Source organism: Muscardinus avellanarius (genome assembly GCF_963383645.1).
Source record: "Muscardinus avellanarius genome assembly, chromosome: 15".
NCBI classification, from domain to species: Eukaryota; Metazoa; Chordata; class Mammalia; order Rodentia; family Gliridae; genus Muscardinus; species Muscardinus avellanarius.
The window spans coordinates 42640792-42784970 of record NC_137801.1 but is presented as its reverse complement, the minus strand read 5'-3'; the positions used below and the strand labels follow the sequence as shown (position 1 = coordinate 42784970).

Here is a 144179-nt window from a genome sequence, read left to right as displayed (position 1 = left end):
GGCCGGCATCAGAGCCTGCCTTGAGGCAAGGCCGGTACTGGGGCCTCCGAGGCCAGGATAAGAGCCTGCCGAGGGGTTAGGCCGGTGCTGGGGCCAGCGAGGCTGGCATCGGAGCCTGCCGTGAGGCATGACCAGTGCTGGGGTCTCCGAGGCCGGGATCGGAGCCTGCCGAGGGGTTAGGCCGGTGCTGGGGCCAGTGAGGCCGGCATCGGAGCCTGCCTTGAGGCAAGGCCAGTACTGGGGCATCTGAGGCCAGGATAAGAGCCTGCCGAGGGGTTAGGCCGGTGCTGGGGCCAGTGAGGCTGGCATCAGAGCCTGCCTTGAGGCAAGGCCGGTACTGGGGCCTCGAGGCCAGAATAAGAGCCTGCCGAGGGGTTAGGCCGGTGCTAGGGCCAGCGAGGCCGGCATCGGAGCCTGTCGTGAGGCAAGGCCGGTACTGGGGCCTCCGAGGCCAGGATAAGAGCCTGCCGAGGGGTTAGGCCGGTGCTGGGGCCAGTGAGGCCGGCATCGGAGCCTGCCTTGAGGCAAGGCCGGTACTGGGGCCTCCGAGGCCAGGATAAGAGCCTGCCGAGGGGTTAGGCCGGTGCTGGGGCCAGCGAGGCTGGCATCGGAGCCTGCCGTGAGGCATGACCAGTGCTGGGGTCTCCGAGGCCGGGATCGGAGCCTGCCGAGGGGTTAGGCCGGTGCTGGGGCCAGTGAGGCCGGCATCGGAGCCTGCCTTGAGGCAAGGCCAGTACTGGGGCATCTGAGGCCAGGATAAGAGCCTGCCGAGGGGTTAGGCCGGTGCTGGGGCCAGTGAGGCCGGCATCGGAGCCTGCCTTGAGGCAAGGCCAGTACTGGGGCATCTGAGGCCAGGATAAGAGCCTGCCGAGGGGTTAGGCCGGTGCTGGGGCCAGCGAGGCCGGCATCAGAGCCTGCCATGAGGCATGACCAGTGCTGGGGTCTCCGAGGCCGGGATCGGAGCCTGCCGAGGGGTTAGGCCGCTGCTGGGGCCAGTTAGGCCGGCATAGGAGCCTGCTGTGAGGCAAAGCCGGTACTGGGGCCTCGAGGCCAGGATAAGAGCCTGCCGAGGGGTTAGGCCAGTGCTGGAGCCAGCGAGGCCGGCATCGGAGCCTGCCTTGAGGCATGACCAATGCTGGGGCCTCCGAGGCCGGGATCGGAGCCTGCCGAGGGGTTAGGCCAGTGCTGGGGCCAACGAGGCCGGCATTGGAACCTGCTATGAGGCTAGGCCGGTGCTGGGGCCTCCGAGGCCGGGATTGGAATCCTGCCAAGGGGTTAGACCGGTGCAGGGGCCAATGGCCAGCATCGGAGCCTGGCGTGAGGCAAGTTCACTCCTGCGGCCTCCAAGGCCGGGACCAAAGCCAACTTAGGGGTTAGACCGGTTCAGGGGCCAGCGAGACCAGAACTGGGGCCTCCCATGAGGCAAGGCCGCTGCTTGAGCCAGCGAGGTCTGGATCAGTCCACTGAGTAGCCAGGCCACTACTGGGACCATCAAGAGTGGGATTGGTACTTGCAACGCAGCATGCACAGAGAAATATCACAGAAAATATAAATCAGACGCTTGTCTTAATCAGCAATAACTAGGAGGATAAGGGCAACAGGAAGAGGTTGAGCTATAGAAAGGGCCCTATAGTGAAGCAACTAATGTGACCAATCAGAGGGTATGTAATACTGGAGGACGGAGCCTCTTTAAAACGCAGGAGGTACATAAACAAATGTATCAAAGTAAATCACCAAAGAAGTGTGGGATGGAGGGAGGGGGAGGAAATGGGATGGGGGCTGGAGGAGGGCTAATTGGATGATGTGTGCTTATATATCCTCTCAAGTCTTGTACTCCAATGTGATTGATATATGACTACAATGCACCAATTTAAAAAATAAATTAATAAAAAAAATAGTCAAAAGTAAAGAAAAAGAAGAAAAGGCTAAGAAGAAAGGGGATTAGAGTGGTGGGCTACCTCTTCCTAAACAACCTATGTGTCTTAATTAGCTTTTTGTTGCTGTGACAAAATACCTTGGAAAACAACAGAATGAACAGATGTATTTTGGCTCACAATTTCAGAGGTCTCAGTCCGTGGCTACCTCCCTTCATTCTGGACCTATGGTGAGGCAGCTCACCATGGCCTAATGGTGTGGCAGAGCAAAGATGCTCATCTCATGATGGCCAAAAAGAAGAGAGAGAGCATAAGGAAGGGGACAGAGACATACCCTACAGGGACTTACTTCCTCAAAATAGGCTCAACCTTCCTATAGTGCCATTGAATTACAATGATTTATCAGTGCATAAATTTACTGATGAGGTCAGAACCCTCACAATCCAGTCATTCCCCAAAGCCCCATCTCAGGACACTACTGCTCTAGGACCATGCCTTCAACACAGGAGCCTTGAGGAACACTCCAGATTCAACCATAACACTATAGTAGAATTTTTATGTAATGCAGAGAAGTTTAGAAAATATTGTTGAAGGTTTTTAAGTAGCTAGTATAATCATACTTGTGTTTGTTGTTGTTGTTGTTGTTGTTGTTGTTGTTGTTGTTGTTTTGCAGATCTGGGGATGAAACCCAGGGACATTCGACCTTTGAGCTACACACCTGCCCTATTTTTTTTATTCTTTATTTTGAAACTGTGTCTCACTAAGTTGAAGATGGCCTCACTAACTAGCTAAGGCTGTCCACAAACAGCAATCATCTGGTCTCGGCCTCCCAAATGCTGGAATTGCAAGCATGTGCCGCTACACCCGGTTAGACTTGTGTTTTTAAAATATCACTTTGGGATGTGTGCATGTATGTCCCTGCCATCTTGTACCCCATTAAGATGTATGACTACAATGTACCAATTTAAAAAAAAATCACTTTGGGAATTATGTTGAGAATAAGCTAGGGGCAATGCTGTGCAGGGCAATAGTCAAGGCTAGAAATCATGAACTAGCAGTGGAAGCAGAGAAGAATGGAGGGATCTGAAAATATCTAAGAGGAAAAATCAAGCAGATGTCTGAATGAATTGACTATGAAGGAGCAAAAGGGAAGATAGAAGTCTAGGAAATATCCCAGTTCTCTGATGATGGTGGCTGCAGGGGCAGCAGCCCCACTCACTACATGAAGATACATTAGGAGGTACAGATCTAAGAGGGAAACTCAAATTTGGAATGGAAGTTCTTAGGCAATATAACCTATAGGTTTGGAACACAGAATTTAAATGAGGTCTAAAAATGTGGAATCGGGGGTTACTCACGAGACTGGATGCCATAAAACAGCCTAGGTGATAGCCTAGGATAGGAATGAAGTGGACTAAGGAGGAGAGTTCATCTAATAAGCTCCAAAGCAAGCTAAGAACAGAGGCCTAAAGTCCCAAAAAAATTGACACCAGGTAACAAAACCAGAAGTTACCCTGTGGGCAAATGTAAAAACATACTGGGAATGGTGGCACATGCTTGTAATCCCAGCATTTGGGAGGCTGAGACAGGAGGATCATGGATTGAGGACAGCCTCCAGCTACTACTTAGGTAGGCCCTTTGCAACTCACTGAGACCCTGTTTACAAATAAAGAATAAAAAATAGGGCTGTAGATGTAGCACAGAGGTAGAATGACCCTGGGTTCCATCCTCAATACCTCAAAAAAAAAAAAAAATGTAAGAACATCCTCTGTATACAATGGTGTATTGACTTTCTTAAATAATTTATTTATACTCTGTTCTATCCTTACAAAGAAAATTTAAAGGAGTTTACAAATTACAAGACCAGAGTAGATGAGGGGATCAGAACAAAGAGGAAAACAAGAGTAGGATAGCATTTGAAACTATAGGTAGAATTACTATGTAAAAGATGGTCATCAGATTGTCATGTACAAATGTCAAATGTTCCAAATTCACTTCTAAGTGTCAAAATAGCCAAAGCTAAAGGAAAATATTATTGATCACAAGAATCACAAAAATCCATTTGTTCAAGAGAATTGTAGATTGTCCCAATATTTATGTCTATAAGGAATTTTTTCTATGGGTCTGTGTACCAGGGCATGGTGGGATATAGTTGACCACATCCTCACTGATAACCCTTCAAAAAGTACAATAAGCAACTTACATACAGCTTTTTTTTTTTTTTTTTTTTTTTTGGTGATGGTACTGGGGATGGAACACAGGGGCTTTCTACCTCTGGGTTATACTCCCAGACCTATTTCATATTTTATTTAGAAACAGGGTCTCACACTAAGTTTCTGAGAGCCTCCATAAGAAGCTAAGGCTAGCTTCAAACCTGTGTGATCCTCCTATCTCAGCCTCCCAAGCGCGGGGATTACAGGCATGCACCACCACACCTGGCCAGCTTCTTTTTTTGATGCATTGTAGTCATATATCTTAATGGGGTACAAGATGGTAAAGGCATACATACACACATTACTCATTTAGCCCTTCCAATTCCCACCCCATTTCCCTATCCCCTCCTCCTTTTTATGTTTGGATTAGTAATTGGCTTTGATATGTCTGTGAATCTGCATCATATACATTAAGAAATTTCCCTCTTCCCCTTTCCCATCCCCCCTCAGTTAGGTTCCCTTATTTTCTCATTTATGGTTTCTCCTTCTTCATCCAGAGTTCCTCCTATGATTTTTTCTTCTCCCTAACTTCCACATATTAGGGAGAGCATCCAATTTCTTACTTTTTGTGACTGACTAAAATCACTTAGCATAATGTTCTTCAGTTCCATCCATTTCCCTGCAAAAAAGCATAACTTTGTTCTTCTTTATGGCTGAGTAAAATTCCATTGTGTACATATTCCATAGTTTTGTAATCCATTCATCTGTTGATGGACATCATCTCTGGTTCCATAGTTTGGCAATTGTGAATTGTGCCACTATGAGCATATATATGCATACATTAGTTTTGTGGCTTGGTTTCCATTGGTTTGGGTAGATACCCAGAAGAGGTATTGCTGTATCATATGGTAGGTTCATTTCCATTCTTCTGAGGATCCTCTATACTGTTTTCCACCAATAATGTATTAGAGTTTCCACTTATCCACACCCTTGCCAGCAATTGTTTTTGTTTGTGTTTTTAATAATTGCCATTCTAACAACTTCCTACAGTATCCTTACTGTTAACCTTAATACTTAGCCCAGCAACCTCAGGTTTGCCAACGGAGTACCTGCAGGGAAGAACCAAGATACTTCCTCATCAAATGATCCTGCAGATTGTCCTGTTGCACCAAATCAATTACTGATAAGACCTCAGCATTCAGATCAGTCATGTTTCATTGAAGTTAGGGATTTTAGGAATATTACATTCAGGGTAGATATTTGTATTTTGTCCTTGGGACCTAAATAAGGAGGGAAAGCAAAAGAGATTGAGGCTAATGGAAGTAAGAAAAATTGTCCAGAAAATAAATTGACCAATTTAATACTGGAAAAATGACTGAAAAAAAGGGAAAGAAATTATTTGGTTTGTCACTGAAAACTAGAGAACAAAAATCCCTCATGTAATTGAGCTCAGAATCACACCAAATGCCTTGTCCCTTTCTTTGCAGACTAAATATACAGTCTGCTCTTCTCCAAGGAAAGACTTAGCTCAGCAAGTACTGCCCCTTATTGGTGTGGACCTACACTCAGACTAAGACAGAAATAAAGTTCGAAAAGGCCTATCAGCTAGGGGCCCAAGCTACATCCTTCAATGCCAATTTATCAATAAAACTGGTATTTGTTCTTAATATTTCTTTTTTTTCTTTTTGGTGATATTGGGGTTCCTGGAAGCCCTTCTACCTCCAGGCTTCACTCACAGACCTATTTTTTATATTTTTATTTGGAAACCGGGTCTCTTAAGCCAGTGAGACTGGCTTCGAACCTGCGCGATACTCCTGTCTCCGCCTCCCAAACGCGGGGATTACAAGCGTGCGCCACCACGCCCGGCTTGTTCTTCATATTTCTGAATCCCCAGAACTAAGGAATGAAAGGATAAAAGCTTTACTAACTGGCCCTAAGCCCCTCAGTGTACTATGGGGCCAAGAAAGGTGAAGAGTAAACTGGTGAGCTGCACACTCATTCCTGGTAGCTTCTGATGGGCAACTAAATATAGCTATAACCAGTGAGGCTCTAGATTAGGAAAAAATGGCTGAAATAAGCTAATGAGCTTCTGGCTGCTCCCCCACAAGTTAGGAAGAAGGAATGTATGAATATGGCATCTCCTATTCTTATTACAATCTTAGTAAAGTGTCAGGTGTCTTCATTCCTTAAACTACAATTCAAGGTCACTGAGGATCATCTGTTACTGTTTAGCAATTGTTTTGCTCTCCAGACTCTTCTCTGCCTGCTTTTAGCCACTATTATCAATTTTGGACAAAAAATTCTGGAGCACATCAGAAAATTTCTTGCACTAATGGCTAGGGCAAAAGTTGGCAACACATAAATTCTACCCAAAATATGGTCTGTGGATCTAGAAGGCTGACTAGAAATGCAACTCACAGACCCACTGAGCCCAGATCTTCTGAGTCATAGTATGCATTTTAACAAGATGCCAGTTGATTTTAATGTACACTAGAGCTTGAGAAGCACTGCTCTATCTTTATAGTTCTCAACTTTTGTGATAGCCAATAGAAGTTAAGCCCCAGATATTCCTCACAAAAACTTGATTCATGTTGTTCTTTCTGAAGTTCATAAAAGAAATGAACACACGTTTTTCTGCATTGTTTTCTAGCCTATGTAGCCTAACCTTGCATGCAGATCAGCACACTCTGAATTGGGAAGATCTATGGTCACCAGACAGATTCCAACATGAATGGGAGGAATTTCTGAAATCAAGACTTTATAAGGGCAATGTTAAAAACTACTTATGCAAAATTGTGGAAAAAGAACCAAAAATGGCAGGAATCACACCATGAGTTTTGGGTGCAAAGAAGCATCCCATTATTTTATTGTCTTAAATCAAATTAAATCTTGCTCAGTGCCTGGTGGGTAGGACATCTAATCACAATTATTTAGGAACCCACTCTTCTATACTTTGTTAAATTAGAAACAGGAAGTTTAGGTACTTCTACAAAAATGAGGAAAGGGACCTTTACCCTTAAGTTTTCCATAGACACTGACTTTATCATTTGCCCTTCTGCTCAGGATGGCTGCTCTAGGAGGACAACAGCTATGCCCATTATCTGCAGACCTTTCTCTGTGTCAGTAAGCTAGAGAAGTCATCCTCCCCCTCTTCCCCACCAGGATGTCATGTATTATTTTGCATTGGTGCAAGTGTGGTTTTGATAGTGTAATGTTATTTCACACATATAATATAAGCATGTTTTCTCTTTTGGCTGCTGTTTTATTTATTTTTATTGATGCATCATAGTCATACATCTTAAATATGAAATAGTAGAGGCATACATGCACACATCACCCAATTAGCCCTTCTTCAATTCCCACCCCATTTCCTCCCCATCCCTTCTTCTCAGGTTTGGGCTAGTGATTACTTTGATATATTTGAAAATGCACAAATGTGCATTAGGGAATTTCTCTCTTCCTCTTCCATCCCCCTCGTTTAGGTCACCTTATTTGCTCATCTATGGTTTCACCTTCATCTAGAGTTCTGACTATTACTTTTTCTCCCAGCTTCCACATATTAAGGAAGGCATCTATTTTTTTATTTTTTATGACTGACTAATCTCACTTAGCATAATGTTCTCCAGTTCCATGCATTTCCCTGTAAAGTATGTGTGTTTTTCTCTATGGCTGAGTAAAATTCCATTGTGTACATATTCCATAGTTTTTTAATTCATTTATCTGTTGATGGACATCTTGACTGGTTCCATATTTTGGAAATGGTGAATTGAGCAGCTATGAACATAGATACACATGCATTAGTTTGGTAGCTTGGTTTCCTTTCTTTTGGGTAGATATTCAGAAATGGTATTGCTGAATCATATAATAGGTTCATTCCCATTTTTCTGAGGATCTTCCGCACTGTTTTTCAAAGTGATTGCACTAATTTGCAATCCCACCAACAATATATTAGAGTTTTTACTTTCCACATTCTTGCCAGCATTTGTTGTTATTTGGGTTTTTAATGATTGTCATTCTAATTGAATTTAGGTAAAATCTCAAGGTAGTTTTGATTTGCATCTCTCTGATTGCTAATGATGCTGAACATTGTTTTATACATTTATTGGCCATTTGTATTTCTTCTTCTTTTGTTAAGTATCTATTTAGATCACTTGCCCATTTTTATTAAGTTATTATTTCTTAATAATGAGTTTCTTGAGTTCTCTCTATATTCAAGATATTAATCTTTTATTGGAGTAGTAGTTGGTCAAAATTTCTCCCATTCTGTTGGCTCTCTGTTGATGTTCTTGATTTGCCGTACAGAAGGCTTTTCAGTTTAATGCAATCCCATGTATTGATCCTTCTTTTAAATTCTTTTGCCTTTGAGGTCTTGTTGAGAGGGTTTTTTTTTAACCTGCCTATGTGTTGAAGCATTGGACCTATGCCCTTTTCAAGGAGGTGCAAGTCTTCTAGTCTGATTTCCAAGTCTTTGATCCATCTTGAATTTACTCTTGTGCAGGGTAAGAAAGTAGAGTTTATGTCCATTTTTCTGCATATGGTTAACCAGTTTTGCCAACACTGTTTGTTGAAAAAGGCTTTTTTCCATAGTATATTTTTAGTTCCTTTTAAAAAAATCAGTTGTCTGTAAGTGAATAGATTTCTTTCTGAGTCTTCTATTCTACTCCATTGGTCTATGTGTCTTTTTTGTGCCAGTACCATGCTGTTTTTATTATGGCTTTGTAGTATAGTTTGAAGTCAAGCATTATGATGCCTCTTGCATAGTTTTTGTTTGCTGACAACTACTTTGGCTATTCTGGTCTTTTTATTGTTCCAAATGAATTTAAGGACTGATTTTTCTGTCTGTGAGGAATGACCTTGGTAACTTAATGGATATTGCATTGAATCTGTAGATAACTTTGGGAAGAATGACCATTTTGATGATCCAAGAGCATAGAAAATATTTTCATCTCCTAAGGTCTTCTTGAATTTCTTTTTTCAATGTTTTATAATTTTCTTGGGAGAGGTCTTTTACCTTCTTGGTTAGGTTTATTGTCAAGTATTTTATTTTCTTTGTAGGATATCTTGAGTGGAAGTCTTTTCTGTATTTCATTTTCAGTAGATTTATACAGGAAATATTCTGATTTTTTAGATTGATTTTGTATCAAAAAGACATTTTGTTTACTTTGTTGATCAGTTCTATATGCCTTTTGGTTGAGTTTGTTGGATCTTCTAAGTATAGTATCATGTCATCTGCAAATAGGGAGTTTTAATTCTTCTTTTCCTATTTGTACTCCTTTGATTTCCTTTTGTTGCCTTATTGTTCTGGCTATATTCTCAAGTTCTATATTGAAAAGAAGTGGTGATAATGTACATCCTTGTCTTGTTTCTGTTTCTAGGGGGAATTCTTGCAATTTTCCCCATTTAATATGATACTAGCTGTGGGCCTATTGTACATCGCTTTTTATGATATTGAGATATTTTCCTTCTATTCTGACTCTCTGCATTGCTTTTAGCATAAATGAGTGTTGAATTTTGTCAAGTGCTCTTTCAGCTTTTATTGAAATAATCATGATTTTTGTCTTTGGTTCTGTTTATGTATTGAATTACATGGATTGATTTTTGTATGTTGAATCAGCCTTGCATCCCTGAGATAAACCCTACTTGATCATGGTGTATGATTTTATATGGTTTTAAAGGTGTGTTGCTAGTATTTTGGTTAGCAATTTTTTATTTAGTTTATCAACAATATAGGCCTATAGTTTTCTTGAGTTGTCTTTATTTGGTATTGATATTAATGTATACACATGCTTTCTACAAGCTACATTTTTGGGTTTGGTTTTTTGTTTGTTTGTTTGTTTGTTTGTTTGTTTTTTACTGAAGGGTGAAAATGTGACACTGCTTTATGGGACTCCATAGAGAGTAGAGTATGAGCAAAGAGCACCAGTTCATCCAGGGCTCTGCCATCTGGACCAACTGAGGCACTGCTCATGGCTGCCAGTGATATATAGACATCTTTTGCTGATAATGTTGGGCTTTGTAATTTGAGCACTCCTGCAGCTCTTACTTAAATTCCAACTTCTATTCTTGAGCCTACAATACATTGCTCATAAGGTTTTTTATTGCTGCTTCCCTCTGCTGCATATTCTCTCTCTAAAAGAGAACATAAAGTAAATGTGTCAAAGACTTCATGGCTAAAAATATTTGGGTAACTTGGGAAAAGAGATGAAACTAGTCAATGGATGACTAGAATGAAGATTTAGATCCATTCATTACCCACAATTCAATTACAAGTGTGTGTGTGTGTGTGTGTGTGTGTGTGTGTGTGTGTGTGTGTGTAAAGAAATGAGGATAGCATAGATGTTAAACTGCATAGTGTGATTTTTAAGTATGATCTATCCTTAGATATAAATAGATGTGTAGTCTATCTTTACTAGAAAACTGTTTCCCACGTCATAATTGGAAATAAGGCTTAAATTTAAATGCTCCCAGATATAGAAGAGAAAAGCTACTGTTCATGTTAAGGTCTATAATTTATAGCAGAGGTTTACCAGAGTGCAGTTAGGTTAGGAGAAGGGATACCTCCAGTAGGTAATATCAAGGAAAGGGGGGCCTTGAAAGTAGAGAAAGGAAAAGTAGACATACCAAGTTCACACTCATCATCTTCATAGTTTTTCTAAGATCTTGTACTAGGTGCTAGTCCTTTTCTGCACCCCAAGAGGCCCTTAAATAACAACATAGCCAAATTCCTTTACTTCTCTATCAGGAGCTTCAGAACTTGTAGCCACTCTTGGTAACCTCCCCAGTAAACAATCATAAATCAAGAGGACAGAATCTTTAGGTTCTAACTGTCATGTGGGACATCAAAGACCTCTCCAGGATGTATTCTACAGCAAATTTAAAAAGATGAATGCTATTTGGACTCCTATATGCCTAACTATATATTTAACTAATTAAAGCAACATACATTGAGTTATATACATTTTTAAGAGGTAAGTAGCAGGCCTTTCCCTTCAAAGAGCATTTAGTTTGTTTGGGAAAATAGATTATGTGAATAGAAATAAAGCAAACAATACACAATGGTCTTCAGTAGGTTCTGAAAGAATTGAGCAATTGCAGTGGAATCCAGAAGACAGAAAAAAGGGTGGTAGAATTTATCATAAATTGCCAGAATTATCTAGGAAATTTCACAGAGGTTTAGCTATTTCATCCTGACCTTGAACAAGGATCTTTAGTTTAAGATTAATGTCTCTTGAGTACCTTAATGGAGCCCTGGGAGTCAATTTACCCTTTGGATATGCATTTTACTGAGATAAAGTGTCATGGCTTTCTTTAGATTATCAAAGGTTGACTGAAAAGGTTAAGCCCCTATCTTGCAAAACATTACTTAAGTAATGAGGAATAAAGGCAGCATCCTAAATAAAGGACAAGTAAACAAGAGAAAGGTGAGGAAATGAGAAAGCCATGTTTAGAAGGAAAATGAGCATCACCAATCTGGTGGTAGCAGTGGCTCATGTCCACATGGGGAATGTCAAGAGATGAAGAGCAAGTTACAATGTGGGGGTTAAGGGCCTTAACTATCAGGATTATCCTATGAGCTGTGTTAATGTAAATTACGTGTCACTTAGAATGATTCATCTGACCATTCTGGGCAAGATGATGTGGAAGTCAATTAGCCTAAAATCTGAAAGAAGCCTATTCCAGGGATGAGGACCAAGAAAATGAGTGAGGCCACAGAATGAATGAGAAGTGAGTCTGGAGGCACTGAAAGGATAATTGATCAAATTTAGTAACTTGGAAATTTAGGAGGAGAGAAGAAACAACCAAAGATGACTAAAATTCTCAAGTCTGGATGCCTGAAAGAATGGACATTTGCTCACAAAAATAAAATAAGGAGCAGCGATAGAAACCTGGTTTCTGAGAGAATGGTAAAGACTGATTTCCAACAAGTAGAATATTGGTAGCAGTGGAGGGCTCCTTTATCAATGTCACCAAATATTCACCATACCCAAATAAAAGAGCAGAGATGTCTCCAATTGTATTCTTCCAATCCAGTGTCCTTGATCCCAGACAGCTGATTTGGTGTGACTTCTTGAAGTACTCTACATGGTTAATGAGAAAATGTATCACTTTTGTTTTTTTATTAGCAATCTCTCCCTAAGCATTTTCTCCCAGTGATGTAACCACAATATGATTAGGAGACTTGCAAGGACATAAGCATTCCAGGAAGATAAAAGTGGCCCTGCTTTCCCAGTGTTCTCCTGGCAATTTGACTTCATTAGGATCTATGTTGTTTTATTAGTTTTTATGTTCATTTCAAGGCTTTTTTTTTTTGCAGTACTGAGAATGGAACCCAGGAGCATTCTGCCTCCAAGCAACACCACTAGCCCTATATTTTTATTCTTTATTTTGAAACAGGGTCTCACTGAGTTGCAGCAGGGCCTCACTAAGTAGCTGAGGCTGTCCACAAACCCCAATACTCCTGTGTCACCCTTCCAAATGCTGGGATTACAAGTGTGCCCCACCATGCCTGGCAAGGCTATTTGTTTTGACAAAGGATTTTAAGAAAAGGCACTTGAAACTTTCTGAGTTTTATTTACTTTACAAACATCTAATTTACTCCTCAATAATTAGATAACTAAGCATTCTTCCAGTTATGTTGTTGAAAACTTTTTAACATAATTTTTAAATACAATACAAGACTCTGCAAGAGAAAAATTTATGCCAAGGAAATGCTAATACAGCTATCCAGAGTTTGATACCAGAGGTTAGAACACTTCCCTCTTCATCTGCACACATGCTGGTATACCACTCAAAGACACTTCTATTTATATGTTGTTGTTTTTCTGAACAAGTATGTCTCTGACCCTGTCACATATAGGGTAGATGAAACCCAGCAAGGAGTTCCCCAAAGCTCCAGTGTACCTACAGACAGTAAACAAGAGGGGCTAACAAGCACTGAAATGACTTAGAGGTAGAGAAGAGGAAACGTGTGGATTTTACAGGTTTGTGTCTCATTTCTTCCAAGGATGGCTGTCTGATTCAGATAGATATCTTGACTTGCCTCTTTATGACTCAAACCAATGTTTGTCCAACCATTTGTGTCCAATACTACCCTATAGTAGGTAGGACTCCTTTTTTTTTTCCTCTGAGTGCAGAGAATTTACTGATTCTACTTCAGTTGTGCCTCCTCCCTGAACCTCTTCCTGTTGATTTCAGCCCTCTGGATAGTTGTGTACTCTCCATCACCAACAATCACTCCTGAGTAGTACCTCCTGACTGAAGGCATGGGAGTCCAGTTTTACTTGCTCCTTGTTTCCCCACTGATTGTTGGAGTATATTGATCTCATCACTCTAATACAGGTGAACACTTCATTTCTTTTGTATTTCCCACGGTGCCTAACCAATTCCTAGGCAAAGTATTAATTAATACCCATATGTTAAAACATTCTTGGTATGTTCTAAAGAAAAAGAGGAGGAGGAGAGGAGACTTAGACAAAGTTAGAACCAGTGCTGTTTCAACACAATTAGAAAAACAACTTAGAATAATAAAATTATATGGCTCATTTTTAAACAGAAGAAACAAAACAAAAAAATAAGCCAAGTGAAGCACAGGGAGGGAGAAGAACCGATTTCCACTTGGATCTTATGAAAAGTCACCAATCCTGAGAGGGCAGCATGGCTCTGTGTGTAGCTGCTCTGTGTGCAGCAGCTCATTTGTCTCAGCTCTGAGGGCCAATTTGAGCTTCTAGAAACGGGCCCTAAAGTTCAACACACATCTAGTACTTCCCCTCAGGTTACTCTCTAAGCATAAAGTTTGATTTCACTGGGGGCAAAAAAGCATCATAAACAAAAGATAAAAAGACATTATCCTTAGCATCAGACGATATTTTTGAGGCAGGAGAGCAGTGCACTGATACATCTTCATAGCTTCATAGCTAGTGGTTTTTTCCTAATTATGAAGTCACTGTCCTGCACAACACAGACAAGGGAATTTTGTTTTTGTTTTTGTTTTTTTAACTTCATGGCTCCCAAGTAGTCCATATTCATCTCTAAGAAGCAATAAATACTCACCCACCTGTACTGCTGGCTTCTCTTACAAATATTTGGCAAGCTTTCTGGACCTTTTAATCATTGAATTTCCATATCAAACACATGTTTTATTTAAATGTTTATTATAATACTTTTGAATAAATCAAAACCAACAGAATGTACTCTGAGGTGGAGATTTTAGTCAATGAATAAAATGTTTAACATTTATAACTTTTGTAGTATGGCTTTTTTTTTTTTTTTGGTAGTACTGGGGATGGAACCCTTCTACCTGGCTTTGAACTTGTGTTATTCTCCTGTCTCTGCCTCCCAAGCGAGGGGATTAAAAGCATGCATCACCATGCCTGGCTATAGTATGGCTTTAATAATGCAAAGGGGAGAAATCTGGGCAATTAAAATACTGTCTCTTGACTTAAAAGGAAGAGAAAAAGAAAAGGCTTTATTTAAATAGCCATGGAAGAAACATCTCAAAAACATGATGTTATCCATCTCTCCCAGAACAGAGGGAAAAAAACATAAGTGTGCTCTTTACATAAGAAGGACCTCTGTAAAGTGGATGCTGAGAAGTGTATTTTTTCCTCAATTTCAAAAAGCTGCAGAAATTTCAATGATAAGTCACAAATAATGAGAAAAAGGTTATCAATACATCTTTCTGTGGAGTCTATAATAACATAGTCTTGAAATTGAATATCACTTTTGTCATTCATTACATGAAATGGACCCCACTTCTTGATAGATCAATAATATATTTGCATAACAACAGGAAAGTCTCACGGCCTCTCTAAGGTTCATGTACAATGAAGATAAAAATAATAAACACTCAACACTGGTGCAAGGATTAGACAAGGCTGTATGCAATCTTGAGCTGGCTAGCATATAGTAGAAGCCAAATAAATGTTGATTTTCCCTTCATTTTGAGACCCCTTCTCCTATCCTAGAAACCTAATCTGCTTAGAAATTAGAGGAGCCATTTAGATACATCCTAAAATAGAATCTATTAACAACATCTTTAAAAATAGTTCTTCACATAGTTTGTTCATCTATAAAATAAAAAGTATATTATTTACATTAACTACCTCCAAAGGGTACTGTTACATCTTGAACAATACATAGGACTCAGCCAGGTATAATACTGCATGCCTATAATCCTAGTACTTGGGAGGCTGAGACAGGAGGATCACAGGTTCATGGCCAGCCTCAGCAACTTAGCAAGGCCCTCTGAGACTTAGTGAAACCTTGTTTCAAAATAAAAAATAAAATAGTGCTGGAGGTACAGTTCAGAGGTAGAATGCCTCTAAGTTTAATCCTCAGTATAACAAAGAAGAAGAAACAGGAGAAGGAGGAGGAGGGGGAGGAGAAGGAGAAGGAGAAGGAGGAAAAGGAGGAGGAGAAGGAGGAGAGGAGAAATATATATGACTGAAAAAAAAATGTCAGTGAGATGGATTAAAAATCCTAGGCTAGATTCTAGTCACATGAACTTGGTCAACCATTCAACTTCACCATCCTTATTTTCCTTACATTTAACATATAGATAATGATACTGCATTACTTGTATAGGTATAATTACACATTAATTACATAGCACTTACTACATGGGATGGCAGTAAACTCTTCTTTTCCATTTTTTCTCCTGATTGTCACACTTGTGGAGCAAAGACAATGTTTGGCACATGGTCACACAGCTATTATTTAAACCCAGATTTTATGTTATGCTTGGTGTCCTTTTCTAATTCCAGATATTGACTTTGAGAGGTACTGAGAAAGTAGGTACTTTGAAGGAAAGGATTATGCCTTTCTTGAATACAAGGTGCATTTCTTTCTCATCAAGAATCTATATTGTACTGGACATAATCAGATACTGATATATGTTCATCAAATTGATTTATATGTGTCTTTATTATATACAAACATTTTCACAGGGAAATACAAATAAATATAATGCAATTGAATACACGGGGTAGTGTAGTATATTGGTCAAACCATTAACTTTAAAATCACAGCAGCTGAGCCAGGCATGGTGGTAAATGCTTGTAATCCCAGTGCTTGGGAGGCTGAGACAGGAGGATCACACAGGTTCGAAGCCAGCCTCACCTACTTAGTGAGGCTCTCAGCAACTTAGTGAGAACCTGTTTCCAAATAAAAAATATAAAATAGGTCTAGTATAGCCCAGAGGTAGAAAGTCTCTGGGTTCCACCCCCAGTATCACCAAAAAATAAATAAATAAATAAATAAATAAATAAATAAATAAATAAAATCACAGCAGCTGAATTTCAATCTTCATTCTGATATTTGTCATCTCTTTGTATGAGAAAGGGACTGCATCTCTCCAAGCACTGGTTCCTCCATGTATCACATGGAAAAAGACCGCCATAAAGATGGTATAAAAATTAAATTCAATGCTGATTGTTTGTAAACAGAAGGTAATTTGTACCTTCAGATTCTATGCAATGAGGAAGCAGAAGTACAAAATACTTCATGAAAGGTAAGAAGCAAGTGAAGCTTTGTTCTCAGTCAAAAGTGACCACATGAAGTAGTAGAGCCCAAAAGGCACTGGAAAGGAGAACAAAGTTAACTCTCACACTCACTCCTATGTTCAATGCTATTCCCTGTATTTAAGTTTTACTGAGATGAACTGAAGGGCCAGTTTAAGAAAGGGAAGAATTCCAGTGAGGTAGAACATTACCCCAGTGGGGGAGAAAAAAGTCAGGTTCATGGCTGCACCCTTATAACAAAGGACATATTAACATAAAAAATAAAAGCATACAAATTCATGTCATATAAGTTTCATGTGACAAGGGAGCCTTTGGAAATGAAGGCACAAAAAATGGAGAAACTTGTGTATTTCTATGCCAAATGAAGTAGGTATTTATGAAACATGATAAGAAGGGCATGATCTAATAGTAATAAACTGAGGGGACTTAGCAAGATCTGTTTGTTCAGATTCTTCTCTGGGTCCCTGTGTTTTCAAAGATAAGGATGTTCCTTTCCTTTGAGTATAGAGTGAGCACTTCTCCCATGAGGGTCTTATAATCTATTTTAGAGCAATGTCAGAAAACACTTTCATAGCCTATTTCAGGAGAGGGGCAGTAAAACCCTCTTGCTTCTGCTGTATTCTCAAATGCTAATGTGCAATATTTTGGAGTAACATTACTGAATTCCATCACTATAAAACTTGTAAGTTTAATTCCTTATTTTATGCCCTTCTCTCTACCCCTCCAACTCCTCATACTCACCACTTTAGGTTCATTTGTACTTCCTCAGCAAACACATTTATTTTTATTATAACCAATTCATACATAGACACACAAAATCTCATTCCAGAATCTCAAACAGAGACACAAACATCCACACATGTACACACATGTAGCTGCACACATATACTTCTGACCCTTAGTCCTCCAGCCTCAAAGAACTCAAGAGACCCACATATGAGTAGCAGAAATTAATGGCATTGACATTGATAAAATACAATTCATAGGACCTGGGCCCAAATTGATAGGCCCAAGAGTAAAGGAACTAGAGGTGGTAATATATAAGGGCCATCCAAAGACATAGGTAAGTCTTCATCTTCTCTCTACTTGGTACAAACTGTTTTTGCTCATGTGTATCTTCCAATCATTTTTATTACTTTCCTTTAAATAAAATAAAAACATTTATTTAATAAAATAAATACATGACATACCATGTTTCAGCTGTGAATAATACTGAAAATGTTGAACAAACAAAAATGATGGCATAGATATATTGAGAAATAGAAGAATAGACACCAGGGAAGTGTGTGACTCATATTCTTTATCAGGGGTTGGCAAACTGCTACCCTTGGGTCCAGTCTCCCTTGCTGTCTGTTTGTGTACATAAAGCTTTATCAGGATACATTGCACCCACTCTTCACACATGATCTGCTGCTGCTTTTGTGCTATCACCACAAATTTGAGTAGTTGGCAATAGAAACTGCATGGCCTGCAAAGCCAAAACTTCCAGATTTAAAAAAAAAAAAAGAGACAACGAAGGAAGTGGAAGAAAATTCAAACACACAAAAAGCACTCTTACAGTTACAAACAGACATCCATAAATAAAGAATAAACTGTTATGTAAAAGAATAAGAAAAAATAAGAAGGACCTAGTTAGAAATTAAAAATATAAAGACAGAATTTATTGTACTTTTTAGATTAAAAGATAAAGTTGAGGACATGTTTCAGAAATTAGAATGCAAATACAAAGAGGTAAAAAGTAGGTGAGAATAAGAAAATAGAGAATAGACCCAGAAGATAAGATTCAACACTGGATTTCCATGAGATCCAAAAATCAAGAGCAGGAAGATGACAGAAAAGAAATGATCAAATAAATAATACAAAGAATTTTCTGGAACTAAAATACGTAAGTATCTGGATTAAAATGAACTAGAAAGTATCTCATGTAATAAAACAAAACATAAACTACCTTCATGAGATTTCAGAACACTGGAGGTTAGAGTAGGTAATAAAAGCTTCCAGAAAAGAAAGAGAAGGAAGCAAGCAAGGAAGGGAGGGAGGGAGATAGAGAAAGGGAGGGAGGGAGAAAAAATAGGAGAGTATGGTTGAGGATGTAGTTGAGGATGTTGCCTAGCATGTGCAAGGCGCTCAGATTCCCAGCAAGACACACACACACACACACACACACACACACACACACACACACACACAGGTAAATATAGTACCCTATATCATAAAAATAACAGAAGGTAGAAGATAATAAACAATGTCTACAAAATTCTGAGAAGAAAATTTTCATCAAGAATTATTTGCCAGCCAAACTATGAATCAAGTAGGAAAGTTCAATAAAGATACTCTGAACATGTTAGATCTTTCAAACAACAAAAACAAGCAAAATTCATTATATATGTAATATATGCTTATATATCTATAAACATTTATATATTTATTCATATATTTATGTTTATGTATATGTATACATATAATATAAATATATATATTTTTAGAAGCTTGAGGAAAATGTGTCCCAGCCAAAATAAAAAGCCAAGAAATAAGAAGGCATAGGTACAAAGAATAGGGACTCCAACACAGAAAAGAAATTGAAAGAATACCAGGACAATTACTGTGCAGAAAACTGAGAGCATGCACTCCATACTAAGGCAGCTGGGTGGTAGGCTCCTGGGAGATGGCTTTTAGAGAAAAAAGGAACTGTTTGATGAACTCAGGTATTTAAATGGAGTTAAAGAATTTTCACAGCTTTAGCAGAATACAGGGGGATAAATTATTAATAGGTTCTAGAAAACCCAGCAAGTTAAAAAAAAGAAGGGGGGACTTCCGGGAAGATGGCAACAAAGAAAAGCGACGCTTACGAGTTCCGCTAACAATCAATCTCTATTACCACAAAATCAGTGCCTCTCATAGCCAAAAAACAACACCATAAGCAGAGAGATAAAAATTGTAAATACAAGGGACAGAGAAAAAGAGGGCTGCAAGAACAACCAGACACCAGTAAAAAACCAGCCTGCAGTGCTGTGGCCAGAGCCGTGGTGCAGAGACACGCCGGCGCCATCTTCCCTCACAGCACTAGGCTCCAGAGAGGAGGGGGACTCAGAACAGAGCTCAAAACCAGAGAGGAGATACGCTAGCCTCATGCCCATTGATGCAGCAGCAGCGCCATACTGCTGGTGACAACGGCGAGTTCACCAGATGGCTCCAGACCAGCGCACTCAACAAGCCACCAGGCTCCAGAGAGGAGGGGTGGACAGTGAGCTGAGGTGAGCAGCCGCGGAAGAGCCGGGCTGAATTCAGCAGTTTTTTTAGCGCAAGGAGTGTCTAAAGCTCCAAGGGGCTGGGCTCAGCACACCCTGCAGGCTCTGAGTGGAGTTCAAGACCAGAGAAGAGATACACCAGCCTCACAGCAGAGAGCGTGGCAGCGGCACCATATAGCCAGTGGCGGCAGCAGCTAGTTCACCGAGTCCACTACAGCTCCATCAGCACACTCAACAACCGTGAGTCAAATTGCGGCCACTAGAGGAGAAATCCCAGTACTGCACTCCCAGGAACTTGCACAGATAATCTCCCTGGGTCTGAGATTTTTGCAGTCCAACCCAGTGGGAGAGAGGTGGGGGCAGTGATATCACACCATAGTTGTAGCTTCCCATGGGAGAACACCCAGCCTGGCATCGCCATCATCTAAAGCAGCCTCAATTGAATCCCTGGGTCTAAGATTTTGCAATACAACCCAATAAAGGAGTAGTGGTGACTGAAATACCACAGATATAAGATCCAGAGCACCTTAAGTAAATGGAGTTAAAGAATTTTTACATCTTTAGCAGAATACAGGGGGATAAATTACTAATAGGTTCTAGAAAACCCAGCAAGTTAAAAAAAAGAAGGGGGGACTTCCTTCTTTTTTTGTAGTGACCCAGGGAAGAACCCAGAGAAGGCACAAACTTCCAAAATCATGGAAAAGAAGAATAATAATGGAACAATGAATGCCCACAAACCCACATCAGAACCTGATAAAACAGAAATTCAGAGATGTCTAGAAAATCAAATCAGGAAAGTAACTGTAGAAATAATAGAGGACTTTCAAAAAGAACTCAGAGTAAAGAGATATAGGATGCAATCATTAAAATAAAGGCCTCAATTCAAAGTATAAACAACAGATTAGACCACATGGAGAATAGATTCTCACTCCTAGAAGATGATCACTCCAAAAATAAAAGCATAGTCTCTAATTTAGAAAAAAAAATCTGGCAGCAGGAATATGACATTGAAGAAATATGGGCCCATTTTAAGAGAGCTAACCTAAGAATAATTGGAATAGAGGAGGGAAAAGAACATGAAACCAAAGGGATCAATAATCTCTTTGAGGAAAATATATCAGAAAATTTTCCAAACATAGAGCAAGAGGTCGATACACAGATCCAGGAAACTTATAGAACTCCCTTTAGACAGGATCAGAGAAGATGATCCCCACGCCACATAATTGTCGAAATGACTAATGTGGAAGTCAAGGAGAGAATCTTAAAGGCAACAAAAACAAAAGGACAAGTGGCATTCAGAGGAAAACCAATTCGAATCACTCCAGACTTCCCAAACCAAGTATGAAAGCCAGAAGGGCTTGGAGTAACATATTCCAAACTCTGAAAGAAAACAACGTGCAGTCAAAAAGTTCCTACCCAGCAAAACTCTCTATCAAATTAGATGGGAAAATAAGAAGCTTCCAAGACAAACAGAAACTAAAGGAATGTATGTCTTCAAAACCAGCGTTAGAGAAAATACTCAAAAAGATTAACTGCAAAGAAGAAATAGGTAATGCATGCCAGAACCAAAGAAACAAGATTTCCCATCCAGCAGAGAACTAAAAAAAAAAGAATAAACAGTATCTCAAACAGAAATAAAAGCTTAACATGATAGGAATTTAAAATTATCTTTCTATAATCACACTGAATGTAAATGGCCTCAACACCCCAATAAAAAGACATAAAGTGGCAAAATTGATTAAAAACCAGAATCCATCTATCTGCTACTTACAAGAAACAAACTTTACAAGTAAAGATAGGAACAAACTCAAGGTAAAGGGCTAGATCAAGGTATTCCATGGTAATGGAATTCAAAGACAAGCAGGAGTAGCAACTATGATATCAGACAAGTTAGACTTCAAACCCAAACTTATTAGAAGAGACAAAGAAGCTCACATTTTACTGGTAAAAGGAATAATCCAGTAAGAGTAAATAACAATAATCAACATCTATGCCGTAAACATACGTGCAGCTACTTTCATAAATCAAATTCTTTGTAACATAAAGTCACACCTAAATCCCAACACAATAATACTGGGAGACTTCAACACACCTCTCACAATACTAGACCAATCTTCCAGACAAAGGGTCAGTAAAGATGCCTCAGAACTAAAGAACACCATTAACTAAATGGCCCTGTTGGACACATACAGAATATTTCACCCAACTACAGCGGGGTTTACATTTTTCTCAGCTGCTCACAGAGCCTTCTCCAAAATGGGATCACATCCTGGGACACAAAATGAGCACTAGCAAATTTAAAAAATGTTACATACTTCCCTGTGTCATTTCAGACCATAATGGAATGAAACTAGAAATCAACTATAAGAAGATCCAGAGAAACAACATAAACATGTAGAGACTGAACACCACACTTCTCAATGAAGAATGGGTCATAGAAGATGTAAAAGGTGAAATCAAGAAATTTCTAGAAACAAATGAAAATAAAGTTACAATATATCAAAACCTCTGGAACACTTTGAAGGCAGCAATAAGAGGAAAATTCATAGCACTGAGTGCTCACATAAGAAAACCAGAAAATCTTCAAATAAATAACCTAACAACACACCTCAAAGCACTTGAAAAGCAGGAACAATTAAACCCTAAAGCCAGCAGAAGACAGGAAATTATTAAAATTAGAGCAGAAGTTAACGAAATAGAGAATAAAAAACAATACAGAAAAACAACAAAACCAAAAGCTGGTTTCTTGAAAAAATTAACAAGATTGATAAACCACTAGCCAACCTAACAAAAAAAGAGAATCAACCCAAATTATGAAGATAAGAGATAAAAAATGAGATAGTGCTACTGACAGTGTAGAAATCCAGAGGATTATCAGAAACTACTTTGAAAAACTATACTCCAACAAAACGAAAAATCTGGAGGAAATTGACAACTTCCCAGAGAAATACAACCTTCCTAAACTGAGTCAAGAAGATATAGAACATTTAAACCAACCATAACAATCAAAGAGATTGAAACAGCAGTAAAGAGCTTACCATCAAAGAAAAGCCCAGGACCAGATGGTTTCCCTAGTGCATTCTATAAAACCTTTATAGAAGAGCTAACCCAAATACTACTCAAACTATTTCATGAAATAGAAAAAACCGGGACTCTCCCAAATACATTCTATGAAGCCAATATCACACAATACCCAAACCAAATAGAGACACTTCAAGGAAGAAAAACTACATACCTATATCTCTGATGAAATTGGATGCAAAACTATTAAACAAAATACTAGCAATACACATTCAAAACCACATAAAGAAAATCATACACCATGACCAGGTAGGGTTCATCACAGGGATGCAAGGCTGGTTTATCTTAGGAAAATTAATCCATGTAATTCATCATATAAACAGAATCAAAGACAAAAACCACATGATCATCTCAATAGATGCTGAAAAGCATTTGATAAAATTCAACATCCATTTATGATAAAAACACTGCAGAGAATTGGGATAGAAGGAACATATCTCAACATTATTAAGGCAATCTACAATAAGCCCACTGCTAACATCATATTAAATGGGGAAAAACTTCAAGAATTTTCCCTAAAAACTGGAACGAGACAAGGATGTCCATTATCACCACTTCTCTTCAATATAGTACTAGAGACTCTAGCCAGAGAAATAAGGCAAGAAAAGGAAATCAAAGGAATACAAACAGGAAAAGAAGAACTCAAACTTTCACTATTTGCAGATGACATGATACTATATTTAGAAAACCCAACAAACTCAACCAAAAGGCTTATAGAACTGATCAACAAATTCAGCAAAGTATCTGGATACAAAATCAATCTTAAAAAATCAGAAGCTTTCCTGTACACCAGCCATAAATCCACTGGAAAAGAAATTCAGAAAACACTTCCATTCAGGATCTCCCACAAAAAAATAAAATATTTAGGAATAAACTTGACCAAGGAGGTAAAAATCTCTACAAAGAATATTATAAAACACTGAAAAAAGAAATCAAAGAAGATCTTAGGAGATGGGAGGATCTTCCATGCACATGGATTGGCAAAATAAATATAATTAAAATGGCCGTCCTTCCAAAAGTGATCTACAGATATAACCCAATGCCCATTAAACTACCACGATCATTCCTCACAGACATAGGAAAATCAGTCCTTAAATTTATCTGGAACAACAAAAAGCCCAGAATAGCCAAGGTAGTTCTCAGCAACAAAAACCACGCAGGAGGAATCACAATACCTGACTTTAAACTATACTACAAAGCCATTGTAATAAAAACAGCATGGTACTGGCAAAAGAACAGATACATAGACCAATGGAGCAGAATAGAAGACCCAGAAACAAGTCCACACCACACTTTCAACCAATTGATTTTTGACAAAGGGGCCAAAAACATACACTGGAGAAAAGATAGCCTGTTCAACAAATGGTGTTGGCAAAACTGGTTAACCATATGCAGAAAATTGGAAATTAATCCCACTTTCTCACCGTGTACAAAAGTCAATTCAAAATGGATTAAAGAATTGGATATCAAACCAGAGACCTTGAAGCTCCTTGAAGAGGGCAATACATAGGCACAGATAAACACTTTCTCAACAAGACCCCAAAGGCACAAGAAATTAAAAGGTGAATCAATATGTGGGATTACATGAAACTGAAGAGCTTCTGTTCAGCAAAGGAAACTATCAAGAACCTCAGTCGAGAGCCAACAAAATGGGAGAAGACTTTTGCCACCTACACCTCTGATAGGGGACTAATATCTAGAATATACAGGGAACTCAAGAAACAAAGCATCCAATACCAAAATGGGCAAATGAACTAAATAGACACTTCACAAAAGATGAAATTCAAATGGCCAATAAATGCATGAAAAAATGCTCAACATCACTGGCAATCAGAGAAATGCAAATCAAAACTACCCTGAGATTTCACCTAACTCCAACTAGAATGGCAATCATTCAAAACACAAGCAACAACAGATTCTGGCAAGGATGTGGAGAAGTGGGAACTCTAAGACATTGTTGGTGGGATTGCAAATTAGTGCAACCACTTTGGAAAACAGTATGGAGAATCCTCAGAAGAATGGGAACAAATCTACCATTTGATCCAGCAATATCACTTCTGGGTATCTACCGAAAAGATAGGAAACCAAACTACCAAACTAATGCATGTGTATCTATGTTCATAGCTGCACAATTCACCATAGCCAAACTATGGAACCAGCCAAGATGTCCATCAACGGATGAATGGATTACAAAACTGTGGGATATGTACACAATGGAATTTTACTCAGCCAATTAAAAAACTCAATTACATCATTTTCGGGGAAATGGATAGAACTGGAGAACATTATGCTAAGTGAGATTAGTCAGTCACAAAAAATAAGAAATCAGATGCTTTCCCTAATATGTGAGAGTTAGGGAGAAAAGGGTCATAGGAGGAACTCTAGATGAAAAGGAAATCCTATAGAGGAGCAAACAAGAGAACTTAAAGGAGGAGAAAGGGGGAGGGAAGAGGAAAATCCCTAAAATACACAATGTACTTAAACATATCGAAGTCAACCACTAAGACAAGCAATGGAAGGATTGACGGGGAGGGAATGGGGCGAGAATTGGGTAGGGGTTAACTCAGTGATGTGTATATGTATGTACACACAAGTTTTTTTACCCCAATATGATGTATGAATATAATGCACCAATAAAATTTTTTTAAAAAGGGAGTCAACTTAGAATTTGAAGGGGAAACTTGCAGAAGAAAAGAAAATTTAAAAGGCTATATGTTTCTGCTATAAATTATACTGACAGATTCAGGACAAACAAAACTAGTGATATAGCTATATTAAGATATGGAAAAAGAGACATTAGTGAGGTGTGTAATTGATACTCCACGTCAGGAGTTGGCAAATGGCTGCCCTCAGGCTCATGTCAGTATGCTGCCTGTTTTAGTACATAAAGTTTTATTTGAGCACAACCGAACTCCTTTATTCACACATTGACTGTAACACAGAGTTGGCAAGAGAAACTCTATAGTCTTTAAAACTAAAAATGTTTATTATGTGGCCATTTACAGATAAGGTTTGATAACTCCTATATTAAATAAACTGACATACTTCATTATCATTTTGTTGGTGGTGGTGTTACTGGGGTTCCTGGAAATCCTTCTACCTCTGGGCTACACTCCCAGACACCTATTTTTTTATATTTTTGTATTAGGAAAGAGGGTCTCTTAAGACAGTGAGTCTGTCTTCAAACCTGCGTGATCCTCCTGTCTCCACCTTCCAAGCATGGGGATTACAAGAGTGGACCACCTTTTTGCAGGACTAGGGATTGAACCCAGGGCCTCGTGCATGCTAGGCAAGCACTTTACCACTGAGCTGCACCACCAGTCACTTCATTATCTATAAAATATATGGCACATTTAGTTCAAAGCTATTAAGTAATCAGCAATAAACAATTGCATCCTAATTTAGTTATATACTTTCCATATGTAAATTGTTCATTCCCAAAGTTGTTTTGTCAGTTTCATGAAATACCTAAATATAACTTACCTAAATTGAATCAAGAAGACATAGAAAGCTTAAACCAACCAATAACAAGCAAAGATAGAATTAGCAATAAAAATTCTGCCATCAAATAAAAGCCCACACCCAGATGGGTTTCCACCTGAATTCTACAAAACTTTCAAAGAACTAAATCCAATACCCCACAACTTGTTCCAGGAAACCAAAAGAGATGGAATTTTTCCAAAGTCCTTCTATGAGGCCAGTATCACAATAATACCAAAACCAAATAAGATTCCTCAAGAAAAGAAAATTACAGACCAATATCTTTGATAAACATAGCTGCAAAAATTCCGAACAAAATACTAGCTATGTGTATTCAAAACCATATCAAAAGAATCATATGACCTAGTTGGTATCATCCCAGGAAAGCAAGGCTGGTTCAACATATTCAAATCAATACATGTTATTCACCAACTAAATAGAACCAAGACTCTGGGGGTCGTGGTGTGCTGGGCTGTCGCTGCATTGATGATGTCACGTGGTGTGTTTCTATTCTGGCGTGGTGTGGTTAGCTCCTGTTTGTGTAGCAGGTCTTTGGGCAGGCTGACTTGCACACCATGCGTCTGCTGCTTCTCCCTTCAGATCCTTTGTTCTTCTTTCTTTGCTGGTCCATGGTACAATGCAGTAAGCCTGCGCCCAAGTAGGCGCCCGCCACAGTGGGCGGGGCTCCCCCCCCCCTCTCTGGGTGGTCTTCCAGTCTTTTCCTCCTTGTCACCTGTGTTTAATATTCTTATCCCTCTGCTGTTTATGTTATCTTGCTTTGTAGCGTTCAGTTTGGGGGATAATGAGGATCAAGTCAGCAGAGTTCTTACATGCTGCTACTCTTGGTCGCCATCTTATCCCCTTTTTCTAAAAAGCACATGATTATGTCAGATAGATGATGAAAAAGCATTTGATAAAATCCAACAGCCAATCATGTTAAAGACAATGCAGAAAATTGGAATAGAAGAAATGTATTTCAACATTATTAAGGCAATATACAATAAACCCAAACCCAACATCATATTGAATGGGAAAAACTGCAACAATTTTCTCTAAAATCAGGAACAACACAAGGATGGCAATTATCACCACTTCTTCTTTTTTCTTTTCTTTTTTTTTTTTTTTTTTTTTTTTTTGGTGATACTGGAGATGGAGCCCAGGGGCATTGTACCTCAAAGCTACACCCCAAGTTCTATACTTTTTAGTCTTTATATTTTTTGAAACAGGATCTCACTGAGTTTCAAACAGCCTAATTAGCTGAAACTGTCCATGAACCACAATCCTCTGGTCTCTGCCTTGGAAATGATGGGATACCATGCACAGCTCATCAATCCTTTTCAATATAGTCCTCAAAACTCTTGCCAGAGCAATAAGAAAAAAGAAAGATATCAAAGGAATTTAAGTAGAAAAAAAAAGAATCAGAATTATCTTTTTTGCAAATGACATGATCCTATATCTAGAAGACCAAAAAAATTCAAGCAAAAGACCACTGAAGCTGATTAACCAATTCAACAAAGTAGCAGAATACAGAATCAACCTAAATAAATCAGTAGCTTTTCTATATACCAACAATGAATCTACAAAGAAAGAAATAAAGAATACAATTTCATTTACAATAACCTCAAAACTCATAAAATACCTAAGAATAAACCTAACCAAAGTTGTAAAATACCTCTACAATAAAAGCTATAAGACAAAACCGGGTATGGTGGTGCACGCTTGTAATCCCAGCATTTGGGAGGCTGAGACCATGGATCGCGGTTCTTGGACAGCCTCAGCTACTTAGTGAGGCCCTCCACAACTTAGTGAGATTCTGTTTCAAAATAAAGAATAAAATAGATAGGGCAAGGGATGTAGCTCAAGGGCAAATGTCTCTGGGTTTCATCCTTGGACCCACAAAAAAGAAAAAAGAAAAAAAGAAAGAAAACTATAAGACATTAAAGAAAGAAATTGAAGAAGACCTTGGAAGGTAGAAAGATCTCCCTTGTTCATGGGTAGGCAGAATGAATATTAACAAAATGGCCATTATGCCAAAAGTGGTCTACAGATTCAATATAATTCCTATCAAAATACCAATAATATTCTTCATAGACCTAGAAAAATCAGTCATGAATTTCATATGAAGAAACAAAAGACCCAGAATAGCTAAAGCATTACTCAGCAATAAGGACCATGCATGAGGCATCACAATTCCTGATTTAAAATTATACTATAGAGTGATAGTAATTAAAACAGCATAGTACTGGCACATTAACAGGCACATAGACCAATGGAACAGAATAGAAGATACAGAAACAAACCCACTCACTTATAGTCAATTGATTTTTGACAGAGGAGCCAAATTCATATGCTGGAGAAAAGACAGCTTTTTCAACAAATGGTGCTAGAAGAACTGGCTATTGATTTGTAGAAAAAACTGGAACTAAAGCTTACCTATTACCCTGCACAGGAATCAAGTTGAGATGGAACAAAGACCTGGAAATCAGACTAGAGACTGTGATGCTATTAGAGGAGGACATAGGTTAAACACTCCAACATATAGGCACAGGTAGTAACTTCCCAAACAAGACCTCCAATGTGCAGAAAAGTAAAACAAGAATTAGTGGGATGGCATCAAACTAAAAAGTTTCTGTTCATCAAAGGAAATTATTAAAAATCTAGAGAGAAAGCCTACAGAAGGGGAAAGATATTTCCAGCTACCCCTCTGATAGAGGGCTAATATCAAGAATATAGAAAGAGCTCAAAAGACTTTAAACTATCAAAACAAATATCCCAATCAAGAAATGGGCAACTGAATTGAATAGATACTTCACAAAAGAAGAAATACAAATGGCCAATAGATAAATGAAAAAATGTTCAACATCATTAGCACTCAAGGGGATGCAAAAAAAAAACTATACTGAAATTCCATCTAACCCCAATCAGAGTGGCAAGCATAAAGAAGTCAAATAACAACAATGTTGGCAAGGATGTGGGGAAATAGAAAGTCTTCTACACTGTTGGTTGGAGTGCAAACTAGTTCAGCCACTATAAAGGTCAGTGTGGAGATTCTTTAGAAAACTAGGAATGGATCCACCATACGATCTGACTATACCATTACTGGGTATCTTCCCAAACGTGTTAAAATCAGAGAACTACAGTAACATATGCATATACATGTTCATAGCAGCACAATTCGCAATAGTCAAAATATGGAACCAACCTAGGTTTCCATCAACAGATAAATGGATTAGAGCATTATAGAAAATATACACAATGGAATTCTACTCAACAATAAAGAAAATAATTATGTCATTCATAAGATGATGGAAAGACTTGGAGAACATAATGTTAAATAGATTATCCAAGAACCCTGGAGAAACCGGGCCCAGTAAGATGCTGGGTTCCGGGCGGGGGTCGTGCGGGGCACGCCAGCTGGGGCCCGGATCGTGGGACTCTGGGCCCCAGGCCAAACTGCGCATAGCACGCCAGACCCCTGGAGAAACCGGGCCCAGTACCCTGGGACCCAGTTGGGGGTCAGGCGGGGCACGCCAGCCGGGCCCGGGGTCGCGAGACTCTGGGCCCCGGGCCGGAATACGCATAGCATGCCAGACCCCTGGAGAAATCGGGCCCAGTAAGACCCTGGGTTCCGGGCGGAGGTCGCGCGGGGCACACCAGACCCCTGGAGAAACCGGGCTCAGTACCCTGGGTTCTGGGCAGGGGTCGCACGGAGCACGCCAGCCGGGCCCGGGTCGCGGGACCCTGGGCCCCAGGCGGAGTAGTGCGGAGCACTCTGGATCCATGGGGAAACCGACCGGGTTACAGTGCTACTGAGTGAGCGCCTGATCCCACTACCTCCTCAAACCACATATACTATCTTCTCTTATTAAAAAAAAAAAAGGAAGAGAAAAAGAATAAGAATAATATCAGAGAGGAGTTAAGAAAGCTGTTACGGATGCCAGGACACTGGAGATGCAGACAAAACTTATCTAAATGCACTGGAACTTATGGAAAAATTCCCTGTGAAGGAGGACTGCTATTTCTCTATATTGTTAAGAATCTCGGACATCACCTGTAAGGAGAGAGTTTAGAGGAGACCAAGGAGAAAGGCGGTGTTGAAAGAGGTCTCCGTGATGGTGGTGGAGACTTGTATTCAGGAGAAGCAGAAACCGGATCCTACCAACCTTATTTTTTTGGAGAAATTACACCAAATGTCGAATGCTACCATCACGCATGCTTAGGAACACTGGACAACATTCAGAGTGGAAAAAGAGCCTGGGAAGGATTTGAAATGATGGAGGCAGTGGCAATGGCAGTGGCCAGTACTCAGGGGAGGCAGACATCTGATACATTATACCTGGAACCTTTGAAATAATAATCACAGAGGCAGTGATCGGAGCCTGCTGAGGGGTTAGGCGGGTGCCGGGGCCAGCGAGACCAGCATCGGAGCCTGCCATGAGGCAAGGCCGGTGCTGGGGCCTCCAAGGCCGGGATAGGAGCCTGCCGAGGGGTTAGGCCAATGCTGGGGACAGCGAGGCCGGCATCGGAGCTTGGCGTGAGTCAAGGCCAGTGCTGGGGCCTCCGAGGCCGGGATCGGAGCCTGCCGTGAGGCAAGGCCGGTACTGGGGCCTCCGAGGCCAGGATTGGAGCCTGCCAAGGGGTTAGGTCGGAGCTGGGGCCAGTGAGGCCGGCATCGGAGCCTGCCGTGAGGCAAGGCCGGTGCTGAGACTTCCGAGGCCGGGATCAGAGCATGCCTTGAGGCAAGGCCGGTACTGGGGCCTCTGAGGCCGGGATAAGAGCCTGCTGAGGGGTTAGTCGGGTGCTGGGGCCAACGAGGCTGGCATCGGAGCCTGCCGTGAGGCTAGGCTGGTGCTGGGGCCTCCGAGGCCGGGTTCGGAATCCTGCCAAGGGGTTAGGCCGGTGCAGGGCCAATGGCCAGCTTTGGAGCCTGCCATGAGGCAAGGCCACTCCTGCGGCCTCCAAGGCTGGGATCGAAGCCAGCTGAGGGGTTAGGCCAGTGTAGGGGCCAGCGAGACCAGAACCGGGGCCTCCCATGAGGCAAGGCCGCTGCTTGAGCCAGCGAGGTCTGGATCAGTCCACTGAGTAGCCAGGCCACTACTGGGGCCGTCAAGAGTGGGATCGGTACTTGCAACACAGCATGCACAGAGAAATATCGCAGAAAATATAAATCAGATGCTTTCTCTTAATCAGCAATAACTAGGAGGAAAGGGGCAACAGGAAGAGGTTGAGCTATAGAAAGGGCCCTATAGTGAAGCAACTAATGAGACCAATCAGAGGGTATGTAATAGTGGAGGATGGAGCATCCTTAAAACGCAGGAGGTACATAAAGAAATGTACAAAAGTTAATCACCAAAGAAGCATGGGATGGAGGGAGGGGGAGGGAATGGGATGGGGGCTGGAGGAGGGCTAATTGGATGATGTGTGCTTGTATATCCTCTCAAGTCTTGTACTCCAATGTGATTGATATATTACTACAATGCATCAATTTAAAAAATAAATTAATTAATTAAAAAATAGGTTATCCAAGCACAAAAAGAGAAAGAACATATGTTTTCTCTAATATGCTCAAGCTAGGGAGTATTTGGAATACCTGAGAGACTCAAGATAATGGAGGAGAAACCTCAATGAATCCTGGAAAGAAGGGTAGGGAAAAAAGAAGGCTGAGGTTCATTAATGTAAATGCTACATAAGACTATGTGTATACATGTGAATATAACATTGTTAATCTGAACACTCAGTGTCAGAAGGGAGGGAAATGGGGAAGCAGGACAGGGGCACCAAGTACTGTGTGCATATATGCCATTATCAACATGATCCATATTATGATATGAAACTATAGTACACCAATAAAAAATATATAGAAAAAAATAAAAATTCATTTTCTGATTCAATCAGTTTTGTACTGTGAGAAGAAAAGGACAAAGTACTAAGTTTGCTTGCAGTAAGAGACTAAAGTACAGTTTCCAAAGTTTGCTGAGGCTAACCTGATTCTGATAGACTCACCTCTTACCCAACTGTTGCCTAGGACATCAAAATATCTCAGCCCCTGGGGACCCATTTTTGCACCAGAGCCCAGTGTCAGCTCCCACAAAATTCAGATAAACTGGATTCAGTCCTCATGCTTGCAGCTGGATCAGGAAGGAAGGACAAGTAAACTCTAATTAATAGTTTGCCTGTGGAAAATGCCAACTCATTAAATTCCCCAAGTGTTATATCTAAGTTCCAAGGTGCTATCTAGGAAATAAAATGAATACAATAAGACATCCTATCTTCCTTATGAATCACACAAATTCAAAATTCAGAAAACTTTTAATTTGGTCTCCTTGCCCATTAGATCCTTGGGTCTACCTTCAGGCTGTAAGTTCAGACAAACCCCTGCTTCCTCAGGATTTGAAAAATAATTGTGTTCCTTCTGGTTAATCAGTTTTGCCAATAACATTTGTTGAAGAGGTTATCCTTTTTCCAGTATATATTTTTTGGCTCCTTTGTCAAATATCAATTGGCTGTAAGTATGCAAATTTGTTTATGAGTCTTCTATTGTACTCCATTTGTCTATGTTTCTGTTTTTGTGCCAGTACCATGCTGTTTTTATTACGATGGCTTTTAGTATAGTTTGAAGTCAGGTATCGTGATGCCTCCTACATGGTTCTTGTTGCTGAGAACTACTTTGGCTATTGTGGGCTTTTTGTTGTTCCAAATGAATTTAAGGACTGATTTCTCTATGGCTGTGAGGAATGGCATTGGTAACTTAATGGATATTGCATTGAATCTGTAGATCACTTTGGGAAAAATGACCATTCTGATTATATTTATTCTGCCTATCCAAGCTCATAGAAAATCCATCTTCAAAGGTCTTCTTTGATTTCCTTTTTCAATCTTTTATAATTTTCTTTATAGAGGTCTTTTATCTCCTTGGTTATATTTATTTCTAAGTATTTTTTTTTGTAAAAAATCCTGAGTGGAAGTGTTTTCTGGCATACAGGAAAGATTCTGACTCAAATTTTTAAGATTGATTTTTTTCCCAAAATTTTGCTGGCTTTGTTGATCAGTTATAAGCTTTTTGATTGTTTGTTTGTTTGCAGGTCTGGGGATGGAACCCAGGGGCATTCAACTTCTGAGGTACATGCCCTGCCCTATTTTTTATTGTTTATTTTGAAACAGTGTCTCACTAAGTTTCAGAGGGCCTCATTAAGTAGCTGAGGCTGTCCATGAACCACAATCCTCTAGTCTCAGCCTCCTGAATGCTGGAATTACAAGTGTGTGCCACCATGCCCTGCTTGGTTGAGTATTTTGGGGTCATCTAAGTATGGTATCATGTCATCTGCAAATAAGGAATCATCTGCAGGAGGAGTCACAATACCTGACTTTAAACTATACTACTAAGCCATTGTAATAAAAACAGCATGGTACTGGCACAAAAACAGATACATAGACCAATGGAGCCGAATAGAAGACTCAGAAACAAATCCACACACTTACAGACAACTGATTTTTTTTATAAAGGGGCCAAAAACATACACTGGATAAAAGATAGCTTATTCAACAAATGGTGTTGGCAAAAATGGTTAACCTTATGCAGAAAAATGGATTCAAATCCCACTTTCTTATCCTGCACAAGAGTCAATTCAAGATTGATCAAAGACTTGGAAATTAGACCAGAGACCTTGAGGCTCCTTGAAGAGGGCATAGATACAACACTGCAATAGAAAGACACAAATAAAAATTTTATCAACAAGACCCCAAAGGCACAAGAAACTAAAAGGCAAATCAATATGTGGGATTGCATGAGACTGAAGAGCTTCTGTACAGCAAAGGAAACTATTTCAACCAAGAACCAACAAAATGGGAGAAGATTTTGCCAACTACTCCTCTGATAGAGGACTAAAATCTAGAATGCCGAGATTACTTCCTCCTCCTCAACATCTGCGTGAAGATTTCCCACGCAGGAAATCGGCTAAAGCCTAAAGTAGGCGGAGCCCCGAGGGGAAGTGTTGTCTCTGGCCAAAGTACTCCCCCACTCTTAGATATTCTTTCATAACTATTATTCTTTTGGTGATGATTCTTTTAACTTTCCACACGAATTGCTCCAGTGATGTAAGATCAGGACTGTGGGAGAAACTGAGTCCATGGAAAATTTTCTAGTAATTTGTCTAAGCCTCTAAACGCCCTCAGGTTTGCTCAAATGGTAATAAAATCTAGTCAGAATTCAGATACTGTGGAAGCATTCCTGCTACTGCAATTACAAATGCAGAATTCCTCCCTATCTTTGACCTTCATTCTAATCATTACAATAGAGCCAAGGGCTAGAAGGAATCTTGACCTTTACACCTAGTGATAGCACTGCCTGAAGACAGGGTGACACCACCTGGTTAAAATAGCTATGACAGAACAAAAGACATATAATAAAAACTTCATGTTGTTTTTTGGGCCCTGTCTACTAAAATGTGTTTTAAGTGTTTAATAGGCTGAAGCATTCAGACAGCAGATGGTATTGCAGACAAAATCCAGCAGACATTCATCAAAATCCTCTAAATCATCATAAATGTACACAGATTTCCCTACACCAACTACATGTATGAAAGCTGGAATCTCGGACTTCGTCCCCCATTCAGCTCAAAGGAGGTTGCTAGATAGAGAAGGACATTGGACTAAGCCCTAGGAATAAAAGTTCTGAAAGGGTTAAAGAAAACTCTTAAAAACTGGATTCTTCAAGTGATTTTGGGTGTGACTTTTGTTCTTCTGGAATTTGCCCAATAAAAGCCTCTGCAGCTGCAAGGCCAAAGGGGCTGACTCAAAACACAAGACCCACCTGCAGGGTCGGGTCTTGGAACTGATTTCAATCACAAAGACCTGTGATGTCACAGGCCTTACTTTTGTCTTGTTCAGGGTTGGTGATTTACGTGTATATGTCACTATTGTATTTTGGATGTTTGCACTTTTCTACTAGGGTATCACGGGGAAATAGGGAAATATAAAAAGCTTGTGTCTAGAATAAAGTGGTCAATCGCTCAAGAGGCTTTTGTCCACATCAGATTATTTCACCTTTAGTGCCATGAATAGGAACTTAAAGCAATTTATTTCATAAAAGGGAGAGAATCGCTGCAGATAAGTGGCTGCAGAACTGCACCCGAATCCTTGCCCAACTTTCTGAGAAAATCAATCTCGAGCATATTTAGTGCTGGATTTATTATTCCTGACTGAGCCAGTCTGCCGCACTAGAATATACAGATAACTCAATAAACTCAGGACTAAGGAAACAAACAACCCAATCAAAAATGAGAAAGTGAATTAAATAGACACATCACAAAAGAAACATTCAAATGGCCAATAAATGCATGAAAAAAATGCTCAACATCATTAGCAATCAGAGAGATGCAAATCAATATGAAAGAATCCCAATAAAATGTTATTCTTTACGAATGGGATGTTACTAATTTGGGGGGGAAAAAGATGTTGGCATCTATAAAACTACCTGAGCTTTTTTATTCTATTGAAACAACTCATAAGGTATAATATTGAAGAGCTGGCAAGTTTTCTTCAAACTGTGACTATTCTTCAGAGACATAAATTTTATAACTTCAAAAATATAGTCAAAAACACTGCAGCTATTTACATTTTTCAGCTCCTTCCACTGACAGCCACATTCATCTACATTCCTAATAGCAAATGTAATTGCAGATGCCTTAAAATAGAAAGAATAATTATTTAGGTGCCATTTTTCTAGCCTTTCTTTCTCTATAGACATCAACCTATCCCTCAAATGGCCTTACATCTTCTGACTTCTGAAATCCTAGAGACAGGCTTAGCTTCTGATACAATCAGTGTCTGATCCTAGATCATTTTGGCAGAACACATGGCTTTGGAATCTATGTGTTTCCATGACAACCAGAAACCCCTATAAGAGTCCTACTCTTCAGGAGGTATTTTATGGCATCTTTCTGAAAGAATAAGTAAGAAGAGGGAAAAAGAGGAGAGAGAGGCAGATGGTAAAAATAAGGAGAGAAAGAGAGGAAAGAATAATGTTACGGAATAGGTGAAAAGCCACTAAATATGGAGCCAGTACCCCCATGCAGCCTAGAACATGTGTACATCATTCAGTCAGGAAGACTTTAGGGAACCTTTCTATTATTCTTATATCTTTTTCTTTCTTTCTTTGCCCTGGAATTCCAAGCACCCTGGTTTTTCTCAATATGTTTTCTTTCTACATGATATTTTCTCTTGGAATTTTAATAACCAGCACTCTCCAGTTTTCTCCCTTTGTAACATTTAATATAATAAATGAGAAGGGGTAAACATCAACTGTATAAAGTCACTAATCATTACAGTACTCAAATTGCAGCCACCTGAGGTATGAAAAGTTGCTTTTTCCTGTGGCCCCATGTGCACAAGGTGTACCCAGAGCCTTACTATAAAAGAAAGCATAAATATCTGTCATGTCACAATCTTTCCAGCAATTTTACAAAATTCACGAGACTGAAATGGATCTGCAAGGTACTGAAAAAATAGTGAGCAGGTGTGTGTGCACATGTGCACACACACACACACATACACTCACACACAATTTGTCATATGAGCAGTTTCCTCTGTCACTTGACAACACCCACTCTCACTATCTTTTGACTTATTTAAAAGTGACAGAGAATTGTTCCAAATTGTTTTGCTCTTCATTTCCTCTTATAGCAATTACTTCTAAAACTGTATAAAAATTGCAATAAAATATGGCTCAGTTCTTGAGAATATGTTATCTCTCTTCTGACAGAAGGTCAGAAAGTAGGAAAGCACAAAGCCATATCAAGCATTTACTTCAGAAAAAAACTTGTGATAATCAGCATGAGGGGAAAATTAGGCATCTCGCATCTTATGACAATTAATATTCTTCTCAACCATGGCCCTTTAAATCTTCAGAAAATTTATGAGATATTTTTTCAGCCCACTAATGTTTGGTTTTTACAAGAAATCTGAGAGAATCTAATTTAATGAGAAAAACAAATAATTTAGGACCAAATAAACCAGTTACTTCATGTTCTGCCCCTCTGCTTCTCTCGGTCATGCAAAAACACTAAAAGAACAGTAAGCAATAAAGACCGTGCTGATGAACCTGCCTCCACAGCCTCACTGGGTCACTGGGGGATTTGTGAATTCTACAAGTATGGAAGGCAGTAGGAGACCAGGATGAGGAAGAGGAGAAAAAAAATCCTAGGAGAGTCAGAGGAGAGTAATAAATAAAAATGAGAGACAAGAAGGTCCAAAGAAGAGAGTAAAGGTAGAGGTGGGTAGAGAAAGAAAAAGAACACATGTGTTTTTTCTTGTTACTAGCAATTGAACCCAGGGCAGTCTACTTATTTTTTTAATTTTTTTTATTGGCGCACTGTATTCATACATCATAATGGGATAAAAAAAAAAAAAACTTTTGTAGACATACATGCACACATCACCCAGTTAGCCCCTACCCGATCCCCACCCCGTTCCCTCCCCATCCCTCCTTCCCATGCTTGGCTTAGTGGTTGACATCTAGTATTATAGCAATTAAAGTCCAAAATTAACAATGATAATTTCACATAACAGTTTCATCTGTCTGATACCAAGCTTTTGATGACTTAAATAAAACATTTCAATATTTCTTTTTGCTTTCTTTCTTACCAGAGAATATTTTTTTCTTTCTTTTTTTAGGTGAAACTATCATACATTTATTTATTTATTTTTCAGAAAAAATCTATCCTAATATGGAATATGGACTCTAGATACCCAAAACGATCTTGAAAAAGAACAATGCTAGAAGATATATATTTTCTGATTTCAAACCATATAAAGCTACAATAATTGAAACAGTGTAGTACTATTCTAAAGGCAGATATATAAACCATTGGAGTTAAATAAATGCCTAGAGATAAATTCTTCCATATATTGTCAAGTTATTTTTGACAAGATTTCCACAAACATTTGGTGGAGGAAATAATAATCTTTTAACTAAATATTGTTGAAACATAATAATTACATGAAAAAGAATAAAACTGGACGCTTACCTAACACCATATACAAATATTTACTCAAAATAGATAAAAGACCTAAATACAAATCTTAAGACTATAAACTTTTAGAAGAAAATCTGGGTCATAAAACCTCACAACATTGAAATTGGCAGTGATTTCTTGGATATGATTTCAATGGCACAGGCAACAGAAGGGTAAACAAACTCCCTAAAAATTAAAAAAAATATATTGTATATCCAAAGACAATGTAAACAGAGTTAAAAGTTACTGATAGAATGGGATAAAATATTTCCAAATGCAATACCTGAAGGTATATTAATATTCCAACTAGAAATCCTAAAAATTAGCAACAATAAAAGCAAACAATACAATTTAGAGATAGGTAAAAGACTAACATAAATAATGAATCTCCACAGATAACCAATCTTAGTTGTCTGTTGGATGGAAAATCTTGTTTCTCTGGTTCTGATGTGTGTTACCTATTTCTTCTTTGTAGTTAATCTCTTTGAGTATTTTCTCTAGTGCTGGTTTTGAAGACATAAATTCCTTCAGTTTCTGTTTGTCTTGGAAGCTTCTTATTTTTCCATCTAATAGAAAGTTTTGCTGGGTAGGAAATTTTTGGCTGGAAGTTGTTTTCTTTCAGAGTTTGGAGTATGTTACTCCAAGCCCTTCTGGCTCTCATGACTTGGTTTGGGAGTCTGGAGTGATTCTAATTGGTTTGCCTCTGAATGTCACTTGGCCCTTTGTTTGTGTTGCCTTTAAGATTCTCTGCTTGGCTTCCACATTGGTCATTTTGACAATTATGTGGCGTGGGGATCCTCTTCTCTGATCTTCTCTAAAGGGAGTTCTATAAGTTTTCTGGACCTGTGTATCAACCTCTTGCTCTATGTTTGGAAATTTTTCTGCTATTACTTCCTTGAAGAGATTGTTGATCCCTTTGGTTTTTCGTTCTTTTCCCTCCTCTACTCAAATTATTCTTAGGTTAGCTCTCTTAAAATGGGCCCATATTTCTTCAATGTCAGATTCCTGCTCTCGGATATTTTTTTCTAAATTAGAAACTGCGTTCATTTTTGGAGTGCTCATCTTCTAAGAGCGAGATTCTATTGTCCATGTGGTCTAATCGGTTGTTGTACTTTGAATTGAGGCCTTTACTTCAATGATTGCATCCTTTATCTCTTTTTGGCTTTCTCTGAATTCTTTTCGAAACACCTCTATTATTTCTACGGTTATTTTCCTGATTTGATCTTCTAGAAATCTCTGAATTTCTGTTTTATCAGGTTCTGATTTTGTGGGGTTGTGGGCATTCATAGCTCCATTGTTATTCCTCTTTCCCATGATTTTGGAAGTTTGTGCTTTCTCTGGGTTGTTCCCTTGGGTCACTACGACTTCACTTAAGGTGCTCTGGATCTCGAGTCTGTGGTATCTCAGTCCCCACTACTCCTTTACTGGGTTGTATCACAGAGACTCAGACCCAGGGAGTCAATCGAGGCTGCTTTATACCATGGGGGGAGTGCCAGGTTGGGCGTTCTCCTATGGTGTGATATCTCTGCCATCGCCACTCCCCCACTGGGTCAAGTCCCTGGGAGTGCAGTACTGGGATTTCTCCTCTGTGGCCCGCAATTTGACTCACTGTTGTTGAGTGCACTGATGGAGCTGTAGTGGACTCGGTTTATTCTCTGCTGCTGCCGCCAGTGGCAATATGGCACCACTGCCATGCCCTCAGCCGTGAGGCTGGCGTATTTCTTCTCTGGTTTTGAGCTCTGCTCTGAGACCCTGCAGGGTGTGCTGAGCCCAGCCCCTGGGAGCTTTAGATGCTCCCTGCGCCGAAAAATCTGCCAAATTCTGCCCAGCTGTTCCACAGTGGCTCACCTTGGCTCGCTGTCTGCTGCTCCTCTCTGGAACCTGGTGGGCTGTTGAGTGCGTTGGTCTGGTGCCTTTCGGTGAACTCGCCACTGCTGCTGACAATAAGGCACTGCTGCCGCGTCCTCGGGCATGAGGCCGGTGTATCTCCTCTGTGGCTCTGAGCTCCGTTCTGAGTTCCCCTCCTCTCTGGAGCCTGGTGCTGCAAGGGAAGATGGCTCCCGCGCCGCTCTGCGCCATGGCTCCAGCTGCAACACTGCGGTCTGGTTTCTTTCTGGTGTCTCGTTTTTCCAGCCCCCTTTTGCTTTGTCCCTTGTAATTACATTTTTTTGTTTCTCTGCTGATGGTGTTTTCTGGCTATAAAAGGCACTGGTTTTGTGGTGATAGAGATTTGTTGTTAGCGGGGCTCGTAAGCCCCACTTTTCTCCGTCACCATCTTCCCGGAAGTCCAGGGCAGCCTACTTCTGACATACATCCCCAGCTTTATTTGTTTTTATTTTGAAACTGGGTCTAAGTTTGAGGCCTCGCTAAATTGCTGAGACTGTCCTCAAACCTGTAATCCTCCTTTCTCAGCCTCCCAAGTACTAGAATTACAAGCAAGCACCACTGTGCCTGGCAGCAAAGGGGCAAGCAAAGAAGAGAAAGGATATTGAAGATTAAGGGGAAAATAATTATATATACAATAATTATTATATATAATTATTATTGTATATATAATTATATATAACTATATATATTATATATATTATATATATATATAAAACTATATTATATGCAACAATCAAAGTTACAATGATGTTAAAGCTCAGACACACCCATGCAGGCCAGTGAAATGGTACTCTCCTCTAAAATGGCAAGATGTCACAGACTTCCTTTTCTGGGCTCCTTCAAAAGCAGGAGCCAGGGCCTTTAAGGATGATCTGATTAATGAATTGTGACACAACCTCACTGCATCTTAATGATTTAGGATTTTCCTTTTACTTACTGCATGTGGTTATGGATCTTTTATTTGCTTTATCTGTGGAGCCTAATGAATTCTTGTTAAGTCGTTATAACAAGTGTCCTCTCCATTTAAATCTTCTTCCTGATCCTATTTAGCAAAGTTTACAGTTCAGTGTGTGGTGTGCTAAATTGTTTATGTTTTTACAACTATTTCTATATGTTGACTCTGGAGAGTGGTTAAGCTGTCAAGAGGAGACTCCTTGAACAGGCCAGGGTCCAGTAGAGGCTAATGAATAGGCAGTGCCTCCTCCCTCCTTCCACCCACTTTGCTGTGTTTGGGGTGTTCAGGATGCCCAAGGTGTCCTCCTGGAGGCTCTGCTCACCTAAGTTTTAAAGGCAGCAGATGCCATTAGTACCATTATTTTGGAGGCTGAGCTAAGAGGATCACAAATTCAAGGCCAGCTTCAGAAATTTAGCCAGACTTTCAGTAACCTAGTCAGACCATTTCAAAACAAAAATTTAAAATAGGGCTGGGGGCATAGCTCAGAGATAGAATGCCCCTGAGTTCAATCCCCAGTACCAAAAAATTAAAAATTAAAAAAGTAAGGAGGTCAGGGAGATGGAAAGGACTAAAGTTTTTTCAGCTGTACTTTAGGATCAGTATACCTCCTTTTTTCTACACTAAAGCTGGGAGGGGAAGATGGCATCATCAAGCAATGATAGAAGGGAGGGTGACATTATTGCTGTAGCAAGTAGGATTATGGTGTGAAGGCAAAGAGGAGCACAGAAGCTGGAGCCAAGGGGGGGGGGGGTGCCTTGAATCTCTCTGTGCCTCTCAACCTCCCAGGGACAGAAATGATACATAACGAGCCAAAATATTTTGAGATTAAAAGAGTGCTTTAAGAGATTAAGAGAGTGCTTTAGCTCTCTGGGTAAAAAGTATTAAGAGTCCTGAAAGGCTGTTTCTCTGCTGTAATCATCCAATCCTTCCTGCAGCTCCAGTCCTTGTCCTGTCTCCTATATTTCCCTAACTCTGCACATGGCTCTATCTCTGTTATAGATACAGTAGTGCTAAGGAAACCTCCCACTGCCTCTCATCAAGGGATACTCAATATCATTTTATCATGAGGTCTAGGATCCTTAGTGAATTATTCCAAATGTACCAATAGTAAGACAAAACAGCTACACCGGCAGACCACAGAGCCCAGTGTGTTGTCTTTCCTAGGTTACTGTTCCATCCTTACTCTCAGGGATGATTCAGTACTTAACTCTGGTGGCCATTTTAGGCATTTCAGTAATAATGAAATTCTCAGAGAGAAGAGATAACCTAGTTTACAAGCATGCATCACCCCACCCAGCTTATCTCTGTAGATTCAAACTACTGGAGAAATTTTAAGGAAAATATGATCTCAAATATTTTGGTACTCAAGTTTTAGTTGTTAACAGTTTCTAGAGTACATAAAGACCCATTGGTCTGGAATAAATGAGTATGTTTGAGTTAATTACTTAGACCAAATGCAAATATCCCAAAGAATAACTCATTAAGCAGCTTCATTATATTTAAAAACTTGCTAGCAAAGCAAGCTCTTGTTTTGCTTTATTTTATTTTGTTTTGTCTTATTTTGGTGGTACTGAAGATTGAACCCAGGTGCATTTTGCATTTGAGCTACACCCATAGCCCTTTTTTTTATTTTTTTTTTATTTTTTTTAAATTTGAAACAGGGTCTCATGAAGTTGTTGAGGGTCTTTCTAAGCTGCTGAGGCTGACCTGATCCTCATGACTAGCTTTCCAAGTACAGAGGTTACAGGTGAGCACCTCTCCCAGGTAGGAAAGCAAGTTTTTTTGTTTTTTTGTTTGTTTGTTTGTTTGTTTGTTTTTTGGGGGGTGGTACTGGGGTTCCTGGAAGCTCTTCTACCTCCGGGCTCCACTCCCAGACACCTATTTTGTATTTTTATTTGGAAACAGGGTCTCTTAAGCCAGCGCATGCGCCTGGCTTCGAACCTGCGCGATCCCCCTGTCTCTGCCTCCCAAGCGCGGGGATTACAAGCGTGGGCCACCACGCCCGGCGAAAGCAAGGTTTTAAAAGGGAGAAAAAGAGGAGGAAATGACCAACAGTTACTGAATATGTACAATATGCTTAGTGCCTTCCTAGATGTAGTATGCATACAAGTCAACAACCAAGGAGATCAGTAACATCATGCCTATTGCACCTTTGAAGAGAGTAGGCTAAGAAAACTTGTGACTTGCCTAAGGTAACAAAGTTGGTAGAGATGATGAAAATAAGAGGTCTATAGGGGCTTGTAGCAAAGAGTTGCAAGGAAACAATTTTTAAAGTAATAATAATGTTCTTAGTGGCATTTTCCTGTAATACTTGAAATATTATAATCCTAAAATTACTTGAGAGGTTGATACAATAGGATCACAGATTGGAAGCCAGTCTCAGCAATTTAGAGAGATCTTATTTCAAAAAAATAAAATAAAATAGGGCTGAGGCTATAGCTAAGAAGTAGAATTACCCTGGGTTCAATCTCCAATAACACACACACACACACACACACACACACACACACACACACACACAGAGCAAGTAACACCTAAACATCCAAAACACACATTTTGATGACTTAATAAGCTTTGAGGGCTGTGCTACAATTTAATTATCTACGTAGTTCATGCCACTTATGCATCCATTCATTTATGCTATGAGTAGTGAATGCCTACTACCTGTAAGGCAGTGTGCCAGTTATTGCATGTTGACTGTCAGAATGGACAACACAGGAACCTGATCTCCAAGGGCTTAGAGCCTAATAAGGAAGAATGGACTTGCATGTATTCCTGATACCTTCAGTGCAAAGTGGATGATGACATCTATTAAGAAGGATAAAAAATAAAGCCCAGCGGTTCTAGAAAGAAAAAGAGGTAGATTTATTTATTTATTTTTGTGTGTGTGGTACTGGGGTTCCTGGAAGCCCTTCTATCTCCGGGCTACACTCCCAAACCTATATTTTTATATTTTTATTTGTAAACAGGGTCTCTTAAGCCAGCACGTCTGGCTTTGAACCTGCATGATCCTCCTGTCTCCACCTCCCAAGTGCTGTGATTACAAGCATGCGCCATCACTCCAGGCAAAGGGGTAGATTTAAATGGTGAAGATTTAGACAGGATATATGGGTAGTTTTTTAGATATGTGACAAAAGTAAGGAAGGATGATCTAAGTAGGGAAAGAGAATAAACAAAGGCACAAAATCAGGGTAATATATAGTGTAGGAGAAAGAAATTATGGTTTCATTTTTGTAGAGAACAAAGGAGTGTGAAGGTGATGGGATTCATGACACACTACCCCAAATATGGCATGCACTCTGGCATATTAAATATTTCAGGCCAAGAGAATTTGACAATTTAGAATGTATAGGAAGCACTTTCTGACTTTTTCTTGAAACAAGTCACAAGACCCTCGGGTGAGAGGCACCCTTCCCTTCCCATACTCAGAGGAAAGAAGCACATTTTTCTCCAAAGTTATAGGGACAAAAAAAATCTGAACAAAAAGGTCTTTTCCCTCAAGTTTATTACACTCAGCTCTTAGTCCCTGTTTCCTATCCTATTCCTCTACAGTGTTCCATCCTTCACCATTCAAGATGTAAAACACTCAGGTTTAAGCACTTCTTTGGGTTTTTGTTTCCTAATAAAATTTTCTGTGTTCTGTATATTTACATTAAATAAATTTGTATGTTTACCCCACTAATCTACCTTTTGTTATAGGAACCTTATCCAATGAACCTGCAATGGATAGAGGAAAATATATTTTTTTGCTTCCTTACAAGGGATGAAGAAAAATGTGAACCTGAAAAAGTGTAGATTGAGCCCAGATTCTCCAGAAAAACTCAAATATATGTGTACCACAATGGTGACAGATTAAGCTTCTTTCAGGGACCCTGAAAAAAGTTAAGCTAATAAAATCCTGACTTATGTGCTGATATGAGCATTCAATGGGATAATATATGCAGAGCAAATAGCACAGAGTCTGGCAAACAGTGCTCAATGAATGTCATGGTACACTTAGAATAGGGAGCATTCAGAGGACAGTCATAATCAAGACTATACTTCAGAAGTATTAATTTGATTGCAGCAGGGGCAGGAGGCAGTAAGGCCAGAAATGTTATGAGGATCCTGGGTTAAGGAAGAAATACAACACAGAATAAACAGGGCTTGGAACTGTGTTGGAAACAGGGACAAAGAAAGAACCCAAGTGACACAGGTATTTCAAGTTTGTAGACTGGAGTATGGTGTCATTAGCAGACAGAGGAAACAAGTGACTTCAGTCTTGGTTATACCAAATTTGAGATTGTTCTGGAAGATTTAGGAAGAACTATCCGACATGCAGTTAGAAAATAAATCTATTACTTAGGAAAGAGCTCTACATTATAAATAAAGTGGTAAGGTCATGTGGTCAAATATTAAGACTTAAAATATTAAGACTGTGTAGATAGTATAGATAAGATTGCCTAGAGGGAGTGGAAAGGGGAGTAGGCAGAGAACCAGTCATGGGGAAAACCTTGCATTTAAGAGACAGGCTATAGAAGATGAATGCAGACATGGACAGTCAAGGAACTAGAAAGAGAAGGAAAGGGTAGTGTTCCAGGATCTAAATGAACAGCACATTCCAAGAAAGAGAGAGGAGAGAGAGAAAAGAAAAAGAGAGAGGAGCACCATGTGATCAAGAAGAAAATTAACTAAGCCAGGCATGGTGGCACATGCTTGTAATCTCAGCATTTGGGAGGCAGAGATAGGAAGACCATGGTTCGCAGACAGCCTCAGCTCCTTAGCAAGGCCTTTGAGACTCAGTGAGATCCTGTTTCAAGAAATAAAAAGACTAAAAAATAAGGCTTGGTGTGTGGCTCAGAGGTAGAATGCCCCTGGGTTCCATCTCCAATACTGCAAAAAAAAAAAAAAGAGGAAGAAGAAAAAGGACTGGCTTGAGCAGAGGACTCTTGACCTTTGTGAAAAGCAAGGTCAGGGAACATCAGCTGAGGAGTGAATGGGAGAGGCAGTGGGAGAAGCAGGACAAGCTACTCTCAAGAGGTCTGGCAGTGAGAGAGAAGGCAAGAAGAGGAGCCCTTTGTCTTTGAGAGAGGGACTTTAGAATACTGGAGTTACCCAAGCACCTTTCCAGGCAGAAAGGGAAGAGACAAAAGAAAGGGAATAGCTGAAGGCATAAGAAATAGAGATGCTTTGACTGCTCTTTCCCAAAAGACTCACCAAACAATAAATTTAAGGTGAAACACACCCTGTCACATTTAACGAGGATGAAAGTTTGGGTCTTAAATGTTCCCCAAAGGCATGTGTGTTATATCCCCAGCCTGTAATGCTATTGGGAGGTGGTGGAACCTTTAGTAACTGAGGCCTAGTGGAAGGAAGCTTGGTCACTGGGACATGCCTGTAGAGCAGATACTAGGACACCAGCTCTTTCATGCTCTTTATTTGCTTTCTAGTCACCATAAGGTGAGTAGTTCTGCTGAGCCATAGCTTCCCTGCCATGATGCTCTGCCTGGGGCAGGCTCAAAAGTAACAGACTGACCATGAACTGATACCTCTGAAATCATCATTCAAAGTAAATTTTTCTCTTAATACATTATTTATCTCAGGTACGTTTGAAACTAACACAAGCATTAACTTGCAAGTGTTTTATTTTCTGAAAAACTCACATTTCTTAAAGTATGCCAGCTCTTAAAAGGTTTGCTGTCTCAGCAGATGACTTAAGGGCAACATGTTCAAAGGATATATTGGAGTTGTACAGATGAGGGTAAACAAGATGGCCCAGAGAGTGCAGAGGAAAGTGGGACAAGAACTAGGCAAAGCACTTCTGCCAAAAGCCCTGGTGACCTGCCAGCACCTGCTCTCTGTGGAGGTTGGTGCCAAGTGCTTAACCTCATGTAAAAGTACAGGCTGAAAGAGAGTGAATGATGGTGAGCCAATCCAAACGAGTCTCTTTTTTTTTGAGGCATTTCTATCAGGTTTTGTAAGAATTTGCAAAAATCCATGTGACCATCAGAGAAGGAATAAATGTTTTTAGATAAAACTACAAATATCTGAGTGATGAAAATAAAGTTTGTATCTTTAAAATGATAGGTATTTGAACTGCTAAATCTCTACTCTCTTTTTATTCAGAGAGATAAGGAAAAATATACATATCTTCCTGTTAAAAAATTACCAATAATTTAATTGCCCTAATCTTATTGTGGCTCCACAAATGATCATCTTAAATATTTAGGGCTCCAAATTTTATTAATTTAAACCCACTATTTTCATTTGGACATTTAGTTTTAGTCAGCCTTTATAAAAACCTTAATTACCTTCAGTAATTATAATACTCAGTTGCTATGATTTCTTTCCCTCTTAAGTTGCAGGATTCAGCACTACTATTGAATCATGCTCATTAGCATTTTCCTAACTGGAGTAACTAAATAAAATGCAAGTGAAGAGTTCCTTTTCTCTGTATGTCCACACAAATTTGTCAACAAATTTTTCTATTCATATTTGTTTAGTAGCAAATGGCAGAACTTCTGTCTCTGACCTTAAAGATGGTGTCCTTACTGTCTGTCCAACTTGCTCATAAAATACTGTCATTAGTCCACAAGATCCTTGGCTGTACATCCATCAGAAAGTAAATGATCCAGGCCAAGAGGTGTCTTGATTTAAATTAACCTGAGAAATTGGATGCAATTTTATGTACATTCATAGCCACACTGGGCACCAGCTAGAAAGACCAGGTCCTAGGACTAAGAGGTATTTCCCTATCAACAACCTGGGGCCTTGGAAGAAGTAGACTCCAACCACTCAGCCCTTGACTAAACCACAGACCAGCCCAACTGCCAGAAAATAGCAGCAAGGAGTCAAGAAAGTCCTGTTTATCAGGAGCAAAGTATTGAGATAAACTCAGTGTTACCCCCAGATAAGAGATTAGAATCAAAATATATTGAAAACCTAGAAGAGGTGATCAGTCCAAGTGAGTTGTGTGATAAACTCTACAAACAACATGGCTTCATAAGCTCCTTTTCTGACTTCATCAATAGTCCCCTGATTCAGTCTGTCTATTCTCCCTTCCATTTTGGTACCCAAAACACATCTCTGCACACCTGCCTGTGACCCCCCACTTAATGTTCAGACCATTTTTGGCTTCTCAACTTCAACACCTTTAACTATGCATCAGATCTGGCCCTGCTAGCTCTACTTTTGGTCCCCTGAACAAGATTGTCTATCTCATAAAAGATACCTGTCAGGTCTTATTGCTCATGTGAGCAAATCCCAGAATTAGGTATGGCAAGTCCCAAGATATTTGTATATGATCACCTTTAAGCTAAATATAACTCTAAAGCAAAACCTAAACAAACAAACAAAATCCCAGAAGATAACGGTCAGGCTATTCTAGTTTTTTCATGGACTTAGCAGAACCTAAATGTTTAAAAGCAAAAGACAGTTATAAAATTGTTTTAACATCAAAAATTCAATCAATGTAATGCACCATATTGATATAAAGCCACATTATCACCTGAATGCATGCAGAAAAAGGATTTTGCAAAATTTAGCACCTTCTCATGATAAAATAATTTCAAAACTTATCACAAAATAATTACAACAGTGTGGTATTGGCATAAATATATGTGCTGATCAATGGAAAAAAATTAAGAGTCTAGAAATAAGCTATTGCATTTTTTGTCAAATGATTTTAGACAAATGTGCTAAGACAAGTCAATGGGGAATAATCCTCTTTTAAGAAATAATTCTGAGCCAGGTATGATGGCACAAGCCTATAATACCAGTACTTAGGAGGCTGAGAGAGTAGGACCTCGGGTTCAAGGCCAGCCTCAGCAACTTAGCGAGGCTCTGCACATTGTACCAGTATTGGAATAGCCTAGAAAGATTTGGGAAAGCTCTGATTATTAATATATTTCAAAAGAAAATAATTGATATATTTCAAAATAGTTGTGTCAAAATGGTGGCAGACATGGGTAAAGAAAGGACTTGATTTCTGCCTAAAACAGGCAGCTATTCCAATGTAAATTAACTTAGCTCAAAGTAATTAACCAGTCAGTAGGAAAGGAGAACTAGGCCTGTCTCTATCTAAAGACAGATCTTAAGAGAGGAGAACTAGGCCTTTCTCTAAAGACAGATCTACATGATTGGATAAGCTACCTAAGATGGTAGGAGGGGTTGACCTTCATGAAAGGAGACACCTCACCACACCTTGCTTAGGGAGGTACCTTTCAGGATTAAGGGGAGGTACCTTACATGGACGTTCACTATGTCAGTCACACAAACAAGATGAAGGTCATGGGTATAAAAGGCCGAGTCCACGTGTAATCCCTTGGATGTATTCATTTTGAGCCACCCCCTCCCCATGCCATTTTGGCATGAAGCTGTATTTCTATCTCCTGTATTTCTATCTTTCTAATAAACTTCTTTAACTCTTCAGCAACTGTCCAAGGTATGCATATTTATTCTTAGCTTAGGACAAGAACCCGTGGTAATTTTCTGGTTTTGGTCATTTGGGGATTTTGTTATGGGTTTGGGGGAAAGTGTGTCTGGGACCCTCGCAGGGGTTCCCGGGGAACAGTTTTCATACCATACTCCAAATCCGTAACACACATCTTAGTGAGATCCTTTTTCAAAATAAAATAATAAAATATGGCTAGAAGTGTAGCTTTGTAGGGGTGCTGGAAAGCAGGCTGGAAGAAGCGCTTTCCCCCCAGTATGAGAAGTTAACTAGAGAAGTCTTCTTCCATATTAGGATTAGAAATAAGGTATTAAAATATAGAGTTAAGATATAGAAGTAAGGTAGGATTGGAAATATAATGAAGATCCATAAGCCCAGCTGCCCAGGTTGCAGGATTCAAGGAGGAGGGTAGGGGACCCACAAGGTCAAAGCCTCTAATCTCCAGCTTGCCGGCCAAGATCTTTGTAAATGGAACCCCATCCCCATATCTCTGAGCTAGATCAGCAAACAAGGCCAGGCTAATCTGCTCTCCAGGCAGATTCTTCAGTGCAGAGATAAGCCTGGCCCAAGGTGGGTGGGAAAGGCAGCCCTAGGGAATGAACACATACCATAAGGGAGATAAGCAGTCCTTAGCAGGCTCTGACGAGTGTGAATGCATGTTTTAAAATTATTGGTTGTACTCCAAAGAAGAAATAGGTAACACTCACCAGAACCAGAGAAACAAGACTTTACATCCAACAGACAACTAAGATTGGTTATCTGTGGAGATTCATTATTTATGTTAGTCTTTTACCTATCTCTAAATTGTATTGTTTGCCTTTATTGTTGTTAATTTTTAGGATTTCTAGTTGGAATATTAATATACCTTCAGATATAGCATTTGGAAATATTTTATCCAATTCTATTAGTAACTTTTAACTCTGTTTACATTGTCTTTGGATATACAATATTTTTTTATTATTTTTTAGGGAGTTTGTATATTCTTCTGTTGCCTGTGCCATTGAAATCATATCCAAGAAATCACTGCCAATTTCAATGTTGCGAGGTTTTATGACCCAGATTTTCTTCTAAAAGTTTATAGTCTTAAGATATATATTTAGGTCTTTTATATATTTTGAGTTAATACTTATATGTGGGATTAGGTAAGGGTCCAATTTTATTCTTTTCCATGTAATTATTATTTTTCAACAATATTTAATTAAAAGATTATTATTTCCACCACCAAATGTTCATGGAAACCTTGTCAAAAATAACTTGGCAATATAGGGAAGAATTTAGCTCTAGGCTTGTATTTAACTCCAATGGTTTATATATCTGCCTTTAGAACAGTACTACACTGTTTCAATTATTGTAGCTTTATATGGTTTGAAATCAGAAAATATATATCTGCTAGCTTTGTTCTTTTTTCAAGATTGTTTTGGGTATCTAGAATCCATATTCCATATTAGGATAGATTTTTTTTCTGAAAAATAAATATATAAATATATGATAGTTTCACCTAAAAAAACAAAAAAAAAATCCTCTGGTAGGAAAGAAAGCAAAAAGAAATATTGCAATGTTATCTTTAAGTCATCAAAAGCTTGGTATCAGACAAATGAAACTGTTATGTGAGATTAACATTTTAAATTTTGGATAAATTGCTATAATACTAGATGTCAACCACTAAGCCAAGCATGGGAAGGAGGGATGGGGGAGAGAATGGGGTGGGGATTGGGTGGGGGCTGACTGGGTGATGTGTGCATGTATGTCTACAAAAGTTTGTATCCCACTATGATGTATGAATACAGTGCACCAATAAAATAAAATTAAAAAAAATTATTGGTTGTACTTGTTTGCCCTTGTACCTGATTGGATGTATTCTAAGGTTGGTGGGCTCGAACTTTTGGCGGGCTCTGACGTGTGTAACCACTCACTCGTGTGTAACCACTCCCTCATAGAGTTATAAAATTCAGAGCGTGGAGTGGGGAGGGGTCGAACCTCAGCCATTTAGTGTCTTGGTCTCGACCCCTGGCTAGCCGGGACAGAGCTGCAGCACAATAAACCTCGCTTGTATTTTACATCTCTTGTGAGTCCTTCGATATTTGGGTTGGTGGGCAATTCTTGGACCCTTCAGCTTAGAGGTAAAATGTTCCTGGGTTCAATACCTAGTACCACAAAAAAAGAAAGAAGAAAGGAGAGGGAGAGAGAGAGAGAGAGAGAGAGAGAGAGAGAGAGAGAGAAAGAAAGAGAGAGAGAGAGAGTTCTGAGACAACTGGATATCCAAGGGTAGACCCCTCCTTCTCATCATCCACAGAAATTATATAAAAAATGGAGCAAAAACCTAAATATGGACACTAAAATTAAAGTCACAGATGAAAAAAATGTGAAAATGAATCTTTGTGACCTTAAATTAAGCAACGATTTCTTATATATCACTTCAGAACACAGCAAAGATAATACAGATAAATTGGATTTCATCCAAATTAAAAATGTGCACACTAAATGACAGAATCAAAAAAGTAAATACAACCCAAGAATGAAAGAAAATATATGAAAATGATATATCTGCCAAGATGTTTTTTATCCAGAATATATAAGTAACCCCAACAATTCATCAATAAAAAGACAACCCAATTTTAAAATGAGTATATGATTCAAAAATTTCTCCAAAGACACAAATGCTGCTTAACACCAATACTCGAAACTTTAAATCCTGCTTAACACTAGTATTCATTAGTGCTTTCACATGTTACTGCAAATCACACTTCAACTAACTAGGATGGCTATAACCAAAAAGAAAGAGAATATTAAAGTTTGGTGAGGATATGAAGATAATTGAAGCCCTCAAACACAACTGGTAGACAGCAAAATGGTGCAGTATGTTTTGGTACTGGGGATTGAACCCAGGGGCATTCTACCTCCAACCTACATGCCCATCCCCAGCCCTATTTTTTCATCCTTTATTTTTAAACAGGGTCTCACTAAGTTGTGGAGAGCCTAACTAAGTAGCTGAGACTGGCCGCAAACCTGCAATCCTCTTGTCTCAACTCCCCAAATACTAAGATTACAAGTGTGTGCCACCACATCTGGCTGAGAAAGTGCTTTTTTAGGGATCCCTGAGGCACAGAAAACAAGATCTCAGGGCATTTCTATTGGTCCTTTACCACAATGGCTAGCAGAAGCTGAGGCAATTTGCAGAGGAGCCAGCAGCACCAAGTGGACCCTCATAGGATGAATTTGGAAGAAATGGGAAGAAAATGGAGATGGCCATCTTCACACTTGTGAATTGGTTTGCACACACAGGTTAGGTATAGACACAGACAATTTGTTTCAATGGCCTGTTGACTCATTCTTATTCTCTAGCATGTCTGCTGCCTCCTGTCCAAAGGCTGAGATAATCTTAAACGCTTAGATCTTGTGGTGACTATTTTATAAATTTAGTTATAACTTTATTGAAACAATTCACATACCATACAATTCACCCCTTTAAAGTGTATAATCTGATGAGTTTTAGAATATACACAGTTATATGTCCATCATCATTATGTGATTTTAGAACATTTTTATCACCCCAAAAAGGAATACCAAGCAACTGGCATTTACTTCCTACCTCTCCCTCTTCCAGCTCCTGCTAACTACTCACCTACTTTCTGTCTCTATGAATTTTCTTATTCTGAACATTTACTATAAATAGGATAATACAAAATGACATTTTGTGACTGCTTCTCTCACTTGTTTCTCTCATGTTTTCAAGGTTCACCCATGCTGTGGCATGTATCAGTACTTCATTCTTTTTAATGGCTAAATGATATTCCATATATTGTTTATATCATTTGATGTTCACTTTGTTTGTGTCCACTTTTCAGCTATTATGAACAATGCTGCTATAAAAATTCATGTACAAGTTAGTACTGAAATCTCAAGTCATTTGCATCTCTCTCAGACTATGCTCCCAGCCAGGTTAAAGGACCTGCAATATCAGGTGTCTCTTGGACTCTTCCAGAGATGCTTCCCCTTCTCTGGACTTTTTCAAGAAAACAGATTCACATTTCTTTGGTGGATTCCCTGCCTTCAACCTCTTTCCAAGTCTAGATTTCTACACATCTTGACATAAAGTTTATTTTTCTTGGAACTGACCTTCATGGTATCAATTCTATGCTGAATACTCATTCTGACTAATATTCAAAGCATGCCATTCTCATCCTGCCTGATGGCCTACTCTCACTTACATTTTGTCCTGGCATCTAGACTAGAATTTCCTCTCTTTGTGCCATCATTCCTAACACCAGGAGACAACTTTCACATCTTCTTCTGCCACCTCTTCATTCATCCATTACTGATTTCTTATGATATGCATAGGTATGGTACTAGGTTTTGGAGACATCAGGTAAATTGGAAGATCCCTGGTCTCAAGAAGCTCATGTTCTAGGCATGAGTACTGCAAGGAGTATGAGGTGTGGGGTGGAAGAGAGGACTGGGAAGGGTGAACAGACATATTCACAGAGAAGAAAGATGCAGTCTAGTATATGCAGAAATGTATTATTGGCCCAGTCCTTCTGAGGTAGTGTTGTATGCAGAGTTAGCGAGAAATGAGAGACTTGAGAGTCCACGGTAATGTGCCAATTGAAGCCTTTATTAGCTGGCCAGTGGTGGAGCTCTCAGTAAAGAAATCAGACTAGAGGGGTACTCCAACTTTCCAGGGTTGGGGGCTTATAAGAGATAAGTAAGCAGGTTTACAGGAGTAGAAACTGGCAAGTTAGCATGGTCAGGTGCTCAATGAGGCCTAGGCTCCACCCAAGGTCAGAGGGTGGAGGAATTGGGAGAGGGATGCAACAAAACACAGGAATTTCAGGTTGCTGGATAAGCCATTAGCTTAGGGCAGTTGAGTGGTCCCCCAGCTGTAATTAGCTAGGTCATTCCTAGAGGTACAAGGTTAAACTTTAGATTATCAGCCTAAAACGGGGGGGGGGGGGGGGCTTGAGGGTACTTAGTTACACGATAATGTCAGAGAAACAAAATGAAGTCAGGGGAGACAAAATGGGGTCTCTTCTGCTTCCACAGTAGGATAGGAGAAATAAAATATTAGGTAGAAGGAAGACAAACTGGGAAAGAAATGAAAAATATATTTTTAGAATCTAGAAATTTCATAATCCTTAACCATCCTACGGGGTATGCTCTTTCTTAAGCCAAAATCCTTAATAGGCCACACTTTTATTTTTTTTATTGGTGTATTCACCAATTTTTTTTGTATGATGTATTCATACATCATAGTGGGATACAAAAAAACTTTTGTAGACATACATGCACACATTGCCCAGTCAGCCCCCACCTGATCCCCACCCCATTCCCTCCCCATCCCTCCTTCCCATGCTTGGATTAGTGGATGACATTTAGTATTATAGCAATTTATCCAAAATTAAAAATGATAATCTCACATAACAGTTTCATTTGTCTGATACCAAGCTTTTGATAACTTAAAGATAACATTTCAATATTTCTTTTTGCTTTCTTTCTTACCAGAGAATATTTTTTCTTTTTTTTTGTAAAACTATCATATACTTATATATTTATTTTTCAGAAAAAATCTATCCTAATATGGAATATGGACTCTAGATACACAAAACGATCTCAAAAAAGAACAAAGCTAGAAGATGTATATTTTCTGATTTCAAACCATATAAAGCTGCAATAATTGAAACAGTGTAGTACTGTTCTAAAGGCTGTTCTAAAGTACTGTTCTAAAGTACTGTTCTAAAGGTTCTAAACCATTGGAGTTAAATAAAAGCCTAGAGATAAATTCTTCCATATATTGTCGAGTTATTTTTGACAAGGTTTCCACGAACATTTGGTGGTAGAAATAATAATCTTTTAACTAAATATTGTTGAAAACTAATAATTACATGAAAAAGAATAAAACTGGACCCTTACCTAACCCCATATACAAATATTAACTCAAAATAGATAAAAGCCTTAATATAAATCTTAAGACTATAAACTTTTAGAAGAAAATCTGGGTCATAAAACCTCACAACATTGAAATTGGCAGTGATTTCTTGGATATGATTTTAATGGCACAGGCAACAGAAGGGTATACAAACTCCCTAAAAAAATAAAAAAAAATTGTATATCCAAAGACAATGTAAACAGAGTTAAAAGTTACTGATAGAAAGGGATAAAATATTTTCAAATGCTATATCTGAAGGTATATTAATATTTCAATTAGAAATCCTAAAAATTAACAACAATAAAAGCAAACAATACAATTTAGAGATAGGTAAAAGACTAACATAAATAATGAATCTCCACAGATAACCAATCTTAGTTGTCTGTTGGATGGAAAATCTTGTCTCTCTGGTCCTGGTGTGTGTTACCTATTTCTTCTTTGTAGTTAATCTCTTTGAGTATTTTCCCTAGAGCTGGTTTTGAAGACATAAATTCCTTCAGTTTCTGTTTCTCATGGAAGCTTCTTATTTCCCCATCTAATTTGATAGAAAGTTTTGCTGGGTAGGAAATTTTTGGCTGGAAGTTGTTTTCTTTCAGAGTTTGGAATATGTTACTCCAAGCCCTTCTGGCTCTCATGACTTGGTTTGGGAAGTCTGGAGTGATTCTAATTGGTTTGCCTCTGAATGTCACTTGGCCCTTTGTTTTTGTTGCCTTTAAGATTCTCTGCTTGGCTTCCACATTAGTCATTTTGACAATTATGTGGCGTGGGGATCCTCTTCTCCGATCGTGTCTAAAGGGAGTTCTATAAGTTTCCTGGACCTGTGTATCAACCTCTTGCTCTATGTTTGGAAAATTTTCTGCTATTACTTCCTTGAAAAAGTTGTTGATCCCTTTGGTTTCACGTTCTTTTCCCTCCTCTATTCCAATTATTTTTAGGTTAGCTCTCTTAAAATGGGCCCATATTTCTTCAATGTCAGATTCCTGCTCTCGGATATTTTTTTCTAAATTAGAAACTATGCGTTCATTTTTGGAGTGCTCATCTTCTAAGAGCGAGATTCTATTCTCCATGTGGTCTAATCGGTTGTTGTACTTTGAATTGAGGCCTTTACTTCAATGATCGCATCCTTTATCTCTTTTTGGCTTTCTCTGAATTCTTTTCGAAACACCTCTATTATTTCTATGGTTATTTTCCTGATTTGATCTTCTAGAAATCTCTGAATTTCTGTTTTATCAGGTTCTGATTTTGTGGGGTTGTGGGCATTCATTGCTCCATTGTTATTCCTCTTTCCCATGATTTTGGAAGTTTGTGCTTTCTCTGGGTTGTTCCCTTGGGTCACTACGACTTCACTTAAGGTGCTCTGGATCTCGAGTCTGTGGTATCTCAGTCCCCACTACTCCTTTACTGGGTTGTATCACAGAGTCTCAGACCCAGGGAGTTAATAGAGGTTGCTTTAGACTATGGGGGGATGCCAGGTTGGGTGTTCTCCTATGGTGTGATATCTCTGCCACCGCCACTCTCCCACTGGGTCAAGTCCCTGTGTGTGCAGTACTGGGATTTCTCCTCTGGGGCCCGCAATTTGACTCACTGTTGTTGCATACACAGATGGAGCTGTAGTGGACTCGGTGAATTCGCTGCTGCTGCTGCTGGTGGCAATATGGTGCCTCTGTCACGCCCTCAGCCGTGAGGCTGGCGTATTTCTTCTCTGGTTTTGAGCTCCGCTCTGAGTCCCTGCAGGTTGTGCTGAGCCCAGCCACTGGGAGCTTTAGATGCTTCCTGCACCAAAAAATCTGCCTAGTCCCGCCCGTCTGTTCTGCAGTGGCTCACCTCAGCTCGCTGTCTGCCGCTCCTCTCTGGAGCCTGGTGGGCTGTTGAGTGCATTGGTCTGGAGCCGTAGCCGTCCGGTGAATTCGCCGCTGCTGCCGGCAGTAAGGCGCTGCTGCTGCGTCTTCAGGCGTGAGGCCCGTGTATCTCCTCTGTGGCTCTGAGCTCCGTTCTGAGTCCCCCTCCTCTCTGAGGTCTGGTGCTGCAAGAAAAGATGGCGCCCGCCGCTCCGAGCCGCGGCTCCGGCTGCAGCACTGCAGTCTAGTTTCTTTCTGGTGTCCCGTTTTTCCAGCCCTCTTTTTCTCTGTCCCTTGTAGTTACATTTTTTTTTTGTTTCTCTGGTGATGGTGTTTTCTGGCTATGAAAGGCTGATTTTGTGGTAATAGAGATTGGTTGTTAGCGGGGCTCTTAAGCCCCGCTTTTCTCAGTCGCCATCTTCCCAGAAGTCTAGGCCACACTTTTAATCATCAAGGCCTATCTGGCCTGTTCCTTTTTAGGCAAAGGTCCACAGAAAGCCTACACTTTTTAATTATAATGGCCTATCTTTCCATCTGAAATAACTGAGATGCTTGGCAAACAAGGTGATAATGAGTTTCTGAAAAGTTTCTTGTCTTATAGAGTTAAAAATGAAATCCATTAGACACCAAAAAAGTGAATGTAGAAAGTTAATTTTAAAGAATCAAAGAAACAGTGGCAGATCACCTCCTGGGTACCCTGGCTGAGTCCAGAGTCCAGTGTGGCCTTTTTCTGCTGCCCAAGTGTAGTCTGGTCCAGGTACCATCAATTATACACCATCCTTCCCCAAAGTTCACTCAATTCACAAAGAGAGTAGCAGGGCTAAATCACCCACACAGAGGTGAGGCCCCAAGAGAAAAGTCGAGATTGGTACTGAGGATAGGCTTTATACATGTTTTAAGCCCCTCTCTATAAATATTAACCAATGAAGAAAGTCCCAGTTTTTCATCTTTTTTTTACTTAATTTGTAATCTATGGCCTCTAATTCCCAGAAGTCATGAAACTGTTTGTCTGCACCTATGTTCCCTAGTCTGTGTGTAGCAACAGTCCACGAGTCTAAGCCTATGGTACATATAGATCTTTGGTTCCTGATGTCTTGGCTCCCCTCCTCCACATATAGTTGCTCAGGTTTTATGAACAACACAGAACCACCTTTCTTCTTGTGGGGCAGAGGGTTCTCGATTTTTTAACCCTTATCTCCTGGGAGTCCCATTCCCTCACTGCCTATCCAGTACCTAACTCCTCAGAAGGATTCCACCCCCACCCAAAAAAAAAAAATCTGACAATTGGTCAAGCCCAGGCACCACCCAGCATCCATTAATGAAATAGTAGAAACCTAAGGATTCTAAAAGGGGGCCAAAAGACCCCACATCCCTGCAAAAAGGGATCCTGCCACCAGTGAGTCAGGCACACAGGAGCAGGATGGCAGAAATCTGCTGGGCATTTTATTTCCAGCCCAGGGCTTCTGTGCTGAGCTCCTATTGGTGGGAGCGCAGCCTCACAATCTTTATGTCACTGTATAAAGGGTAATGGGGGGTGGATTCACAATTTCCAGGAAATGCCATCTTTACAAAAACACAAGCACACCTAAGTTACACAATGGCAGTTTTACTAAGTGGAGCCCAAGTCAAGCTATTTCTGTGACATAAAATGTTAAGGTTAAAGATGTTATGATGAAAGATGAGTGTTACTACTTGGGGGTGAGGGTTACCATTTAGGGGAACAGTCCTCTGGAACCTTTGGTGGGCACCCAGAAACTATTTCTGTAAGGCCGCGGGTTCTTGTCCTGAGCTAAGGATAGATATGCAATAGCCCGGACTCTTGCTGAAGATTTAAAGGAGTTTATTAAAAAGATAGAAATACAGAAGACAGTTATAGCTCCATGTATTTCACTGAAATACAAAACCTAGAACAGCCTTTTTATAGACACAACATCCACCATCTTGCTTTTTCCTATGTCACTCTGACATAGCTAAAGTCCTTCCTCTTAATTTTCCCACCAAACCTTGGTCTATACCCAGGTTTCTCCTTTCCTGAAGGTCAATGCCCTCCTCCCATCCAAACTGGATGGGAATTATTATGTAAACCTGTCTTTAGAATGAGGAAGACGTAGCTCCCCTTCTCTCTCCACTTGCTAATTTACAATACTTGCCTGCTTCTTGGCAGAAACCAAGTCCTTCTACAGATCTGCCCCTCACCCAATTTTTGAAATATATGTATTAATAATCAGAGCTTTCTCAAATATTCCTAGGCCACTCCCAATACTGGTACAGAAAAGATCTAGGTACATTCTCACAACCCCAAGTTATATTCTCACAACCACCACTCTTGAGTTGGTCCACATTCTCCCATGAATGTGGATCCCCAACTTTCCTAAATAAACCTCTGACTTTGTCTCTGACTGGTGCATGCTGAAATTTTTTTATGCCACAGAAGCCAAGGATCCCAAGGTCTTGAGGTGAGCTTTCCTATTACAAATCTGGGAACTCCTCTGGGACTCTCCAAGGAATTATCACGATTACCATGGCACTGCCAGTGACTCGCCTAGCCCTCTTATAGTATTTTTCTCATTCCAGATGAAGTTTTTGATAAACATTTTGAACCCAGATTTTTATTAAAATCCTGGTTATAAACACTGTCAAGTAGTATTTTTTTCCATAGAGATTACAAAAATAAGTAAGCACTCCCATTTGCCCCCAAGCAGTGGCTGAGGCTGGACAGTGTGAGGCTTGCCCTGGAAAGCCACAGCTGCAGGGTCAGGATTATCAAAATTACCATGACAATGACCCAAAGGCTTTTCCACAGATAAACCCTCAAACATTCAGCTGATTTCAGCCAGATCCAACCACATGCCCTTGAGGGTTACATGCTATTATAAAAAGAAAAAAAGCAGTGGGGGGGGTTCAAAACAAAGAGAAAATGCCAGCAAATCTCAGCTCAAACATGAAGAGCTCACTTGACATTCTAACTTTATCCTCCTTGTAAAATGTTAAAGTAGAGCCCAGAGTGTTGTATGCAGAGTTTGTGAGAAATGAGAGACTCAGGAGCCCAAGAGAAATGTGCCAATTGAAGCCTTTATTAGCTGGCCAGCAATGAAGCCCATCAACTGGCCAGGGTGGGGGGCTTATAAGGGATAGGCAAACGGGTTACAGAAGTGGAAATTTGCAAGTTAGTGTGTCTGGGGGGTCAGGTGCTGGGTCGGTTGGGCCCAACCCAAGGTCAGCGGGTAGAGGAGAGGGACACAGGAATTTCAGGTATGAGATAAACTATTAACATAGGGCATGGGAGTGGTCCTTCTGCAAAATACAAGGTTAAACTTTTAGATCAGCAGCTTACAACAGGAGGGGAGACAAAATGGAGTCAAGGGGAAGGCAAAATGGAGTCTCCTCTGCCTCCACATGAGCAGCTCAAAATCAAATCTCAAGTATCTCAAGGTCTCAGAACTTTTCCCCACTATTGACTATAGAAAGATAGACTGAAGCCAGGTGTGATGGTGCACGCTTGTAATCCCAGTACTTGGGAGGCTGAGACAGGAGGATTGCAGTTCATGGCCAGGCTCAGCTACTTAGAGAGGCCCTTTGCAACTCACTAAGACCCTGTTCCAAAAATAAAGAATAAAAAAATAGGGCTAGGGTGTAGCTCAGAGGTAGAATGTCCCTGGGTTCCATACCCAGTACCTCAAAATAAAAAGAAATAAAGAAACAAATAAATGAAAGAAATAGAAAGAAGAAAGAAAGAAAGAAAGAAAGAAAGAAAGAAAGAAAGAAAGAAAGAAAGAAAGAAACTGGTCAGAAGGAAAGGTATATATAGTATCATTCCCCAGAGGTTCTTACCTAGACCCTGCATCTAGGGCTAGACCTCTGCCAAACTGTAATGTCATCAGAGATCTGTCTACTACTTTTACTTCAGCTCCATCTTGGGCCCTGATTCAAATTGAAAATCAATTCCACTCACTATACATATGGACACATTGAAGCCCAGAAAATAAAGAGACTAGATAGTCACCAATCTGGGCTATTGTAGATGAAATGCCTTCATCAAAAGAGGGTCTTACTAGATTATTCCTAATTCCATCCCAATGCAAAGCTCCACTATTCTGTCCCTTGCCCAAAAGTATTTTGCTATTTCTAGGCAAAGTCTGGATCAGAACCCAGGTTCCCCCACCCCAAACCCCTGGAGAATGAACTCCATTTATCTTTGGTGAGGAACCCATCATTAATTTGCATGTTCAGCTCAGATCTTAAACATTTATTAAGCACCATGTAGATATCATCTTCATAATTTTCACAGAGAGAAAGAGTAGTGGAAGGGTAAAAGAGAAACAGAACAAGTAGATATGCAAAATTCCTTTTCTGTCATGAATATTTTCCTTAAAAGCTAAAAATGCAATCACATCCTACAAACCAGATTCTGCTTTAAAATGAAAAATTCAACTGCCCTCCCTATAAATGGATATTATTGATAGTCCTTTTTTGTAAAGTTACTGATCATTCCCTAAGGTGTTAATGTAGGATATTAAGATATTTGTGTTTGGTTTTTATTAAAACTCTACCAATATTCTTATAGTCATTTTGCTGTAAAAACAAAACAGTAAAACCAACACCAGAAAGAAATTACATTTTGTCCACAGAACATCCTAGGACTAACTCCACACTCTTATAACGAAAATCTCTTCCCTATTCACCCAACTTCACAGTCTGGATCTCTAAGTAACTTCATCTGATCTCTTCATCTTGCCTTCTTGGAGCCAAGAGCTCCAAGTTGGACATAACTTCAGATATTTTAAATCAAGGCTTTCAAACACCCTTGTGCTAGAAACTGGCATGTAAGATGAGGCCCTGTCCCTGACACACAAAGCCTCTCTGAGTTCCTGTAGTCCTCCAGCAATCTCCTGCCTGCTGAGTCTTATTACCTGAAAGGAACATAAGTTCCTCTGATAGTGACCTGGACAAGCACTATCTATTTGGTAGACAGGAAAAGTGCATTATCAGCCTGCTTGATTTCTGCAAGATACTAGAGTTGGCCTGATCTTCACCTCTGGAAAAGAGACCCTTGAAACCATGGGCTAGCAAAGCACAGGCTCCCCAGGAAGTGGTGAACTCAGGAACACATTTCCTTTTTCAGAATTATCATCTCTACAAACTCACTCTCTGTAGAACAAAAAGCATTAAATTATTATTATTTTCCTTTTTTTCCTCCCAATTCCTTTTAATGTTATAGCCACTGAATTCAGGGCTTATTAATAAAGCCATTCATATACCAATTAAGTGGTAACTCTTGTCAGGCAGATGATTATCTCTTGGAAGTTATCTAACTTTCTCCTGGCCATTTGAGGCTTCTCTCTCCAAGGAGGCTATGAGGCTATGTGCTTTTGAAACACTAAGACAGGGCCATTGAAGTATTTGCTTTACCCACAGAAAATATTTAATCATTAATTTGTAGATAAGAATATTTAAGTGTGTATAGTCTTATCAAGTAAGTAAAAAAATGTGTGTGTGTGTGTGTGTGTGTGTGTGTGTGTGCATGTGTGTGTTACTGAAGATTGAACCCATGGACATTCTACCTCTGAGCTACACCCCTATCCCTATATTATTTTTTATTTTGAAACAGGATCTAAGTTCTTATATGTTACAGATTGGGAGAATATGATGTTGGGGAAACTGTACTTGAGGATCCCTGTTAGGGTTCTGAACACAATTTCCCTCAAACCACAACAAAACCCAAAAAACTGAAAAACAGAAAATATGCGGGTTCTTGTCCTGAGCTAAGGATAAGTATACATAGCTCAGATCCCTGTTAGGGTTCTGAACACAATTTCCCTCAAACCACAACAAAACCCAAAAAACTGAAAAACAGAAAAAATGCGGGTACTTGTCCTGAGCTAAGGATAAGTATACATAGCTCAGATACTTGCTGAAGATTTAAAGAAGTTTATTGAAAAGATAGAAATACAGAAGATAGTTACAGCCCCATGCCAGGATGGCATGGGGGCGGGGCTCCTACCCAATTCGCCACCCCAAAGATACAGCACGTGGACCACACTTTTTATACCCATGACCTCCATCTTGTTCACATACTTCTGACATAGCAAGGTCCCTGTAAGGTACCTCCCCCAGGAAGGTGTGGCAAGGTGTCTCCTTTCATGAAGGGCTGAGGTCAACCCCCTGCTAGATCCTCCCTAGACTATCATGTAGATCTGTCTGAAGAAAGAGTAAGCCTTAGCTCCCCTCTCCTATTGACTTGCTAATTACTTTTAGCTAAGTCAATCTAAGTTTCAATAGCTGTCTGTTTCCTGACCAAAGCCAAGCCTTTCTCTCTCCAGGTCTGTCATTTTGACACAATTATTTCTGAAATATATCTATTAATAATCAGAGCTTTTTCAAATCTTCCTAAGCCATTCCCAGTACTTGTACATAAGTTGTGAAGGCTGGCCTCTAACCTGTAAGCCTCCTGTTTTAGCCTCTCAAGTACTGAGATTACAGATGTTGCATCAAGATCTAATTTTTTATTGTCATCAAATCAATTTCTACTTTGACTTCTATGGTCCTGAGCTTGCAAAACTTTCAGTCTCAAGCATTATCATCTTCTCTTTTCTCCTCAGGGTCTCCTCATAATCAAGGAGGCTTTGACAATGCTCTTGGAAAATCAGGATTAGACTGCTACCCTCTTCTCCATTTGGCCATTGCTGATAACCTCATTGCCCCAGCCCAAGGTGAACCCTTCAAGTCTGCTGTCTCTTCACCCTCTTTCCCTCTCTTTTTGAAATCTTGCCACTGTTCTAGGCACTGGTTTTCACATGGCTGAGCTAGATCCATCTGGGTTTTCCAGTGCCTCCTCCCTAGCTTTGGAGTCTTATTGGTCTCCACTTGTTACTCTCAATGGCATCCATTTTGGGGTCTCTTCAATGAGGTCGCCAGGTTCAGCTGAGTCAGGGCAGTCTCTTACTGGAACCGCAATTAGGAAGTCAATATGCTAAAAGGAGAAGAAAGCAGTCATTTTCATTTAGATACAATGGAGCAAAGAACAGAAAAGATCATACATGGGAAGCAAAGTAGAGAGACTGTTATAACTAAGGGGTTATTTGATTGAAAGCAACTGAAACTGACTGAAAAATGATATAGACACAACAATAATAATTATTATTATTATTTATTGGGGGGACAGAACATTGAGTAATATCCTAAAGTAAAGAACGATCTAAACAATCAGTCCTCAAGAAGGACAAGATGAGAGCATCCCAAAAATTTCAATTGGCATTTCACAGAAAAAAAGTGAAGGGTCCAAGAATTGCCCACCAACCCAAATATCGAAGGACTCACAAGAGATGTAAAATACAAGCGAGGTTTATTGTGCTGCAGCTCTGTCCCGGCTAGCCAGGGGTCGAGACCAAGACACTATGGCCCAGGTTCGACCCCTCCCCACTCCATGCTCTGAATTTTATAACCCTAGGAGGGAGTGGTTACACACGAGGGAGTGGTTACACACGTCAGAGCCCGCCAAAAGTTCGAGCCCACCAACCTTAGAACACAACCAATCAGATACAAGGACAAACAAGTACAACCAATAATTTTAAAACATGCATCCACACACGTCAGAGCCTGCTCTGCCTTTCCCACCCACCTTGGCTGGGCCAGGCTTATCTCTGCACTGAAGAATCTGCCTGGAGAGCAGATTAGCCTGGCCTTGTTTGCTGATCTAGCTCAGAGATATGGGGATGGGGTTCCATTTACAAAGACCTTGGCCGGCAAGCTGGAGATTAGAGGCTTTGACCTTGTGGGTCCCCTACCCTCGTCCTTGAATCCTGCAACCTGGGCAGCTGGGCTTATGTATCTTCATTCTATTTCCAATCCTACCTTACTTCTATATCTTAACTCTATATCTTAATACCTTATTTCTAGTCCTAATATGGAAGAAGACTCCTCTAGTTAACCTCTCATACTGGGGGGAAAGCGCTTCTTCCAGCCTGCTTTCCAGTACCCCTACAAAAGGAGAGTGACTTATCTCAAGTCATTTCTGTACCAGTATTGGAATGGCCTAGGAAGATTTGGGAAAGCTATGATTATTAATATATTTCAAAAGAAAATAATTGGTATATTTCAAAATAGTTGTGTCAAAATGGCGGCAGACATGGGTAAAGAAAGGACTTGATTTCTGCCTAAAACAGGCAGCTATTCCAATGTAAATTAAACTAGCTCAAAGCAATTAACCAGTCAATAGGAGAGGAGAACTAGGCCTTTATCTAAAGAGATCTACATGATGATCTAGGGAGGATAGGGCAGGGTTTGACCTTGCCCTTCAGGAAAGGAGCCGCCTTGCCATATCTGATTGTTGTTTCTTTAACCTTACAGGGTTAAGGGGAGGTACCTTCCTGGGACATTCACTATGTTCACTACGTCAGAATTACATAAACAAGATGGAGGTCATGGGTATAAAAAGTCCGGTCCACGTGTAAGCCCTTTGGTGTACTCGTTCAAGTCATCCCCTCATGCTATTTTGGCATGGGGCTGTATTTCTATTTTCTGTATTTCAATCTTTCTAATAAACTTCTTTAAATCTTCAGCAATGGTCCAAGCTATGCATATTTATTCTTAGCTTAGGACAAGAATCCATGATTTTTTCTTCTGTTTAGGATCATTTTGGGTTTTGTTATGGGTTGGGGGAAAGTGTGTCTGGGACCCTAGCAGGGGTCCCTGGGGAACGGTTTCCACAAACCATATTTTCCCAATCCATAACAATTTCACTGAAGACTAAACTCTAAGGTTCTCACTGGGGACATGTGTTCACCACTTCCTGGGTAGAGGAGTTGAAGGCCAAGGAACACTAAGAGGAAAAGTTTAGCTAAACACATGAAAGAGGGGATGGAGAATCATTCACACACACACACACACACACACACACACACACACACACACACACACACACAGCAGCATGTTCTTGCCAAATTAAGAGGATACTAGGTAGGCAAAATTACCAATTCACAGACAGACAGAGCATTTTCAGATAACATGCCAGCTGAAGCATAAAACATCCTCAGAAATGTTCAATACACTTCTTAATACTTAAAATGAACTTGAAACATCTGCAGATGCAAAGACCAAAAGCTAACTTAAAAAAAATGTACATTGATACAAGTAAATAACCAATCTATGAGCAAACTTTAGGAAGAGAAAAAAATAGGCTGAATCCAAAAGGATTAGAATAATGGGAAAAGACTACAAAGAGGAAGATTTTTCTTAAGGATAAAGATTTTACCAGTTATTTAAAAAGAATAACTTGAGACTTAGTCAAGGATCCTACTTAAAACCATATATCAATGCTGTACAGGACTACTATGTAAAATTTACATAATTCTCATTATAATGTGTGAATTCAGTTATTGTTGACTAATTTTCTACAGTAATGTCTTCACAAAGACTGTGATAAAAAATTCATTTTGTTGCTAAAGAAACTATCTTTTAACTGAATATCACTCTAGAAAAAATTCTGAGCATCAAAGTAGGCAAAAACAGGTAAGTAGTGGTGTGTCTCATGATTTATTGCTCTGTGTGTATGCTGCAATCGGGCAAAGACTAAACTAAAATTTTTTAAAAAAGCATTTGTCAGGAAAGCATTTCAAAAATTGTTACCACACAATTTAGCCCTTTGGGATTCTCTCTGAGGGGAAATAAAGAGAATAAATTTATGCAAATTAAAGGGAACAAAGACTAGAGACCCAAATTTTCCAATTAGGAGACCACTGGGGCAGCTCACTAGGTAGCTAATGAAGACCATAACAAGGAAAGTTATTGTGAAAAATAAGCAAACATATATTTATAGATAGATATATGATTTTACTTCCTCAATGGAATATAGGAAAAACCAAGTGAAGCATTCAATCTAGGAAGTAAAATCATCAAAAGAAAGTGTGACGGACCAGCTCGGCTGGAGCACTAGGGACCATTGGGACAAGGTTCTTGGAAGATGGGCAAGGAGTCGGCTGTGTTCTGCAGTGGCTTTTTCTGCAGCGATTTCTCCCCCTTATCAAATAAAACTCCTTCAAGTCCCTGTTCATGGCGCTAAAGTGGAGATTTGTCTCTGGGACTTTGGAAGGAGAGACCTGAAATGATGGACTCGGACAATTGCCTCTCGTGCAACTGACAAAGTTTATTTTCCAAAATCAAGACTCTTATACCCTTCCCCAGTGAGATTCCTAGTAGAAAAGTGTAAACACCAAAGAACAATAGTGAAGGACATGTAAACAAGACAAAAGGGAGACCTGTAACATCACTGGTCTTGTGATTAAGATTAGCCCCGGATCTTGTGATTAAGGCCAGCCCCTTGGCCTTGCAGATGGGCAGCCTTAGAGAGAAAATTCCAAAAAGGACAGGAGTCACACCCAGAGTTTTTGGAGAATTCGGCCTTTAGAATCTCCTTTAACCCTTTCAGAACCTTCCATTCCTTAGGCTTTGTCCATGTCCTCCTCTGTCTAGTAACTTTCTGACACCTCTTAGCAAGGGTGCCGAGTCTTTGAGCTGGATAGGGATGAAGTTGGGGGTCCCAGCTTTAGGGTAACATTCATGCATGTAGTTGGCATGGGGGAATCAGATGGGTCTGTGCCATGTATGTCTATGACAATCCAAAGGGCTGTGATAGATGTCTGTCAGGTTCTGTCTGTAACACCATCTAATGTCTGAAAGCCTCAATCCTATGAGCCAACACTCACAATACATTTTAGCAGACAAGGCCCAAAAAGCAACATGACAAGAAGACACAGGTGAGTTGATTCCTGTAACTGTTCTCTGATAAATATCATTGCAGCCAGTTTTAAAGAATTATCTCTCCCCAATGTATCTGATGGAGAGTTTTCTTGGGAATACACAAGTGATAGGCTTTTGTTCTGACATACTTATTCCTAAGCCAGGTGGTGCCTCTTTGTCTTGGGGCAGTGCACGTGCTAAGTGCAAAGGTCAAGAATCTACCTGGCCCTCAGCTCTATTGGCAGTATTGGTTGCTCATCAACTAGGCAGTACTGTATTGGGCAGTATTGGTTGCTCATCAACTAGGGTGCTTTGAAGTCACACACAAAGTTTATCTTTCTTATATCCAGGCTGGATCCCAGAGGAGAGGAGGTAAACAGAGGCACTGGTTGCCTCTATTGTAGTTTTAGGGCCAAAGGCTTCAGCTGACTCTTAAGGCTTTTACTATTGGTTAATGATTAGAGAGGAACTTTGCATTGTAATCACTCCCTGCCTGAATGCTTGCACAGCACCTAAGCTCTAACTAGATTTTACATTTTGGAAATTATCAGAGCAATTATCCAGTACCAGAACATTAATATATTTGATGATGCCTCTTTCCAATACTGGCACATTTCCCCCTCTGTCTTCTCTAGTCAATTTTATTATAGCTTGGAGCAAGGCAGGGGGAGTCTGAGAGCTCAAACATATATTACCAGAAAATTTATCTTCTACAGAATCAGTTTCACCCACAGTCCTGATTTGGGGACCTTGTTTTACATCTCCGGAGCCATACCAAAAGAACAATAGCTATGAAAGAACATCCAAGAACAAGGAGTAGTCTGACCAGGAACCATGCTCCCTCAGGGCTTGCTTTCTTTAAGCATGTGCCACATCATGCATGCAGTGATCACACAGACTCCAAGGGAGGCAGGCCGTGGCAAGAAAGTCTAGTGGTGACTCAAGAACTTTGAGGTCATAACCATAAGCTTGTCTCAAGCTTATTTCAAAAATTAGTATTTTATCAATGACATAAAAAAATTACAAAACAATTATGCTGAGTGAAATGATCTAAATAAAAAGAAGTATATGTTGTACCATTCCATTTACATAAAATTCTAAACTATGCAAACTAATCTATGGTGACAGAAAGGAAACCAGTGGTTGACTGGGACTCTGAGGTGGGAATGGCTGATGAGAGAGGAACCTAATGACAAAAGGACAGGAGGCATCTTTGGGGAATGATGAATGTGTTCACTTTCTTAATGATAGTGAGAGTTTCATATGTGGAGATGTCAAAACTCATCAAATTGTATGTGACTGTATGTCAGTTACACCTTTATGCCTGATAACATTTAAAAATGAAAAAGAAAATTCTGCCAGGCATGGTGGCATTCCCTTGTAATCCCAATATTTGGGAGGCTGAAACAGGAGGATCACAGGTTCAAAGCCAGCCTCAGCTAGTTTGTGAGGCCCTTCACAACTTAGTGAGACTCTGTTTCCAAATAAGAAATAAAATCAGGCTGGGGGTACAGCTCAGAGATATAATTCCTCTGGGTTCAATCCCCAGTGCCACAAAAAAAATGAAAAATAAAATTCAATTCATCAAGCTTTAATATATAACAACAGTTTCTCACCTCGACATTATTTGTGGAAAGTGAGATAATATTTCATCATGGGGGTTGATCTGTGCATCCCCATCCCCAGCTCTCTCCATTACTTGCCAGCAGTACCAACCACCACTAGTAATAACCAGAGATGACTCCAGACACTGCCAAAATCCTCCTAGTTGGGGAGGAGGCTAGGGCACCCCTGATTGAGAACCACATGTCCATGAGGATTTAGCAAGTTATACGGGCCATTTCATCCATTCCGGCCTAAGCTGTAGGAACTATGCTCTGCAGATTGAACAGAGCTGCAGACTAGATGATGGGAGTAAAAAGACAGAAGGTTATAAGGATCCTGTCACCAAGTGCTAAAGCCAGTGCTAGAGAATAGATTCAACAACAGCAAAGCAAGATTCAAGAGGAAAGTAAGGAACATTTACATGCCTTGAATTTGTTTATGTTTCCCAGAATCCTCTTATCCATATTATCTTACTGGATCCTTCCACTGTCTATGTGAGAAACAAAGAGGTCCATTCTGATTTCTCAGATGTGGAAACTAAGACCTTCAAAGAATACTATCAGCTTCTAATTTCCTAGACCTCTGTGCACAATGTTAGACCAATGAATCTCATCAGAAAGAAGGGCTAAATAATAGTCACTCGCATCCTGAGAGCTTCCAGGTAAAATTTCTAAAGGATTGTGATTAAAGATTCTTAAACTCTGCTGGCAATCCAACAAGAAATAGGCTTTATAATTGTGATAAATTTAGTTTGGGAAGTTCAGCTTAAAGAGTCATTTCTGGAATGGGTATTGTCAAACAATCTATCATTGGGGATGTTGAAGTACATTATCTTATATGCTTAAAAATAGGAGAGATTTACTTCACCAGAATCATCTGAAGTTTGCAGCAATAAAAGGAAGAGAAATTAGGCCGGGCGTGGTGGCGCACGCTTGTAATCCCCGCGCTTGGGAGGCAGAGACAGGAGGATCGCGCAGGTTCAAAGCCAGCCACGCGCGCTGGTTTAGGAGACCCTGTTTCCAAATTAAAATGTAAAAATAGGTCTGGGAGTGTAGTCTGGAGGTAGAAGGGCTTCCAGGAACCCCAGTACCACCAAAAAAAAAAAAAAAAAAAGGAAGAGAAATTTAATGAGACCCTGTTTCAAAAAATAAAGAATAAAAAAAATAGGGCTGGGGTTGTAGCTCAGAATTAGAATGCCCCTGCATTCAATCCCCAGTAACACACACACACACACACACACACACACACACACACACACACCATTCAGAAGTAAGGAATGGAAGATCCTTTGAATTGAGAATCAGCACATTTAAGAAAGGGATAGATTTCAGTGTACCCAGCCTTCCCTTTCTGCACTCTGTCCTTCACAGATATCAAAACCCTTCTCTTAGAGAGGCTTTATCATCAGCCCATAGTGAGAAGGTCACAAAGCCTCTCCTTGAACAAAAGAAAGCATCCTTCCTGCCGAAAAAGAACCTCTGGCCCACGTGAGAGGTACAGAGAGATTTAGCAAAGGGGTCCTCAGGAACCACATAGAGGATGGGACATGCCGCAGCCCCAAGTTTGACAACCCTCTGTTACTCACACTGTTATGTTACAGTGCCCCTGTTGGGCTCTTAAACTGTAACAGTGTGAGATGTAGCCATGGATTCTTGTTCTGAGCTATTTTAGAAAAAGAATACCCCAAACCCTATTTTGCTGTAAGCTTAAGCAATTTTATCATTATAAAGACAGAAATATAGGCAGAGTTAAAGCACTGCATTAAAGGAATAAATGGAGTGGAGAAGCCTGAAAATAAGTTACTGAAGTTTTGGGATACAGAACAGTTTTTATAAAGGTACATTATTTTTCATCGTGCTCAGCCTAGCACGTGGTCAATCTTCTGACCTAGATCGTGGTCAATCTTCTGACCTAGGTGTGAGCCCGTCCATTAACTCTGTGCAAGCCCCTTTTTTTTTTTGATTGTGGGGATTTATTGCTCAGCCCAAAAGCTTTCCTGCCTTGATGCAGGTGTAGGCCTAGGTCTTTGTTAGGACCAAAATGATTAACAAAGTCAGGGGTCACGTGGTATCTGTCCCCTTTTGACAGAGGCCTGTACACTCCTCTCACATTTTGGGGGAATTCTAGCCTATCTGCTATAAGTTATTTATTATGTAAACCTGTTTTTAGAATATGAAGACCCTAGGTTCCAACTTTTCTGTCTACTTGCTAATTACTTTTAGTGAGGGAACCCTGCATCATAACAGCTGCTCGAGTACCTGGCAGTAACTATACCCTGATTGCTTTTTTACATTTTGAAACCAATTTTTGATACCAAATTTATTTTCCAAATTCTTTTCCAATGCATTAATACAAAAGTAATTTTTCAAATATCATTTGAAGCCATTTACCAATATTGGCACATTAATACCAAAGCTATTTTAAAATATATTTTGAAGCCATTTTCCAGTACAGGCACTGATGTAGAATCCCCAAATCTGTCTCTCACATTTCAGTGTTTCCTCTGCTTTGCACCAGCTCTGTTTAGCTGCCTCCTAGATCTCTGCACATCCACGACAGCACTCCTGGTCTCCAGCCTCCCATCCCTCAAAGGCATTCTCAGCACCAGCTCATATTCCATTTCCCTTTACTGAAAACTTGGGGAGCAGGGCTCATCCAGTCTTCAGCCCCACATACAAATGAAAAACTATCTGCTATTCCAAAGGAGTCTTTGAAGAAAATTACCCTTTTGATAAAGGCCGTGCAAGCCCTGGGGTAATGGCTGGACTATCTGTCTACATGCCACATGCCAAGAAGGCATAACTCAATGTGCTCAATGTAACTGATATTATCAGCAGTAGGCAGAGGAATAGTTCATCTCTAATGGAGCTGGCACACAAGCAAGCAGGATAAGAGGAGGAATGGGGGAGAAGAGGACACTAGGCTTCCCACTGCCCTGAACTCCCTATTCTTCTGTTCTGAATACATCTGAAGGCAAGTCTTACTTTGGCTCTGCTCCTGGCACAACTCTCATGAGAGAAAGCATCCAGCTGGGAATCCTCCCTTCCCCTGGGGACCTGCTTCTAAACTCCACATGTCCAGTGTCCCCACACCACCTCATGTCAGCAAAGGACATGAGGGAGGATACTGATAATGTCATACTTTCTAGACCTTGGGGGTTGGAGGGAAGAAGGGATAGAGGGATCCAGACAACCTTTCTCTTACCATCAAATCCACACATTGACCTGTTTGCTATATGGATTGCTTTTGGCAGCTCCAGTTTACAGCCCAGTGAAGTTCTTTGCCATAAAATCCAGGTGCCTAAAATTCTGTGACTAAATCCATTTTCTCAAAGTGTATTCACAAATCAATATTTTCAAAGATTCTCAAAGAAATATCAGTTCCTTGAATATACTCCACCCTTCTTAGTGATCCAGAATGCATATTAAAGGTTCTGAAAAACTCTCTAGTAAAGAACTTCTTGAACTTTTTACACTGCATTTTCCCCAATTCCTCAGGCTTTGGCACCTTTTCCCCAAATACTGCCAATCAGCACAGGAGGGAAACAGTGGCATATACTTTGATTAAGTCTACATCAAGTTTTTAAAATAAAATCCTATTTTCCCTGTTGACTTATATCATCATTTCAGAAAAAGTCTTTCTTTGTGTCAGCTATAGTATTTTAGCTTGAAGTTTAATTTCGAAGACAAGGTCACAGTTTTTATTAAGAAGACTTACTAAAATGAAAGAATGTTTGGTGAATTATTTAGCTAAATGCAACTTCCATAAAAAGAAATCACATGATACTAGATAATACCTTTTTTTTGCATTCAATCATTCATTCATTCATTCACTTGCTCACCCTGTTTATTCCCAAAAGTATGGTGATCAATGCTACTAATGCAGTGAGGAAAAGAAATTCACTGTGGATGTGTTGAGTCCTACAACAGAGATAAGAATAGAAAAGTAATTTCTTCCTATCAGGTAAAAGGTGGGATATAAGCAGATCAAGTAAGTCACAGCAAGACTGATAGTGGAGATCAGAATTTATTTTGCAAGTGACAGAGACAATTTCAATTAGATTAAGCAAAAGAAGTAATGTATTGGCTCATTACTTGGGAAGTCCAAGGATAGAACTGGCCTCAGGTATGACCAGTTTCATTGAGTCAAAGGACATTACCAAGACTCTACTTATCACTATGTTTATCACTGTTGTTCTTTCTCCTTTTAGTCACGCCAGTGCAGACACTATTTTTTCTATGAGGCAAGAAGGACAGCAGCCCCAATTCGTTCACATCCTTCCATGACCCAAAATTAAAAAGACCCCTTTCCCAGCTCTCTCTTCATCAGTCTCAAAGAAGAACTCTCATGCCCCAGATCAGTCAGCTCATTTCAATTCCCTACCCAATGCTAGGTCAGGCACTGACCAGCTGCAGCTTCAAGTTCCTCTCCCATCAGCAAGATCCCTGGGGTGATACTGAAGGTGACACACTGATAACATTTCTGGTTTCACACTATGTAACAGTTAAGTGGAGATGGAACTTCTCAGCATGCAACAACAATGCTACATGAAATTTCAGAGTGTGCCTTTTAGGGTTCATCATTTTGCTTTTCTTGTTTGGGTTCAGTCTTTGTCCAAGGCAGCAAGATGAATAGTTCAGACTAGTAACTGTATTTTCCTTTTCTCACACACTTTTTTTCTTTCTTGCCTTATATTTCCTTTTCTTCCCAGAAAAGAGTAAAAACATTGCTTTTAAAAGAAAAGCAATATCAGTTACAGCACTAACAAAGTATGTGTTCAAGAATCAAAAAATCTTGCCTATTCTATTTAAGGATATTACTAATACTATTATTATTATTATTATTATTATTATTATTATTATTATTTTCTCCAACTCCTAGTTGTATGTGACACAAATGTGTCTTAGTGTGAAATTAAATGCTACTGATGTTTGTTTTGACCTAGTGAGTGATAGGTGGGGTTCCTTCCCCCACAGGAAGTGGAAACCTGCAGCAGAACCCTGGAAGCCCTCTAGAGACTCCCCAACATCTCAGGGCAGAGTCCAGGGCAGACTCCAGATATGGTCAGACTCCAGAGCTCGCCAGACTCCAGATGTTGCGAAAGGACTGGCATTCCCATGCCATGAGCTCTACCCCGAATCCCAGTTACAGCCTGGTGTGGTGGCGCGTGCTTGTAATCCCTGCATTTGGGAGGCGGAGACAGGAGGATCGCACAGGTTTGAAGCCAGCCTCACTGGCTTAAGAGACCCTGTTTCCAAATAAAAAATATAAAAAAATAGGTCTGGGGGTGTAGCCCAGAGGTAGAAGAGTTCCATCCCCAGTACCACAAAAAAAACAAAACAAAAAAATACCAGCTACATAAATATCCTCATTTGCTCTCTGCCAAGTGACTCAGCAGACTGCAGACCGATACCTAGTATTAGTCTTCAGACCTCTACCTGGAAGGATATCCCTCTAATAAAGAGGCCTACTCCCACATTCCTTTGCTGAATTTCTCTTTTGCAGCCCCCCAATTCAATTTTAACATTATAGTGAGGCATAAAGAAAATGGATTCCATGATCTTGTGACATTGCTAACCCAAAAAATAAACAAATAGCCAAGCATGGTGATACATGCTTGTAATTCTAGCATTCAGGAGGCTGAAACAGGAGTATTGTGGTTTGCAAACAGCCCCAACTACTTAGTGAGGCCCTTCACAACTTGGTGAGACTCTGCTTCAAAAATAAAAAGACTAAAAAATAGGGCCAGGGGTGTAGCTCGGAGGTAAAATGCCCCTGGGTTCTTTTCCCAGTACCACAAAATAATAAATAAATAAATAAATAAATAAATAAATAAATAAATAAATAAAAGCCTAGCATGGTGGCATATGTTTGTAATCCCAGTATTTGTGTGCAGGTATTGGGAAAGGGCTTCAAAATGTATTTAAAAATAGCTTTGGTATTAATGTGCTGGTATTGGGGAATGACTTCAAAATGTATTTGAAAATAACTTTGGTATTAGAAAGCCAGAGCTTGGAGACAGGGCAGGCATTCAGACAGGGAAGAGATCCTGTGGAGTTCCAGGCACCAAGGGTGATTAGCAAGAAAATAGAGAAAGTCCAGGGTCTCTTACATTTTAAAGACAAGCAAAATTCCCCAAGGATGTGGGGGGCATGCCATAGCCTTCAAGAGATCCCAGACTCCAATAATCAATTAACACATTTTGTAGTGAGTGTAACAAAAGGCTTGGGGTCTGTGCCAGAGACAGGGCAGGCCTACAGGAAGATATCCCCACATCAAAAGACCTGCCCCAGAAGGGGCGGAGCTAGTCCGGTCAAAAGACTTGGTATAAAACTGTTCTGTATCCAAAATCCTTTAGTGATGGCATGGTGCTTTACTCTAAGCTATGTCCTATCTTTTCATCTTTGTAATAATAAAATTACTTAACCCTACAGCAAAAGAGTTCAGGCTATTGTTTTCTACAAATAGCTCAGAAGAAGAACCTGCAGCTATGTCTCACTGTTAACAGTTTTGGAGCCCAACAGGGTGCCCATAATAACTTCTACCATAACACTTAGGAAGATGAGAGAGGAGGACTGCAAGTTTGCAGCCAGCCTCAGCTACTTAATGAGGCCTTCCGCAATTTAGTGTGCTCCTGTTTCTAAATAAGAATAAAATCAGGCAGGGGGTATAGTTCAGAGGTAGAATGCCTCTGAGTTCAATCCCCAGTGCCACAAAAATAAATAAACAAAATTAAAATGAATAAATTGATTGCTACTCAAAATAACTCAGCAGCACTACCACCAACTGAATAAGCATTTAAACATACACACTGCATGTGCTTACACACATCAGGTTTCTTTAACACTGCATTGTGAGTCTAATGCTTCATTCAAAATTATCAGTAAAGATTCTCCAGCTTTGTCCTCCTAGGGAAAATTCAATTCCAGAATTTCTATCTTAGTTTTCCTTAAACTATGCTCTGAAACTCTGTATCACAACTACCTTGGGGAGCTTATAAAATGAAGATTCATGGGTCCTATTTCAGAATTACTTAATTAGAATATTAGGGAAAGTCTCAGGAATTTTTTAAGCTTCATAAATGATACTTCTATACCCTAAAATATAAGATATGTTCTAAAACTCTGGGGAATAATTGGGATTTCTGGATGAAGTGTCAGATATTTTTATTTCTTTTTTTATTTTTTTATTATTTTGTTTAAATTTTTTTTTAATTTATTTTATTGGTGCACTGTATTCATATATCATAGTGGGATACAAACTTTTGTAGACATACATGCACACATCGCCCAGTCAGCCCCGACCCGATCCCCACCCCATTCCCTCCCCACCCCTCCTTCCCATGCTTGGCTTAGTGGTTGACATCTAGTATTATAGCAAATTATCCAAAATTAAAAATGATAATCTCACGTAACAGTTTCATTTGTCTGATACCAAGCTTTTGATGACTTAAAGATAACATTTCAATATTTCCTTTTACTTTCTTTCTTACCAGAGAATTTTTTTTCTATTTTTTTTAGGTGAAACTATCATATATTTATATATTTATTTTTCAGAAAAAATCTATCCTAATATGGAATATGGACTCTACGTACCCAAAACGATCTTGAAAAAGAACAAAGCTAGAAGATATATATTTTCTGATTTCAAACCATATAAAGCTACAATAATTGAAACAGTGTAGTACTATTCTAAAGGCAGATATATAAACCATTGGAGTTAAATAAAAGCCTAGAGCTAAATTCTTCCCTATATTGTCAAGTTATTTTTGACAAGGTTTCCACGAACATTTGATGGTGGAAATAAAAATCTTTTAACTAAATATTGTTAAAAAATAATAATTACATGGAAAAGAATAAAATTGGACCCTTACCTAATCCCATATACAAATATTAACTCAAAATAGATAATAGACCTAAATATAAATCTTAAGACTATAAACTTTTAGGAGAAAATCTGGGTCATTAAACCTCACAACATTGAAATTGGCAGTGATTTCTTGGTTATGATTTCAATGGCACAGGCAACAGAGGAGTATACAAACTCCCTAAAAAAAAAAAAAATTGTATATCCAAAGACAATGTAAACAGAGTTAACAGTTACTAATAGAATGGGATAAAATATTTCCAAATGCTATATCTGAAGGTATATTAATATTCCAACTAGAAATCCTAAAAATTAACAACAATAAAGGCAAACAATACCCTTTTGAGATAGGTAAAAGACTAACATAAATAATGAATCTCCACAGATAACCAATCTTAGTTGTCTGTTGGATGGAAACTCTTGTTTCTCTGGTTCTGGTGTGTGTTACCTATTTCTTCTTTGTAGTTAATCTCTTTGAGTATTTTCTCTAGCGCTGGTTTTGAAGACATACATTCCTTCAGTTTCTGTTTGTCATGGAAGCTTCTTATTTTTCCATCTAATTTGATAGAAAGTTTTGCTGGGTAGGAAATTTTGGGCTGGAAGTTGTTTTCTTTCAGAGTTTGGAATATGTTACTCCAAGCCCTTCTGGCTCTCATGACTTGGTTTGGGAAGTCTGGAGTGATTCTAATTGGTTTGCCTCTGAATGTCACTTGGCCCTTTGTTTTTGTTGCCTTTAAGATTCTCTGCTTGGCTTCCACATTAGTCATTTTGACAATTATGTGGCGTGGGGATCCTCTTCTCCGATCCTGTCTAAAGGGAGTTCTATAAGTTTCCTGGACCTTTGTATCAACCTCTTGCTCTATGTTTGGAAAATTTTCTGCTATTACTTCCTTGAAGAGATTGTTGATCCCTTTGGTTTCACTTTCTTTTCCCTCCTCTATTCCAATAATTCTTAGGTTAGCTCTCTTAAAATGGGCCCATATTTCTTCAATATCAGATTCCTGCTGTCGGATATTTTTTTCTAGATTAGAAACTATGATTTCATTTTTGGATTGCTTATCTTCTAAGAGAGAGATTCTGTTCTCCATGTGTTCTAATCGGTTGTTTGTGCTTTGAATTGAGGCCTTTACTTCATTAATTGCATCCTTTATCTCTTTTTGGCTCTCTCTGAGTTCTTTTCGAAGCACCTCTATTATTTCTACAGTTATTTTCCTGATTTGATCTTCTAGAAATCTCTGATTTTCTGTTTTATCAGGTTCTGATGTTGTGGGGTTGTGGGCATTAATTGCTCCAGTATTATTCCTCTTTCCCATGATTTCGGATGTTTGTGCCTTCTCTGGGTTCTTCCCTTGGGTCACTATGACTTCCCTTAAGGTGTTCTGGATCTCGAGTCAGTAGTATCTCAGACCCCACTACTCCTTTACTGGGTTTTATCACAGAGTCTCCGACCCAGAGAGTCGATAGAGGCTGCTTTAGACTGTGGGGGGTGCCAGGTTGCACGTTCTCCTATGGTGTGATATCTCGGCCACCGCCCCTTCCCCACTGGGTCAAGTCCCAGGGATTTCTCCTCTGTGGCCCGCAATTTGACTCACTTTTCAGTACGCAGATGTAGCTGTACTGGCCTCGCTGAATTCGCTGCTGCTGCTGCCGGTAGCAATATGGCGCCGCTGCTACACCCTCGGCTGTGGGGCTGGCGTTTTTCTTTTTGATTTTGATTTCTACTCTGAATCCCTGCAGCGTGTGCTGAGCTCGGCCACTGGGAGCTGTAGATGCTCTCTGCGCGGAGAAATCTCGCCTAGCTGTTCCTCAGTGGCTCACCTCGGCTTGCTGTGGCCGTCTGGTGAATTCGCCGCTGCTGCCGGCAGTATGGCGCTTCTGCCGCGTCTCTGTTTAAATTTTTTATTGGTGCATTATATTCAAACATCATATTGGGGTAAAAACTTCTGTGTACAAACATGTACTCATCGCTGATTTAACCCCTACCCAATTCCCACCCCATTCCATCCCCATTCCTTTGTCCCTTGCTTGGCTTAGTGATTGATTTTATTATGTTTAAGTACATTGTGTGTTTTAGAGATTTTCCTCTTCCCCCCTCCTTTCTCCTCCTTTAGGTTGTCTTGTTTGCTCCTCTATAGGATTTCCTCTTTCAAGAGTTCCTCCTATGACACATTTCTCCCTAACTCTCACATATTAGGGAAAGCATCTGATTTCTTATTTTTGGTGACTGACTAATCTCACTTAGCATAATGTCCTCCAGTTCCATCCATTTCCCTGAAAATGATGTAATTGAGGTTTTTTTGATGGCTGAGTAAAATTCCATTGTGTACATATCCCACAGTTTTGTAAACCATTCATCTGTTGATGGACATCTTGGCTGGTTCCATAGTTTGGCTATGGTAAATTGTGCAGCTATGAACATAGATAGACGTGCATTCGTTTGGTAGTTTGGTTTCCTTTCTTTTGGGTAGATACCCAGAAGTGCTATTGCTGGATCAAATGGTAGATTTGTTCCCATTCTTCTGAGGATTCTCCATACTGTTTTCCAAAGTGGTTGCACTAATTTGCAATCCTACCAACAGCGTTTTAGAGTTCCCACTTCTCCACATCCTTGCTAGCATCTGTTGTTGTTTGTGTTTTGAATGATTGCCATTCTAGTTGGAGTTAGGTGAAATCTCAGGGTAGTTTTGATTTGCATCTCTCTGATTGCCAGTGATGTTGAGCATTTTTTCATGCATTTATTGGCCATTTGAATTTCTTCTTTTGTGAAGTGTCTATTTAGTTCATTTGCCCATATTGTTATTGGATGCTTTGTTTTCTTAGTGTTGAGTTTCTTGAGTTCTCTGTATATTCTAGATATTAGTCCTCTATCGGTGGTGTAGGTGGCAAAAATCTTCTCCCATTCTGTTGGCTCTCGACTGAGGTTCTTGATAGTTTCCTTTGCTGAACAGAAGCTCTTCAGTTTCATGCAATCCCACATATTGATTCACCTTTTAATATCTTGTGCCTTTGGGGTCTTGTTGAGGAAATGTTTATCTGTGCCTATGTGTTGTAGTGTTGGACCTATGCCCACTTCAAGGAGCTTCAAGGTCTCTGGTTTAATTTCCAAGTCTTTGATCCATTGTGAGTTGACTTTTGTACAGGGTGAGAAAGTGGGATTAATATCCAATTTTCTGCATATGGTTAAACAGTTTTGCCAACACCATTTGTTGAACAGGTTATCTTTTCTCCAGTGTATGTTTTTGGCCCCTTTGTCAAAAATCAATTGGTTGAAAGTGTGTGGACTTGTTTCTGGGTCTTCTATTCTGCTCCATTGGTCTATATATCTGTTCTTTTGCCAGTACCATGCTGTTTTTATTACAATGGCTTTGTAGTATAGTTTAAATTCAGGTATTGTGATTCCTCCTGCGTGGTTTTTGTTGCTGAAAACTACCTTGGCTATTCTGGGCTTTTTGTTATTCCAGATAAATTTAAGGACTGATTTTTCTATGTCTGTGAGGAATGATCTTGGTAGTTTAATGGGCATTGGGTTATATCTATAGATCACTTTTGGAAGGATGGCCATTTTAATTATATTTATTCTGCCAATCTATGAACATGGAAGATCTTTCCATCTTCTAAGATCTTCTTCTATTTCTTGTTTCAGTGTTTTATAATTTTCTTTGTAGAGATCTTTTACCTCCTTGGTCAAGTTTATTCCTAGGTATTTTATTTTCTAGTGGGAGATCCTGAGTGGAAGTGTTTTCTGAACTTTTTTTCAGTGGATTTATGGTTGGTGTACAGGAAAGCTTCTGATTTTTTAAGATTGATTTTGTATCCAGATACCTTGCTGAATTTGTTGATCAGTTCTATAAGCCTTTTGGTTGAGTTTGTTGGGTTTTCTAAATATAGTATCATGTCATCTGCAAATAGTGAAAGCTTAAGTTCTTTTCCTATTTGTACTCCTTTGATTTCCTTTTCTTGCCTTATTGCTCTGGCTAGAGTCTCTAGTACTATATTGAAGATAAGTGGTGATAGTGGACATTCTTGTCTCGTTCCAGTTTGGGGGGGGGAATTCTTGAAGATTTTCCCCATTTAATATGATGTTGGCAGTGGGCTTATTGTAGATTGTCTTAATAATGTTGAGATATGTTCCTTCTATTCCAATTCTCTGCAGTGTTTTTATCATAAATAGGTGTTGAATTTTATCAAATATTTTTCAGTGTCTATTGAGATGATCATGTGGTTTTTGTCTTTGATTCTATTTATATGATGAATTACATGGATTGATTTTCATATATTGAATCAGCCTTGCATCTCTGGGATGAACCCTACCTGGTCATGGTGTATGATTTTCCTTATGTGGTTTTGAATGTGTATTGCTAGTATTTTGTTTAATAGTTTTGCATCCAAGTTCATCAGAGATATAGGCCTGTAGTTTTCCTTCCTTGAACTGCCTTATTCGGTTTGGGTATTAGTGTGATGTTGGCTTCATAGAATGTATTTGGGAGAGTCCCGGTTTTTTCTATTTCGTGAAATAGTTTGAGTAGTATTGGGGTTAGCTCTTCTATAAAGGTTTTATAGAATTCACTTGGGAAACTATCTGGTCCTGGGCTTTTCTTTGATGGTAAGCTCTTTATTGCTGTTTCAATCTCTTTGATTGTTATTGGTTGGTTTAAGTATTCTATATCTTCTTGACTCCATTTAGGAAGGTTGTATTTCTCTAGGAAGTTGTTGATTTCCTCCAGATTTTCCATTTTGTTGGAGTATAGTTTTTCAAAGTAGTTTCTGATAATCCTCTGGATTTCTACGCTGTCAGTAGTAATGTCTCCTTTTTCATCTCTTATCTTCATAATTTGAGTTATTTCTCTCTTCTTTTTAGTTAGATTGGCTAGTGGTTTATCAGTCTTATTTTTTTCAAGAAACCAGCTTTTGGTTTTGTTGTTTTTCTGTATTATTTTTTTATTCTCTATTTCATTAGTTTATGCTGTAATTTTAATAATTTCCCATCTTCTGCTGGCTTGGGGGTTCAATTGTTCCTGATTTTCAAGGGCTTTGAGGTGTGTCGTTAGGCTATTTATTTGAAGATTTTCTGTTTTTCTTATGGGAGCACTCAGTGCTATAAATTTTCCTCTTAATACTGCCTTCAAAGTGTCCCGGAGGTTTTGATATGTTGTTTCTTTATTTTCATTTGTTTCTAGAAATTTCTTGATTTCACCTCTTACATCTTCTATGACCCAATCTTCATTGAGAAGTGTGGTGTTCAGTCTCCACATGTTTATGTTGTTTCTCTGGGTCTTCTTATAGTTGATTTCTTGTTTCATTACATTATGGTCTGAAATGACACAGGGAAGTATGTAACATTTTTTAAATTTACTAGTGCTCATTTTGTCCCAGGATGTTATCCCATTTTGGAGAAGGTTCTGTGAGCAGCTGAGAAAAATGTAAACTCCACTGTAGTTGGGTGAAATATTCTCTATGTGTCCAACAGGTCCATTTGGTTAATGGTGTTCTTTAGTTCTGAGACATCTTTACTGATCCTTTGTCTGGAAGATCGGTCTAGTATTGTGAGAGGTGTGTTGAAGTCTCCCAGTATTATTTTGGGATTTATGTGTGACTTCATGTCACAAAGAGTTTGATTTATGAAAGTAGCTGCTCCTATGTTTGGGGCATAGATGTTGATTATTGTTATTTCCTCTTGCTGGATTATTCCTTTTATCAGTAAAATGTGACCTTCTTTGTCTCTTCGAATGAGTTTGGGTTTGAAGTCTAACTTGTCTGATATCATAGTTGCTACTCTTGCTTGTCTTCGAGTACCATTAGCATGGATTACCTTGCTCCAGCCCTTTACCTTGAGTTTTTTTCTATCTTTACTTGTAAGATGTGTTTCTTGTAAGCAGCAGATGGATGGATTCTGGATTTTAATCCATTTTGCCACTTTATGTCTTTTTATTGGGGAGTTGAGGCCATTTACATTTGGTGTGATTATAGAGAGATAATTTTTAATTCCCAACATGTTAAGATCTTATTTCTCTTTGAGATACTGTTTATTCTTCTTTGCTTTGTTGTCTGCTGGATGGGAATTCTTGTTTCTTTGGTTCTGGCGTGTATTACCCATTTCCTGTTTGCAGTTAATCTCCTTGAGTATTTTCTCTAGCGCTGGTTTTGAAGACATAAATTCCTTCAGTTTCTGTTTGTCATGGAAGCCTCTTATTTCCCCATTTAATTTGATGGATAGTTTTTCTGGGTAGGAAATTTTTGGCTGGAAATTGTTTTCTTTCAGAGTTTGGAATATATTACTCCATGCCCTTCTAGTTTTCATGACTTGGTTTGGGAAGTCTGGAGTGATTCTAATGTTTTGCCTCTGAATGTCACGTGGCCTTTTGTTTTTGTTGCCATTAAGATTCTCTCCTTGGCTTCCACATTAGTCATTTTGACAATTATGTGGTGTGGGGATCCTCTCTCTGATCCTGTCTAAAGGGAGTTCTATAAGTTTCCTGGACCTGTGTATCGACCTCTTGCTCTATGTTTGGAAAATTTTCTGCTATTACTTCCTTGAAGAGATTATTGATCCCTTTGGTTTCACCTTCTTTTCCCTCCTCTATTCCATTTATTCTTAGGTTAGCTCTCTTAAAATGGGCCCATATTTCTTCAATGTTAGATTCCTGCTGTCGGATTTTTTTTCTCTAAATTAGAAACTATGCGTTCATTTTTGAAGTAATCATCTTCAAGAAGCAAGATTCTATTCTCCATGTGTCTAATCTGTTGTTTATACTTTGAATTGAGGCCTTTATTTCAATGATTGCATCCTTTATCTCTTTTTGACTCTCTCTTAATTCTTTTCAAAAGTCCTCTATTATTTCTATAGTTACTTTCCTGGTTTGATCTTCTAGAGATATCTGGATTTCTGTGTTATCAGATTCTGATGTTGTGGGGTTGTGGGCATTCACTGCTTCATTGTTATTTCTCTTTCCCATGATTTTGGAAGTTTGTGCCTTCTCTGGGTTCTTCCCTGGGTCACTACTAGTTCACTTAAGGTGCTCTGGATCTTATGTCTGTGGTATCTCAGTCCCCACTACTCCTTTACTGGGTTGTATCACAATGTCTCAGACCCAGGGAGTCAATCGAGGCTGCCTTAGACCATGGGGGGTGCCAAGTTGGGCGTTCTCCAGCAGGGAGTTGTGACTATGGTGTGATGTCTCTGCCACCGCCACTCCCCCACTGGGTTGCACTGCTAAAACCTCCGACCTAGGGAGACTATCTGCGCAAGTCCCTGGGAGTGCAGTACTGGGATTTCTCCCCTAGTGGCCACAATTTGACTCACGGTTGTTGAGTGTGCTGATGGAGCTGTAGTGAACTCAGTGGATTCGCAGCTGCCGTCGCTGGCAATATGGCACCACTGCCATGCCCTCAGCCGTGATGCGGCGTATTTCTTCTCTGGTTTTGAGCTCCATTCTGAGTCCCTGCCAGGTGTGCTGTGCCCGGCCCTTGGGAGCTTTAGATGTTCCCTGCGCCAAAAAAAACTGCTGACTGCCATTCGGCTGTTCAGCACCTGCTCACCTCAGCTCGTTGTCCACCCCTCCTCTCTGGATCCTGGTGGCTGGTTGAGTGCGTTGGTCTTCAGCCATCTGGTGAACTCGCCACTGCTGCCGGCAGTAAGGCACTGCTGTCGCGTCCTCGGCCGTGAGGTTGGCATAGTTCTTCTCTGGTTTTGAGCTCTGCTGAGTCCCTGCGGGGTGTGCTGATCCCAGCCCATGGGAGCTTTAGATGGTCGTTGCACGGGAAAAACTGCTAACTCCCGCCCAGCTGTTCAGCAGCTGCTGACCTCAGTTTGCTGTCCACCCCTCCTCTCTGGCGCCTGGTAGCTGGTTGAGTGCATTGGTCTAGAGCCATCCGGTGAACTCGCCGCTGCCGCCAGCAGTAAGGCGCTGCTGCTGCATCCAAGGCCGCGAGGCCGGCATACCTCCTCTCTGGATTTGAGCTTCATTCCGAGACTCCCTCCTCTCTGGAGCCTGGTGCTGCTAGGCAAGATGTAGCCTTCACTGTGGCTCCGGCTGCTCAGCGCTGCAGCTCTGGCTGCTCTGGCCGCTCCGGCAGCTTCGCACCACAGTTCTGGCCACTCCGTGCGCTCCAGCTGCTTAGCGCCGCGGCTCCGGCTGCTCCGCTGCTTTGCTGCTCTGGTGTCTCGTTTTTCCAGCCCTCTTTTTCTCTGTCGCTTGTATTTACAGTTTTTGCTGGTGGTGTTTTCTGGCTCTGAAAGGCACTGGTTTTGTGGTAATAGAGATAGATTGTTAGAGGGACTTGTAAGTGCTGCTTTTCTCCATCTCCATCTTCCCAGAAGTCAGATATTTTTATTTCTCTAAGGTAGAATAAACTTTTTGTGATTCCATGTAATTAGCAATCCTGTAGGTCATGCTGTTTTGAATTTGTGTGACAAAAGTAGCTATAAGCATAGTTACATAAAATAGAGGCCCTTCAGATTTAAAAATAGTCACTCTAAATAGGTCACATATTAATGAGTAGGAAAGGCAAATTTCATCATAGCAAATATAACAAACAATTTGATATGATTTTCTTGTAATGAGTACATTGTAAGAATGGAGTAGTGATAATTAAAATACAACTAAAATTAGTCATAGATGGAAAAATTTATAAAAACTCATTCCATTGTGAACTTTCATCCACAAATGAATGACCTCACCTCCTTAGAAAAAGGAATATATTTCCAATCCAAGACAAACTATAAGAAGTTAATATATACACTTTGATTTCTCCCTTTAGCAATACTAAATACACTGAATCCATGCATTTTAGAGGTAGGATTGTGGACACCAACCCTCTCCTCCCATAGATGAAAGAAATAAAAGACCAGGTCACATGGCTGAAAGCATAACTCCAAGTATCCTGATTGCCTAGTTCTTCTACTAAAGTACACAATTACTAATTCTTCCTAAAATATCCACATTCTCAAAGATTCAGTGGTGATTTGAAACAACCATTTTATATTGTATGTAAATTATATATCAGATAATTTATAGAGTAAAAAGAAAAGGCCACATAAAACTTAAGAAGTGGGATAAAAACCATTCACCAATTTAAATCATTCATTGCTTCTTTCCTGCAATGCAGGTTACATGGTAGAAACATTGGAAAGGCCTAGGGCTATGTTAACATCTCTACCAAAACCTGACAAAGCTAAAAGAGGGGAGACATTATGTCCCCTTAGTAGCCATGGATAATTTCTTGATACTTATGCAAATAGATCCAATGTTGTTGAGAAAAAACAAGCAAGGCTATTTAATAATATTAATATATAATGCCAGGCGTGGTGGCACACACTTGTAATTCCCATGCTTGGGAGGCAGAGACAGGAGGATTGCACAGGTTCGAAGCCAGCTGCTCTAGCTTAAGAGACCTTGTTTCCAAATAAAAATATAGAAAAGTAGTGTCTGTGAGTGTAACCCAGAGGTAGGGCTTCCAGGAACACGAGTACCACCAAAATAATAATAATATTAATATTAACATATTAATGTATGCTTTCATCACATAATTTACTAAGCATCTGCTACAGAAGTGAGCTTGGGTTTCATTTTTTTTTTATTTCTATTGTTCAACAGCTATATAGAGAGCACCTACTAGGAACTAGAAACTATGACTAGAAACTATGATGTGCCCTCACAATACCAAGATTGACTAACAAGAAAGCAAAATTCTACACACAACTACAATGTTTTGTATTGCAGGCTACAGAATCAGGTGCAATGGCCAAACTACTACCTATGTTGAGTAAGAGAAGGCTCACAGTGGAAATAGCACTGCACTGAGTCTTGAAGTACAACCAGGAGTTCACCTGATGAAATAATGAAAAAAGAAGAGAAAATCATTCTAACTAATGGAATAGCATGTGCAGAGGTATCAAATGTGAGGAGTCATCAGAAGCAAAGATAAAGGGATCCAGAGAAGACCGTATTATAGACAATGCATTAATTCTGTGACACCTAGCACAATGTGGGTAAAGCCAAATGATCTTTTTTAATGATAATAATCTACCATCCTTGATCAAGGTGCTATAAACTGGAACTGGCTTCATAAAGAAATCTGTTCTAATGCTTTCTGTCTCTAGAGCCTTAGATGTTTCCCAGCTCTCCAGCACCCCCACCCCTCGCAGCAGGACTTCTAGGAAGGATTTTCAGGGTCCAAACAGAATCTTTGGAAGGAAAAATGATTAGTGATCAAATTGGGGGAAAAGTATGTACCCCCACGGTTACTATAAGATCTGGTCTCCTTAAAAAAAAAAGTCCCTAGGTATAGAGATGATTACATAGCTGTGCTTTTTGCATTGGTAAGAAACAGTGAGTGAGATAAGATTTCAGGGAAGTCACCTGCTTCTTGGGCATGTCTTTCTCTCTCTCTCTCTCTCTCTCTCTCTCTCTCTCTCTCTCTCTCTCTCTCCTCTCTCCTCTCTTTATTATATGTGCAAATACCTTGCTGGTTTGACATGAAACGTAGGCATGATGTGAGAGGCAGAGAACCTGTCACAAGGTCTAGCCTATATTAAGCCTTTCACTGGGCCAGCTGTTGTACACAATATAGTAGTTGCATTCATTCATTCATTCATTCATTCATTCAACAAATCTTTATCCAGGACTTAGCATGTAGAAGCCAGAAGGAATACAAAATAAATCTGAACAGTATTTTGCTCTCATAGACCTCAGGCAAGCTCTGGTGGAGATACAAGACAGACCCAAATAGCTGGCTATATTGTAAGGAGGAGAGGAGTTGCTATCAAGAGAAGTCACTGGGGAAATTGGGGGAGAGAAATGACTTGTAAGTTTGGAGGGACCTGGTTGGGGAGAAGGAGAGAGAACTTGGCCTTGGGTAGAAAGAAAAGAAGAAGCTCCATGTACGCTCTTTCTCCCCTCCTAACGTGAGTTCGGGCAAGAATCCATCTGACCCTCTCACAGATGAAATGAGGCTCCGGAAGTGCCTCAGATTTCCCAGATTCAACCTCCACTCCTCATCCAAAGCATTCGCCTACCTATTAGCAGTCACCCGCTGCTAATCAGTGGTAACATCACTCTGTCTCCTAAAACTGGGGCCATTGTAGGTCCTGGGAAAGCAGCAGAAAAGTGGGATGAGTAGCTGGCCACCATCCCAGGTCGAGGAGAGCAGAAACATAGAAGGGGGCACGGGAAGAAGGGAGGAACATAGAAGGGGGCGGGCCAGCCGGGACGGTGGGAGGCTGGACAGGGAGGGGCGGGCGGAGGGCGCGGGCTGCCCTTGGGACCATCCGGCCCCGGCCCCATCGCAGGAGCCCGCACTCAGGCATGGGGCGGAGGGCCCCAGCGCTGCAGCCCCTGCTGCCTCTGCTCCTGCTGCTGGCGCCTACGCTGCAAGGAGCGCTGCGGGGGCCGCGCTGCCCTGAGCCCTGCAACTGCCTGTCTGATGGCGCCCTACGCTGCACCGGCCCGCGGCCGGGCCTCATCTGCCTGTGAGTAGCTGGCTGCCGGCTTGCTCAGGCCCCCTGCTGTCTGGCTCCTTTGGCCTCATTTGCTGGGAGCTAGCTTAATAACACTTTCCCCTTCAAGCCTTCCTACACCCTTTGCTTGCTGCTGCTGCTGCTGCTGCTGCTGCTGCTGCTGCTGCTGCTGCTGCTGCTGCTGAAGGGAACTTGGTGCATTCTTACCAGCCAGCAGTGGTCTCTGCCAGAGAAGCCTTTGGGGTCTTTGAGCCTTGGGCTAGCCAGGTCATTGGAGGTTACTGTGGCACCCTGTGGTCATCCAGAAATAGAGTGCTCAGCTCTGGGCCCACGGTGGCCGATGGTCGGCAGGGACCTTCAACATCTAGCTAATAAGTGAAAGGTCTCCTCCTGTCCACTTCTGCAATGCCACCACCTCCACAGGCACAGACACGATTCAGGGAAGGCACATATCAGCAAGCAGGTGGAGGGCTGTTTCTGAAGAGATGGGGTAAAGGGGCAGGGAACCAGTATATCCTGGTATCACCAGGTTTCCCTTTTTCCATTTAGAAAAATGCTCCATGTCTTACATGACCTTGTTTATATGAAATGGCCAGATAGACTGAAAATGGGTCAGTAGTTCCCAGGAGTTTGAGGGAGTTAGGAGCAATGGGTGACTGCTAAAAGGTATGGGTTAGGTGTGATGAAAAATGTCTTGAATTAGATTGTGGTAATGGTTGCACATGAACATACTAAAAACCATGGCATTGTATACTGTAAATTGGTAAATTTTATGTTACATGGCTTATATTGCAGTAAAACAAAAGAAAAGAAAGAGAGGAGGGATACCACAGGGATTTACTCTCCCTGTGGAAAGCTGGGCTTCCCTCTGTAGAAGAGTTAATGGCCTTCTGGTAATAGTTGTAGCCGAGAGAAACAATTTAAGGGCAGAAGGGCTTATATTAATTAGTTCCAATTAATTATCTCATCAGTTCTGTTCCTGAAGGTGATGACCATGCTGATAGAATTTGTTTCAATACATCTACTAATCCATGGAACCTGCCTTCCAAGCCCCAGTTCTTGTCTTTCGGTGACAAGCTTCCCATGTTGCTTATGAATTATTATGCCACCAGCAGCCTTGCTCACTTGCCTGCTACTCCTACAGATTAGGAAAAACTAAGATCCAGAGAGGCTGAATAACTTGCTCAAGGTCCCACAGCTATTGCATAACAAAGATAGTACTTTATCTATTAATTGTCCTTTTAGATATGTTTGTCTTTGCAAGAAAATTACCCTTTTCTTAATTGGAAAAATGATAATTAAAAAAAAAACCACTCTCAACTTCTCTAAATCTGGTACCAGTGGAGGAAGCCTTTAGCAGGGGAGGTGGAGGAACGAGGGAGTCCTTGCTCCACTGGGATTAAGCTCTTCACTGAAATCCCACAGTGTCTTCTGCCACCACATTCAGGAGAAAGATGAAGAGAAAAAAAAATTAAATATTTATCTCATTGCTACACCACACTGTTTAAAGAAGCCTGGAACCCGTCTGAAGATTTTACAGTGCTAACTAGAGTTCAAGAAAGAGGTGGGAGACAGGCACAGTAAAACCACAGCTGGCAGGTCTGGTTCTCAGAGGAAGCTGTTTTTGCAGGCTCTGGAGCCCTTTATCATCCATGAGCTATTATGGAGAAACCTCTGCTTCTTCCCTCTACAGAGAGCATACCCTTCCCATAAGCACCCTCTCTCAGACATTTAGAATCCTGAGTCAGGCATGGTAACTCTCCTGGTGTCCTGTTTCCTATAGACCAGATGGCTGAGAGGTGAGCTGGTCTTTCAGGAGAGAACCCTATAAAGGCCAAGCCTATGTAGGCTAAAACAGGTTAACTTTGGGCAAAACACAGTAACTCCAAATTCCATATGACAGAGATGCGTATGCAGCAAATAGGAGGGTTGTTATTTCAAGGGAATGCTTCTCAAGATGTGATCCTGGGCCCTCAACATGATTATCACTTAGGAAATGTCAATCATGCATTCTCAGGAATGCTGGAGGCAGCCCTAGCTGCCTCAGGTGAGCTTCCCAGGTGATTCTGATGCTTGCTAAAGGAGAGAGACAAGGTGATGGTACCCATGGAGGAAATCATCTTGGAGAGCAAGATTTATATTTTAAACTTTATGTAGCCATATACGTCTCTTCCTCACCAACCAAAAGGTATAAAATTAAAATCCTAAACTCAGAGTCACATAAAATAAGCAAGGATGAAGAAAGTTTGTGTTTTTAAAAGAGGAACAGAAGCCAGGCATGGTGGCACATGTTTGTAATCTCTGTATTTGGGAGGCTGAAACAGTTGGGACAGCCTCAGCTACTTAGGCCCTTTGCAACTCACTGAGACTCTGTTTCAAAGTAAAAAATAAAAATAGAGCTGAGAGTGTAGCTCAGCAGTAGAATGTCCCTGGGTTCCATCCCCAGTACCACAAAAAAAAAAAAAAAAAAAAGGAATAGAGGAAAGAATTCATGGAGAGAGACAGACTGAAGATACATGGAATGAGGGTGGAATGGAAAAAGCAGCTTAAGAACATAAGAGATGGGCTCATCTGAGAGAGAGTAGAGATAGTTCTATATCCTAAGGAAGAAAGATGGATGGGAAATGGCCTAACTCAGTATTGAGACAAAGGACATAAAAAGTGGACAGGCTCATACAGGCATCGCTGTTCTTGATGATGAATGAATGAAACAGTAAATAATCATTAGAAGATAGAAAAATGCTATGAATAATGGGTCATCAGATATTCATTTTAAAAAGTCAATTATGAGGAAAAGGCTTCCAGGAGAACAATGTGGTCTTGCACTTACTTGTCCACAAGATTTGACTCTGCATAGAGAAGGCACACCCCAGGGCACTGAGGTTGGAGGAAGTGAGCTCACACCTCTCCAGTCATCAGCACTCTCAGCAGATGCAGTCCATACTTTAGTCATTTCAGATCTTGATATCTCTGCCTTTATGATCTTCATCTAATACTCAGTATTTACTTTAATAAGAAGTGGAAGCCGGATGTTTCCAGCTGAGATGGAATGAATGCAGGTTCAAAGCCAGTACATAGCAAGACTCTGTTTCAAAATGCCCTGCTTCTCCCTCCACATATTAGCTTTGATAATCCATATTTACGTACACATACCCTACCATAGGTAAAAAACAAAATAGGGCTGGAGTTATAGCCCAGAGGTGAAGACACCTGGATTCAGTCCCCAGTACTCAAGGGGAGAAGAATGAGGAAAGAGGGACATGGATTATCATTGCTTTTCACTAACAAGCTTGCTGCTTACAGATTTTACACTATTCAAATTGTTCATCTTTTTCCTCACCTTCCATATTTTATTAAAAACACAGGTATTTAAAATCTAAAATATATACAAGAAATAGCCCCTTGAATTTTTACTTATTTTAATTCGGGGAAAATAAATAAAATTTTTGTACTTAAAAATTCTTTTGATTTTTTTTATTAGCTGCAGGCAACTGGGAGGGAGAGAAAGAAAAAAATCTCATCTTGCCCATGTTGTTTCTATGACAACAGAAAGGTTTATCTGCTTGATATCAAAACAGCTTCTGAAAAATCTGTTAGAAAGAAAATGCTATAAATAATTATGGCAATTTATTTTTGAATGTTGTACCTCCTAAACAAAGATTAGACTTTTAGACTGTGTTATGAAACACAATCCAGAGACTCTAGAAGTATAAAATGTGTGCCATGTCCCAGGAAGACGTCTGAGGTCTCCTCCTGTCATCCTTTCTGACTGTCTTCCTCCTCTCTCGCCTCCAGTGGAAGTCAGGGTCCAGAACAGTGTTCAGTTCTGTAACACTGATTTCCAAAGTCAGCAACACGACTTCCCTAGGGGAGGCTAGGCCCATCCAGGGGTGTAGCAGTAGCCTCAGGTGAAATTACAGAACATAGAATAAAATTAAGGGGGCAATGGAAGCATCTGGAAGGTTGCTGAGTAATTTTTTTTTTTTTCTTTCTGAAAAAGGGGCAGTAAGGCAATAAGGTTGGGAATCTTTGCTAGAGGCACACACATGTTGAGGGCAAGGTTGTTATCTTTGAAGATCCCATGATTTAGGCGGAAACACACCCCAAGAGCCTGGGGTAAGTGGGAAAAGAGGCCATGAGGCTTGAAGGAATTTAGAGAGTAGGTTAATCCCTATGGACTAAAGTCTCCCAGGGAAGGCTTCCTGGGCCAAGGGTCAGGAAGCTGAACCTTGAAGGAAAGCAGGAAGAGTCCAGGTAGAAGAACCACTGGCTAAAGTAGGCTGAAGAGTCCTGCTGAAAATCAAGGATTAAAACTGAATGAATTCTTCCTTCTCACTGCTTCTCTTTAGGTTCTTCTCAGGAAACATTTTTGTTAAGGGAAGATATAAAGTCATCAGAAATCTTTGACTAATTTCCCAGAGGGTTGTACAAAAATAAAAAGATTCCCAATCTGTAGTGCTTGACTAATGTCTATCTTGTCTTGGGTGACTGGTTGAAAAGGCATTAAGACCATAATAAGGGCTCACTTCCCCATGAAGCCTTTTTGAGGTCTGCGACACCCATGCCCTGCTCCCTGCCTCCAGCTTTTCCCTCCACATATTGGCTTTGATAACCCGTACTTGCATACACATATCCAACCATTTGTGCAATGTATACCTTTTTTGCTAGAACAAGTTTTAGAACCACATTACCTTAACACTTGGGCCAGATAATTGTTGTGGGGAATGTTTAATAGACTACAGACTATTTTTTTGTATGTGGTACTGGGAGTGGAACCCAGGGGCTTTTCTACCTCCAGACTATACTCCCAGACCTATTTTATACTTTATTTGGAAACAGGGTCTCACTAAGTTGCTGAGAGCCTCACTAAGTAGCTGAGGCTGGCTTTGAACCCATTCCATCCTCCTGTCTCAGCCTCCCCAGCACTGGAATTACAAGTGTGGGCCACCACTCTCGGCTCTAGACTTTAGACTATTTAACAGCATCCTAAATCATCCCGGCCTCTAACCACTAAATGCCAGTAGCAGTGCCCTTTCAAATTGTGACGACTAAAAGTATTTCTATTTTTTTTATTTTTTATTGGTGTATTATATTCATACATCATATTGGGGTAAAAAAAAAAACTTGTGTGTACATACATGTACACATCACTGATTTAACCCCTACTCAATTCCCACCCCATTCCCTTCCCATCCCTCCCTCTTTTGCTTGGCTTAGTGGTTGACTTCGATATGTTTAAGTACATTGTGTATTTTAGAGATTTTCCTTCTCCCCACCTCCTTTCTCCTCCTTTAGGTTGTCTTGTTTGCTCCTCTATAGGATTTCTTTTTTCATCTAGAGTTCCTCCTATGACCCATTTCTCCCTAACTCTCACATATTAGGGAAAGCATCTGATTTCTTATTTTTGGTGACTGACTAAACTCACTTAGCATAATGTCCTCCAGTTCCATCCATTTCCCTGAATATGATGTATTTGAGTTTTTTTAATGGCTGAGTAAAATTCCATTGTGTACATATCCCACAGTTTTGTAATCCGTTCATCTATTGATGGACATCTTGGCTGGTACCATAGTTTGGCTATGGTAAATTGTGCAGCTATGAACATAGATAGACGTGCATTCGTTTGGTAGTTTGGTTTCCTTTCTTTTGGGTAGATACCCAGAAGTGCTATTGCTGGATCAAATGGTAGATTTGTTCCCATTCTTCTGAGGATTCTCCATACTGTTTTCCAAAGTGGTTGTACTAATTTGCAATCCCACCAACAGCGTTTTAGAGTTCCCCTTTTTATTTTTTTTAACAGGGTTTCAATAAATTGCTGAGGTTTTCACTAAGTTACAGAGGCTGGTTTCAAACCTAAAATCCTCCTGTTTCAGCCTCTGAAATACTGGGATTAAAAGTGAAGACTGGGCATATATCCCCTCAATAACAGATGGCTCTTCTTAGAATTGCATCAATAAAGCCCAAGTGAAAAGTACTGATGTGATTTGATTGGTGGGCAGCACATCTTTCCAGGAATGAAGTATCTAGTCCAGATCTACCCTTGAACTGCCATATTATTTCAGAGGAATCAAATTTACCTTTCCTAATTTAGGATTGAGGGGTTAGATCAAAGAACTTATAATCAGCCCCTTCATTCTGACTCATGTGCCTAACACAGTGCTTCAAGTAGTAGTCAAACAAGAATAAAAACATCTGTCTGTATTTTTAAGACACATTCCAAAATTTTCTACTTCAAAGCTTAACATAATGAATGCCTATCTATACTCACTTCATATTTTATTTTATTTTATTTTATTTTATTTTATTTTATTTTTGGTGGTACTGGGGTTCCTGGAAACCCTTCTACCTCTGGGCTACACTCCCAGACCTATTTTTTATATTTTTATTTAGAAACAGGGTCTCTTAAGCCAGTAAGTGAGGCTGGCTTCGAACCTGAGTGAGCCTCCTGTCTCCTCCTCCCAAGTGCAGGGATTACAAGCTTGCACCACCACGCCCGGCTCACTTCATATTTTAGAAGTTGAAATATGAGGCTTCAGCTAGTGAAGCCTTAGCTCCCTATAGGTAAATCCTTTAGAGGCCAATAAATGAAGACATCCTTCATAATAAAGTTACCAAATAGGTCTATTCCTTGGAAAGTTGAAGTTTAAAATCATTTGAAAAGGATAAAAGCTTTTTATTTCATTTTAAGATGAAAGCAAGTTTATTATAATTGCTGAACAGGTTTGAAAAGAAGGCAGACATTCTTAAGTCTCTATTCAAAGCAAAACAAGGTCTTATGTAAAAAATACAAAAACATTTTTAAAAAATTTGAGTTTAAATAATTAAATAAAATCCTTCCTATTTTCAACAGGTTTATTAGGCAAAATACTTTTGACTTTCTATGATTTCTCATTTCCCTTTCTCTGATTTTATACCATTTTAAAATTCACATGTGAAAATAGATGTTTGTAGCTCTCTTAAATGGATAATATAGATGGTTTCCTTAAAGAATTAGAAGGCATTGAGTAGACATTTCATTTCTACCATGTGTTGGGCAGAGGAAAGGTAAGGTGACCAAAAATCCTACTCAGGCTTTGGCGACTCCAGATTAATGCGGGATGTCCTCCCTGGCTTTCCACTCCCTCTGAATCAGCTCCATCTGTGGGATTCAGAAGGTAATACTGCCCTGAGAATCCACTTTCACTCTGAGGAACTGAGCGAAGGTGAGGACCCTACAGTTATGGCTTGCTTTATGCAATACTCTTTAAGAACAAAGAATATTTTGATAGATGCAAGTGTCTCTCAATTGTTAGGTTTTTAGAAGCAAAAATTTCCAAATTACCAGTTTCTTTGAAGAGAAGACACTAGAGCCCTCCTGGACGGTAATGAAGCTTTCTAGCTAAAATTACTTCAAGGGTTAGTTAACAAGCTAGTGAATTCAACAAAATGGCTCCTGCAAGGTAATCTATGCTATTAAACTCAAAAGAAGAAAGGAATAGCAACCCAAACCCTATCTCTGAGAACCTAAGGGACATTAGAAATGACTTAGAGCTGGCATTATTTTCTTTAAGGTAATTTGGATTCACCTGAATGCTATAAATTTTCCCATTGCTGAATTGGCAATTGGGGTCAGCTAGGCTGGGAATGAAAGTCAGAAGCCCAGGTGAGAAAAGAACTCTGAACACAGATTAGTTTCTGACAAGAAATTGGATGAGGGCTACTCAGAACAGAAGACAGGATCCTTAGTGAGGCAGACATGTAATAATAAGTGTGTCATATGAGGGGAGAAATTCAGCTAAGAATTTCTACCACCCACTCCCCCAGTATCTGGGAGTATGAATCTAAAGGATGATTTTGCCAGCCCACCACAGTATCCACTAGAAGAACTAACCCAACTAATCATAGATAGCCCCAGCACAGTATCCCCATCTGTGTCAGAGGACCCAGTTTTAAAGTCAGAACCTGGCAGTGAGAGATACTAGCAATAGCAACTGGTCTGGAAGGCCAGTTTCTCCTAAGGGACAGAGATACAGGGATCAAGATCTATCTGGTGGCTAAAAAGAAAGGAAGGCTGAAACTAGATGGTGCACCACTCCTAAATGGACTCTAGGAATAGCAAGATGGCTACAGGTTATGGAATCAAAGCAAAAACCAATCCTGCCATGACATACAGGTAGGTACTGCAGGCACACTCCTGCCCTCCAAGTATGGTTGGGTCTCTTTTAGACAATGCCCAGAGCATCCCCAGAGTCATGACCAATCACAACTTCCCCAGACTGGGGAAAATGACTTCACTCTAATTCTAAGGAGTAGAGACCCCAAATCAAAGGGCTAAGGACCTACAAATAGGATTCAAAATTAGACAGATGTTATCAAGCTTCAGGTGCAAAGGCTGCCTTTGTCATCCAGTTTAAATGTTTCAAATTCTATGGCAAAGGCAGGCGTGTAAGCAGAGTTTGACCATAATCCAGGAACCACCTGTGTTGCACTGCTAATTCATTTAAAAATCAAAATTTAAAACTATAAAGGAGCTATGAAGGTATAGTAAATATAAATAGCTGCATGATTCTATGACTCTCACTTCCCTTTCAAGAGAGAACTCTTCACCCTCCAAGTTCAGTCTCAAGTTCACCAAGTACTCCTGGTTCCTTGTCACCTATCTGAGAGGTAGTTTGGAGTATCACCCAGTTGCTTGGGACAGAAAGGGTATACCCTTCCTTTAATTTTCTTCAGCATAGCTTTCAGTCATTTTTTGGACCCAAGTCCTTGCTTTGGGCCTTTTCCCCTCCTTTCTCTTAGGCTTTTGCTCTGAATCGGAAGATATTGGCAAGATCTTTCCACAAGAATTCCTGATGTTCAGAAAAATTTTGGTATACATGCATAATTCTTGGAATACATGTAACATTTCCAATGTTCCAATGCATGTATTATAAAACAATAAAAGTAGGAAGAAGAAAAGAAGGGAGTCACTCAGTATATTAAAATAAAACTTTTTTTTCCATTTGTCTCTCAAATACAGTGTTAAGTTGATCATACTTCTTCATTAGAGTAAGACTATCATGGTCCATTTGAAGTCCTTGTATCAGCTTTCTGTTGCTATGACAAAATAAATACCCAAGAAAAACAACTTAAAGAAGGAAAGGCTTATTTTGCTCATGGCTTCAGTCTATGATCACCTGGCTCCATTGTTTTGAAATGACATGGAATAGAGTTGCTCACATCATGGCAGCCAGGAAGTAGAGAGAAAGAGTGAAAGGAAGGGACCAAGGAACAAAATGTACATTTCGAGGCCATGGTTCCATTGACCTACTTCTCTCAACTAGGCTCTGCCTCCTGGTTCCTACCACCACTTCTAAAGCCTATAGAGCTATGAATCCACTGATGGATAAATCCACTGATAAAGTCAGACCCCTCATGATCTAATCACCCCACCTCTGAATACTACCACAGTTGAAAACCAAACCTTCAACACATGAGTTCTGGGGGAGATTCAAGATCCAAACCATAACAGTCCTATGTCTTTTATTTATTGTTATCCCCTTATCCCACTTCTGTTCCTCTCAACTCACCATGGACAACAATCCTAATTTATGTTCATGTGTTTTATTTTTAAGTGTCTGTTGTTTGTGCATGGAGGTATTTTAATCCTGCACATAGTATTTTATGCATCTCATTAATTTCTTGTTTCTCTCAAACTCACAATTCTAAGATCCACCCTCACTGCTCTGTGTGCCTTTATGCTCTTGTTTCCAAGTGCTTACCTACTTAGTCACATGTGTAATGTGTCCTCACCCAGTAATGTATACCAAAGTTCCCGATGCCAAAATTCTGTGAAAAAAAATTCTTGTACAGGTCCCTTAAGTGTCAGTTTAAGAATTTCCTGGGATGTGCACAAGATGGCATTTCAGGGTTATTAGACAACTGTTCACATTGCCAAAAGTTTCTGGCATTCTGGAAACAAAAATAGAGGCACCCATCAGAGAAGGAACTGCCTTCAAAGAGAGTATATTTAAATGGTTATTAATAAATCATAGTTGGGTAGGAAAAGTCACTTCTAATATGCTTTCATACAGTAGGTTAACTATGATTGACAATAACTATTTGATATTTCAAAGTAGCTATTAAGATTCTGTGTGTGTGTGTGTGGTGCTCAGCATTAAACCCAGGGACATTCTACCTCTGAGCTACATCCCAAGCTCTATTTTATTTTATAGGGTTTACTGACCTGATGAGAGTCTCACTACTTGCTAAGGCTGTCCTTGAATCTATAATCTTCCTGTCTCAGCCTCCCAAGTACTAGAATTACAGGTGTGTGCCACCAGGCCTGGCTTATACTTTTAACACAAAGAAATGATATATGTTTGAGGTGGTAGATATGATTATCCTAGTCTGATCATTACACATCATGCACATGTGTTGAAATGTCACACTGTATCCCATAAATGAGTACAATTACTATATGTCAATTAAAAATATATCTTTATAATGTGCTTTTATTGATAGATTATAGTCTCACATCATAATGTAAATCATGTTGACAGTGATACACATGCACACAGCACAACTCGCAGGTCACACCATGAGCAGACCAATGTAAATATGGGGAACACTTGACTTGGATGCTTAGGTACTGCTGCCGATTGAAGACAACTCAAATAAAAAATAAAAACATGACATCTTGAAAGGAAAATATTAATCAATCAGAAAAAATGTGGAAAATGTTTGGTTTTGGAGTCACAGAATCACATTCTCCATGATGCCTCATAGGAAGGCATCTGTTATGAAAAGTGCTAGACACCTGTCTTACCCCACTTTCCTGCCCATTCTTTGGCCCCAGACCTCTTTCCTGACCAGGCAACATCTACAAAGCCACTCTCTTTTCAATTGGTATTCATTTTATTGTGGAAACTCTTATTTTCACTTTTGTCATAGCTGCCTTTCCTGCTCTACAGCATGGAAATCAACTCTACAAAATTTCATCTTACCCCATGGCTGTTCTGTAGTCACTGGGGACAGCCAATGCATGATCCACAGCTTCTATCACTTATACCCAACCTTTGCCCCTCATCCTTCATCTCAACATCAATCAAGAGCTCAGGCAACCTTCCTGGCCAAATCTGAACCAAACTACTACTCTAGGAGCAGCATTCTCTCATTTAGAGTAGGAGGCTGCCTGCCAAGAGGCTCTGGCTTCTGGGATCCATTTGCATGAATAAACACCTCTGAAGGGTTCAGTTGAAGTTTTTATGTAAACACTCTCCAAAATATGTTCAGCACTGCATTATCCCTAGCAATATAGATTCTGGAATCAGAATTTGGCTGTCAGTTTTATTGATGTTGCATGAAGTACAGTAGAACACAGCTTTCTTTTCTGAAAGTTTACTGGCTTGGCAGTGCAGAAAGCAATAAAACTGTGTTTTTAATCAGCAAGCCAAGCAGACATGATTCCCGAAGAAATATAGGAAGCAAGCATGCCATTGCAGGAAGAACTTTCTCCCTCCACTGTCCCTGTTCTTCTCAGGCTCCCTGTTAAATAATTTGGGGTGTTGAATGATGTTTTGCATGAAACTGTCCTCAGGAACAGAATCTGAGGACCAAGTTTGGATTACTTCATTTAGGTCATATCATTTCTAAGAAACTGTTGCGTAAAAGCATTCTTCTGAAATGAAATGACTAAAAGTCCTCTTCATGAACTCCAAGGTTAATTCTGGTAAGCTGCTTTGAAAGAGGAACAAAGAGAGCATGACATGCTCCTTTGGGGATAAGCAAAACCAAAATGCCCATCTTTCCACCTTGCTCACCAAGAGACAATGGTCAGAAACCACATGCTTTGTTTGGTCCAGTATTTCACACTGGAAAAAGCAGTGGGAGTCAGTGCGCTTGGCTGTTACCTTGCTCAAATTACTTAATCTTGCCAGGCATGGTGCCACATGCCTATAATGCCAATACTTGGGCGGCTGAGACAGGAGATTAGAAGGTTCAAGGTTAGCCTCCCCAACTTAGCAATACTCTCAGCAACTTGGAGAGAACCTGTTTCAAAACAGAAAATTAAAAAGGACTTGGTATGTAGTTAGGAGGTTGAATGCTTCAGAGAGTTTATTCCCTAGTATCACAAAAAAATCCTTTTTGACTCAATTTCTTCTGTTATAAAAATATCCACTTCATACCATTGATACATAGATAAAATAAGTTACAGGGGGTGTACATAACTGACATGACAGATTGCACCAGCACCAAGTCCCTTCTCCCACATCACTGACTGCAATCTGCTCATCACAGAGAACATGTGCTTTCCTCACAGCCCTGGCAGTCCCTGCTGTGTAACACAAGAAAAATCAGGCAATCTCTCCTACCTCAGCTATTGTATTACCTACCACCACTTCCCACCTTCAGGGTCCTGACTCAACCCCTTTCTTTCTGACAGTGTTTAGGCCAAAATCCTTGCAGATGCTCAGTAAATGGTTGAATAGATGTCTACCTCCACCTTACAGAAGCTTTCTCCTGAGTTTTCTTTTTTTGATATATGAATTTATTTTTTATTGATGTACTATTGTCTCACATCATAATGTGGATCATGTTGACAATGGCATATATTCACACAGTACTTTGTCCCCTCCCCCCACTTCCTCTTTTTCCTCCCTCCCAAGACGGAGTGTCCAGGTTAACAATGTTATATTCATATGTATACACATATTTGAATGTAGCTCTTCCATTAATTAACCTTAGCCTTCTTCCTCCTCTACCCTTCCTTTCTTGCTTTGCTGAGGTTTACTCTCCATTATCTGGAGTCCCTCTGGTATCCCTAATACTCCCTAGGTTGAGCATATTAGGAGTACAAACTAGTGCAGCCACTATGGAGATCAGTGTAGTGATTCCTTAGAAAACTGGTTATAAACTAGATACCACTAGTGGTTATCTTTCCAAAAGGGTTGAAATCAGAGAACTATAGTAACATATGCATGCCCATGTTCATAGCAGCACAATTTGCAATAGCCAAAATATGGAACCAACCTAGGTCTCCACCAACAGATGAATGGATTGCAAAATTATGGAAAATATACACAGTGGAATTCTACTCAGCAATAAAGAAGGACATATGTTTTCTCCTGAATCCTCTTAACCTCGGCTTCCTTTAATACTTACCCATCATCCTGTGCTAGCTTTGCTGTTGCTTACTGTAGCTCTTTTCTCAACTCTTATGTCTTTCACAGCTTCCACCTCAATTTTAAGAAAGCTCAGGCTGTTCCTGTGAATTTCGGTGCCTGAGGGAAAGGCTCTCATAGACATTCCCCCAAATCACAAAAGATGCCATGTGCTTTAACCATCGGTTAGTGGTCTGGTAGGGATAATACTGAAATAGGCTGCCTGAGGGAAAAATAATAATTCGAGATAGGACTGTTTTCAGGGAATCTTACCTTCTGCTACCTGCCTGGTTTCTGTTTATATTTTTACCATTCATTTCTGCACTCTACCCAAAATAGCTTCTTGTTCCTTCCTCCCAACCAGGCCTAGAGGACTACTCTGGACTACTGACACGGTACCAATCCCTGTCCTTTGTATGGATAATCTTCATGAATCAATACAGCAGTCCTGTGAAATTGGAATTACTATTCTAATTCCTCTAAATTATATATTCTTTGACAAAGACCAAGAATGAGTCATGCTGTATCTCTATTGATGCAAGTTAGAATTTTCAACCTGAATACAATTGTTAACTCCACTGTCTTATTATTTGTGAACTTAAAAGGCAGCCAGTCTTAAACTTTAAACTCTTGATTTTCCTTCTTTTTCTTTTCTAGATCCCTCACTTATCTCCCTGTCAAAGTAATTCCATCTCAAGCTTTCAGAGGACTTAATGAGGTCATAAAAATGTAAGTAAGATACTTCATATCAAAAGACATTCATAATTAAAATAATAAATTTTTATAAAACAAAACAGTTAAAAGAGGGATAATTTTTTCTGGGGGAGAAACTTTTTATAATATCCAAGTATTTTTATCTTTATAATACAAATAATACCTAGGAGCCTTTGAAGAAAAGGTCTGATTTTCAAGAGTCATTAAAATCCAAATAATTAACCTGTTTGAAAGGACTGAATGCATAGGTGGTGATAGGTGGTGATATACTTTTTAAGTAGGAAAAATATAAATTCTAATCATAAAAATTCTGCTAAAGCAGCTCTATTCCCTTGTGTTACATTTTTAGATAACTCCCACATAGAAAAAAATGGGGAGTTGATATTCTTTGTATCTAAAATATAATAAATGTATGTCAAAAACTTTACAGTATTTATATCTGTATTGACAAGTATACAGGAACCTTGTAATGCAGTGTGAGCTCATGTTTGTCAGATGTAAATTCAATCATCCATCCCTGGGTTTCAACTTCCAGGCCCAGAGTCCTCATACATGGGGAGGAAGGTTTTCAGGAGAGAGAACTTTCTAGCAGCCTTCTTGATATTAGCCTGAGTTAAAAGACCTCAGTAACCACTTTTTCCCCCACAAGGCATGTCTAATCTTAACAACCCACTGGACTTTTAAAGCAGATTTGCATCTCCAAAAAAGATGCTACCCTGTCAGTCTAAGCTCCTTAGGGAACCTCTGCTGCTCTTAAGGGTATTGACAAGCAAAGAATATTAAAAATAACTCGAGTAGTGCATCTTATAGGAAATTCACTGCAGGCTACAGACATAGCAGTTATATTGAACCTAATCTATGTTCTTCTGCCTGCTCTCAAGTTGAAATATTAAGTTTTGATAACTTGTAATGCATTAAGACCACTACCTACTAAGAAAAGCAGCCACCCACAGATAAATAAGCAAACATTAGGTAAGAATGAGATAAATCAGCCCAGGCGCAATCCATTACTGTGTTGTTCAGAAAAGACATTAAGCACCTTGGGCTATGAGTTTCTATGGGCTAATATTCTCAAGTCTGAAGCCTTCGGTGAACATTATAACCTTAGAAACACATAAATGTATAATTTGTGAGTTTGAGGCTTTTTTCTCAGCTGGAAGTAAATGGTAGCTTATATTGGGATTTTAGGTAACAGTGAAATTACTGGCATGCTTTATGGCAAAGCCAGTTGCTTTACTTTTGTATCTTTTTTTTAAAAAAATCAATTTATTCATTAGTCCATTCATTCACTTATCCATCCATTCCCTAACTATACACCAGGCAATATGAACATCAGAAGGGAGTAGAAAATATGTTTGTCCTCATTCTACTCACTGAGTGGGAGAAACAGTCAAAAAAAAAAAAAGGAGAATTACAATTTACAATAGATGCATGTACAGAGGAACTCAAGGGTTCAGAGTTATGAAACAATTCCACCCAAAAGAAAGCCCCACTAGAGTGATGAGATCCCAGATATCTCAATCCTAGTCTTGAACCTTCATATATATACAATTTGCCTTTCCTCTCAAGGCCTCCATTTCCATAGGTGAAAAACAAAGGAGTCTGGCTGGCTTTTCTCCGAGGGCTTATTCATTTGAATAATGTATGATTCAGAGTCATAGATAAACAAAAGGAGAGCCTGTCACATAAATGAAGGCTACTGAAACTTGCATTTCATCTGCACCTGGGTCTAGACAGTGCTCCTAAAGGGAGACATGAGCACTGTGTGGTATAGGCAAAACATGTACATTCTGTTCTCTTTCAGGGGGACACGTGGAGTCTCTAGTTGTTGAGTTACACACAGCTCATTATAATGGGGACTCTGTCATTTTTTTCATGTTTCTTTCTCTTTCTCTCTCTTTTTCCCCCTTCTTCCCTAGTGAAATCTCTCAGAGTGATTCCCTGGAAAGGATAGAAGCTAATGCCTTTGACAGCCTCCTCAATTTGTCTGAAATGTAAGCATCAGCTAACAGATAGTTTATTGCTGTACACTATGACCCTCACTGGCTGAATCCCACTCTGTATTTGTATTCAAGTATCTACTGCTAGAAATCCAAGAGACTACAGCAATTACTAGATCTGCGCAGGCACTAATTTTTCTCACTGCAGTGGCCTGAAGGTTGCCATGGTGACAACTTCTCCCTGGAAGCTATAGAAACCTCAAAACATCACAACACAATGTTAGAAATTAAAATTGACACCATGAAGTTCTGCCAAGTAGCTCTCACCTTGTGGAAGGAAGATGATGCAGTACTTGGGGTAGTTGTAATTTTTGGAAAGGAGCTTAGAGATCATGAATTGGTTCATTGGGTGCTATTCTGGCATATTATTTCTTTCAGTATTCTTGAATACCTACCATGAAAAGCCATGTTAAGCCTGTGTATGTTGGATTTGCTGTGTTTTGTTGGTGTTGTAAATTGTAAGGATTTAGAATTAACTCCTAAAAGTGACATTTTCCAAATTAATATTTCCATTTCTCCTTAACTAAAAGAAAAATAAGCATGAGAGAAAACCAGACCAACTCAGTTTTCACATGATGAACCTATGGTCCATAGAGGTTAACTAATTTGCCTGATGTCACACAGAAGTTAGTGCCAGAGCTGGACTAGGAGCCAGGCTACATGATTTCCAAACTAGACCTCTTACTACCACCCCATGAGGTTCCAACCTGAGCCTCTGTAAGAGCACAAGCTCCTCTGCTTAGCAGTGTTAAAAATAAGGGAAGGAGAGAGTATAAGACTGAATATTTCAAGTTCTCAAGCTCTTTGCTCAGCATTTCCTCTGGGTTATGTCAGGAATCTTCACATGTGCCCTGTACAATGGGATCATTAGCCTTTTTGTCCTGAGGAAGGAACAGAGCCTGGGAGGGGTTTCACCACTTGAACAATGTGATGCTTTAGACCACAGATTCTCAAAGTTGCAGTGTGTGAGGAGAGGGGGGCCGGATCAATGGAAGAGGGTAGTAGCCTCAGGTGCAATTGGGGAATGTTGAATAAAAAAAGGGACAGTGGAAGTGCCCTGAAAGGTCCTGAGTAATTTATTTTTCTCTCTGAAAAATGGGAAGTAAGCCAGTAGGTTTTAAAATCGATGTTTTTTGTTTGTTTGTTTGTTGTTGCTGTTGTTGTTTTGATGGTACTGGGGTTCTTGGAAGTCCTTCTACCTCTACCTCCAGGCTACACTCCCAGACCTATTTTATACTTTTTATTTAGAAACAGGGTCTCCTAAACCAGCACGGCTGGCTTTGAACCTGCATAATCCTCATGTCTCTGCCTCCCAAGTGCAGGGATTACAAGAGTGTGCCACCACGCCTGGCCAGAAAATCTATGTTTTAGTCTATGTCAGAGCTAAAATTCAAATCCAGTTCGTCTTTCTTAAAAACTTGTATATTTTCCACTAAACCACAAGACCCCCTCAATAAAACTGTACACTGAGTAATTATCTAGAGAGAATAATTGATAAATATAGGAGAAACCACCATGTGGTTCAGCTCTGGACCAAGCACTCCTGGGATGTAGAAGAGTTAAATTATAAATCCGCTGGGCGTGGTGGCACACACTTGTAATCCCCGTGCTTGGGAGGCAGAAACAGGAGGATCAAACAAGTTTGAAGCCAGCCTTGCTGGCTTAGAGGACCCTGTTTCCAAATATATGTGTGTGTGTGTGTGTGTGTGTGTGTGTGTGTGTGTGTATCCACACACATACATATATATATATATATATATATATATATATATATATATATATAGTCTGAGAGTGTAGCCCAGAAGTAGAAATGTTTCCAGGAACCTCAGTACTACTAAAAAAAAAATATAAATCCACACTATGAGGGGACAATATAGCCAGAGAAGTGAGAGTTCACCAATTACTAAAAAATTTAAAATATTAAGGAAGTGCGAAAGACACAGTGTGACTTGGCTTTGAAGTAGAATTTCGGATAGTACTCATTACTTTTGTGAATGACAGTGGTCTCCCAGATCTAGAGATCTGCAGTTTTAACAGATGTCCCAGGTAATACTGAAGCACATCTTATAATGCAGATCACCAAGTTAAAGATAATAAATCTTTCCATGATGAAAAGCAGCATTTATCAACAGAAAGAATAATAAAGTTCTAAAGGAAAATTTTATGGATTCCATAAAAGGTGCTGAGACTTGAATGCAGGCTTTCTTTGTCTGGTTCACAGCTATATCCCCTATGCCTATAACAGTTCTTGGCACATGTGGGTACACAATATTTGTTGAGTGATTGAATGTAGGACTGAATGGTCTCTAAGGTTAGAACCAAAGAGATGTTCAAGAAGTAGAAGTTCCTTCTGTCTCACCCATATAATGCCCTGTATGACTCATAACTACTTGACTCAGTTGTTGACAAATTATTACCACAAAATTTCACTCACATATGAAGAATCCAACTCTGTTGCCATCTTTCAAGTGCAAATATACACCAGTAGAGGTTAACTGTAGCATGGTAGAATGAGCTTGGAGTAGAAAACTGGGGTCACACTCAAGTTCTATTGCTTTTCAGTTGTGTGACTAAAGACAAATCATCCAACTTCCTGATTTGTTCATCTCTCCTGAGACAGAATCTATCTCCCATCACCTCAGTGTGCAGCCTCCAAAATGACACAGGCCTAATTGGCCAGATCTTAATGTTCAAGCTATATGGCTGGGAGGGTGGGAGTAGAAATGTGCAGAGACAGACTCACAGCTCTGATGCTATACCTGCCTCTTCAGAAGATTGGAGCAGAGCTTCCTGGAAACAGCCAAACCATTTCCATCCCCAGAGTTTCAGGAGTTCCTCTCAAACACATGGCATTCACTTGATTTTGTTGGTGCCATATTCATCCAGCAACCTCTGCTGACCACAGTCTCGTTCATTCCAAACAATACACAACTATTAAATTGCTGCCTGTTTCCCTCTCTCTCTTTACAGACTGATCCAGAACACCAAAACCCTGGCATTCATTGAGCCTGGTGCATTTATAAATCTTCCCCGGTTAAAATACCTGTGAGGAATTTCCTTTTTTACCATTTGGGGAGGGTAAGATGGGCATCTGATGAAAATCAAAACAACTCAAAGGCTAAGAATTTTTTTAACGATATACTCAGCACTTTTTACATGCTCCTCCTCTTCAGCCTTCTAATTTAAATTTAATCAATGTTGCCGGGCGTGGTGGCGCATGCTTGTAATCCCCGCGCTTGGGAGGCAGAGACAGGAGGATCCTGCAGGTTCCAAGCCAGCCGCGCTGGCTTAAGAGACCCTGTTTCCAAATAAAAAATATAAAAATAGGTCTGGGAGTGTAACCCAGAGGTAGAAGGGTTTCCAGGAACCCCAGTACCACCAAAAAGAAAAAATTTAATCAGTGTTGCCTGTCAGTCACCATTCTGGGTGCTTCTGTATACATGTAAGTGGTCCCCAACATTTTCTATGTTCCAAACACCAGAGAAGAAGATGACCCCTTTGCAGTGATTTTCTTGGGGATGAAGAGTTACAACACCTCCAAAAGGGTAAATCAGAATCTCTAAGGTGATCAGATGGTCAATGTAAGTTGGGAAAAGCGATTCTGACTTGACCCTCATTGCTGGTTGAGAGTTACTACTCCTTTATTTCATGTGTTCATTAATACCTTGAAGTAGACACTGAAACAAACTAAATCACAATTTTCTATTTTCCATTAAATTATACCTACTCTACCAGTGATCATGACAAATTGGATACCACTATGGCCAAATAGTAATCGGCCTTGCCACCAAAGCCAAAATTCCTGAAATTTGATACAATCTATAAATTGATAACTAATGGAGCTTCTCACATATAAGTTCATCCCTTCTCACAGAAAATTAAAAATATTTCTAATATAGATATCCTCTCCTTTTTTATAAATTATATTTCATAACTCCCCAGAGGATGTAAAATCCACCCCATCACCACCACCACTGCCAAAATCCCATAAAATTAAAAGAAAAAAATCGAAGGGGAGGGAAGGGACATCTCCTTGGTGGCCTGCACCATCAGGAGTGGTCTCGGGCTTACTGCAGGAGCTGCTGCTGGAACTGGTGTAGCTTCTTTGGAACTTTAACACTAGATAATTCCAAACACAAGTGTTCTGCTTTTCCCAACTGCCAAAGGACCTGGGGCCCGGCACATAAGCCTAGTGGAGCACCAACTACCTTGAAAAACATAATAACACAGAACCAAATTTGACCACTGCAGCTCTTTATTATTTAAGAGCCATAGTTTTTGCTAAATGGCATTTTCACCCCCAGATGTGGTATATTGCCAGCCCAAGTTCATAATTTAGTCTGAGCCCAAACTGCCATCCCCTGTCATAGGCCAAGCACAGCTTTAGTGTGACTGCTCCTTTATCCCTTTCATTCATTCCTTCAAATGAATTATGGCTAGAGAGGAGAACTGGGAGCTAGAAGGGATCCTAGCTTTGTCTCACTATCACCAAGGCAACAGGCAATTCTGATCCTTTGATCAGAGCCTAATGTAGTGAATTTAAAACTCAGTTGGGGAAAATCCAAAAGCCTGGATGCTGCTGAAGGAGTTGCATCTTTATAATAAAATGTTCTTCAATTTTATCTGTCTTCTTTGGAGGTTAAAAAAGAGGCAGAAGGAAAAGAAGAGGAGGCTTGAGTGGCTCCAAACACCAAAAGAATGTTCAGTGGTTTCAATGGGATACAAGGAGGAGCTTTCTGAATGACAAAGTAGCTAAATAAAGGAAGATTTTTAATAATGAAGGACATAAATTTCTAACATGAGATTAATCATCCTGAAGTGTTTTGAGTTAAAATCTACTCCAAAGGAGAGGGATACTTTCTGAAACTATCATGAGCATGGAATAAACTGATTACCAGAAGGAAATAGAATGTAACACATTAGGAAAGTGTAATTAATTTCACAGGAGAAGTCAGGCTTACAATACAAGTGAAAAAGACCTGAAAGTTAGTTCCTAACGCCCCCCAGAACTCTAAACAGCAGACATTAGAACTTCTCCATAGTAGTGAGACCTTTAAATTCTGACAATCTTCATCAGTTAGAAGTGTTACTGATAAAGGCAAATTCAATATTTTTAACTTAATGTGAAAACAGTATTTGCAAAGTACCTTTCTACTCCTTTTTGTCCATATGCCTTAATGACAGTCATTTTTCCCCACTCTGCCCATATCACCATCCTGCTCCGGATTCCAGGAGCATCTGTAACACAGGCATCCAAACACTTCCAGATGTGACGAAGATCTTCTCCTCTGAATTTAATTTCATTCTGTAAGTACCAGGCTGATTGCTATGCATAACAGTTTCCTATTTGCAGCTAAAATTCAGAAAGTAAATATTTCTCCTTTCTTTCCTCAAGGGAAATTTGTGATAACTTATACATAACCACCATACCAGGAAATGCTTTTCAAGGGATGAATAACGAATCAGTAACACTGTGAGTAAGCTCCTAGGTTCTCATTCTGCCACACAGCCTCCTGCTAGTCTCTCGTCCCTCTCTCAGGTTTTACCACATTCCTCACTGGCTGGCAACTTACTTCCTGATCTAAATGCCAAGGGTGGAAGGATTGTGTGGGAGCACAGCAAGGTCCTATGTTCACATGACAACTAAACAAGCAGTTCAGTCCAAAGTTAATCAAATGGGTCCTGAGGGTTTTCCATACAAAATTTCCAACTGGTGGAATTGTTATCTGCATCAATGGAATTTTCTGAGGCTAGAGGGGAGTGGCTTCCCTGGGTTAAAAGAAAACACAGAAATTTTAAGCTTTCAACTGAGAGGAGGTTAGAAGGATATTCTCCAAGTAAGTAGTAGGTAGAATACTCCATCAGTGGACCTTACTCTCCCCCTCTGGCTTTTTATTTTCCCCTTAGGTCCCTTTCACTTTTTTTTCTTTTCTTTTTTTCTTTTTTCAATACTGAGGATGGAATCCAGGGGCATTCTACCTCCGAGCTGCATCCTCAAGCCTATTTGTTATTCTTAGTTTGGAAACAGGGTCTTACTGAGTTGCAAAGGGCCTCACAAAGTTAACTGAGGCTGTTATGAACCTCAGTTCTCCTGTCTCAGCCTCCCAAATGCGGGGTTACAAGCGTGCACCACCACACCCGGCTTCTCACTTTGTTTTTGAAGCAATAACATCTGTCCCCATTTATTCTACCTCTTGGTACTTAAAAATACTGTCATTTCATTTGGCAGTCACTTAATCTCACAAGCCCTGTCCCTTCACTGGTGTTTCCTAAGGACTTGATATTTATTTTTTTTTTTAATTTTCAGTACTTGGGATGAAACTCAGGGCATTCTACCTCCAAGCTACACACCCAGCCCTATTTTTAGTTCTTTATTTTGAAACAGGGTCTCACTGTGTTGCAAAAAGCCTCACTAAGTAGATGAGGCTATCTTCAAACCATAATCCTCCTGTCTCAGCCTTCGGAATGCTGAGATTACAAGCATGCACCACCATGCCCGGCTAGGACCTGATATTTAAAGTATGGTCCATAAGCCAGCATCTTCAGCATCATCTGAAAGTTGCTTAGGAATACAAATTCTCAGATCTACCCTGGACCTACTGACTCAAAATATACATTTTCACAGAATCACAAGTAATTCACATGTAATCAAACTTTGGAGGTCACTGTACTAAGATAGCTCAGCCCATTCTCTTCACAGTCACCTGCCTAGCTTCCTTTCCTCTCAAATCCCTGCCATTTATCTTCACATGGGATACCTTCCTCTGTCCATCATTCAGAAGCATTATCCTGGGCACCACATCTCATGTATTTGCATCTAGAGCACAGTGACTTAGATTGAATTCTGCCCACACATCCACTCTCTCTAACTCTTTCTGCTTTGGTTATAGCTTATGGCAGTATGTGATAAGGCAACAGATGGGCTCCCCAGGGAGGGAGGGAGAGAGAGAGAGAGAGAGAGAGAGAGAGAGAGAGAGAGAGAGAGAGAGAGGGAGAGAGAGAGAGAGAGAAAGAAGAGAAGGGAAGGAGGAGGAGGAGGAGGAGGAAGAGGAAGAGGAAGAGGAAGAGGAAGAAGAGGAGGAGGAAGGGAAGAGAGAATATGGATTCTAATGACCCTGAAGTAAAGATATAGTTGTAGCCAGGCGTAATGGTGCACACTTGTAATACCAGCATTTGGGAGGCTGAGAGAATAAGATTGGATTTGTTGTGGACAGCCTTAGCTACTTTAGTGAGGCCCTTTGCAACTCAGTGAGACCCTGTTTCAAAATAAAGAGTAAAAAATGGGGCTGGGGGTATAGCTTGGAAGTAGAATGTCCCTGGGTTCTATTCCCAGTACTGCAAAATATATATATATAGTTGTAAAGCAAAAGAAAATATCATCTTACAGGACTATATTTTATGTCTCTGGATTAATGGTAGTAATGTCTCCTATTAATGGTATACTGCATTTGTACAATACTTTTATTTTGTGTAGATATAATTTTACACATATAATCATCACACTACAAAGCTGTGACTAATATAACCCCAGCCCAGAATTTTGCAATTAAAAGCATACAGAGCAACAACCAAAAATAATTTCAAAATAACCCAAATTCTTTCCTTGCAAGTCTTGAATCCTAGGATAGAAACTCAATAACATTTATATCGGTAGATGTTATATGAGCAGCTAGTATTTATATAGCACTTCTTAAATGCCTGCACTGCTCTAAGTGTGTGTGTGTGTGTGTGTGTGTGTGTGTGTGTGTGTGTGTGTAAAACAAGGGATTAAACCATTAAACCCAGGGGCATTCTACCTGCAAGCTATACTCACAGATATATATATATATATATATATATATATATATATATATATATATATATATATATATATATATTGGTTTGGAAACAGGGTTTTTCCAGTTTCTGATAGTCTCTGTACATTGCCAAGGCTATTTCTGAACATGTCTCAACTTCCTAAGTACTTGGGATTACAGGCATGCACCACCATACCTGGTCTAAATACTTTTAAAAACTCATTTAAGTCTTATAGAAGCCTCATGTGGTGAGGAATTTAGGCCCCACTTTTAGATGAAGAAACCAAGGATTTATCCCAGGCCAAGATTTGAACAAGTAAAGGGGAGCAAGAGACTCAAGTAAGGAGACACAGGAGCACGTGTGCAGCCACAACAGGGGGAGAACAGGTGAGGCTTATTCCTGTCAAGAAAACTATCCTGCTTAAAGAATGAGAGATAAGTTCAAATAAATGGCTAGAGTGGAGGAGACACTGGTTTGCAAAGGTTCTTGGATGCCAAGATAAAGGGGATAAGACTCAAATGAAGCTTTGAAAAAAGTAAAAGAAACCACCCAACAGTTTAGTCTTTATTCAAAGATGAAATATCCAAGACTCCCATTAATTTTGTCCTAAATCTGAAATAAAGCCAACAAGTACTCCTCCCAAATAAACATACAGTGATAAGAGTGGAGTTAGGCAGGAATAGAAGGGCAGAGACATAAGGCTATGTTGCAATAATACATGCGAAACTCTGAGCTCAGAAGACAGGGCCCTCCAAATCCAGGAGAAACTAAGGAGCCCCTTTCATGCATTACATTTCAGCTGCACACATCACAGGAGCTACACTGTGCTCTTTTCAAGGCACATTAACTTATGTCAGTTACGGTGTTAAGAGGAATGCTGTATGCCAGGAGGGCGTGATGGTCCCACCTCTAAAGTTCAGGAGGACTCCAGGTCCATCTTCCCAGAGAGCCTGTGGGTCCCTGCACCCCCACTGCCTCCTCACTCCTGGCCTTTTATCTGGAAGGGGACTGATGGTCATTTGCTTGGCACTTATCCTTCACTGGATGGACCCTTGTCTTGAGTGAAGGATCATGTGGAGCACTCTGCTGGTCAAACAGAAAGAGGAAAGCCTTATTTTTCTCTAGCTATAAAGTTCAACTCCTTAATTTGAAAATAATGAAAGCCAGCCTTCTCTTTTCATTATTAGTAGTCTTGAAATTTTGCTTTTAGTGACCTGTTCTGCTTTCATGCCTCCTGAATCTTTACCAACTGTGAACTCATTTAATGAAAACAAAATACTTCACTTGATGCAAAAGCTCAGTGGGGTAAATGCTAAAACTAGGCTTTATACTCTATGTCCCTACATAGCCAGTTTGACTTTTCATTAAATCTCCTCAAGAGGCCACCTTGAAATGCCTCCCTAACCCAAATGAGCAGTATTTAGCTGCCCCACCTTTAAAATATTCTTGGAGATTAATCAGACCAGTCTAAAAAATGAGACAGCCTCACTCACATCTGAACTCCACTAAGACAAAGAAAGATCACAGCGATTACTTTCCAAAATCCTTCAGAGAAGGGGCATCTGGCAAAGCGTAACACGCTGCCTGGGTGCACTCGTGACATGACAAGACACAGTACAGCAACCACTGGGCCCTGAAGCCAATGCCTTGGTTCTTGTGCTGGCTTTGTATCAAACTGGCCAAGAAGCCTTAGTCAAATCAGCCCCTTGGTATGCCTCTATCTCTGTTCCTTGAAATTATTAATGCATCTTTATGTGCATCCAGTTACATTGTGTTAACGACACAATGGCTACAATTAACCAGAGTTGAAGGTTAAAGGCAGAAACCTGGAGCAGCTCAGTTGCCTCAAACCATCCAGAAAACGCTATGTTTTCTCACCTCTTTTTGACTATTTTTTTATTTATTTTTTAATTTTTTATTGAACATAAATAATATACATTTAAACTATACTTGATGCCCGCTCCCCCCTCCCGCCCCTGTTTTCCCTTCCCCCTCCCAACAATGATTGTTCCGGTAACCATGCCATTTTCATAATTTTACACATATTCGGATGTGGACCCTCATTAATCAAGTTCAGCCTTTCTCCTCTATCTTTCCATTCTAGCTTTGCTGGTATTTTTGCTCCATTTCCTGGAGTACCACTGGTATCCTCTACATTCCCTAGTTTGGGCATATTAGAGGAAACATAGGTACCTTTTCCTTCTGTGCTTGGCTGGTCTCACTTAACATAATGCTCTCCAGGACTTTACATCTTCTTGAAAATGGTATGATTTTGTTCTTCTTTATGGCTGAGTAGAATTCCATTGTGTGTATTTCCCAGAGTTTTGCAATCCATTCATCTGTTGATGGGGACCTGGGTTGGTTCCATACTTTGGCTATTACGAATTGTGCTGCTATGAACATAGATATGCATATGTTGCTGTAGTTCTCTGAATTCAACCCCTTTGGAAAGATACCCAGGAGTGGTAGAACTGGATCATATGGTGGATCTATTCCCACCTTTCTTAGAAATCTCCACACAGATCTCCATAGTGGCTAAACTAGTTTGCACTCCCACCAACAGTGTAAAAGAGTTCCTCTTTCCCCACATCCTCGCCAGCATTTGCTGTTATTTGATTTCTTTATGCTTGCCACTCTGACTGGGGTTAGATGGAATCTCAGTGTAGTTTTGATTTGCATCTCCCTGATGGCCAGTGATGTAGAACATCTTTTCATGTATCTATTGGCCCTTTGTATCTCTTCTTTTGTGAAGTGTATATTTAGTTCATTTGCCCATTTCTTGATTGGGTTGTTTGTTTTGCTAGGGTAGAGTCTTTTGAGCTCTTTGTATATTCTGGATATTACCCCCCCTATCAGAGTGGTGGCTGGTAAAGATCTTTTCCCATTCTGTAGGCTTCCTCTTTAAGTTATTGATGGTTTCCTTTGATGAGAAGAAACTTTTTAGTTTGATGCTATTCCACTTGTTAATTCTTGCTTTAATTTCCTGAGCTTTGGAGGTTTTGTTGAGAAAGTTACTGCCTGTGCCAATATTTTGTAGTGTTGAACCTATGCTCTCCTCTACTAACTTCACAGTCTCAGGTCTAATTTCTAAGTCTTTGATCCATCTTGACTTGATTCCTGTGCATGGTGAGGGCCAAACTCATACGCTGTAGAAAAGATAGCCTTTTCAACAAATGGTGCTGGGAGAACTGGCTATCCATTTATAAAAAGATGAATTTTTTTATTTAAAAGTTGTTAACTGACACACAACTTTCCAATGTCTTTCTACTGACAAGTAAAACAGTATGATATCTACACTTCTAACCTAGATTCCCCAACTATTGCCAGCATGCCACATCCATCCAGCCCTGTACAGGAGGAAATATACTTCCCTTTTGCCAAACCACCCAAGACAAGTTTACAGATGGAACATTTTATCCATAAACACTTTGGCATGCATCTCCCCCTTCAGAATGTATCGCTCCTGGGACATTCTTCATAAGTATAGTACTATTACACTGAAGAAAAGCAACAGTAAATTAATGACATCATCATTCTCATATTTAAGTAAAATTGTCTTGCATATGCTGGACATGGTGGTGCACACTTATAATCCCATAGCTTGGGAGGCTGAGGCAGGAGGATTGCACAGGTTCAGCTAATGTGTAAGGCTATCAGCAACTTAGTGAGAATATGTCTTGGATATATTTTTTAAATTTAAATTCATAATTAAATTAGAATTAAATTTATAATTTAAATTTAGAATAAATTTTTTAAATTTAAATTTAGAAATTTAAATTTAGGAATCTGTCACTTAGTTCCCTCAACCTTATCCCCATAGCTTCCCTTCACTGTCCCCTTGCTCCTTCTGTTGTGTGTGACATTGAATCCCTTGAGAATCCCAGGCCAGGTATCTAGATTTATCTGACTGTTTTGCCATAAAGAGATTCAAGTCAAATATATTGATAAGAGCACTGCAAAGGGAATGTTACATCTCTCACTGTATCAGAGCAGGAAGTACCTATGTCACCTGAACCACGAGTTGGCTACAGCCAGACCTCTTTATTGTAAGGACACATCTTTCCCTTGGTCATTTATGAGTAAACCATAGTGGGGTACTCTAAGCTGGTGTGCCATTCAGTTGGCCAATAGTCTTTCAGCCTCTTTTGATTACTCAATTATTAGAGGGAGTTACAAAATGATAATTTTTACTTCCGGTCATTCTTTTACATTTATAAGCCAGCACATAGAAGAAAACAGAGCTTTCCCTTGTTGCTCTTGTTTCTTTTTTCTCTGTTTCTTACTCTGTCGCTCTTTAAGTTTCACTGTGGAATGTAGATTTCTCAAATAATTTTATTCATATATTAGAATTCATTACTGTCATCATTCTTTTTGATGCCTGTCACCTTAATTATTACTATATATGCTAAAGTCATATAAGTTGGCATGAACTTGGCTAAGGTGAAGGAAAACATGAAAACTCCATGCTAAACTTCTGCTAAAAGGCAGAAGGCTTGTATCAGTCACAGGGATCTCTTGCTACAGGGACTGTGACACCACAGAAATGGGGGCACCCTGTGTGACATTCAGAATGGGGGCATGGCAGCGCAGAACAGTGACTGGGCAACAATTATTTATACAACCACTTTTTTTTTCTGGTCCTGGGGACTGAACCCAGGAATATTTTACCTCTGAGCTACAACCCCAGCCATATTTTATTTTTTATTTGGAATCAGGGTTTCACTAAATTGTTGAGGGCCTAAGTTGCTGAGATAGGCCTTGAGCATATGATCCTTCTGTCTTAGCCTCCCAAATGCTAGGATCATGGGCATGAGCTACCATGCCAGTCTTCCATACAATACTTCTAATTCATCTACTGGAGAACTGTCTCCACATCTAGAGAATAATCCACATATAAAAGGACTTCAGCAACATGACACATGAAGAAGAAAGCAGTGGATGGGGCCCCTCTTCTTTAGGATGTTACTCATATAGTCATTTGTTACAAATCTGTTTATACATATACCACCTGAAGTCATATCTTCTAAAACACTAAGCATTGCCTTTCTGCAATAGCGCCACCTTTTGAGACCTGAAAACATAAATCCATCTTTCTTCCTCCTCCCACCCCAAATTCTGGGGAGGGAGCCTGTGCCATTCTACCTCCAAGCTATACTCCTGCCCTATTTCATTCTTTATTTTGAAACAGGGTCTCACTAAGTTGCAGAGGGCCTCACTAAATAGCTGAGGCTGGCTGCAAACTGTCATCCTCCTGTCTCAGCCTCCCCAGTACTAGGATTACAAGCATGTGCCACCACACCCAGTTCCATCTTTCGTTTTGAAATCATCCAAAAGCTAGATGGCCATATGTCCAAGAGTAAAACTACAGAATAATGTCTAATATGTTCATCTATCCCCAGAAGTGTTTCTTGAGCCCTAAGGATATTCTAAGTTCATTATGAGGGACATTCAAAAGTAAAGTTTATCTGTGATTAACTTCTGAGGTCTGAATCTTTTTTTATTTTTTTCAAATTTAAAAAATGCCATTCTTTCTACTTGATTCCCAATTAACTGACATTTACACAGAGAAGCTAGACAATGCTTGCAAGTGAGGGGCTACTATTGTGGCAGAGAAGTGAGGACAAACCCTCTCTGTCTGTGCCCCTGACAATCCTCATGGCAAAGGGAGCCCTCCTTGTTTTGTTCTGCCACCATGAGATTTTGGGAAAAAGTTATGTGAAGTGGCTCTCTAGATATTTTAAAGAGTATCTGAAGGCTTTGTGAAGGCCTCACAGCACGAGGTCTCCCACTCACATCTGTGATTTCGCACAGGCAAGGAAGCCATTCTTTTCATCAAAGCAAGGTGGTACATTCCATTGTATGTGACTGATAAGAACAAAGAAGAGGACAGCCGAAAAGAAAACAAAATTAGGACAAGCAGGACCGAAGTAGAGAAAGAGGAGGAGAAGGAGAGGAAAAGAAAAGAGAACGAGGAGGAGGCGGAAGCATGAAAATTGTCTAAATGCAAAAACATCAAGATACTAGAAAAGACCAAAGGGGCTTGAGGACCCTCTGAGAGTGAGTGCATTTGGAGCAGCCTGGGCCTCTGACCTGGCTTGCTCTGTCCAGAATAGACAGTCCCTCCTTCAATGGAGGAAAATCGCAGTTCAATTAAACAGGTTGCCTGCAGTTCATTGAATTCCTGTCCAGAGCCTGGAAAGAGAGACTCTTTCCCTCTATTCCTGTCAGAGAGCTGGAGGCCACTGCAAAATACAGTAATAAGACCAACACATTAAGTATTACTACACCCCCATAACCTATTTCTAAGTATTTAACATATGTTTAATCACTACAATCCTCACATTAGCTTTATGAAGTTGATACTATTATTATCATGCCTATTTTCAGACTAAGAAGTTGAGGTTAAGTAATTTGTCCAAAGTAACTCATCTTGTAAGTAACAGACCTAGGATTTTATTCCAGGGAGTTGAGCTCAGTGCCTACCACTTTGACCACGAAACTGGACATAAAATAATGGTGTTAGGAGTTCAATACAAAGGATTAACTAATATGTGGGTAGCTAGATAAACCCAAAGAGCTCCACTTCCCTACAACACAGGAAGGGCCACTTGTTCTTCATCCACTAGAGATGTTATGCTATCACTTAGGTTTACCAAAAAAAGCAACAAGAGGACTAGGTTCAATTCTGGGGAAAAGACCAATTTGATTTGCACCTGGAAATGATGAGCACTTCATCATACTACAGTATAGCAAATCAGCATGCCTGACACTGGTGGAAGAGCCTGTTACACAATACATCTCCCTGGACACCACTACATGCTTCCAGTTCAGTGAATCTGTACTGCACCTGGTTGACAGGTCTAAGACTGTATTCTTGACCATCATGTCTCTGTGATTTGGGCTCAGTGGATGGAGGAAAATGCTGTGGGGCAAATACAAGCCCAGACTTTAAGACATCTAATTTCAAAGAAGTTCAGAGAAAATACAGGCATTCTTCTTTCACTTAGAATGATTGGTATAAAGTAATTCAACCCCCAAATGACAGGAGTGGAACAATTTTTAAAATTCCCAAGGGATCCAGCTGCTAAGAAGGCTGCTAAGAAGGACATATGAACCAAGTACCCATCCTCTCCTCTTCTACAACATCATAAGGCATAGAAAACTATTGAAAATAGCACCTAATAATCTAGGACAGGTCACAGTTAAGAGCTATAAGCTCGGAAGAATTCCAGAAGAGAGGAGGTGAGAGCAGAGAGAGCTGTGGAGGCTCTTGCTGCCGCAAAAGGCCAGACCTGACTGTCTCCAGCCAGGCACTGGGCATCCCACAAAGCCCAGGTGTGTGGGGTTTTAGTTAACATGTACTGATTGCACCTATTTCTGGGGTATGATATTTCAATACACAGTTAATATACCCTAATCTCTGTCATTTCTTTTTTTAAAAATGTATTCATTTGTACATGTGTGTATGTGGGGTGGGGAGTTCCTGGGGATTGAACCCAGGAACATTCTACCACCAAGCTACATCCCCAAACCTTTTTAAAATATTTTTGGTTTTGAAATAGGGTCCCACTAGGTTGCTGAGAGTCTCAGTACATTGCTGAGACTGTCCTCAAACCTGTGATCTTCCTGTCTTAGCCTCCCAAATTCTGAGATTACAGGTGTGTGCCACCATACCTAGCTTATCATTTCTTTGTTTGGAGCCTTTTAACTCCTTTCTTCTAGCTCTTCATAAAATATACATTAGAGATTTTAAGAATAAACACATTCCCCTACCCTTTTTTAATTCAATCTAGTAAAGAGGCTTTAGGAATTATTTTGTATTTCTAATTTATATTTTCTGAATTTTGTAGTTCCACTCTCACATTTCAACATGAGTGCTACCTCCATCTACTTGCTGATTTGTCTCAGCTGTGCTGTGGGTTAATAAAAGAAGCCACACATACATGCACATTACATGTACACATACACATTACACACATGCACTACACACATTCATACACAGCATGAGGTGAAGACCTGTTTGTTTTATCTAACAAAGGCTGGAGAACTGCCATGGGCAAACAGCCAGCCAGCAGGAACAGGTGGAGCACAGCACATGTATGAACCATTTCTCAAGTCACACCCAAGCCTGTCCCTTATATGGCCATACACCTGCCAACAACTCTGGAAGGGAGCAAGACTCCTGCCAGACCCAGGAAGATGAGCCACATGGCACCTCATAGCCTGTTCCCACTGGGGTTTTACATCATTGTTCACAGAGAACTTACACAGACATTTACATGTAAGACAGTAGCTTTCACAGTTGTTTGACTTTAGTAAGAAAGTCTTCTTACATAGACCCATTTGTTCATCCAACTCATTGAACATATGTTAAGTGTAATTCTTCAGGTGCTAAGCATTGTTCCAGATGCAGATGTTCAAAATGCAATGAACATCCAAACATGGTGGCACATCCCTGTAATACCAGTACTTGGGAGACTGAGATAGGAGGATCACAGGTTAGAGACAGTCTCAGCAACTTAATAAGACCCTGGTTTAAAATTTAAAAAATAAATAAAATAGAGCTGAGTGTGTAGCCCAGACATAGAATGCACCTGGGTTCAATTCTCAGTACCCCCCCCATACATGAAATACAATGAACAAAGTCATTTAAACCCTTGCTCTTGTGGAGGAGCTTTCATATTGCTGGGAGCAAAGTAAACAAGTAACATCATCATAGATCAGAGAACAAATAGAGCTGTGGAAGAAAACCCCTGGGAGACAGGGAATGCTGGAGATTGGAGGCTGGTGTTTTAAATAGAGCAGCCAAGGAAGGCCTCTTGGAGACAATGACATGAAACCCTTCCCAGCAGGAGGAGCCTGGTGGGCCTTCAGGACATGGGGGTGAGGGCAAAACAACCAAACACAGTGTGTTATGGTCCCATTCCTGCCAACTGTGGGCTTCAGACAACTCACTTTTCCTCTGAGCCCATGTCCTTCTTTGTGAAATCAGGGATGCTGCATGAGCCTCTAACTTGCCAGCATCTATGTTCTAAGATGTCTGAGTCTGAGAAGGTATGTATGTGTGTATTTTTTTGTATGAATATGCCGTATAAAAATGATAAAGCACACACACAATTTGGGAAGCTGAGACAGGAAGATTGCAAGTTGGAGAACAAACTTGGTAATGTAACAAGACTCTCACCAACCTAGCAAGACCCTGCTTCAAAAAAGCAAAAAATAAAAAGGGCTGGTATATAGCCTGGAAGTAGAATAACCCTGGGTCCCATCCCTAGTAACACACACACACACACACACACACACACACACACACACACACAGAACAAAATTTCACAACATTCACACCCTGACTACTTACAATATACTGTTAATATCTTCCATGTGTTCTATTCTATTTCACTTTTTAAAATGCTGAATATACTCCACTAAAGTGATTTCAGTACCCACTAAAGGAACTTAAAGAACTATTTACAAATATTTACATCTTCTCATCTGTGGAATCAGATTTGGCATCAGCAAAACCACATATTTGTCCAAGGAAAAGAGCAGGTGACTCAGTCCTGGAGCCTTACTCTGCTCTCAACTTTCAGAAGCCCAGAAATCCCATAGCTAGCACAGGACCGCTGAGCCAGAGGGAGAGTGAGGTGAACAGCGAGACCTCAGCTCCCAGGTTTGCCACTGCTTTCCTGACAATCAGCAAGCTGGCATAACGACACTTAATTTTCTTGCTGGTATGATGGAAACAGTGATGAGAATTAAATCATAGACTAGGCAAACATGGCTGTTCAGGCAACTGATACTTAAGAAACACTTAACAAATCAAATCAATGGTGGTCGAGTGAAGGTAGATGTGAACCAAAGCAAAAGAACATCGCATCACTGCATCTAAATTGTTGGAAGAACAGAGCTGGATATGGTGAATGCCAGTGATTATATTAGTAATAAATGTCACAGGAGGAAGAATATGTGCTTCCAAACTGTGTTTCTCTCAGATGCTTCCTATTCCTAAAACCCTCTTTCCTCCCTCTTTCAGCAAACTCTATGGAAATGGATTCAAAGAAGTACAAAGTCATGCATTCAATGGGACAACGCTAATTTCACTGTAAGTATGTGCTTATTTTCCTTGCTCATGAATAGAAATGAAATAGCACTCTGGCTACCAGATCACATTCAATCTTCAGCAACTAACTCAGGGAAAAAATAAACTTTTAAGTGGCTAGTCCTCAGTGTTTCATGCATGTTACTAGGCAACCAACTGGCTGGAAAGCCCAGAGCAACCTGATTTCAAAGACTGATGCAGCCTTGATATGTTGAAGTTGACAGTTTGCTGAAATATTCAGCACCCTACCTGATGCCTCCTCTGTCTTCACAGCTCCCCCTCCAGCCCCCTTGCTCAGGTTGAGAGTGCCATAGAGGCAGCATGATTTCAGAAAGAAATTCCTCCCCAGGCCTTTCTGTGGAGAAATTGGGTACACCATTTAGCAGCCTAATCAGCCACAACAGCCCCTCTCACGTGTGTGTGTGTGTGGGGGGCTTCCTCCTGTTGGCAGGGGGGAGGGGCGCTCCTATTCTCCAGGCCTGGGGACTGTCTTTCACCACAGTCTGTGTAACAGCCTCCAACACAGGGGGAAGGACCCTGCTAACTGCTCCCTTCCTCATTTGTTCTCCTCTCCTTTCTTCTTCTCTCTCTCCCCCTCTCCCTTCTTCTTCTTCTTCTTCTTCTTCTTCTTCTTCTTCTTCTTCTTCTTCTTCTTCTTCTTCTTCTTTTTCTTCTTCTTCCTCCTCCTCCTCCTCCTCTTCCTCCTCTTCCTCCTCCTCCTCCTCCTCCTCCTCCTCCTCCTCCTCCTCCTCCTCCTCCTCCTTCTTCTTCTTCTTCTTCTTCTTCTTCTTCTCTCTCTCTCTCTCTCTCTCTCTCTCTCTCTCTCCTCTTTCTCTCTCTCTCTCTCTCTCCTTCCCTCTCTTTCTTCCCCTTCCTCTTCGAGAAGTCTTTGGAGACATGTGACCCATCACAGGTACTGGTTGAAATACATACATTTGTATGTAACAAAACCTAAGAGTTCAAATAGAGCCACAATAGGGGAAAGAGACAAAAATGATTCAGAAATAAGTTAGTTGTATAAACATGATCTACACCAAATGCTTCTCAAATTTTAGCACAAGTAAGAATTACCTACAGGTTGTTAAAAACACAAATTCCTGGCCCCACTCCCAGAAGCTTTGATTCAGTGAGTCTAGATAGGAGCCTGCAAATTTGCAATTTTAACAAGCTTCCAGGAGATGCTGGTACTGCTGGTCTAAAATTACGTAGTACAATTTTATTTGATATATTAGTTATTTTAATTATAAATTTTAAACCAAAGGCCCTATTCTGTTGGTTTCACCCTATATAGTTTGGTGGCTAAGTGAACAGGCCTAAGGGTCACTGACTGGACTGAAACTCCTACCCCACTAGTCATTCCTAGCTTGTGCAACCCTGAACAAGTTACCTGCTCTTTCTGAGCCAGTGTCCTCATTCATAAGGCAGAGCTGCTACTAGCCTGCTTTGTATCCTTAGTGTTTAACACAGTGCCTGAAACATAGTAGGTGCTTTATTTAATTGCTATTTAGCATACTATATAATTAATGAACTCTGAATGAGTAAATAGTTAAATAAAGTAATATCTGTATTGCTTAGAACAGTGTCTGGCAGATAACAAGTGATCAAGAAATAGTAACTTCTTAAAAGTTGTTCTTCTTATCACATGGCAAATTTTCCCTCATTTTCTTATAGGCTTGATAATTTAATGAAGGGCTGATAAACAAGCACCATTGAGTTGATAAAGGGCTGGCCAATGGATTTGTTTCTGCTAAACTTAAATCAGTGGCACCCTTACCCTCTTCTAAGCCAGCACTCTCATATACCTCAGCCCATTATTCACTCAAGAAGCATTTACTAAACATCAGTGGTATTTGAAGAAATGTGCTTTATTTTGAGAAGAAATGAGGATGACTAAGCCCTACAGTTTGCCCAACAGGCATTTACAACCTAGGAAGAGGCATCTCCAAAGGGTCTATAATCTGTACACTAAACAGCAACCAAAACAGAAGGCAAAGCATTGCAGTGAAAGAGGCCCTCTAGGATTAAAGACAGGTAGAAGGGACTTTTCAGAAAACTTGCTGAGGGAGATGAGCTTTGAGCTGGGCCTAATTTGAACAAGTGGACAAAGAATGAAAATACATTCCTGGCAGAAGAAAGCAAGAGAGCACAGAGAAGGATGGAGGGGTGTGCTCGCAGACCAGAAGCAGTACTTTTTAGAAGGTTCTAGACATCAGGATCAAAGCAAAAAAGGGCTTAGATGCCAGAGTACTCTGTCCTGTAGGAAATGGGAAGGCTCTGAAAGTTCTGGGATGGGGACTATGAGAGGCTCTGAGAAAGTTTATCTATTGGCAGGAAGGACAGAAGGCTAGAAGAGGCTGGACAGGGATAGAGATAGAAACACTGGAGTGTTGTGAACAGAGAGGATGGCTGAAGTCCCTATGACTGAGGTTACCTCGATGAGGAGGAAAATAAGAGGACTGGATATAAATTCTGAGGGAGATAAGAGACAAGGAAGAGAAGGCAGAGCCCAATCAAAGTGAAGTGGGAGAGGTCAGCAGAGCACTTCCTGGGAGTGAGGGGCAGGACAGGAGGGAATACCAAGAAGGCCAGCAGTGTCTCAGCTATCACAGAGGTACCAAAATGCTGCCATCCCTTCAGTCAAAATTCTGTATCTCCTGTAGCTCACTGTAGCAAGAAAGAGACCACGAACACAGATAACTTTGCCTAGAATACAAACCAGTTGTGTTCCTGTATTCGTTCAACAAAAAAATTAAGCACCACAAATATATTGTGTACTGTGTTAGGTGGACATGTCTCTGCCCTCAAAAAGTTTCTTTTCTAGTAGAAAAGAGAGACAAAAAACCAAATACATAGATAATTTTTTAAAAGTAGTGATACACACAAAGAGGGGGGTAATCCACTACTGAGATTTGTGAGAGTATGGGGTGACCAAGTTGGGCAACGTGCTTGGGGATGGCCTCCTCGAGGGAGGGTATTTGGACTAAGCCTAAAGGGAGTCTATCATGACATCAGTGAGGAGAAACAAATGCCTGAAAGAGGGAGCAGGGTACACAAGGACCTGGGTTGGGAAAGAAAAGAAGTTGGTCAGCAGCAAGGACAGAGAATAGGCCCATGTGGGAAGGACTGGCAAGAGATAAAACTGGAGACAGACTTCCACAGCAAGACCTGCAAGGCTGAGGGGCAGGGAAAGGGGTGATGGATTCTCTCATCAGAGCAAAGACAGACTCTGATGAGTTTAAACAGGAGGAGGGAGTAGTTTTCCAAAATGCTAAACAACATTTTTGAACTACACATTCAGCCCAGTTTCTGACACCTTCTTCATATACAAGCCTGTCCAAAGCCATCCAGAACAGTATAAGGAAGCTCTGCAGAAATCTCAGGGGCCCACTTGCTGAGGCGGCCAGGGAGGAGGGACAGTGCCTGAGGCTACCACAGGCACCTGCAGGGTCCAGGGCTCAGTCCCTCCAGGCTCCAGACCACAGATTGGGAGGCTTTGGGGGAGTTTGTGGGTCTTCACACTGTGCCTTTAAATGTCATCCTGCCTCTGCTTCTCACACCTGGAGGGTCAGATCATTGGGGAGAATTCTCACAAGTGATACCCAGGAAAATGCGCTAAATTGATTTTTTTTTTTTTACAAAGTTACACAACCCAGTTACCCATATACAAAGATCTGAGTTCTAATAAAATAAGTGAAACCTTCTGTCATGAAATTCAAACATTAATATGACCTGGCTGATATAAGGATAATATTCTCACAGTGCCCAGTTTCAATGATTTACAACTATAACCAAACATAATTAAAACAAACTGAATCAGGAAGAAGAGAGGTGAGAGTTTAGGAGGAAAACTTTCTTTTGATTTTAGATCTTAAACAGCAACTGACTCTGACAACCTCATCTCCTTGAAAGTGGGAATATGTCCAAGGTGTGGGAGGCTGTGAGAGCCACAGGTGTGTTCTGATGAAAGATCTGAGGGTTTCCCAGCAAAAGGCTGAGTAGACACATGTGGGAGACAGACACCCAGAGAATGCAATGAGGGGCTTTTGCATGTTTAAATGCAGGTGTGAGGCAGAGACATGCAGTACCAAGTGGAGGAGATGTAGTACAATTACCCTGTCATCCTGCAGGGTGGGAGTGGGACTGGTGGATTTGTTTTGCCAAGTAGCACAGTAATAATAATGCAGAAGGCAGTGTTTCCATTATACAAACCATCACACTGGCAATGGATGCAGAAACACTATCTGGGCTTTTCCAGAATGTTCTTTGAGTCACTACCCTTTTCTTACAGGAAGAAAATAGTCAAGCTGGGCATGGTAGCTCATGGGTGTAATACCAGTACTTGAGAGGCTGAGACAGGATTACATAAGAACCAACAATGAACATTAATCCATTTTATCCCATTGACCCAGATGTAGAACACTTATAAAAATTTATACTAGCCAGATGTGGTGGCTCACACCTGTAATCCCAGTACTTGTGGAGCTGAGACAGGAAGATTGCAGGTCCTTAGCCAGTCTCAGCTACTTAATGAGGCCCTCCGCAACGTAGTGAGACCCTGTTTCAAATTAAAAAAGTAAAAGAAGAAATTCAAATGTTAAATAAATGCATGAAAAAATGCTCAACATCATTGGCAATCAGAGAGTTGCAAATCAAAACCACCCTGAGATTTCACCTAACTCCCACTAGAATGGCAATCATTCAAAGCACAAACAACAACAAATGCTGGTGAGGATGTGGAGAAGTGGGAAATCTAAAACATTGCTGGTGGAATTGCAAATTAGTACAACTACTTTGGAAAACAGTATGGAGGATCCTTAGAAGAATGGGAATGAATTTACCATTTGATCCAGCAATAGCACTTCTGGGTATCTACCCAAAAGAAAGGAAAACAAACTATCAAACTAATGATGCCTATGTAGGTTCATAGCTGCACAATTCACCCTTGCCAAACTATGGAACCAGCCAAGATGTCCATCAACAGATTAATGGATTACAAAAGTGTGAGCTATGTACAGAATGAAATTTTACTCAGCTATAAAGAAAAACATAATTACATTTTTTTTGAGGGCTGGGGATAGAAGCCAGGGGCATTTGGCCTCCAAGCTACACCCCCTGCCCTATTTTTTTATTCTTTATTTTGAAACAGGGTCTCTAAGACAAGCATGAGAAGGAGGGATGGGGAGGGAATAGAGTGGGGATGGGGTACAGGCTAATTGGGTGATGTGTGCATATATTTCTACGCAAATCTTTTTCCCATTAAAATGTATGAGTACAATGCACCAATAAAAAATTTAAAAATAAGTAAATGTGCTCTTGCCATTTAAAAGAAATAAAAATAAAAGAGTAAAAAGCAGGCCTGGAGCGTAGCTCAAAGGTAGAATGCCCCTGGGTTCAATCCCCAGTATTGCAAGAAAAAAAAACTATACTAAGCTCAGCATGGTGGTGCATGCTTATAATCCCAGTACTTGGGAGGCTGAGAAGTAGGATCGCAGGTTCACAGCCAGCCTCAGCTACTTAGTGAGGCCCTCTACAACTTAGTGAGATAGTTTCAAAATAAACAATAAAATAGGGCTGGGGGTATAGCTCAGGAATACAATGTCCCTGGGTTCAATCACCGGTACCACACAAACACATACTCAAAAGAAGGCAGGCAGGCCTGAGCCCAGGGACTCCTCTCCTACATCCCTTGTCCACCCAGGAAAGGACTTGCAGACACTCATACCAGGGCCAGAAGCTACTCAGCAGCACCAAGCCAGGCTGTTCCTGAGCACTTTGACCTAAGCCTTTGGCACTCATGCACTTACTGCCATAGCAGCTTTGGAGTTCATCTGTGGCCTTGAGAGTGGTAGTTCTTCTCACTCTTGTTTGCCTAATACAAATATAGATGGTAGTAACCATCTATACTGTACAGACCCACGGGGCACCCAGGGTTAGGGGACACAGTCTACACAGGCTATAATTTCTTCCCATCCTCTCCCACTGAGAAATGCAAACCTGAAAGAAAAAGTGCAAATTGAATTAGGAAAAGGATAACTTGGAGTTGACCCTACTTTTTAAGTATTTTCAAACTTCAATATATTGCTATTGAATATATAATACTGAGGCCTCCAAGGTCGCTGCAGCTAAGAGTCTGATACAGAGCAAGTGGTGCTATAACTTCTGGCCTTGGCCACTTGGAGCCAGCTGTCTGGCAGCAAACTCTCATAACTCCAGAACAGGAGTGGGTGAGCTCTCCAAGCTGTAGGACAAAGGGTTCTGCCAAGTGAGGAGGACACTGAGGAGAAAGGTAGGGCCAAACAGGCATACCAGCAATTTCACAGTTTCATCAAAGGATACATATTGTGCCCCCTTTCCGCCCCCCCCCACCAAATCTGTACACCATGCACACAGGGTAGTTCAAATGTGTGTGTATATATGAGATGTAAACTCTGTTTAAGGAAATTGTTCTTCCCCACAGGGAGCTAAAAGAAAATGTACACCTGGAGAAGATGCACAGTAGAGCCTTTCAGGGAGCCACAGGGCCCAGCATCTTGTGAGTACAATGATCCTGCCTCCCCCCCCCCCCACTAAGTGCATCTAAACAGGCCAGTTCAGTGTGCCGGACCACATCATGCCTAGCCTAGTCTGGGACATCAGCCTCTGCAGCTAAAAAGGCTACTATTGGAAAGATCAAATATATTTGGAGTGCTGAAATAAAGTACCATATATTGTCTCATAGTTCTAGAATATAGACATCCCAAGATGATGGCAGGTTTGGCTTCTGAGGGCAGTGACAGAAATATCTGTTCTAGGCCTTTTCTCTTTGCTTCTTGTAGTTCAGCAAAATTGGTAGTGGCAGCATAACACCAATCTCTGCATGGCGGTGTGTGTGTGTGTGTGTGTGTGTGTGTGTGTGTGTGTGTGTGTGTGTTCAAATTCCCCCTTTCCATAAAGACACAAGGATTAGATTAGGGCCTAGCCAATAAAATGGCTTCATTTTAACTCTGTTACCTCTATGAAGAGCTTATCTCCAAATAAGGTCATATTTGGAGGTACTGGGGCTTAAGACATCAACATATGAATTTGAGGAGACCATAATTCAACCTGGAGCACCAAATATTGAAGGTAGCCTTGTGTGCTAGCAGAGAGGGTGCCTACCCATCTGAAATCTACTCATAGAATCCCAGGCCAGAGATCTGACTTCCCCTGGCACTTGGCTAAACATAGCTGAACTACTGTGTGTCATATTCTCAGACAGTGCAGGAGGAAGTCCTGCTTCCAGTTCATGGGGAACAAAAACATGTGGGAAAGTTAGGAGGAACAGGAAATTGAATCAGTAGTCTCCTGATAAAGTCTTTAAAACCCTGAAATATCCTACATAGAAGAACTGTAGCTACAGTCAGGATTCAGGGGGAAATATGTCAGGATTCCAGATGCTTCTGCAGCTTTAACAGATGATTTCACTTCATCCTCTCCACAGAGGTGCAGTCCATTCATTACCTTCAACATGCCAGCAGTCATTCGACAAACACTGATATAAGATACACTGAAGAGACAGTGGTGGGACAAACAGCTCTGGTGCCTGCCCTTAAAGAAATTACAGTCACAGGGGAGACAACAATAAATAGGCAAAGCAATTAATAGGCAGGAAAGCAAGGCAACTTGGTGTATTTGTTGGTTTGTTCAGTTACTTGTTCAATAACTTCTCTATAACCCCAAACCATGTGCCAGGCACAAAAGGGAAACAGCAGAAAATAAGATCAGACAAACATCTCTGACTTTGTAGTATAAGAAATACAGAGACAGGCGTGGTGGCACATGCTTGTAATCTCAGTATTTGGGAGGCTGAGACCAGAGAATCGTGGTTTACAGACAGCCTCAGCTACTTAGTGAGGCCCTTCGCAACTCAGTGAGACCGTGTTTCAAAATAAAGAATAAATAATTGGGCAGGGGGTGTAGCTTGTAGGTCAAATGCCTCTGGGTTCCATCCCCAGATCAAAAAAAAAAAAAAAAAGACAAAGTAATCACTTAAGTAAATAAAATGTGTCATGGCCAAATGGTGTTGGTTGTAAAGAAAAAAATATTAATTCGTTGGGGAGGAACAAGTTCTGGAGAAGGGCAACTTACTTCTTTCAAGAAAATGGTCAGGGAAGACTACCCCAAAAAAAGTGTCATTTGAGCAAAAACTTGTAAAAAGAAGGGAGGAGGCGAGTTCTGTGGGTGTCTGCAGGGAAAGCATTCTAGGAGACAGAGTGCAAGCAAAGGGCCTGAAGTGAGACCTTGCCTCATGCATTTGAAGAACAATAAGGAGGCTAGTATGGCAGAGCAAGCAAAAGGAGAGAAGGCCAAGGGGAGAGCAGGGAGATGGCGAGGCTATGGGAGTGAGCAGAGGAAGAGCATGAACTGTTCCAGCCATTCTTTATCTCCTGGATCTCCTGGCAGCAAGCTGAAAGAGTCAACTTGTGACTCTTTCTTTTTTCCTTCCTTATTTTCTTCTTTTCTTCCTTCCTTCCTATCTTCAAGAGCTGGAAAGCTCCCTTATCTTCTTTTTTAGCCTATATTTATTTTTATAAAGTGCTTTGATTAGTGCATTATAGTTGCATATCATAATGTGAATCATGTTGACAATGACATACATGCATACAGCACTTCTACCACTATAACTCCAACCTCTTGTCTACTTCCTAGATCCTACTGCATACTCTGTACCTTGTATTCTACCTCTGTCTACCTCTGAGGCACTCTGCCACTGCCTCGCCCTGACTGAGCCTAGTTCCCAGCCACCCTACCAGCTCCTGACTTCATTTGCCTCCTAACTCCAGGCACTGTTCATTTTGACCCTGATTCCTGCCACCATTAACCTCTGACTCTTCATAACACCCACCACGAAAATCCCTTATCCTTTCAACTTCCTGACTTCTGCACTCGACTACATGACTTCTGCTTCTGTGTGGCTCCCTCTAGACTGTGCCTCCTGCTTACCGTTTTCTCTGTTGTCTCCCAGCTCCTAGGCACCTGGTCCTAGGGGATTCTTTCTAGATGCCACCTGTTCAAAATATGCCAGACTCAGAATGTACAGGTTGACTGAATATTCTTCAGTATACCCCACTGGTCACTGGACAGAGTGCTGCCTCTGGCTCAGCACAGAGCATGGCCTGAGTCAGTGTGGTCATAGGTCCCTGCATGACAGTCTTGAAGACATACTAGGTCACCTGCTTTGAAATGACCATGGACACTGCAGGTGTCATATCCAGAATAACAGGGCCAGACCTAGGTCTCTTCCTTCACAAGCAGTAATTCTCATTTAACCCCAGGACTAGAATGGTGCCCAGAAACCCCCAAAATATTACCCCTGCTGGTCTTTCACCAACACTGAAAAATCCAGAAGCAGAGAGTTCTTATATTATAGGGTCATGAGTACGGCCTCCCTTCTTTTTTTTTTTTTTTTTTTTCAGTACAGGGTCATTCTACCTCCAAGTGACACTCCCAGTACTATTGTTATTCTTTATTTTGAAACAGGGTCTCACTGAGTTGCGAAAGGCCTCACTAAGTAGCTAAGGCTGTCCCCAAATCATGATCCTACCGTCTCAGCCTCCCAAATGCTGCGATTACAACAAGCATGTGCCATATGCCTGGCTGCTGCCTCCATTCTTGTCTGTGGAAAGGAAGATTTCATCCATTAGGTAGCCATGAGAAACTTTACTAGATAAAATCCACAGGAAGGTCCTGGAGTAGAGCAAGGGGAGCAAAGGGAGAGGGAGAGATCAAGAAAGCCCTCTGCCATACATGGTTTTGTTTTTTTTTTTTTTTTTTTTGTGTGTGTGTGTGTGTGTGTGTGTTTGACACTGGGATTCCTGGAAACAGGGTCTCTTAAGCCAGCACGGCTGGCTTCGAACCTGTGTGATCCTCCTATCTCTGCCTCCCAAGTGCAGGGATTACAAGCGTGCGCCACCACGCCCAGCTACATGGGTTTTTAAACCCCCAGATATCTACCCTTTTTTGTGTGTTTTCATTTTTGGGTTTTGCACCACAACTTAGTGTGCTGTATACAATTATATCATGTGGGAAATGTAATAGCACAATGTAAAACACAATAATAAGGAGTCTGACCGCACTGGACGGGGCCTGTCTTTCCTTTCAGGAAGGCTGTCACTGTCTGTCTGTCTGTCTGTCTGTCTGTCTGTCTGTCTGTCTCTCTCTCTCTCTCTCTCTCTCTCTCTCTCTCTCTCTCTCTTTCTCTCTCTCCCATGCATTACTTTCTAACTACCTAACAATTCTTCTGTAATGAGACCTTGCCACCATGTCCGAGATCCTGATTTCAAATGTGCCCATTCAGGAAACAAATACCAACCAACCAAGTCTACAGAGTACTATGCACAACCCCTAATAATCCCTGAGATAATGACTATAAAGCAGGATGAGAACACTGGTTTACCTGAATCAACTAAGACATGTCAGCAGGATGAAATATGGAGCTCCTAGGGTAAATTCTGCTGCCTATACCAATCATCAGCCTGTTTTGTCAAGATCATCTTATACCCATCACTTATTGATCCCCTCCCACAGGCTGGGCACTCAGTGCTGAGGGGGCTCTGTTGCTGGAAAAGGTTCATAGTACAGTAGCAGCAGCCACCTAAATGATGGACAAAATTGTTACATTCCCATCGGCTCCTCTTCCTCCTGACAGTTTTTGTGTTGGTGATTTTCTTGTCCATCACCTCAAGGAAGAGAAAACAAGTGGTTTTGGGACCTTGCTTGTAAAACTGGAGCCCTCCTTCCCCACAGCTCTGCTTGTGTGGGGAGTATTGGCTTACTTTGGACAGATGCACCCAGCTTGCTTCCCAGGTAGATGATGGCTAATGCCACAAGGTGGCTTTTCAGAGGTTGAGCAGCCCACACTTCATGAAAACCTCCCCTGTGGGGCTTGATCAATCAGGGCCTTGTATCTGAAGGTCTGAGTATCTCCCTCCCTCCGGGAGAGAGCACAGAGCTGGTGTCACTGCAGGAAACTGCTCTCTCACAAAGCAAGCAGGCATTTCACATTGCTAAGTGGAAAGACTGAGAGGGAAGGGAGAGGAAAATGTTGATGGATGTATGGCGGGTACAATGAGTTACACTTGACCTTGAAAAGAATAAGGGAGCACATGAAACAAAAACTACAGAGTAGCTTTTTAAAATTCAGATCATAATGAGAGTAACTAAAATGGAGAAGGGGAAAGAAAAATGGAGAAAAAATTTTTGATGACCTAAAATGTTAGACTGTTCAGGGAAAGTTTCATTGTCTGAGTCTAATGTATAAAATAAATAAATAAAAACCTTTCTCTTCTTTCCTTTCCAGGGATATTTCTTCCACCAAATTGCAGGTCCTGCCAAGCTACGGGTTGGAGTCCATTCAGACGCTCATTGCCACAGCATCCTATTCTCTAAAAATATTGCCAGGGAGAGAAAAATTTACCAGTCTCCTAGATGCCACATTGACTTATCCCAGCCACTGCTGTGCTTTTAGGAACTTGCCAACAAAGGAGTAAGTAAAAAACAAAAGTAAAACCCACACAGCTGCAAAAGAAAAGCCCCCAAAGAGAAAGCTAGGGATGGCTCCCTTCTTCTATACCTTCAGACTTCAGAACTAACTCCACAGCCCACAGGGTCACTTTCAGATAGACAAGAAGAAAATGAACTATCCTGTTTTCTCATAAAATCGGCTGCCAAACCATCGATTCACCTTACAGCTATAATACATCTGTAGCCAATTCTGGGCTAATTGAATTATAGCCTATATTATAAATTGCAAAATGGATACAAAACTGACATCTCCAAGATCAATTATTCTAATTCTCACCAGAGAGCATTATTTTTTAAAGAGTAGAGGAAGTAGATTCAAGACGGGAATTTACCTAAGGTCCTAATCTTCAACAAAAATAGGCAAAAATAGTATAGAGGGGTGCTTTTAAAATCTATTTCTCACTGAATTGCATAGAAGCCTTGCTCCCTAAGGATTAGTGTGCAAACAGCTCAAGGTACTTGCTCTTTCATGTCCAGTGGGGACCTAAGACAGCCATTCATTCTGATTTGCTTCACTCCAGAATGGGTAGAAAGGGTGCAATTTTATTCTTTCCTTAAAGCATTGTTTTCTAGTGTTTTTTGACCAAGACCCATAGTAATAAGTACTTTTTTTTCTTAGTAATGCAACCCAGTACACATATCACATATGCAAATAAAATAAAACAAAGCAACATTTGACTTTTAAGATATGTGATCTGAGCCAGGTGTGGTGGTGCACACTTGTAATCCCAGCATTTGGGAGGCTGAGACAGGAGGATTGCGGTTCGCAGACAGCCTTAGCCACTTAGTGAGGCCCTTTGCAACACAGTGAGACCCTGTTTCAAAATAAATAATAAAAAATAGGGCTGGGGGTATAGCTTGGAGGTATAATGTCCTTGGGTTCCATCCCTAGTACCTCAAAAGAAGGGGGAGGAGGAGGAGGAGGAAGAGGAGGAGGAGGAGGAGGAGGAGGAGGAGGAGGAGGAAGAGGAGGAGGAAGAGGAGGAGGAGGAGGAGGAGGAAGAGGAGAAGGAGGAGAAGAAGAAGAAGAAGAAGAAGAAGAAGAAGAAGAAGAAGAAGGAGGAGGAGGAGGAGGAGGAGGAGGAGGAGGAGGAGGAGGAGGAGGAGGAGGAGGAGACGACGACGACGACGACGGTCACAGTGGTACACGTTTGTAATCCCAGCATCTGAGACTGGAGGATCGCGGTTCGCGGTTCGCGGACAGTTTCAGTTACTTAGTGAAGCCCTCTGCAACTCAGTGAGACCCTGTTTCAAAATAAAGAATAAACATTTGGACGGGGTGTACCTCAGAGGTCAAATGCCTCTGGATTCCATCCCCAGACTCAAAAAAAAAAAAAAAAAAGAAAGAAAAAGGAAAAAAGGATATGCCATCTGGTGGGGGGGGGGGTGCACACCTGTGATCCCAGTATTAGGGAGGCTGAAACAGGAAGATCACAGGTTTGAGACCAGCCTCAGCAACCTAGCAAGATCCTGCTTCAAAATAAAAGATAAAGTGAGCCAGGGCTCAAAGGTGGAATATCTTCAGGTTCAACCTCTAGTAACATTAAAAAAAGAAAAAAAGAGAGATCTGATCTGTTTGGGTACTTCCTGTCTTCGGGACTCTACTCTGTTTCCTATTTGTGTTCACTGCCAGTCTTGATGCCTTCCATTATTTTCATGACCCACTAATAGAACATAAATAGTAGAAAGCAAACACTGCCCTGAAGGGTTATTATTGCAGCCTATGAAAAATATTTGCAATTAGTTAATTAGATAAGAATTTGATAGTAGGCTGCTGCTGTCTTTGTTTATAACCCACACACTTATTATGTGCACCTTGCATAGGTAGACTCGGTTCTACCTGAGGATTCAGGGTAGCTGAGAAGACAAAACACCTGCTGTGTCATGTACCACGAACCAAGCTTTGAAGAACATTAATTAAGTACCTACTATGCTCCAAGCTCTCAGCCCAACCCACACAGAGAATAGCGGAACAACAAGATGGCCAGTATTTATCCTGAATATAGCAGATGTGATAGCAGAGGCAAGAACAGAGAAAGTGCTCTCAGGTTACAGAGGAAGAATTTCTAAATGGCAGCAAGGCTTGTGGAAAGCTTCCTGAGGGAGATGACACGTGCTAAGCCTCAGAGAACAGGCAGGGGTAGAGCAAGCCACAAAGATGGGATGGCTTGTGTGACAGCACAAAAGCGTGAGAAATTGGGTGATGTCTTTCAGAAAAACTGGAATGAGAAGAGTCACAGGTCCACAGTACACAGAGAGGAATGGCCAGGAGAGGACACCAGGGAGAGCTTTGAGTTTTAGCCTGAGTGGGTTAGAGGATGGGAAGCCATAAAGAACTTAAGAGCAAGATTTCTCAAATTTTCTTTTATAAAATATCACTCTGGCAGCAAGGTGAAGAGTGGGCCGACAGCAAGCAAAGCTAGTGAGAGAACAGGTAAGAGAGAATGATCTAGAAAATCAAAATGCTGGTTTGTGGTGAGATTGATTCTGGATACCTTGTGGAAATGAGGTCATATCCCTTCTGAAAATACCAACTTATAAAATTTTAGTTCAAGATTTCTTATTCTAGTAGATAAGAGACTATCTCTAGGAAGGTGAAAAATATTTTTATGACCCAGTATTGGGGGTGAGATGGTAATGTAGTTACACAGATGTTATCTTTGTTGGAATAAAAACTTTAATTGAATCCCTCTGAGCCCCTAAACTCAAAGCCTTGGATGCTAGTGAAGACAAAGAGCCTCAAGTGAGGCTTGCAGAATATTTGAGCAAACTAAGTCATCCTCTTCTGCCTTAAAAGGCACACAGTTGCCTGGGAAGATGGCCCCAAAGACTTTCTTGGCATTTAAGTATGTTTAAAATTCCAAAAAGGACAGAATAGACTACACCTAGTATTATCATTTGAAGACCAAGAATACTCACACCACACACACACACACACACACACACACACACACACACACACACTTTGATCCAAGTTTGAGGACTTACAATTCTAACCCAAAATAACAAGCTGATTAATTTTTTTAAAGTCTGGTAGATGAAATAACTCTAACAGACTCTCCACCTTTCTGCTTTTGTACTGTTATTCCTTCAATAAATTGCTTCATTGATATTGCAGAAGACTAACACATAGAAATGTCCAATTTGAACTACCTTTCTCTTTCCTCCTCAGGAAAGGCTGAGACACACACACACAGAAAGCTCTCCCTTTCTCTAATTTTATAATCATTTTGGTACCTGACTTAGGTTTCATCCTTAGATAAATGTTCCCTTAGCTAAGGCCAGGACTTCTTTTATTTTCTTGGCATTTCCCCCTTCCCATAAATTCAACTTCTTAGAGAAAAAAAAGGGGAGGAATAATGTAGCACCCACTACGTTTCTGCCTATGAACATAAGGCCTAAAGTTCACATTGCAATGTCATGTCCAGGATCTTCAAATCCTTCCAAAAAGATTCCCTATTACAATTCAAAGTCCTGAACTCCAAATAACTGTTTATCAAGGCCAATATGGAGAGAATTGCTGAGAAGGAAACTTGAATACACCATAAAAGTAGCTTTTAATAAGTATTGAAAAATCCATGATTCAATATGACAAATTTAAGTTTTTTCATCTCTAGAGCCTACACAAAATATATTTAACATTCAGAACCATTCTGTCTAACCTGGAGGCATTCTAATGAGAATTCAGAAGTCTTTACTCTTTATCCACAGGAAGCATTTCAGTTAGGACAATGGTAAAGAACTTCCCTGTGTATTAGGTAAAGACTTTGGATGAACAAAGCAAAAGTAGATATGATCAGGTTTAGTTTAAAGGCCAAAGCTCAACTTTTTTTTTTACTACTTCTCTTTCAGACAGAACTTTTCATTTTCCGTTTTTGAAAACTTTTCCAAACAATGTGAAAGCACAGTAAGAAAACCAAATAATGAAACACTGTAAGTATCTGCATGCAAAGACACTCAGGAAGTCCTCCCTTGCTCCATGTGCATCTTAGCAGTGCTAGTGATTTTTTTTAAACAAGTTGTATGCAAGGTCTTTTTAATTGTTTAAAATGGGAATCTTTTTCTTTGCAAGGGGCAAAGGTATCTCTTTCAAATGTTTTTTTTAAGAAAATGAAAACAAAAGCTTCTTTTTAAAATGTGCCTAACTATTCATTCTATTGTTATATTAAATTCTTTTAAAATTATGGTTTTATTTGCAGGTATCTGGGTATCACTAAAGTTGGTTTAAATGAAATTTAAATTGTAGGATTTTCACTAGTTACATGGTCAGCCTTCCACAAAGAGTACCTGATTGCACATATAGCTTATAGAAGTAGCCAATTTCCTTCAAAGAGACTTAGGCCACCCAGACCACTATGCTCCTGAGCTTTACACTGTTATCACTACTGCAGCACAGGGTACTTCTGCACAATACTGACACTTTTTTGAGACTTCATAAATATCTCTTGGCTTCAGGACCATGAGTGAAGGACGTTTTAAAGAATATGATGGCACCCAGGATGAGTGTTACTACTTTTGTCTCTTCCTTTTCCTTTTCTGCCCTGTGGGTCATACCATCTGCCCTCTGGTGTTCTTTCCTCCCACACTTTCACATTTCTCTCTTCATATCAGTCACCCCCTATGTAACTCTTTTGAAACCATTATCAATGTTTCCATTTCTGGCTCCAGTCATTGGTAGCACTGAGGGATGGTGTGTGGAGAAGAAACTTGAACCTACCCTCAGTCATACTCACTAGACCCAGCCCCAAGCCTTCCCAAATGAGCATATGACTTTGATTTTGCTATGTTAACATAGCAAATTTAGGCTTTAAACAAGTCCCCTACTTCCTAGTATCCCCAGACTACCTGATATTTGATCTAAGTTCAGTGGCTCCCTGTGAAAACATTTTTGATTCTAGGTCCTCTACCTTCTACCTCCTACCCAGTAAGTATTCCTGAGTAATGAGTTTAGAAATCTTAAAGCCAGACACTAAGCGTACCTGTTCTCCTCAAGATAACCAGGGGTTCTTGCCACTATGAGGCCCCAAGGTCCTCCTGCAATCCCCATCTTTGTCTTAAATGTAGCTGCAGCAGTGGTGTTACTGCTTCTGCTTCCTCTGACTGGTCATCCTTGAGCCCTGGGAGTCCACTCACATTCCCACTCAGGCCTCCAGAGCAAAGCAAGGCTCCATGTTGGGCATTGTCAGAGCCAGCCCAGGACTCAAGTATAAGTAGCAGCAGTTGGGTACTGGGTCTGAAGACAAATTACCAAGGAGGAAAATTGCTAGGTGTCTAGTATGGCAAAAGAATAAAGGGCAAAGAACAAGAAAAAGGGGAACATACTTGACTTTTTATTGATTTTATTTGGAAATCATAGCAGAGTTTTTAGAAGTTTTAAATTAGTGCTTCTGGCAACTGAAGTAGTGTTTGTTTGTTTTTGCGGGCTGGAACCCAGGGATTTTCTACATCCGGGCTATACCCCCCTGCCCTATCTTTTTATTCTTTATTTTGAAACCGGGTCTCACTGAGTTGCAGACGGCCTCACTAAGGAGCTGAGGCTGTCCACGAACAGTGATCCTCTGGTCTCAGCCTCCCAAATGCTTGGATTACAAGTGTGCGCCACCACGCCCGACTTAACTGAAGTAGTTTTGATTAGGGGAAAAGTGTAAGAGAAATTGAGGCAACAATAGTTGAAACATTTTACCTAATTTTTGGCTATTATTTTCTGTGAATTATTCAGAAAACATGTTTAAAATGCAGATTTTTGGAGTCTATCCCTAGAGATTTTGAATCTGGGCTTAGGGGAAAGTAAGGAATCTGACTTTAACAAACACCTGGTGATTCTGCTAGAAGTGATCCAAGAATCCACTTTGAAAAATACTGACAAGACAGACATGGTGGTGCATGCCTGTAATCACAATACTTGGGAGGCTGAGACAGGAGGACTGCAGGTTCAAGGACAGCCTGAGAAAGTAGTGAGACTCTCATCAACCTAGTGTACTGTTTCAAAATAAAAATTAAAAACAGTACTGAGGGTATAGCTCATAGGTAGACAGTCCCTGGGTTCCATCCCCAGTCCAGGAAGGAAGGAAGGAAGGAAGGGAAGAATGAATGAACAAATGAACGATTGGAGGGGAGATAAAAAGATGTAGAGGAAAAGCCTCTGGACTGCAGATTGGAGACCTCATGCCGCTGCCGCCACTGTCCAATAGACCTTAAGTCACTTACTTGCTAATAAAATGAGGGTTAAATGAGGTGGTCTGTAAGGACATAATATTAAGAATGACCAATTTTATTTAGTAGCTCTTTATAACTATCTTTCCTCTTTAAAGATTAAAAATGAGTAACTATTCTGATGTCTATGATACAAAGACGAATGTGTTGCTTTTAATGATATTTAATAATAAAAAGGTGAGGTTCCATGCAGCTTTCTGTATAAAGCAGCAAGCCCTTTTCCAGTTCTAAATTGTTCTCTGTGATATTTTAACATCTTTTTAAAGACCCAAATTATAGATTTCTTTAATCTTGAATTTTTCCTTCCAGTATTATATTTCTTAAGTATATTATTTCATTCATTCACTAAATTAGGTACATACTTCCTAATATAGAACATGAGAAGTTTTGAGAGTAGGGAAAAAATGCTTTTCCTAAGATAAAATACATATTTGTATTGGCATTTACAGAAAAAGAATACCCATTCTTCAAGGTCCCAAGACTATACTAGCAGAATGTGATCAAAGAAAAAATGTGTTGAGCCTACATGAACCATGCAATATATGTTCATTGTCCCTATACCCTATCAATTCCTTTCAGAGTCAGAGTTGTCCTGGTTTAGATTTATTCACTCCACACACACTTATTAAATTGATACTCTGAGCCAAAACTCTGCTAGGCACCATGATTTCAGAAGTAAAGGAAATATCACTTAAATGTGTTTTGATAGCCCCTGTGCGTGCTTGTAATCTCAGAATTGGGAGGGTGAAACTGGAGAATCGCGATTCACAGTCTCAGCTACTCAATAAGGCCCTCTGCAACTTAGTGAGACCTTGTTTCAAAATAAAGAATAAAAAAATAGGTCAGGGGATGTAGCTTGGAGATCATAAACCCCTGAGTTCCATCCCCAGACCCGCAAAAAAAAAAGCATCAGAGAGGGACTTGTCATTAAGGATAAGGAGGAATTGATGAGAGGGGGAGGGGAAAGAACAGAGAAGGGAAAAGGGGAGATGGGAGGGGGAGGGGGAGGGGAGGGGGAAGGGGATGGGGGAGGGGAGGAGAGGGGAGAGAGGGGAGAGAGGGGAGGGGAGAGGGGAGAGGGGAGAGGGGAGAAAAGAGAAAATTCCAGGCAGAAGAAACAACTCATAGAGGAAGGCAGAAAAACAAAACAGAACTGGTTCACTCAGAAAGCTACAAGTAGTTTCATGGGACCAAAGTAAAAGTGCAAGTGATAATTACAGGAATTCCTACTATTGGCTCAAGAATTTTTCTAGACATTCCACGTGTATTAATCTATTTAATTCTTAGCATAACCCTAAAAAGGAAGGTATAATTATCCTATTTGACAAATGAAGAACTTGAGACACAGATATGAATTAACTTTACAGAGCTATGTAAGAAGCCCTGGCAGTATCATTCTGGAGCCTATGTGCTGTTGCTCTCTGGGGATGAGATGGGAGAGGCAGGCAGAACCCAGACTAAGGAGGCCCTTGGAGGTCATTTAGGAAAGGTCGTTCCAGGCCTTATAAACTGGTTTGAATGGGGAGGGCTAAAATTAGAGAAAGGATGTCAAGAAAAAAGTAATGTAATTGCCCCATTAAGGGAGGGCAAAATGTGAACTCCAGGAGTAGCAGTGGGGTTGGAAGGGAGTAACAGAAGGAAGGTTGTTCTCCACTGGGAACAATCTTTGACTCAAACTCCTGAGAAAGATCTGTTTTCACAGTTTCTTCCTCTTGTCCATGACTATGCTTCCTCTACTCCTAAGCTTCTATTAACCTGTCCTTGATTTCTGTTTCACAATTGGGCTACTTGATTAGCCAGAGATGTACAATGACAGCAAGTCCACCAGTAACTGATGATTCTTAACACGACATGCTTCCCAATCCCATTTGTGTAATTACAGCTTGGTAATCATTCGGTTGGCAAAGGAGATAAATAGCTAAAAACAAAAAATGGCAAGAAAGGATTATGTTAGATTTAGCAAGTACATATCGTGACTTGGAATTTGTTACCCGAAGAAAATCATCCTCTATAAACAGCCTAAGTCTTTGCATCAGTGTGTTAAGTACCAACATATATTATATAGTCTAAATGGCTTTTCATTTCCTTTTTAAGAGGCTCCATCAAATCAGATAATTTAACAATTAAATGTAAGGCTGAGGGTGTTGTGGATTTCTGTTTCTTAGACTTTAAAAACACACCAAGGATGATTCTTGAATTGCTTTTAATATTCAGAATCAAGAAAAGTCTCTTAAATCTACATCAGCTCATGTTCTTCTTACAGTTATTCTGCAATCTTTGCTGAGAGTGAGCTGAGTGCCTGGGACTATGACTACGGTTTCTGCTCCCCCAAGACATTCCGATGTACTCCTGAGCCAGATGCTTTTAATCCCTGTGAAGATATTATGGGCTACGACTTTCTCAGGGTCCTGATTTGGCTGATTAACATCCTGGCCATCGTGGGAAACCTGACTGTGCTCTTTGTCCTCCTGACCAGTCACTATAAACTGACAGTGCCCCGTTTTCTCATGTGCAATCTCTCCTTTGCAGACTTTTGCATGGGGCTATACCTGCTGCTCATTGCCTCAGTCGATTCTCAAACAAAAGGCCAGTACTATAACCACGCCATAGATTGGCAGACAGGGAGTGGGTGTAGTGCAGCTGGCTTTTTTACAGTATTTGCGAGTGAACTTTCTGTCTACACCCTTGCAGTTATCACTATAGAAAGATGGCACACCATTGCTTATGCTGTTCAGCTAAACCAAAAGATGCGATTGAGACATGCCATTCCAATCATGCTTGGAGGGTGGCTCTTTTCTACTCTAATTGCTCTGTTGCCCCTTGTGGGTGTCAGCAATTACATGAAGGTCAGCATATGTCTCCCCATGGATGTGGAAACCACTCTCTCACAAGTCTACATCTTAACCATCCTGATGCTCAATGTGATAGCCTTCATTATCATTTGTGCTTGCTACATTAAAATTTATTTTTCAGTTCAAAATCCAAAGCTGATGGCTACCAACAAAGATACAAAAATTGCTAAGAAAATGGCAATCCTCATATTCACCAACTTTACCTGCATGGCACCCATCTCTTTTTTTGCCATCTCTGCTGCCTTCAAAGTGCCCCTTATCACAGTAACCAATTCTAAAGTTTTGCTGGTTCTTTTCTACCCTGTCAATTCTTGCGCCAATCCATTCCTGTATGCAATTTTCACAAAGGCATTCCGGAGGGATTTCTTTCTATTGCTGAGCAAACTTGGCTGCTGTCAACATCGAGCTGAACTTTATAGAAAGAAGGAATTTTCTGCATATACCTCCAACTGCAAAAATGGCTTCATTGGATCAAATAAGCCTTCTCATTCCAGCTTGAAGCTGTCCACCCTGCACTGTCAATACTCTGTAGTCCACAACAAGACTTTCTGCAAAGATTGTTAACTGGGATTTCAATAACTGCATTATTGTATTGTACTTAAATCTGTAAAAAAAAAAAAATCACCTGAACCAAAAGCTTTAATATTAAGAGTTGGTTTTTAGGAAATTTAGGCACAATGAGCAAAAGACTATCACCTATTTCAAAGCATGGTCCATGACTACTGCCAGTCAGAACTATCCATCACTGGTATAGGATGGCATAAAATTCAAAAGTTAAGAGTG

At 40.3% G+C, this 144179-nt stretch overlaps 1 protein-coding gene across 1 annotated transcript; it reads left to right on the top strand.

Annotated features, from left to right (window-relative positions):
- Nucleotides 1-88907: 88907 nt before the first annotated feature.
- Nucleotides 88908-143960, top strand: LOC308274181 (lutropin-choriogonadotropic hormone receptor; the record flags this gene model as incomplete). The annotated part of the gene is made up of 11 exons (XM_080711680.1): nt 88908-89071; nt 102838-102909; nt 104814-104888; nt 107865-107939; nt 110127-110201; nt 110290-110367; nt 122725-122793; nt 129248-129322; nt 134108-134293; nt 138184-138264; nt 142808-143960. The coding sequence occupies 11 exons, from the start codon at nt 88908-88910 to the stop codon at nt 143958-143960; spliced, it is 2103 nt and encodes a 700-aa protein (XP_080567806.1).
- Between the last annotated feature and the right edge of the window lie 219 nt (nt 143961-144179).